At 46.6% G+C, this 144,179-nt stretch overlaps 4 protein-coding genes and 1 long non-coding RNA gene across 12 annotated transcripts; 3 read left to right on the top strand and 2 right to left on the bottom strand.

The window, feature by feature from the left end:
• Positions 1-6,691: 6,691 nt before the first annotated feature.
• TCHP (trichoplein keratin filament binding) lies at positions 6,692-22,591 on the bottom strand. 7 transcript variants are annotated; one of them, XM_075568752.1, is made up of 13 exons: positions 22,484-22,591; positions 20,432-20,622; positions 19,529-19,739; positions 19,366-19,422; positions 17,899-17,967; positions 16,793-16,966; positions 16,293-16,405; positions 15,625-15,691; positions 14,983-15,155; positions 12,783-12,864; positions 11,576-11,761; positions 9,901-10,122; positions 6,692-7,361 (listed from the first exon to the last, which is right to left on the bottom strand). In XM_075568752.1, exons 2-13 carry the CDS (start codon positions 20,620-20,622, stop codon positions 7,329-7,331), a joined length of 1,578 nt encoding a protein of 525 aa, XP_075424867.1. In that variant the 5' UTR covers positions 22,484-22,591; the 3' UTR covers positions 6,692-7,328. The 7 variants fall into 7 exon arrangements, with proteins under 7 accessions (XP_075424867.1, XP_075424869.1, XP_075424868.1 ...); XM_075568754.1 differs by having other exon boundaries at positions 22,490-22,571; XM_075568753.1 differs by having other exon boundaries at positions 22,440-22,547.
• Positions 22,592-22,635: 44 nt separating this feature from the next.
• Positions 22,636-33,583, top strand: LOC142464968 (uncharacterized). Of its 2 annotated transcripts, XR_012787762.1 has the most exons (3): positions 22,636-22,728; positions 25,387-25,444; positions 33,173-33,583. It is a non-coding gene; the product is annotated as an uncharacterized LOC142464968 (long non-coding RNA). The 2 variants fall into 2 exon arrangements; XR_012787761.1 differs by lacking the exon at positions 25,387-25,444.
• An 11,550-nt stretch (positions 33,584-45,133) lies between these two features.
• On the top strand, positions 45,134-64,425 carry GLTP (glycolipid transfer protein). The gene is made up of 5 exons (XM_075568760.1): positions 45,134-45,329; positions 59,527-59,585; positions 60,686-60,819; positions 61,552-61,702; positions 62,222-64,425. The coding sequence occupies exons 1-5, from the start codon at positions 45,227-45,229 to the stop codon at positions 62,402-62,404; spliced, it is 630 nt and encodes a 209-aa protein (XP_075424875.1). The 5' UTR covers positions 45,134-45,226; the 3' UTR covers positions 62,405-64,425.
• A 2,519-nt stretch (positions 64,426-66,944) lies between these two features.
• Positions 66,945-70,129, bottom strand: LOC142464970 (lysosomal-associated transmembrane protein 5-like). Its single transcript, XM_075568759.1, has one exon. The coding sequence runs from the start codon at positions 70,070-70,072 to the stop codon at positions 69,374-69,376; it is 699 nt and encodes a 232-aa protein (XP_075424874.1). The 5' UTR covers positions 70,073-70,129; the 3' UTR covers positions 66,945-69,373.
• Positions 70,130-81,152: 11,023 nt separating this feature from the next.
• On the top strand, positions 81,153-136,109 carry TRPV4 (transient receptor potential cation channel subfamily V member 4). Its single transcript, XM_075568758.1, is given in 17 exon segments — positions 81,153-81,674; positions 102,237-102,638; positions 109,175-109,347; positions 110,258-110,410; positions 110,631-110,771; positions 119,211-119,509; positions 121,141-121,320; positions 121,724-121,882; positions 123,772-123,864; positions 125,051-125,124; positions 125,836-126,001; positions 127,703-127,769; positions 128,594-128,910; positions 131,674-131,801; positions 133,547-133,668; positions 135,828-135,916; positions 135,918-136,109. Coding segments are annotated over 16 exon segments (2,613 nt in total). The 5' UTR covers positions 81,153-81,674; positions 102,237-102,255; the 3' UTR covers positions 135,987-136,109.
• Positions 136,110-144,179: the final 8,070 nt, after the last annotated feature.

Consider the following 144,179-nt stretch of genomic DNA (forward strand, 5'->3'; position numbering starts at 1 on the left):
CCTGCTTTTCACCATTATATCTTGGCATATAATACTGTTCTTTCACTACAACCAGGGACTATGGGAAATGACATGCAAATGAGCACCCAGTGTCACCTTTTGCTTCATATCCATTTAACATGGGACCCCTAGAAGCGTATTCCTGCCGCATTGCACAGCTTTTCAGCACAGCCTGAGAAGTGCATAACCGGTAAGCCTCCTCTCAGGACTTTTTGGGCCTCGGTGTCAGATTGGTTCTACTGGCTTTGCAATATGAAGCTGGTATAGGTTTCAACCACACGTTATATAAAATATGGTGGGTAAAAGTGACGAACCCTCCACCATATAGTAAATAAAAATATAACTTGTGAGCACATTCACATGTCTCAGACAGGTCTGCAACAGTGTATTTTCCCCATTACCTGTTAGCATAGAGTGCTTCCACTGCAGCCAGGGATTCTGGGAAATGGAATGCAAATGAGCGCACAATGTCACCTTTTGTTTCATGTCCATTTTAACATGTAACAATAAAGATGTTTTCATTTAGAAGAGTACGAGCACCGTTGGCTACAATTTTGTAAACAGTTTTGCTTTGATGTTGCGACTGACGGCGGCAGCAACAGTTGCTGTTGATCTGTGCACCTCTTCATTTAAAAAGTAAATATATTACCAAGATTTCAGTGCGTAGCCAATATCGATAAACATAATTTATTAAACCTTCAATGTTTTTGGTACTTTACCTACAGTATGACCTTTTGTCTTCATCTAGGGACCAAAACATACATGGTTAAAAAAAAGTAATCTACTGTATACACTGCTGGAGTGCTTGTTAGCTCCACTGAGTTACTGTAATTACTCCCTGGGGATAAAAGGACAAGTTTCTCTCATTACTGACACTTTCCTTTCTTGAACACTTGGTAAGACACCGAAAGGAAAATCCTAGGGTACAGTATGTTCTGATGGTAACACATCTTCTTTAGTGTACAAAGCTGGAACTGCAAACAGTCTGTTGAATTGACAGTTCCAGTGCCATATTTAAATCTGAAGTATCACCTGATTTGTATTGTTTTGATCGTGGATGTGCTGGTTATCAGAAAAGCTGTGTGGAAAATGTGTTGAGCAGTTAAAATGCCTACACATTCCTGTTCTAATTTAGGTTTGCATTAGAGCCTGGACAAATGGGGTAATATTTAGGTAATGCTGCTTTATTGTGGCAATCCTAAGTGCCTGGTCGTTTCACAATTCTGTGCCCAATCATCATGGGCAAAAGGGACACTGCAGAAACAGCATGCCATTAGTAATGCAAGGGTTAATATACACCTGGATGTGGGTACATTTACATGTGGTTGACTGACTGAAGTGTGTGTGTATATCTTTGAGCAATGTACTGCCATTACTTTTAGCTATTGTAATACCGCCAGTTTTCATAGTAATTGTGCCCCATAAGACATTGCCTGGTTCAACTGCTCGTTTCAATACGTTTTCCGTGTGTAAATGTTAAGCGATGACTAATAGGTAGGTTATATAGATAGAATGTTTCGCTCAGTTTAAAAAAAAAATATATATATATATATATATATCTCTGAAATGGCTAACTCATCAGTACCTCAGGAAATAAGCTTGATATGAAAATTGGGGAAGATCTCCCTGGATTAAGTATTACATACGGTATCTATATCTATATTTTTTAAACCATTGTATGTCCGTGTCTAGGGGGAATCTGATTGGTCCGTTGGCCACCGCCCTCATTGGCTCACCCCCCCTGTGTCCCACCCCCCCACGGCTCTCATTGGCCGGTGTACCTCGCCCCCTCCCCCTGTGTCCCGCCCTCCACGCCTACACCGCGTGCTCCTCTGAGCGCAGTGCAGCCGCAGATTCTCCTCACCGAGCGCCCCAGCAACCCCCCCAGCCGCACCTCACACCCGGCCCGCCATGAAACCTACCGGCCACACCTGGGCCGCAACCTCCATCCACACCCCCGCCGGATCAGTCCCTCACACCCGCATTTCCACCCCCCCCTCAAAGCGCACCATCAGCCCCTCTCGCCGTCGCCTCTCTCCCTGCAGCTCACCTCTCACGGCCGCACGCCGCATACTCCAGGCCGTCACCTCTCTCCCGCACGCCGCACACTTCCGGCCCTCGCCTCTCTCCCGCACACTTCCGGCCCTCGCCTCTCTCCCTGACGCTCACCTCATACTCCGCACAGGCCTGCACAACACGCGGCCCCACTGTGCGGACCGCGGCTGCTTTCCTCCTCCCGAGCCCGCTCTCCCTCCCCCTGCGAGCCGAGCCCGCTCTCCCCTTCCTCCCCGGGGGAGCCGAGCCCGCTCTCCCCTTCCTCCCAAGTGCAGAGCGAGCGAGCGAGCGCAGTCCTGCCGTGATCGGAGGTGATGTGAGGTGCAGGGGGATATGTGCAAGGGGAGGGGAGGGGGATATGTGCGAGGGGAGGGGGATATGTGCAAGGGGAGGGGAGGGGGATATGTGCAAGGGGAGGGGGGGGGGATAATGATGTGCAAGGGGAGGGGGGGGGGATGATGATGTGCAAGGGGAGGGGGGGGGATGATGATGTGCAAGGGGAGGGGGGGATGATGTGCAAGGGGAGGGGGGGATGATGTGCAAGGGGAGGGGGGGAATGATGATGTGCAAGGGGAGGGGGGATGATGATGTGCAAGGGGAGGGGGGGTGAAGATGATGTGCAAGGGGAGGGGGGGTGAAGATGATGTGCAAGGGGAGGGGGGGGTGACGATGATGTGCAAGGGGAGGGGGGGGTGACGATGATGTGCAAGGGGAGGGGGGGTGACGATGATGTGCAAGGGGGGGTGACGATGATGTGCAAGGGGGGGACGATGATGTGCAAGGGGGGGACGATGATGTGCAAGGGGGGGACGATGATGTGCAAGGGGGGGACGATGATGTGCAAGGGGGGGACGATGATGTGCAAGGGGGGACGATGATGTGCAGGGGGGGGACGATGATGTGCAAGGGGGGGTGATGATGTGAAAGGGGGGTGATGTGCAAGGGGAGGTGGGGATGATGTGGAAGGGGAGGGGGGGTGATGATGTGCAAGGGGAGGGGGGGGGTGATGATGTGCAAGGGGAGGGGGGGGGTGATGATGTGCAAGGGGAGGGGGGGGTGATGATGTGCAAGGGGAGGGGGGGGTGATGATGTGCAATGGGAGGGGGGGAATGATGTGCAAGGGGAGGGGGGTGATGTGCAAGGGGAGAGGGGGGTGGTGATGTGCAAGGGGAGGGGGGTGATGATGTGCAAGGGGAGGGGGGGTGATGATGTGCAAGGGGAGGGGGGGGGTGATGATGTGCAAGGGGGGGGGAGGGTGATGTGCAAGGGGAGCTGCTCACCCGCGCACCCACCCACTCAGTCACCCACCCGCGCACCCAGTCACCCACCTGTGCGCCCGCTCAGTCACGCGCCCGCTCAGTCGCTCATCCGTGCGCCCGCTCACCCGTGCACCCACTCAGTCACCCACCCACGCACCCACTCACCCGCGCACCCACTCAGTCACCCACCCGCGCACCCACTCAGTCACACACCCGCGCACCCACTCAGTCACCCACCCGCGCACCCAGTCACGCACCCACCCACTCACCTGCGCGCCCACGCACCAACCCACGCACCTGTCTTTTGTGGAAAATATAAAAAGAAACAGGTTGCATTGTAATCTTTTTTTTTTCGGTGTGACAATAACAAAACAGTTACGTTCAAGCTGTGCGCTAAAAATTTTTTTCCCTGGTAGGTGCGCTATGGGTTGGGAGGGAGGTGAAGGGGGGTGCCCTGCTCCTTTCATTTGTCCTGGGCCCCATGCTTTCTGTTGACGACCCTGCTCCCGCCCGCCACCGCAGCGGACACCCCGCCCCATAGTAAGTCCGCTGCCGCCACCCCCCCTGTCACACCCCCTGAAGCGCTATGTACATTAATGGCGCTATATAAAGACATACAATACACACCGCACCCAAAGTCAGCCGCCGCAGAGATACACGCAGGGTGCCGCCGCACCCTGTCACTAACCCACCTGCAGTGAACCGCACAACCCTCCCGCCTGCGACTGGGGGGGGGGGGGGGAGAGAATCAACCCTGAAGGAAGGGGGGGGGGGGGGGGGAAATCACTAACCAGAGGTGAGCAACCGCCGCTAACCTCTGAAGGGGGGAGATTACAACCCGCCCACCCAGGGAGACGCCGCCTAGCTGTGAAGGGGGGGGGAATCCCAACCCTCCCGGCCACCCCCCCCCCAGTGACCCGCCGCCACAGAGCTATGAAGGCGGGGGGGAGGGGGAAGAATTGGGAGATGTGAAGGGGGAAATCGGAACTGTGAAGGGGGGGGGGATGGAGATGTGAAAGGTGGGGGGTGAGCGTAGAGCGAGGCGGAGCGGGAAAATGTTATCCCGGGCAACGCCGGGTATATAAGCTAGTTTAGAAATAAAGGTGCTGCTAAACAAATGAATCAGTATTTGAATGAAAATATATAAAGATTTCATGAATTTAGCAATCGTCTACATTTGGTGGTCTGTGTTGCTCATGTTCTATCACATTACATGGTGCTGGGAGCAAAATGCAAATCAACATCAAGAATAATCAGGTTTATGTTGTTCCAATAAAAGGATTAAAAAAAATATCTACCTTTTTCCAAGCCGGGAACTACCTAAATACCCCATCAAAAAAAGAAAATGTAGTCAGTCTGCTATACTTAACAGAACTTTATTCAAATGGAAGGTAAATATACTTTTTTTTTTTTAATATAGATATGGGGCGGCCAACTCCAGTCCTCAGGTTGTCAGGATATCCCTGCTTCAGCACAGGTGGCTCAGTCAGAAGACTGGAGTTGGTGACCCCTGTAATACACACATTATTACTAAGGCTGCGTTTATAGTGCGTGCGACGGTGTGAACAAAATACAGTAGCTCTATTGGGCCGGCCATAGTGCGTGCGAGGAAGAGCGACCAGGGCATCACGTGAGCGGTTTAGCCAATGAGGGCAAACCAGCCACGCCTCCCCATCAATGTTCATGAATCGCTCGGGCAACAGGCGTGTGCTACACCTTGCGCTCTGTCACACGACTGCACTAGAAACGTAGCCTATGGGATTAATTGTACCCATGATGGCCAATGCATGTACATGCAATTTGAGAAAGCAGTGGACGGTAGCTCGAAGTCCCAGTCATGATTTGCAGTAACTGTTCATTGAGGACATGGTACTGTATATCATTCACTTGGCTGCAAAACAGTGTTTAAAAACAAAAAGCGCCTGCTTTTTCAAATATGCCTTCGATGATTTCTACATCTGATGCCGTTTTTTTTTTATATTAATTTTGCTGACAAAATAATGCCCATTGTGGCAGAGATTACGCGGTCTCGCAAAATGATACGTTCCACTTACTACACTAGGAGTTATTCAGAACGTCACACCTTAATTGTGCTCGTTTGCATGTTCACACACACTATCGTATCCTGGTGTTTTAACTGACAGAATTAAACGCTAAATGGGTTTGGGTCCCTATACAGTACATGATTATTTTGGGAGTACTTTATGTTGAACCGTCTTCCAATTTAGATTCCGTCACAAATACTGTAATGTTCTCTTATATGGAGACTGGAGCTAAGGACACTGATCCAGAAGGGGTCATTTCTTGATAACAATAGAACTGTGAACAATGTGTAGTTTTGCATTTTGGGGAAATTACACACTATATATAACCCACCCTCCCCCCTCCCCCCCAAATGTCAGTATTGAAAGTGCTCCATTAGCAATACCATAACAAGCATCTGATGAGCAGTAATTGCATTTAGCTGTTTTCTAGTCTACCATTCAATTGTATTCTGCATTGCATCCGTGCATCTCTGTACTTTCAACGATATGCTGTTGGCTCTTTGAATTGCAAACAGGTTACAGTAAAACAATACATTTAAATATCCTGTCTGTATGAGAGCGCACAAGTGCACTGTTACATATCACCTCCAGTACCAAAGGATCTTAATTGTTCTACCTTTTTAAAATATAAAAAACATTTTGTTTTCCTATGGTCCTTCTGGTTCTTAATCAATGACCTGTTCAAAGTAAATGAACAGATTAGATTCAGTATACGTTAGACAATTCCTTTTTATGTTACAGCAGCGCGAGTTCAGAAAATCACATTTTCATTGCAGCAAACAATGCTCTTCAACTTGATTTAAAAAAAAAAAAAAAAAACATTATGTGTACACATCTTGCATAGGAAAATGAAAAGTATTGCAAAATCTGTATTTGTTCTTATATACCATACTTTATGGGATATTGTAAAAATGTTTCTTTACTGTAAAGTTATATACCTTTTATGTGAAATGTTTTTTTTTTTTTTTTTTATTGCCTGCTAGTTGTGCAATAAACTGGCTTTCAAATTTACAAGTGACTCAAAATATTTGTTCTCCTTTTTAGTAGTGGTGTATTCAGAGCAGTGAACTATTATGTTTTTATTTCGTGCTGTTAAACTGGATCTATAGCACTATGCAATTATATAATAGGAGTACATATAGTGTACATGAATTGTTTGCTTTAATTCATTCTGACCTTGTGGACGCCATTTTAATCCCAGGCCCCTGTAGTTCGGCTGACATCCTTGTTCCACTTTCAAATCATGTAACAGATTTCTGTTTCAGAGACATGTTGACGGTAAAATATTGGGCCTTGTAGTTTGCGCAAGGAAGTTAAATTCAAACTCGGAAGTATAGTTGAACGTTTATTAGTCTGCATACGAACCGGAATGTTAAAAAAAAAAAAGTTTATTTTACATACTATACAAAAGGTTTCACACGTATTTTGGACACACACAATGGGGGGGAAAACATGTAATTAACTTCATTAGAATGATTCACTCACCCCTGAAGTAAAGGTTTCACATGAAAATGAATATTTTTACCAACTCAGTTTTAATTTCTTGTACTTTTTGATTCTTCAATTACTTACATTTGACCCATTAGACATACCACTGCTGTTTAGGTTCATTTTGAAAAGAGGGGAGTTTCTCTTTCATAGGAAATTGGCTCTAGACAAGGTAATGAACATTTGTTATCGATAATACTTGGGAAAGTGAAATTGTTAGAGGATTCCATTTTTAGGACAAAGAGATTAAGCTACTGAAATGTTTTTTTTTTTTTTTTTGCATCAATTCTGACTTCAGTGACAATCTTTGCGATCCTCATTATACTGGCACCAACATCACACAAACCCATCCACATTCTAAACTCACGCTGATTCTTATTTTAAAAACGTATGCACAAGCTTTTCCCTTATCCCGAGTTTCCCAGGGTAGGATGAGGCTTCTGTTCGGAATGACTGCTGCTTCCATCTTAACCTGTCCATGTCAGGACCATGCAGTTCTGGGACGACTGTAAAGCTGCAACACAATTGTGACACATGATTGGTATAAGCCTTTTTGAAAATAATAAATTCTGTATAATAAAATGTAAAAGTGCATACTCATTCAAAGGTGCAAAATCTTGGCTGTTTGATTTAATTCTTTCTGTAAAACCTAATGATTGACACCACTCGTTCAAAGTATTACAATAGTACCAGTTTGCATATTTTAGAATGGTGGTAAGTGTGCAGCCCACTAGTTGCACTGTAGTGTCCAACGGTATATGGTGCTCAAGATTAGTATGTGGGTGTGGGAAAATCACTCGTAATAAATATGGAAAGGTTAAAGTAAAATCCGGAACTCCCTTACATAAAAGGTTGCAATAAGCTGATCTGGTTTTTTGGGGAGGGGGGAGAATAACCCCTCATGAAAACCAATGGGATAACCAAAACAGGAAGGGCGCAATAAACATCTTCCACATGCTTATAAAAACAAGAAAACAGTCCAGATGGAATATATCCGCACATAGGTGACTTATAAGCTCCTGTTGTCTGTCTTTGACATGATCTTTGGAGCTCCCAGCTGTGCTGCATTCGCCAATGGATAGAACAAGAGAAAGAGGTGTGGAGCACAACCAGCAGTCAAAAAAACAAAAGATCTAAGGGTGACTCCAATTAAAAAAAATATATAAAAAAAATTATTATTAGGTCCATGGGTAAGCAGGTTAAATCACAAGCGCAAAACGCATAGGTGGTTACCTGCTTATCCATGAACCTAATAAATTAGGAATAGGATATTCAGCGCTCGTGCTGCAGAAGTGATAGTTGGAATAATCCCTGTGCTGCACGTGCATGGAGCGTCTCCCCAGAGGCTCCCACTTCAGAGGTGATCCCCCCTCAAGAGGGGGGAGGACACCCTGAGAAACAAAGAAAGAAAATTGCACAGAAGCGCACAAGGGATGGAGTTAATAACAGTATTTTAATAAAACAAACACATGAATGGCTGAGAGGATCCAACCCCTTCTCAGCTCAAAAGGTAAAAGTAAATTGCCCAGAAATTAAAGCCATACATATGGTCTCTTAACATAAAATGTCTAGGAAAAATACATCACATACAACAAAAAACATTCAATGTAAAAGTAAACAGAGAAAGTACTAACAGCCCAAGGGGATTTGAATAAAAACCGCCATAGAGGACTAAATACCCGCTGACAGGGGGAGACGGACACTTACACTAGGGCAAAGGTGGGGGTCCACAGCTGACCGCACAGGATCCGGATCGCGGCACCTGGGAAGATTGAACAGCCACCACTAGAGCCTCAGGCAGGCTCCGTCTCAGCCTCTCAGCAAACACGCGCAGGATGACCTGTCGTGACCTCTACGCGTTTCGCACCACGTGCTTCGTCAGGTGTTCAATCTTCCCAGGTGCCGCGATCCGGATCCTGTGCGGTCAGCTGTGGACCCCCACCTTTGCCCTAGTGTAAGTGTCCGTCTCCCCCTGTCAGCGGGTATTTAGTCCTCTATGGCGGTTTTTATTCAAATCCCCTTGGGCTGTTAGTACTTTCTCTGTTTACTTTTACATTGAATGTTTTTTGTTGTATGTGATGTATTTTTCCTAGACATTTTATGTTAAGAGACCATATGTATGGCTTTAATTTCTGGGCAATTTACTTTTACCTTTTGAGCTGAGAAGGGGTTGGATCCTCTCAGCCATTCATGTGTTTGTTTTATTAAAATACTGTTATTAACTCCATCCCTTGTGCGCTTCTGTGCAATTTTCTAACCTAATAAATTAGCTTTTTTTTTTATTGGAGTCCCCTCTAGATCTTTTTTTTTTTTTTTTGGACTGGTTGTGCCCCGCCCATCTCGATTCTTCTTGTTCTACCGATTGCAGTGGAATTAATATACATTTTAACAAATCTACGTAAGTACCAGCACTCACTGTAGCAAAATGATGAAAACAGTTGTAATGCAGAATAAACATTTAATAATAAAACAAAACCAGAAATAAATCAAATGTGTTTGCAGAAACCAGTATCACAAATGGGCATGTCACAAAGTGAGGGGGGGGGAAAGGAAAAGGGGAAAAAACATGGAACACAAGGAATATACACAAAAAACGGAGAACGGAAAGTATGCTAGGGGGGCGACGTTTCGAGGGACTACCTCTTCACCCGGCCCATTCCCCCTGGTCCAAAAGGTCCCAGAGGTACTTCCCTAAGCTCAGGGTGCTGTCTATCGTCCCCTTTTACCCTTAATATACATTTTAATTCTTGCTCTCCACAAGAAAAACATTGTTGAATTAAAGTTGATTTGTAATTAAAATTCACACACTATTGCTTTTGAGTGCAGTAAACAGTACCCCTTCTGTCTCTAATAACAATTTTCAATCCCTGTATGCACCTTTCCCCGATTCTGTAATTAGCAGAGCAAGAATTGTTTTCTACACCACAAGTATCAGTGTTTGTTTTCTTTTTTTAAACTTAAGATATTCCCTACAGGGTGTAAAAGGTAAAATGCATAGGCAGATGTATTCCTTGCCACTATATGAGGGACAGTTTACAAGTTCGTTACTTTACCTCTTCACTGCGAGAGGGGCATACCGGACGTTGCAAGCCCTGCTGAAAGGGGTTGAAGAGAAAAGTCAGACCCCCTACCTTCTTCTGATACCCTCTATGGGTCATGATCTCTGCCTCCTGTTGCAGCAAGTCATTCTGCTGTTCCTCTGCCAGTCTCTCCTCTCTGTCTTCCACCTCCAGCCGTAACATGGCCTCTTTCTCCTGCAAGCGCCGTTCAGATATCTGCAGGAAGAGAAATAAGAATGCTTACCAGCTGGGGGAAGTGCAATGACGTTTCCAACATCTGCCTGGCTGCTAATTCTACAGCTGCACAACCTGCTCACTTCTGCAGTGTTGTTCAAGAAGAAGTAAAAGTAATATTCAATAGTAATGAACCTCCACGTACTTCCCAAACCAAAACGAGCCGCTTCTGACTCCTGTAAAGTGTGTGTTAATACATAGAACTCCTTAAACAGTGTGTGCTGAATCTGTATAAATAAGCATATATCCCAGATAAGTCATGGTCACCAGTGTTATGGTTCAGGCCAGTCCATCTTCAGATCGTACTGGTAATTATACCACTGAGCAACAAAAAACTGCATGCCCTAGACTTAGCGGGCAGGTATGAATTTGTGCCTGCATAAATATTTAATAAACATTGTCTCCTTCAGAAACCAAAGAATTTTAAACGTAAGAAATATCACACACTTTCCTTACAGCAGCAAATGTCCAATCTAAATCTAAATCTATTAATGTAATTATCACGTAACCCAGCTCCTGTTGGGGTCCCAACTATGGAAATAGTTCCACATCGCTATGTTTATTGAAGTTGTAAGAAAGGGAAGCCTCCAGCCTAGTGTTTTTCAACTTGGCTTCCCCAGGCATCCCTTAAAAAGTTCCTTGTCATTTTCAGGTTATTTTCATATTGTACCATATACAGAAGAATTAACAATGCATCTGATCTCAGACGCGCTATTAGAGAGGGTTGGGGTTCGTTACAATGCGTCTGATCTCAGACACGCTATTAAAGGGGGTTGGGATTCCTCAGAATTTCACATAGGGTTCCTTAACAAAAAAAAGGTTGAAAACCACAGCTCTAGCCAAGGGGTGCGCGGCAGTTACAGAGGTCCTGCACTCTTCCCCCAAAGCATTTAAATTAAATGTCGGGGAGTGCGCGAGTTCTCTAACTCACCTTCTCTCCGACGGCTTCGGGCGATGCATCGTCATAGCAACATGACGTCACATGACCCCACTACGTCATATGACGCTGGATACCAGATGGGGGGCGGCGCGAGCACTAGGGCTGGGCAGGCAGGGGGGCGCAGGGCCAAAGGTTTGCGCTCCCCTGCTCTAGCCCATGCTATGTTGTCTTTAACAGTTGTTTCATTGTTATAGTTTCCCGATTTAGACACTTCAGCCAACCAAGTAACCATGCAATCTCAAATGTAACTAGGCAAATTAGTGTCGCAGTGACGGTGCAGCACTAAGGTCGGGGTCATGAAGAACCACTGAGAAATGTACAGCTGCAGCCATATTTAAAAAGTCCTAATACAGGTTTATGTAAACACAGATACGGCGCAAGCACGACCGCAGTTTGGTGTGATTCCTAGCCCCTTAGCAGCCAGACGGGGGCTTTCAATTACCTCTGGCAGCAAAATGGTTAAGAGAAATGCAAGCCAGGCTGGGCATACTGTACCTGGGCCTCCAGCTCTACTCTGCGAGCGCTTTTCTGCCCCTCTTCGTCTCTCTTCTCTCGGGATGTCAGATGCTTGGCCTCTTCCAGCTCACGAATTAGCTGCTCACGGCCCAACAGCGAATCCTTCTGCGCTCGCTGGTTCTGTTCTATCCTATCCTGGATCTGCAGCTGCCTCCCTGTCAGCACCTGATTACAGGAATTGAGCAGGGTGTGTAAGCAACGGAGGGGGGGGGGGGGGAGATTGCCGCAGTCCATCCTCCCCTGTGCAGTATACTATAACAAACATGTTTAAATCCCAGACCAACGTGGCAACACATATTGGAGCTACAATAAAAGCGAAAGCTCTCAGCCGTGTAACACCTGGTCTACTAAAAAAAAGGAGGTGTACCTTTAAATGTAAGATATGTTTATTAGATTTGCAGGTGTAGGCTTAAAAAAGATACAGAAATATTAATTTAAGAATAAAATGTCACGCAAGTGGTACTGAAGCTTTAGGAGATACAGATTGTAAACCAGTGTCAAAGGTTGGAATCCGTAAAGGCCACATTAACTAAACATTGCTAAGTCATAAAGCACGATATGGCTCATTGTTAATACAATAGCACAACTTAAAAGCGGCAACTATGGCGGTGAATATTTTTTTTTGCGAATTAGATATATGTCTTATAGATATCTTATAGAATTATAGATATATATCTATGTATATGTAGATAGATATAATTTGAGCAAGGGGTTTCCGGAGCAGAGCCCCATTAAATTCAGCCCTGGTGACCCCTTGCTTCTGGGGATCCTTACCTCCGAAGTAGATGCCGGTAGCCGCTCCCCTCTGCTACCAGGGTTCACATTATGTCCGCTGTTCAAAGATTTCGTGCCCTGCGGACCAATAGGAAGCCGTGACATCATCAGTGCCGCTTCCTATTGGCCCATGTGATGCGGGAGCTTTAAACTTTAAAGCCCTGCTTGTTCAGCCAGGGCTGCTACCAGAACTTACTAAGGAGGTAAGTATCTCTGAAAGCAGGGGGTCCCCGGAGCTGAAATTGATGGGGTTCAGCTCCGGAGACCCCCTGCTTCAATTCTATATTAAAAAAAAAAAAATCAAAACCAACAAAAAACTCGCCTGCATGGATTGATCCTTTAAGACATTTTTCCTTTGTACAGTCAGTAAAAAGAAAAGCAGTAACAGCACAAATCGGGCCCACGCCATTACCTCCTTCATCAGCCGATCACGTGCGTTCCTTTCTCTCTCCCATTCTGCTTCCCTTTTTGCCCACACCTGCTTAGCTTCCTCCCTGAAAAGATATGGAACGCGTGACTTGCCGTGGACAGCACAGCTGGGACAGTTTACACGCAGGGGGCAGACAGCCTGCTGGGGTTTGGTCATCTATACAAAAAACGTCATGCGCATCACCACAGCCTATAATAAATACAATACATTATGCTTTGGTCTAAACCAGGGGAGGGCAACTCCAGTCCTCAAGAATTGAGGTTTTCAGCATATCCCTGCTTCAGCACAATCAGCCCCTAGAAACATAACATTTAAAGTCATGTCTTGCAAATTCACACAAGAATATGCTTTATTTCGGTTACCTGGATAAAATAAAATGGCAGCCACAGACAAAACCTTTTCGATTAACAAACAAATATTTACAACAGAAAACAAAGCTAAAGAACCCCTGCGGAAGGCATAGGGGGTGTGGTTAAATCAAAATGAGGGGAGATGACATTTTCTATATTTTCACTCACATCTTCCGGTGTCTTATTGAAATAACAGCTAGAGGTTAAAAGCCCTAACGAAAGTATTCCCATCTGTCACTTCTTCGTTATAATAAATGGAGGGGGTGGTGGGAAGAGAAAGGGAAAGGGGACAGCTCTTGCTACAGTCTGTGAAGTGGTGCCGGGGGTAGAGGGGTAATTGCGCAAACAAACACTTGCCTAGACAAGTGCAAAAAGACCCCTATATAATCAGCACTCACTCGAGTGCTGATTATATAGGGGTCTTTTTGCACTTGTCTAGGCAAGTGTTTGTTTGCGCAATTACTTCTTCGTTATGTATTAATAGCTTCCAGGCTGATTGGCAAAGGTCCCTTCTCTTTTGTATGAACACGTCACAGTGCTGTTTCTGTTAAATAAAGTCGGAATATAACCAGGAGTAACAACACGTCTCGTGCAGCTTCCCCGAGCCTGTATCAGTGTTTCCGTCACCATGCACAGTCCCCACAGCAGGATTGTCAAATGAGCACCCTATACCACGTAGCAGGGATTCCCCATGCTTGTTGCTTCTATCCCCACTGTTTATACTTTAATCACACCTCTAGTGTCATTTTGTAAAGTGCTGTGTACACTGTTGGGATATACAAACACACACACACACAATTATACCTACATACCATTTGTGTCCCCTTTAACTTCCTCCCTTTTCAGGAGCACCCCTATAGCTTCAGCCTACGCCATTAAAACTAGTGGCTGCCAGAAAGTCCAGCGACGCCACAGAATTGCAGCAAAGAAACCAATGCAGACTGGTGCACGGACGCACAAGAGCACCTTAATAAAAGGTTGCTTTGTGATGTTCTGCAGAGAGTTACTTTGAAAATATTACAGTATATTGAAAGTAATATGTGAAAAGTATAGGAGGAAATTAGTTTTTCTCTAATCATGTACACACTGGCTTTCCTAACCAGCGGTGAGTAAATAAAGCCAACATCAAGAATATATACAGACGCTGATCGCCACAAGTTCATGGATGGTGATGTTGCTATTTTAAACTGTAAGTACAATGTTGTAGGACAGCTCATAAGAGGATAAAGAGAGGATTATGAAAGGGAAATAATGATACAGGCCGAGTGCTGACTTTATGCTTTATGAGTAGTGTATTCCCTCCACCTGTGTCCTACCTGAATAAAGAGCACACTCCAGCTTTTAACACTAACACACACACACCACTAAGTGACTAACGCAGTGTTAGAAGGCCACCTTTAAATCATTTCTGAAATGCACCTTTTTGCTGGTAAATGTAGTCATCTTTGTGACTGTGTCATGAATATTACTTGTGAATGTAGATTGTAAGCTCTTCGGAGCAGGGACTCCTTTTCATAAATGTTACTTTTAAGTCTGAAGCACTTCTTTGCTTTGTGTTATTTATATGATTGTAACTATTACTGCTGTGAAGCGCTATGTACATTAATGACGCTATACAAAGAAAGACATACATACATACAATGTGTCACATTGTTTAATTCGTACATCTAAAGATCCCAAATAACAGCTGCCAACAGCATCTCACTTCTAGCTTCCCTGACGCATTCCATGACCAGTTGCCACGTCATTGGTGACCTAGGTTGTGGTTTTGCATTGAGAGATGGTTGGAGGTTGTGTGACGGATACATTAAGGGTGTTGTGGGTAAGGTCACCTGAAAAGCGTGTCCAGCTCAGCCTCCCGCTGCCTCTCCACATGAAGCTGCTCCTCGATGACGCGTTTCATCCAAGCAGCGTCAGCCGCGGCCTGCTCCCTTCTGGCCGAGCGCAGACGTTGGTCGTCCCCTTCCTTGCTTACGAGTTCCGTCAGGATCCTCATGTCCATCTCCTGCAAGGGGCGCAACGTGCATGGGTGCATCTTATCTAATAACCTATTGACCTTACAGCCCAAGATTCACTGCAGGATAATACATGCGGACTCTCAGCATGGTATTCCCTGAGGGCAACGCAACTCCTGCAGTGCCTACTTGGATTAAACAAAATATTAGCATCACTTTCCAAATTTGTCCAAGGAAGGAATTGAACCGTTAAGCTTTGGCATTCAAGACCACACTTTACCCCTATCCCAAGTCTCCGAGGAGGCGACAGACCTAGCATCCCTGCAGCTCTGCCTCCCATCATACATCATCTCTTTCCGGTTGTCTTTCGTTTTTATGGTTTCCGTGGATTTGCCCCATGCTTTTTATTTATAATTTGGTCACAAAAACTACCTTCTCTGAGTCTCTGTTCTATGCATCCACCTCCCTTTTAGCGATGGAGGACACCTTATTTCCATGAATACAGAATGTGTCGCTTACCAACTCTGCTTGGACCAGTTGGGCGCGCCTCTTCATCTGGGCGTTATATTGGCGGCTCAGGAAGTGACTGGGGAGAAGAGAGCAGGTGAATGTAAGTGAGCTGTTCTGCTGAAGACAACAAAATACAGCCGCAGGGCTAGCTCATTTGCTTGTTTAATAGAAGCCCCGGATAAAGGCTTTTGCACCAGATGGTCCTGCAAAGGGGTTAAAGGTCAACTCCGTGGGCAATTTACAGAAATTAACAACGCCTACCTTGTTTTATCACGTAGTGCAATGGTTGGCAACCCTATTTTATTCTGTGCCACCAGTACAAAAGGAACAGGCTCCTGTGCCACCAACTATTTACAAGTCAAAGTATCGGCTACCTTTAGTCTATTATAGCACGTTCAACTCTTAATTGGACAGTCCCTCTTAGGATCAAAGTAAACTAATGGCAGTGACGTGTAACGGTACATTTCTAAGATGTTCTGTATCAATGTTTGAGAACCAATAAATGTGTGTGTGTACACACACACACACACACTTTAAAAGTCCAGATGTCGATGTGTGTACACACACACACAAAGAAGGCCAGCATAGGGCAGTGCTCTCTCCTGCATGTGCCGTCAGCGGCCTTCTCTATAATGCTGCTCCGGCTGCGAGGGAAGAAAAGCTGTGTCCGCCCATACCCAAGCTCTGTTTTCTTCCTGCGATCCTCCATCTTCTTCCTCTCCTCCTCGAGCTCTTCCACCTCCCACTGCTGCCTCAGCAAATCCTCCTGCTCTTTCTTCAGCTTTTTCGCCTGGCGCAGAAAAGAAATAAAAAGAGAGGACTGAGGGGATCATTATGGCCTGTCAACCACTTCGGCCCATAGTCACTAAAGGGTGCTAAGCCTAACTACCATTAAAATGAATGGGAGTTAGGATGTGCTAATGTTTAGCACCAGTTAGTGAATGTGGGCAAGTAGTTAACATAAGTCTTACAGACTTGAAATAAGACCCACTTATTGGGAGATAGAGAGAGATGATAGAGATATAGAAATATAGATAGAGTTCTATATCACAAAGCAATAAGGCACTCAGGAGTTGTGTTACCATCAGGCCACAGGGGAATATTGCCGGCTGGTAACCCACTCATTCCTTTCATGGAGTCTTATTGGCCCCTTATTCAATATAGTGACCCTGCTCACCTCCAACTCCCCCAGTTTAAGTTCTTCCATCTGCTGCCGCAGAATCGCGACGCGTTCCTCCTCCGCCCACCTGCGCTTCTCCTCCTCTCTTTTCATCCGCTCCAGGGCTTCCCGCCTGGCGATCTCATATTCGTTTTCAAACCTTTTCTTCTCTTCGTGCTTCGCTGCTTTATCCTGGAAAAGGGATCAGGGGGGCTGTTTAAACATCATGATCGTGTGTGTTGAGTCACACAAGTATAAGTGTTTCACTGCTTCTTATTAAAATCTTTGACGCATTTTCACTGCTGACTCATGGTTCCAGGTTTTTTTGTTTTCTTTTTTGATTTAGTTATTACAGGCTTATTGTGAGTGCTTAATATAGGGATCTTATTAGTCTTTGTGTGTTTTCAAAGTATAAGTGTGTGTGTGTGTGTGTGTGTGTGTGTGTGTGTGTGTGTGTGTATATATATATATATATAATATATACACACACACTTGTAAATTATAGCATATAACCCATCTATACACATGCACAAAACGCCTGTGTGTTTATATCAAATGGAAATATTACTGTATGCTCATTTACATGTCTTAGACAGGTCTGTAACCCTGCCTTTCACCATTGTCACCCAGCACACAGTGCTTCCACTGCAGCAAAGGATTCTGGGAAATTACATGCAAATGAGCACACCTTTTGCTTCAAAGCCATATAACATGGTCCCCTTGCTGCATTACACAGCTTTTGAGCACAGCCTTGGTTAAGATGCATAGCCAGGAGATAGGAGATAGAGATATACACACACGTTTGTACATGTGTATAGATGGGTTAAATGCAATAATTTACCGTCTAACAGCAGCAGCTGTGACAATAATTTAAAAAAGTCAAGAATCTAAAATATACAAGCATTAACATATGAAGCAAAATGTCAAGATATTTATTTAATGAATGAAAGATGTCAAAATAATGCATGTATGAAGAAGACTAAAATCCAAAATGTTAATTTAAAAATAAATGAAAAATAATAACAAATACATAAAACGGTTGCATAATTGCTAATGAAGATATTCACTCATCAGGATCCAAACGGTTTAAGTAGGTTCTCTCAGGCAAAGGTTGAATACTTTACCTCATTTCTCTCTGTAACCTGCTCCCCCCAGGCATTAACCACGTGCTTTTTATGCAGGCTGGATTCAATCTACGAAGTAAAATGTAAATCTGTATATCCAGAGACTCATAGAAAGTAACTCACATCAGTGAGCAGCAGGATAAAGCACTTATCGCAGTCACTTCCAGTCATTTGAAACTATTGAACGACCTCCACATATCTGAACAAAGTGTGCCCTTAAAACTGGAGACGGGCAGGAAATCGGAGAATGTAATGCTTCAGTGAAAGGGTAGTGCATGCATGGAACAGCCTTTAGGCAGGGTACACTCCAAAATAATTCAAAACTGCTTGATACAAGGGAATCCTACATGTGCAAATGAGCGCCAAATCAAGCCCAACTCTAATAGTTCCAGGTTATGGCAGGGATAGGCAAAATATGCCCACCAAATGATTCTATCCAGCCCCCCACAGGTAGTAAGTACCTCTCTCTCCCCACACCCCTCCCTGGGCCCTATCTGTGGTGTGGGGCCTCCCTCTCCCCACACCCCTCCCTGAGCCCCCTCTCTCCACACCTCTACCTGGGCCCTCTCTCTCCACATCCCTCCCTGGGCCCCCTCTCTCCACACCCCTCCCTGGGCCTCCTCTCTCCACACCCATCCCTGGGCCCCTCTCTCCACACCCCTCCCTGGGCTTATCTGTGGTGCGGGGCCTCCCTCTCTTCACACCCCTCCCTGGGCCCTCTCTCTCTCCACACCCCTCCCTGGGCCCTCTCTCTCTCCACACCCCTCCCTGGGCCCTCTCTCTCTCCACACCCCTCCCTGGGCCCTCTCTCCACACCCCTCCCTGGGCCCTCTCTCCACACCCCTCCCTGGGCCCTCTCTGTCCACACCCCTCCCTGGGCCCTCTCTGTCCACACCCCTCCCTGGGCCCTCTCTGTCCACACCCCTCCCTGGGCCCTATCTGTGGTGTGGGCCCTCTCTCTCTCCACACCCCTCCCTGGACCCTCTCTCTCTCTCCACACCCATCCCTGGACCCTCTCTCTCTCCACACCCATCCCTGGGCCCTCTCTCTCTCCACACCCCTCCCTGGGCCCTATCTGTGGTGTGGGGCCTCCCTCTCCCCACACACCTCCCTGGGCCCTCTCTCTCCACACCCTTCCCTGGGCCCTACCTGTGGTGCGGGGCCTTACCCGGCTTCCCACACCCTCAATATGTAAACGTATATATTTAATGGCTGCTCAATTACATGTTTTCATTTAACCTCATTTCCTATTGATGTTAATCCTACCTTGTTCATTCCCTGCACGTACAAGTGCAAGATGTCATCTACTGTACATTAAGTGTGTGGCCCGCCAAGCTTACCAAAACTCGTGACGTGGCCTGACCACCAAAATAATTGCCCACCCCTGGATTATGAGCAAGTAGTAGCTCTGTGTTTATTTTCTAATGTCGGCAACGTGCCGATGTTTCTTCACGGAAGTCTCTTTACCTCCCGCAGCTTCACATTATTTTTCTTCCAGCGCTCGTACAGAAACTCCTCTGCGACCTTTTAATGGACGAGAGGAAATAAGTTTGTATGGATTCGCAGATGATTACCGAAGTGTTCATCGTAACCCCTACTGTACTGACTAACGGCCCTGCCGGCAAATAACCTGTTTCCTCCGCTCCTCTCGTGCGGACTTCAGACCCTCCGCCCTCTCCCTCATCTCGCTGATACCCGGCTCCTTGTTCTGACGGAGCTCTCTCAGCTCCGACTCCAGCAGGTCTCGCTCCTCTTGCAGCAGCGCGCGCAGCTTCTCCCTCCGCCGCTCCAGGGTCATCATCTTCTCCTCCTTCTGCCTCACTCGGTGGAACGCGTTCATGCTGGAAAAGGTGGCGGCAAAATGCCCAGTATTTAAATCTTCGAGGCCCGGTGGGCCTGCGATGCATGTTATATTTCTATCCCCCTCTAGAAATCCTAATGCAGCTATTCCCTAGATTCACCTCCAATAGAAGGGGTCCTACTGATTTCACCCCCAGGACCCGAGATACTTACCGGTGAAGTTACCGAGAAGGGATTAAATCTTGCAGGGGAAATAAAATGGCTGCCAAATCTCAGCCCATCATTGGTTGTAGCTTCCTAATGGACAGCACTCTTTATAAATACCCTTTAAAAACCAGGAAGTAACACTGGTAACTTCACCAGTATGTATTTCCGGTAATAGGGAGTTCCAAAGCTGAAAATAGTGTGGTTCTGCTCTGAAAGACCCCCGTGCCAACTGTAAAAAAACAAAACGGAAGCCAGTTAGGATGGATTGCTTCTTTAAAAGAGTATAGGCCCCTTACTCAACAGATTGAAAAGATGTTTTCCAAGTACCGAGGAAGAGATCAAGTTTATTCAAAAGAATGGGGCTAAAATCTTCTCCACCATAGGAAACACGGCTTCACAGCATATTAGATAGGGGCTAATGTATGTCCCCCCCCCTCTAAATCACATATAAGCCTGCAATTCCATTGACGGTTCCTGAATTAATTGGTTCCATCATTTGGCTACGCCTTAGAATAGAGTTTGTTACCTCTGCTGATAAGACTGCCGGGAGCTCCACTGCGCTTGTTTACTGCTGCACACCCCAGACTGTTTAAAATACTGGCTGGTCTGGTCCCATTGACGGCGGAAGCGAGCCTCCTGCTCTCTCTGACGCACTATCTGCTGCTCCAGCTCCCGGCTCCGGCCGTGCCAGGAAGGGGGGAGTGTGGGCAATGCCATCTGATCAGGAAATAGAACCGGGGGAACGAGAGCGGTGAAATCCTTAGGCCGAGATTTACTAAACGGCGCTAATTCTCAGTGTACCTTAACTCTTAGTTTGCTGCTAGACGGACCTGCAACGCGTCACTGAGCACTGGGGCAGCCGAAGGGTTAATATCCATTTCAAACAAAACGAGGCACTTGGGAGCTTCATCATTATTTGATCAGAGTCATATCCCTGGTAAGCCATACAAATATATCGCAAAAGAGGCACACAGGAATTCATTTTTGGTTGGAGGAGCACCAATAAAATAAACAAAGATTGTAGGCAACGGTATATTTTATATATATATATAAAATATGCTGAATTTTTCCATATTCGGACCTGCTTACTTCTTTCCGTAGCACCCAGGCCAGTACATTTTTTAGGCAAATTCAGCACTTACAGAACATAGAAAAAAAAATGAGCGCTTTTATTAACACATCAAAGTTTCGGCTCAAATAAGAACATCTCTCTTGTTTCAGCCAAAACGTTGGCGTCTTAATAAAATCCCCATTTATTTTTTCTAAGCCTAGGAGTGCCGTATCTTTCCATATCAATGATAAAACAAGGCCTGGGGATACTTCACCCAAGCCAGTGTCATTGTAACATTTCACACTTTAATTATGTACGTACACACACACACGTACACACGCACGTAATTATACCAAGTAATGAAAAAATAGGCCAACAGAAACCAGCTAAATCCTGACCGCCTTATTACATTTCACATTGTAATTATATTATATATAGAAATACTTCACCCGAGCCAGAGGCCGATGACACAAAACACAGCACTGCAAGATCAATGTTTAAAAAGTATAATGTCGCCCAATGCAAAAAAGGAAAACACTCTATGGGACCTTCATGCCACAGCACTGATGAGCACCACTGCTCTATGGGACCTTCGTGCCACAGCACTGATGAGCACCACTGCTCTATGTGACCTTCATGCCACAGCACTGATGAGCACCACTGCTCTATGGAACCTTCGTGCCACAGCACTGATGAGCACCACTGCTCTATGGAACCTTCGTGCCACAGCACTGATGAGCACCACTGCTCTATGGGACATTCATGCCACAGCACTGATGAAGGTCCCATAGAGCAGTGGTGCTCAACTCCAGTCCTGAAGACCCCCTTCGTCCCCCCCAACAGGTCAGGTTTTAAGGCTATCCCAGCTTCAGCACAGGTGGCTCACTCAGTGTCGCAGTCGAAGACTACCCCACCTGTGCTGAAACTGGGATAGCCTTAAAACCTGAATTGTTGGAGGGGGGGGGGGGGGGGTCACAAGGACTGGAGTTCAGCACCACTGCCATAGAGGGTCAAAACGTTGTTTTGTTTTTTGCATTGGGCGAGATTATACTTTTTAAACATTGATCTTGCAGTGCTGTGTTTTCTTTTATCGCCTCTGGCTCGGGTGAAGTATTTCTATATATAATATAATTACAATGTGAAATGTAATAAGGTGGTCAGGAATTAGCTGGTTTGGCCTAATTTTGAACTACTTTGTACAATTACATGTATATATACATATGATAGTGTTAAATGTTACAATGCCATATCCATGCATCACCCCATATAATTACAGTGAGAAATGCAATAAGGCACTCCCCAATTATGGTTTATATACATATAATACAAGCAATGAGGCACTCAGGAGATATATATATATATATATATATATATATATTACAATAAGGCATTCAATATATATATACAATGAGGCACTCAGGATTTGGGTTACCATAATGGGGATATAACCGGCTGGTAACCTAACTCTTGAGCGCACCCGCACCCTCAAAATGAAATGACATCTGCCCGGTCTCGTTTCCCTCTCACCAGTACCGCGCTCCGCCGGATCACTGACTCCCTGTAACTGTCACTACCACCGCTAACACTCAGCGCTCGCTTCCTCTTCCGGTGTCGCTCGGTAACCAGGGCGACGCGGCTACGGCGGCCGAGGCGGGACAGGAGGACAGTGACGGTTGGAAGCGAGTGGGTGGTGACGTCATTGCTATCGCCACCATTCTCACAAAGTTGAATGAATGAATATCACCCACCCCGGAGGTCAGGATCCCCCATAGGTGCGGAGGAGATGGGATCCCATATAGTAGATGAGAAGTCGGTTCCCCTATTAATTAGAAGTCTGGTTGCCCTATAGATGAGAAGTTGGTTCCCCTATAGATGAAGAGAAGTCGGTTCCCCTGTAGATGAGAAGTCGGGTTCCCCTATAGATGAGGAGAAGTCGGTTCCCCTGTAGATGAGAAGTTGGTCCCCTATAGATGATGAGAAGTCGGGTTCCCCTATAGATGTGGGAAGTTGGGTTCCCCTGTAGATGTGAGAAGTCGGGTTCCCCTATAGATTAGGAGAAGTCGGTTTCCCCTATAGATGTGGGAAGTTGGGTTCCCCTATAGATGATGAGAAGTCGGGTTCCCCTATAGATGTGGGAAGTTGGGTTCCCCTGTAGATGTGAGAAGTCGGGTTCCCCTATAGATTAGGAGAAGTCGGGATCCCCCATAGATGGGGAGAAGTCGGGATCCCCCATAGGTGGGGAGAAGTCGGGATCCCCTATAGACCGAAATGGGCTTACCCACATAAAACTGGAAGTCAAGACCTATGTTTATGAAGGGTTTGTTCAAAATCCCAACGTTGGGCATTTAACCCTTCGAGTGCTGGAGGGACCGTGGCCCCAGAGTGCCACAACCCCCTCCCCCCTTCTAACCTCTGGCAAACTACAGTCGTGGCGGGCCTTAAGTCAGAAACGTTAAAAAGTCCTCTTCGATAACCTTATAGTTCAGACCACGCCGGATGCAATCGTAGCTGAAATAAAAGCTTTCCTCGGGAATGGCGTACCCCCTGGAGTGCCAGACCCCCCACGACGACTACTTCTTGGGGCACCCAAAGGGTTAATGTTTGATTCGAACTTTTCGGATCTGTGCAAAATTCGAGCCATGATCTTAAGATCTACGGTTCAGCTTTTACCACAAAAAAAGAAAGTTTGACCAAATTTCGTTTTCTTCATCTTTTTTTTTTTTTAAACACATCCAAAACCAAAGCATGTGAAAGTCCGCATCCTAAATATATACAGATCAATTGCAATCGTAGCTCAGATCCATTCATTTAAAGGGTGTAAAGGCATGCTAAGGCTTAGCAAACTTTTGTCAATCTAATTCTAGACCAAAGACTTCGAAACGATGAACCCACAGCTGCAAGAAATCCTATACACCGATTAGTTATTACCACAGAGAACAGTAGGATATTTAAAATGCAGATTTAACACTATAGCCATAGCATATACAGGTACATATTTTACAGATTTGTACATTTCTACCAGCATACACTTTAAATATGGAATTCTGACTTTTCAGTAAATTATCTATTTATGTACAGATCCCATAGACTCCAATAGGCTGCCACTTGGAATCTTAACATGTACATTAAACAGATCAGTTACTCCCATAGAGAACAATGGGATTGCCCCTTCAAAATGCAGAACCAACCCTACATATAGATTATCATCCACCATAGACTTCAATAGGATCACCCCCATACACACATGTATCTACAAGAGACTCCAATGCAATCATTTATGGAAGCCAAAGAAAGTGTCCCAACGTTTCGGCTGTCACAGCAGCCTTTGTCAGGGAGTGGCCACTCGGCGATAAAGGCTGCGGTGACATCTGGGGTTGCCAGGTGTCCGGTATTGAACTGGACTGTCCTGTTTTTGGATACTCTGTCCAGTAAAAAATGAGAGGTACTGTAATACTGGACATGTATGTGTCCGGTATTTTCCTCCCTGGACATAGTGACCTGACTCACCTTGCACCATTGAATCCAGTATTTTTGGAGAAGCCACCCGGCAACCCTAGTGACAGCCGAAACGTTGGGATACATTCTTTGGCTTCCATAAATGATTACATTTATTAAAATCCGTGGGGCTTCCACTCTTCCGTTTTTGTTTATCATTGTGTAAAAGGGCACATTCTTATTACCACACCTCACTTTTTTTTACTTATGACATTATAACATCAGACAGGAATTAAACAAGTAATTCTGCTCTTTGACAATGTTGCTCTACAAGTACGTTACAGTGCAATGAAAGAAATGAATTTGAATATTTAATTCAAATTATCACTCACTTTATATTTCTAAACTTCCACTACTTTGTTTTTCAACGGTATTTTTTATTAAGGCATTTTGGGCTAAAGAAGGAAGGGATTAGAGGGACATTTGTATAATGCACAATGCCAAAAGCAATTGAAGAATACAAACATAGGCTTGAGATCGTAATTTTTGCCAACAGCTACATAGGACAGATACCTGGGAGAGAAGGAAAGGAGCATTTATTGGGACACAGATACAACAGCTTAAAGGAAAAGAAATAAAGAGACAAAACCAAATAAAATACTATTTTGAATGGGGAGGGTATATGGAAGGATAAAGTCTCGTTCCATGGCTCCACTTTCACAAAGCGCACATATGCGCGAAACGCGTCGGAGGTTCTCTCTGCCGGTTCTCCTTACCTGATTTTATTATGTTGCAAATAGCCCAATAAATACTTTTAATATATTTTTTTTCGAGCGATCCAGCCTCCATCATTGGAGTATAGCAGTGCACCGCTTTTTCTTCCCCCACGGGATTCCACTTATGGCTCCACTTTTGCATGATATCGAAAATCCGTCGCAAATGCTACCTTACTTTTAATCCAGTCGCTCTTAAACTATACCTTATTCTTACTATAGTGCTAAATCCGAGTCTGACCCCTGCACCACCCTCCCGTGTCAGCCAGGGCTCCCATACGTGAGTATATTGATATGATTTTTCTCGCAGGAATGCTGTGATCCGTTCCATTTTTAGGATATGCCAAATCCTGAGCTTAATAGACATTATTACCGGGCAGGTTTGTTTGTTCCAACAAGCAGCTATAGAGCATCTAGTGGCCAGTAGTATATGCAACGTTATTTATAGGAACTTTTGGGCAAATTAGAGGGAGGTCTACCCAGTAGGGCCAGCCAAGGGTCTGGGACCACGGCTATTCCTATTTATTGGGCCAAGTAACGACGTGACGCTTCGGCAGGCACAGCTGCCTTTCTCAAGTTTGGCTGGCACAACGTGAACAAGGCAGCTGTGCCTGCCGAAACGTCACGTCGTTACTTGGCCCTATAAATAGTTTTTTTTGCAGAAATCCGTTGTGCCCGGCTTTTTATCTGATTGCTGAAACTTGGAGTGCAGACAGGGATTCCCAGAACCAGGAGCACCGGTGAATACTGTATACGTGTATTTTTTCTTTATTGGTGTGTAGCAATAGTTCCTGTTTTATCACCACGGCTATTCCTCCCATGGAGTTAATGAGTTCGAAAACCTGTCGCCAGAGGGGGGCCACAATTGGACAGGACACCAAATATGAGAAAGAGACCCTCTCTGTCTGCAACCTCAAAACATAGTGGTGAAATACCTATTAATTGCATTGTGTTGCATGTCCTATTACTGATTACATGCAATCCTATTAATTGCATGTAATCGTACTGGAGTAATGTACCCACGAAACAGCAGCTTATATGTGTTTTCTTTTATGGCTGTGCATATTGAGCTGGATGCTGCTGCCTCGCATATACTGTATCAGACCAAACCTCTAGGGCCTCTCCCAGCTCTGCCTCACACTTCAGCATATACAGTGGTGAGAAACAATGTGTGAACCGCAGTGATAATGATGGAAATTACATCGTTTTTCCATGATAACCTTCTTGAATTTAAACCAGTCCTTTCTTAAATATCCATCAGGGTTTATATTAACGAATTCTATGTCTTTTGAAACCAAATGTTGTATGAATTAGACAAACGATGAGTAATTAAGAGTCAGGGTATGTGAAAAAGTAAGTGAAAGCCGGGTTTTATCAGCTAAATTAAGGGGATAATTAGAATCAGGTGTTTAAATAATTAGGTAGATCTTCAGGTGTGAGTTTGGGAGGCTCCACCCTATATAAACATCAGAAATGTTGTGCGTTTGGTCTTCACCATACAGGTGTGTGGAATCACGTCATGCCACGGTCAAAAGAAATCTATGAGGACCTCAGAAAAGCAGGTATTGATGCTCATCAGTTTAGAAAGGGTTACAAAACCATTTGTAAGGATTTGGGGCACCACCAATACGCTGTTAAGACAAATGGTGAAAGTTCAAGACCACAGTCACTGTACCCAGGAGCGGTCGTCCTACCAAAATCTCCAAGAACAAATTGGCAAATCATCCAGGAAGTCAAAAAGAACCCCGGAGAGGCCAGGTGCCCAGTGGCTGCTGTGGCGCATGCTACGGCGTGCGTGCCGCACACAAGGCACAGCCCTCTATGGGGCAGGCCGCAGTTGGCGTGTGTGTGCGCACAAGCCGCGATATGCGACCGCCTTGGCCAAAAGACAAGATTTTTGGCGTGGCGGCCGAACATTGGCCACGTCACAGCGGCAGTTCAGCCAATGAGGGCGAACCAGCCGCGTGACGTGGCCGTGCCTCCACCAGTCTAGCACCCGCCCCCCCCCCTCTCTCCGTTGTGATCTTGTCTTTCCCCCTGCAGCTCAAGCATATACCGCAGGTCGCGGCTTGCACCCAAGCATGCGCCGCCAGGCGCGCGTGCAGGAGCTGACACTGGGACATCCAAGAATCTGCAGGCCACTCTTGCTTTGGCTAATGTGAGTGTTCATGACTCAACTATCAGAAAACACTGGAGAAGAATCGTGTTCATGGAAGGATAGCCAGGAGGAAACATTGCTCCCGTCGAAAGTTTGCCAAAGAGCACATTGATGATCCACCAGACTTCTGGAACAATGTTCTCTGGACAGACGAGTCAAATGTAGAACTTTTTGGTCTTAATGAAAAACTTTATGTTTTGCGAAAACCAAACACTGCGTTTGAACAGAAGAACCTCATCCCAACCGTCAGCGCATCTGCAGCCAGCAGATTCAGATCTTAGGCGTATGGGATTTCACTCAAACACCAGACTTCTGCAGATATCATCCACTGATTATGGTACTTTGGTGGATATCACCGCTAGTGTATACAGACTTACTGTCTGCTACAGGTCTGCTACAACCTGCCCCCAGGTCTGCTACAGGTCTGCTACAACTTCATCTGCTACAGGTCTGCTACAACCTGCCCCCAGGTCTGCTACAGGTCTGCTACAACTTCATCTGCTACAGGTCTGCTACAACCTGCCCCCAGTTACCTACCGTGGTCCCAGCTGATGGGCGCACCACTTGTGTAGATCCAGAATCAGTAATATTGGGATTCCCCCACATTAATAGAGGGACATTTAACATCATATCTTCTGGATTAATACCCATGTATGCCACCGGAATAAACCCCTACATTTCCGTACCGCACTGAACCACACGTAACTGTTGCTTGAACACACGCAATTGCAGCATTTGTCCATTGACATTTAACTGATCCTCAGAGACTATTAGCAATTCAGGCTTTTTCTACAGGATATATATATACTATATATTTCTGAAAGCACTGTATGTCTGCGTCCCTAGCGGCAATCTCATTGGTCCCTTGGCCCGCCCGCCCCCGCACACCTCTCATTGGCCTCACACACTCACACTACCCCCTTGGCCCGCCCCCCACACCTCTCATTGGCCTGAGGCGGAGTGACGGGCCAAAGGTCCAAAAAAAAAAAAAACCACACACACACACACACACACCTCTCTCTGTCCTCTCCCCCCCACCATCACACTCACCTCCCTCCCGCTCCACTCACCTCCCTGGCGGGGGGACACGCGCCCACCTAAGACGCGCCCGGAAGCCGCTCCACTCCCGCAATCACCTCCCTCCCGCTCCACTCCTGCACTCACCTCCCGCTCCACTCCCGCACTCACCTCCCGCTCCACTCCCGCACTCACCTCCCTCCCGCTCCACTCCCGCACTCACCTCCCTCCCGCTCCGCTCACCTCCCTCCCGCTACACACCACTCCCTCCCGCTCCGCTCCATTCCCTCCCGCTCCATTCCCTCCCCGGCGGGGTAACAGGCAGGCTGCCAAGCGGCGTGTAAGATGGCGGACCCCCTTCCTCCCTCGCGGCGCCGAGTGAGAAGATGGCGGCGGCCGGAAGTACAGGTAGGTGTCGCGTGTGTCGCTCCCCCACCTCCCCCCCACCTGCGGCGCCGCACGGAACTGAGAAAGGGCGCATCACGGGACTGAGACGTGTGTGTGTGTGTGTGTGTGTGTGTGTGTGACACTGCCCCCCCCTCCTGTCCACAGCCCCCCCCTCCTGTCCACTGCCCCCCTCTCCTGTCCACTGCCCCCCCTCTCCTGTCCACTGCCCCCCCTCTCCTGTCCACTGCCCCCCCCTCCTGTCCACTGCCCCCCCTCCTGTCCACTGCCCCCCCTCCTGTCCACTGCCCCCCCTCCTGTCCACTGCCCCCCCTCCTGTCCACTGTCCCCCCTCCTGTCCACTGTCCCCATCTCCTGTCCACTGCCCCCCCCCCTCCTGTCCACTGCCCCCCCTCCTGTCCACTGCCCCCCCCTCCTGTCCACTGCCCCACCCCTCCTGTCCACTGCCCCCCCTCCTGTCCACTGCCTCCCCCTCCTGTCCACTCCCCCCCCTCCTGTCCACTGCCCCCCCTCCTGTCCACTGCCCCCCTCTCCTGTCCACTGCCCCCCCTCTCCTGTCCACTGCCCCCCCCTCCTGTCCACTGCCCCCCCCTCCTGTCCACTGCCCCCCCCTCCTGTCCACTGCCTCCCCCTCCTGTCCACTCCCCCCCCTCCTGTCCACTGCCCCCCCTCCTGTCCACTGCCCCCCCTCCTGTCCACTGCCCCCCCTCCTGTCCACTGCCCCCCCTCCTGTCCACTGCCCCCCTCCTGTCCACTGCCCCCCCTCCTGTCCACTGCCCCCCCTCCTGTTCACTGCCCCCCCTCCTGTCCACTGCCCCCCCTCCTGTCCACTGCCCCCCTCCTGTCCACTGCCCCCCCCTCCTGTCCACTGCCCCCCCTCCTGTCCACTGCCCCCCTCCTGTCCACTGCCCCCCCCTCCTGTCCACTGCCCCCCCTCCTGTCCACTGCCCCCCCTCCTGTCCACTGCCCCCCCCTCCTGTCCACTGCCCCCCCCTCCTGTCCACTGCCCCCCCCTCCTGTCCACTGCCCCCCCCTCCTGTCCACTGCCCCCCCCTCCTGTCCACTGTCCGTCCCCCCTCCTGTCCACTGTCCGTCCCCCCTCCTGTCCACTGTCCGTCCCCCCTCCTGTCTACTGTCCGCCCCCCCTCCTGTCTACTGTCCGTCCCCCCCTCCTGTCTACTGTCCGCCCCCCCTCCTGTCTACTGTCCGTCCCCCCCTCCTGTCTACTGTCCCCCCCCTGTCCACTGTTTGTCCCCCCCCCTCCTGTCCACTGTTCGTGTCCCCCCCCCTCCTGTCCACTGTTCGTCCCCCCCCTCCTGTCCACTGTTCGTCCCCCCCCTCCTGTCCACTGTTTGTCCCCCCCTCCTGTCCACTGTTTGTCCCCCCCTCCTGTCCACTGTTTGTCCCCCCCCTCCTGTCCACTGTTTGTCGTCCCCCTCCTGTCCACTGTTCGTCCCCCCCCCCTCCTGTCCACTGTTCGTCCCCCCCCTCCTGTCCACTGTTCGTCCCCCCCCTCCTGTCCACTGTTCGTCCCCCCCCCTCCTGTCCACTGTTCGTCCCTCCCCTCTGGGGAGAACGGAGAAAGAGGGAGAGAGAAGGGAGCGGGAAATGTAACTCACGGGCAACGCCGGGTCTCTCTCCAACTCACCTCTCCCCCTCGGCGCTCCAACTCACCTCTCTCCCTCCCCGCCGGCGCTCAAACTCACCTCCCTCCCCGGCGGGGGAACAGACAGGCTACCTCGCGGCGCCTAAGATGGCGGCGCCCGGAAGGAACCCCTTCCTCCCTCGCGGCGCCGATTGAGAAGATGGCGGCGCCCGGAAGTACAGGTAGGTGTCGCGTGTGTGTGGCTCCCCCATTTCCACCCCCCCCACTTCCCACCCCCCACTTTCCCCCCCACCTCCCAGAGCACGCTCTCTACGGCTCAACATCCCCAAGGAGCAGGAGGAGGGCGGCAGGGAGTTAATACCTCCTTTGTGCCACCGGGAGTCGGCAGAGGCCACGAGGGGGGAGAGAACCAGTGGCAGCCCAAGGAGCGCGGCATGCTGCCACGTGAGGAAATGCAGGGGGAGGAATCCATGCCTTTGACGCCCCCCCGCCTTTGACGCCCCCCCCCCTGCCTTTGACGCCCCCCCCCTGCCTTTGACGCCCCCCCCCTGCCTTTGACGCCCCCCCCTGCCTTTGACGCCCCTGCCTTTGACGCCCCCCCTGCCTTTGACGACCCTCCCCCTGCCTTTGACGGCTCCCCCCCTGCCTTTGACGCCCCCCCTGCCTTTGATGCCCCCCCCCCCTGCCTTTGACACCCCCCCCTGCCTTTGACGCCCCCCCCCTGCCTTTGACGCCCCCCTGCCTTTGACGCCCCCCCTGCCTCCGGCCAACGCCGGGTATACACACACCTCTCCTCCTCCCCATCACACTCCCCTCCCCGGCGCTCACTCCCCCTGCCTTTCACGCCCCGCCTCCGGCCAACGCCGAGTATACACACACACACACTGACTGACACACGTACTGACGCACGCACACAACCCCTGCCAGCCACATGCACACACACCCTGACGCACGCACACACACTGACTGACACACACACGCACACACACACACGCACACTAACTGACGCGCACACACACACACACACTGACTGACACACACACACTGACTGACGCGCACACACACACACACTGACTGACACTGACTGACACACACACTGACTGACACTGACTGACACACACACTGACTGACACACCCACTGACTGACACACACACACTGACTGACACACACACACACTGACTGACACACACACACACACACTGACTGACACACACACACACTGACTGACACACACACTGACTGACACACACACACACTGACTTACACACACACACACACACTGACTGACACACACACTGACTGACACACACACTGACTGACACACACACACACTGACTGACACACACACACACACACTGACTGACACACACACACTGACTGACACACACACACACACACACACACACACACACACACTGACTGACACACACACACACACACACACACACCGACTCACACACACACACTGACTCACACACACACTGACTCACACACACACACACACACTGACTGACACACACACACACACACTGACTGACACACACACTGACTGACACACACACTGACTGACTGACTGACACACACACTGACTGACTGACACACACACTGACTGACGCGCGCACACACTGACTGACACACACACTAACTGACTGACACACACACACTGACTGCGCACACACACCGACTGACGCGCGCGCACACAGCCTCACACACACTGACTGACGCACGCACACACACACTGACTGACGCACGCATACACACACTGACTGAGGCACACACACACGCACACACTGACTGTGTGTGCGTCAGTCACTCAGTCTGTGTGTGTTTGTGTTTCTGCGTCAGACTCACTGACGCGCGCGCACTGCATGAAGCTGTAAAGGAGGGAGGGGGAGACTGGATTGATGTGAATGGGGGACAAACAGAGAGAGGGGGGAAGAGAGAGAGAGGAGCGGGAACATTACATCCCGGGCAACGCCGGGTGTCTCAGCTAGTTATATATATATGTTGTGGTTATTTTGGGGGTTCAATAGGAGCTTGTTAGGTGTCCAGTATGTTTTGCAATTCTTGTCCAGCTAGTCTTAGCTGATTGGAGGGTGGCAACCTCCTACCTAATTGAAGCTTACCCCCTCCCACATTTAAATGGTTAAAAGCTCACTCCATAGCATCTTCCACTCAGGGGAACTTGCTTGCTTGCAGTATGGTTGTGACAAATCTAATACAGAGTGCTTTTCCTGGTAATGTACAGGTTAATAAAAGCTTCAATCAGACTTAGAACTTTGCAACTAATATTGACAGACTTATTATAAATCATTCTTCCTGGTACTGTACAGGTTATTAAGAATTTATATTAGTGTTAGGGACCCCTGAAGAATGTGGTCTGCCGTGCAGTGGCTCAGGGGCTTAAAACAATTTGGCCAAAATGTTAAACTAAAAGACCATTTTATTTAATAGATATTTATACATATATATTTAGGCACTGTACCGTGTATGAGTTTCACTGGACGTGCACTGAGCTCTGTCTGTGTTTTATGTTCTGTCTCTGGTTTTAATTAAAAGGTAAATAACCTTCATACTGTATAATGTCGTCGGTCTGAAGGACGGTATGTAACTTTATACATATGACTCAGGAACGTGTTCTTTGAAATGAATTGTGACGCATCCCTAAAGTTCAATACCTGATTGTTACAATGTTAATTAAAACTGAATGATGTGTATGTTTGAACTTCTATCTAGCATTAGTAACTATCAATTATCAGTGTAAGATTTTACCGTGTTTAATAGCCACACTGTGAACATAATACATTTTTAACCTATACAGGTAGTCCTCGCTATCCAACGTTTCACTTTACACCGAATGGCATATCCAACGCAACACTATGGGCCATTTTTCGACGCCGGAATGCGTGATCCGACGCCTGAATGCGTTATCCAGCGCTCACCGCCACTGATTAACATGGGACTCACTTTACAACGGTTTCCCTATCCAACGCTACTTCCAGAACCGATTCCGGTGGATAACCGAGGACTGGCTGTATTATGAAACATCCGTGTTGTGTCAAGTACATTATTGTTTGGATAATAACAGCATCATTCTGCGCTAACACTATTAACAGACTTTAGAGTTGAACTCGGCAGACGATTTTTTTAAAAATTACTTACCATTTACATCTGGACGCCAAGCGCAGTCCCCTTCTGTGCACCAAAGAAATAAAAAAAAATGACAGTACAATTTGCGCAATTAGTATTGAGTTTGACATGTGCCAGTTTTGCGCTGTACAGATCAGCTGTCGGAGCGGTGTACTGCAGCACATGGGCGCTTTGGGGGTATTCCTGTTTAAAAGGAGATTAGAAGCTATTGAGTGATACGCTCGCGGTGTTTATTTGTATATATGTACACGCAGAACCTGAAAAGCTGCAATGTTAGCAAGGTTTTGGAAGCAGGGTTGGACAACTGCTTAAAAACAAATCCAAAAGTGATACGGCAGGCATAAGCTTATAGGGATCCATGTTAAATTGGATAAGAAGCGCAAAGCAACCATTTGCATGCCATTACCCAGAATCCCTTGCTGCAGTGGAAGAGCTATATGCTAAGACAGTGGTTTTCAACCGGGGGTTCCGCCAGGGGGGGGGGGGGGAGAGCTGGGACAACTCTCCCAGGCACTGCAGCACCCCCACAAAGCATTGAGCCAGCATCAGCAACAACAGCAGCCACTCGGTCATGGCTATACTTCATCTCCCTGCCTGTTCCTGTCGGCGCCACTAACAAGAGGGAGAGAGAGGAATTTGAGCGGGCGCTCTCGCAGAGGGGGCGGGGGTGTGGTGGTGTATAAGTGGGAGAGTGTGAGTGAGAGTGTGTATAAGTGGTAGAGTGTGTGTGTGTATATAAGTGGGAGTGTGTGTAAGTGGGAGAGTGTGTGTGTGTAAGTGGGAGAGTGTTTGTGTGTGTAAGTGGGAGAGTGTGTGTGTGAGTGTGTATAAGTGGTAGAGTGTGTGTGTGTGTATAAGTGGGAGAGTGTGTGTGTAAGTGAGAGAGTGTGCGTGCACGCAAGGGGGAGCGGAAGGATGCGAGAGACAGGGGAGTGGGGGAGAGGAGAGAGACGGGCGAGGGGGGGGGGGAGGGCGAGGGTTGGGGTTCCCCAGAATTTCAAAATCGAATACTGGGGTTCCCTAACTAAAAAAAAGGTTGAACCCCACTGTGCTAAGAGATAACGGGGACAGTTTGCTGTACACTGAACGGGGGAGGGTTTTGTCTCTGTTTTACTCGCTGTAACTTAGTTTGTGCACTTTATCCCAGGTTGCTTATTGGACTCATAGCAACTTCCAGCCTAAGAAAATATATTGCGATGGAGGTATAAACGGTGATCGAAGTGCCGTAGGAAAAGCAGAGGTACTATGTTTGACATAAAAGCCCAAATCTCTATTTCTTAAAGCATTAGTCTGCGCTGATTGACATTTCCCAGCATTTTATATCTCCCTTACTTTCAGAAATCTCTGCTTGCCCTTTCCAAACCTGGTTTTTAGTTTTAAAAGCCAATGCTCCGTTCAGCGTTTGACATATTAAGGGTTCGGGAGGTTAAAATGAAGCTCCCCCCAGGGCCCAGTGCTGTTTAAAGGTTACAAGATATAGATGAAGAAAATTATGATTTTTAACACCGTTTTTTTTTCCCTTCCCCTTAAACAGCAGGATTTGCTCCGGGGGCGTGATACTTATTCAAAAAGTACTGGTACTCAGTAGTATAAATCAAAAGCAGTGGCACTCTGTGCACAGTAAAGTAGTATAATCTTAATATATAAAATCGAATGGTTGGTACTAGCTGCGGTGAATCTGATTGGTCCTCAGCCTCTGGCCAATCAGATTGGTGGGTCTGACGTCACCCAACTGCCACTCTCTTCCCCTCGGCCACACACACACACACACACACACACACACACACACACCTCTCGGCGCTCCACTCACCTCCCTCCACTCCCCGGCGCTCCACTCACCTCCCTCCACTCCCCGGCACTCTACTCACCTCCCTCCACTCCCCGGCGCTCAACTCACCTCCCTCCACTCACCTCCCTCCACTCCCCGGCACTCAAACTCACCTCCCTCCACTCACCTCCCTCCACTCCCCGGCGCTCCACTCACCTCCCTCCACTCCCCGGCACTCAAACTCACCTCCCTCCACTCACCTCCCTCCACTCACCAGCGCTCCACTCCCTGGTGCTCCACTCACCTCCCTCCACTCCCCGGCGCTTCACTCCCCGGCGCTCCACTCCCCGGCGCTCCACTCACCTCCCTCCACTCCCCGGCACTCCACTCCCCGGCGCTCAAACTCACCTCCCTCCACTCACCTCCCTCCACTCCCCGGCGCTCCACTCCCCGGCGCTCAAACTCACCTCCCTCCACTCACCTCCCTCCACTCCCCGGTGCTCCACTCACCTCCCTCCACTCCCTGGTGCTCCACTCACCTCCCTCCACTCCCCGGCGCTCCACTCACCTCCCTCCACTCCCCGGCGCTCCACTCACCTCCCTCCACTCCCCGGCGCTCAAACTTACCTCCCTCCACTCACCTCCCTCCACTCCCCGGCACTCCACTCACCTCCCTCCACTCCCCGGCGCTCCACTCCCCGGTGCTCAAACTCACCTCCCTCCACTCCCCGGCGCTCCACTCACCTCCCTCCACTCCCTGGCGCTCCACTCCCCGGCACTCAAACTCACATCCCTCCACTCCCCGGTGCTCAAACTCACCTCCCTCCACTCCCCGGCGCTCCACTCACCTCCCTCCACTCCCCGGCGCCCAAACTCACCTCCCTCCACTCACCTCCCTCCACTCCCCGGCGCTCCACTCCCCGGCGCTCCACCCACCTCCCTCCACTCCCCGGCGCTCCACTCCCCGGTGCTCAAACTCACCTCCCTCCACTCACCTCCCTCCACTCCCCGGCGCTCAAACTCACCTTCCTCCACTCACCTCCCTCCACTCCCTGGCGCTCCACTCCCCGGCGCTCAAACTCACCTCCCTCCACTCACCTCCCTCCACTCCCCGGCGTTCCACTCACCTCCCTCCACTCCCCGGCGCTCCACTCACCTCCCTCCACTCCCCGGCACTCCACTCACCTCCCTCCACTCCCCGGCACTCAAACTCACCTCCCTCCACTCACCTCCCTCCACTCCCCAGCGCTCCACTCACCTCCCTCCACTCCCCGGCGCTCAAACTCACCTCCCTCCACTCCCCGGCGCTCCACTCACCTCCCTCCACTCCCCGGCGCTCCACTCACCTCTCTCCACTCCCCGGCGCTCCACTCACCTCCCTCCCGGCGCTGCACTCACCTCCCTCCTGGCGCTGCACTCACCTCCCCGGCGGGGGGACAGGCAGGCTGCAGCTGCCACGTGGCGTCTAAGATGGCGGTGGCCGGAAGGACCCCCTTCCTCCCTCGCGGAGTAACTAAGATGGCGGCGGCCGGAAGGAGAGGTGATGTGTGTGTGTGTGTGTGTGTGACACTGTGTGTGTGACACTGTGTGTGTGACACTGTGTGTGTGTGTGTGTGAGACACTGTGTGTGTGTGTGTGTGTGTGTGTGTGTGTGTGTGTGTGTGTGTGTGTGTGTGTGTGTGTGTGTGTGTGTGTGTGTGTGTGTGTGTGTGTGTGTGTGTGACACTGTGTGTGTGTGTGTGTGTGTGTGTGTGTGTGTGTGTGTGTGTGTGTGGGGGGGGGGGGGGGGGGGGGCACTGTGTGTGTGTTTGTGTGTGTGACACTGTGTGTGTGTGTGTGTGTGTGTGTGTGTGTGTGTGTGTGTGTGTGTGTGTGTGTGTGTGTGTGTGTGTGTGTGTGTGTGTGACACTGTGTGTGTGTGTGTGTCAGACACTGTAGGGTGGGGACCGGAGCTACGCATGGGGGGGGCAGGAGTGGAGAGAAATTTTAAGCAACCCACCCCCCCTCCTGTCCACTGTCCCCCCCTGTCCACTGCCCCCCCTCCTGTCCACTGCCCCCCTGCTGCCCACTGTCCCCCCCTCCTGTCCACTGCCCCCCCTCCTGTCCACTGCCCCCCCTCCTGTCCACTGCCCCCCCTCCTGTCCACTGCCCCCCCCCCTCCTGTCCACTGTCCCCCCCCTCCTGTCCACTGTCACCCCCCTCCTGTCCACTGTCACCACCCCTCCTGTCCACTCTCCCCCCTCCTGTCCACTGTCCCCCCCTCCTGTCCACTGTCGCCCCCCTCCTGTCCACTGTCCCCCCCTCTGTCCACTGTCCCCCCCTCTGTCCACTGTCCCCCCCTCCTGTCCACTGTCCCCCCCCTCCTGTCCACGGTCCCCCCCTCCTGTCCACTGTCCCTCCCCTCCTGTCCACTGTCCCCCCTCCTGTCCATTGTCCCCCCTCCTGTCCACTGTCCCGTCCCCTCCTGTCCACTGTCCCGTCCCCTCCTGTCCACTGTCCCCCCTCCTGTCCACTGTCCCGTCCCCTCCTGTCCACTGTCCCGTCCCCTCCTGTCCACTGTCCCCCCCTCCTGTCCACTGTCCCCCCCTCCTGTCCACTGTCCCCTCCCCTCCTGTCCACTGTCCCCCCCCTCCTGTCCACTGTCCCCCCCCCCTCCTGTCCACTGTCCCCCCCCCCTCCCCTCCTCCTGTCCACTGCCCCCCCCCCTTTCCTCCCCACCCTTTCCCCCCTCCCCCTTTTCCTAGCGGGAAATTTAACTCACGGGCAACGCCGGGTCTCTCAGCTAGTATACTCTGAGTATAAACCCAAACAGGTCTGCATTGCCTTCGCTAATTTGGGTTCAAAATAAAAAGCTCATCGCCTATGCGATTCCCTATCCACACCATACTTGACACCTCTGCTGCAGAGAAAGGGTTAAATTCCTACGGTGATGGGACATAGGACGTTACCCCCCTCCCCGCCCCCCCAGTGATTCCGGCTTTTCAGGTTTAACACGGCGCTCATGCACATGACACAAGAAAGACAAAAGTAATGGGCGGACCCCCAGAGAGCCGCAGGCAATATCCCCGGTGTGTGTGTGTGTGTCACTGTGTGTGTGTGTGTGTGTTTGTCACTGTGTGTGTGTGTGTGTGTGTGTCACTGTGTGTGTGTGTGTCACTGTGTGTGTGTGTGTGTCACTGTGTGTGTGTGTGTGTGTGTGTGTGTGTGTGTGTGTGTGTGTGTGTGTGTGTGTGTGTGTGTGTGTGTCACACTGTGTGTGTGTGTGTGTGTGTGTGTGTGTGTCACACTGTGTGTGTGTGTGTGTGTGTGTGTGTGTGTGTGTGTGTGTGTGTGTGTCACACTGTGTGTGTGTGTGTGTGTGTGTGTGTGTGTGTGTGTGTGTGTGTGTGTGTGTGTGTGTGTCACACTGTGTGTGTGTGTGTGTGTGTGTGTGTGTGTGTGTGTGTGTGTGTGTGTGTGTGTGTGTGTGTGTGTGTGTGTGTGTGTGTGTGTGTGTGTGTGTGTGTGTGTGTCACTGTGTGTGTGTGTGTGTCACTGTGTGTGTGTGTGTGTCACTGTGTGTGTGTGTGTGTGTGTGTGTGTGTGTGTGTGTGTGTGTGTGTGTGTGTGTGTGTGTGTGTGTCACACTGTGTGTGTGTGTGTGTATGTGTGTGTTGCGAGACTCCACACCGTGTCATTGCTGTATAATTGGGGATGGCGGATTCCCCCGGGGTTTTCATTTATCTGCTACCTGTGGCTCAGTTAGAGGTGAAATTTAATTGGGAAGGAGGGGGGAAGCAGGGGGTCCCCAGAGCTGAAGCACGTTAGTGTCATACATACCTGTAAAAGTAGCGCTGGTACCGTCTCCCCCTTTGGGGAAACAAAATGGCCGCTTAAATCTCCCACAAGGGCTAATAGGAAGACTTGATGTCATTGACCCGAGTGTAAAGGGGATTTTTTTTTAAACAGAAGTACCGGTGCTACCTTCTGCTATGTTTCTCAGGAACCTGGGGTCTCTAGAGCTGAAATGAACGCAGGTCAGCTTTGGGGACCCTTTTGCTTCCCACAGGTAGAATAAAGAAAGAGGGGTGCAGGGGTTGGACTGTCCCTTGAAGAGTAAGTGTGGAAGATTACCTATAATGAATATGGCTGCTTTACGCTCCGCATTATCCTCTGCTCCATTAAAATACTAAAGTAACAACACTAAACTGCAATAGTGCCGATCGGGGCACTGATTCACAGAAACTCCCATCAAGTCAATAGGAATCTCTGTGCCATAGTGCCCCGATCGGCACTATCGCAGTTTACCGAATAACAACCTGAGTGTGTACCACGTACTTTTACGGGCGTCATCCAATGCAACCCCTTTGCTGCCAAAGCGGCGCAATTAGTGCGTCGTTTAGACTTCCGAAATGAGTTTTACAAGTTTTGAAAAAGAAATTGTGGCCCAAATGTAAAAAAAAAAAAAAAAAGACTTGTGTAATGTGTAATGTGTTTATTGGTACAGCCGGAAAGATCACAGCATGGGAACGAGTCAAATGTGGGTATTGCAGAGACCAAAGAAAATACAATTTTAATGAAACATTCTGACTATTGAAAGATAACCATGTAAGGCTCGTCTTCCCAGCAATGAGGCTTAAAGCTGCAGACACAGCAATATCCTACGTGTGAGGTTTTTTTTTTTTTTTTTTTTTTAAATAAATCAGCTCTGTGCTATGAGAAAATACTGTACTTATAGCATTTTTCTTTTAAACAACTCTGAATTACATTTTTAATGTATTATAATGTAACAGGCATTTTTTGTTTCTATAGCAACCATTTACAAAGTCACAGATGCTGAGTCAATTCTCCTCTGCAGCCATTTCGTGAACCCCCGAGCCGAATCTTCGCCGATCGATTACAGAAGAACGGATCGATCAGCAATTTAGTTAATTACTTATCATTGTGTGGATAGTATTGATGCACATATTAGGGGGGAAGGGGGGACGTCAGCTTGGACTGCTGCTTTAAAGGAACAATCCCTCCTAGGAGCAAAGAGAACTAATTCCAGTGACATTATCTGGGTGGTTGACACCTGTTTTACCCAAACCTGACACCTATGTGTATATTTAATGTGTGTTAGTGAGACCTGGGAGGGGGGGATTGCCTCTGGCTGCTCCCTTGTGTGAGATGTCCCTGTGTGATCAGCAAGAGCTTGTACAGCCAAAGTCCCCCCTCCCCTTATCTTTACTGGCTCTCTGATAAGGACAGGGATAGAAAACAGGCCTTGAAGAAATTAAACTGTCCGACTACATGGGTATAGGCCTTTAACAACTAACAAGGTAGGTCCCAGAAAGGACCAGAGAAGGTCTATATTATACACTCGCTGTGGAATTTAATAAGTGGACTAGTAGCCCATGAGAACTCAATGTCCCCACAAGGGGGTCAAATACCCAAGGCTGAGATTACTCTGACAGGGACCCACCTTGTTAATAGATACAATTTTTCCTATTTGTATGTATGTCTTTATTTATATAGCGCCATTAGTGTACATAGCGCATCACATTAGTAATACACGTGACAATCATATAAATAACAAATAATACAGATAACAGATCATGGGAATAAGCGCTTCAGACATAAAAGTAACATTTCGGAAGAGGAGTCCCTGCTCCGGGGAGCTTACAATCTAATTGGTGGGGAGAACGTACAGAGACAGTAGGAGGGCGTTCAGGTATTCAGGTATTTGCACCCTGTAGTATTCCTCACTAGATACTAGAGTATTAGGTTGAGCGGTTAGGTAACCACAACTGCTTTATAGGCCTTTAACAGCCTGACGTCCACACCCAAATTATTAACATATCGTTTTTTAACACTGTATGATTAAGTCTTTCACGTGCAACATACAATACATCCAAATGATTTCAGTCTCTATTGACTTTGTACTATAGAAGCCCTCGTTACCTCCCCAACCTTATTTCAGGCAAAGGGTGGCAGGTGACCTGAAAGCCAAAGGGACTATCATTTAATGCAGCGGTGCGCAAACTGGGGGGCGCGACCCCCATGGGGGGCGCGAGACTGCCTGCGGGGGGAGGAGGGTTACAGAGGCCCTGCGCGCTTCCCGAAGGCACTTAAATTAAGTGCCGGTGCCTGTGTAAACCTTTACTTACCTTGGCTCCACACACGTCGCCATGCTATGGCACTGTGACGTCATGGCGCTGGAGCTGACGGCGGAGCCGGGGTGAGAGTGGGCGCCGGGGTGAAGTGACCGCCGGCAGGGGTGAGCAGGGAAAAAAGTTTGCGCCCCCATGATTTAATGTATGTATCCCTTACATGCACCGCGGCACTGCAGAACAATATCTTATTCATTATAGGTAGAGACATGGATTACCTTTTTAACCCTTTCTGCCCTACGAGAACTTGAACTCCAGTCTTCAAGGGCCACCAACAGGTCAGGTTTTAAAGGAGCAGAGCAATCCAAGCTGTGTTTTTTAAATACAGGATTGAAGCAGGGTGTCTCCGGAGTTTCAGCTCCGAGGGACCCCCTGCTTCCAGAGATACTCACTTGCGAAGGGGGTGCCGGTATCTCCTGCAGGTTAATGCAGGTTAACTCTTCCGCGTCACATGGGCCAATAGGAAGCTGACCTGATGATGTCACGGCTTCCTATTGGCCCACGGGGGTCTGGGAGCTTTGGAAATCAGACATAATGTGAACCCTGGAGTAGCCAGCTGCACCCACTTCGGAGGTAAGTATCTCAGGAAGCAGGGGGTTCCCGGAGCTGAAATTAATGGGGTTCAGCTCTGGACACCCCCTGCTTCAATCCTGTATATAAAAAACACAGCTTGGATTGCTCCTTTAAAACCTGACCTGTTGGTGGCCCTTGAAGACTGGAGTTCAAGTTCTCGTAGGGCTGAAAGGGTTAAAAAGGTAATCAATGTCTCTACCTATAATGAATAAGATATTGTTATGCAGTGCCGCGGTGCATGTAAGGGATACATACATTAATACTGTCTTTGATTGCCTCTTTAAGGCTATCCCTGCTTCAGCACAGGTTCCTCAATCAGTTGTTGACCGAGACACTGATTGAGCCACAAAGCTCTGTTACAGTAAGTCACTTTACGCGGCGGTAACCTAACTTAATGTCACAGTGTGTGTCTTCAAAGGACAATTACATAGCGTTAAGCCATATTTTCTACCGTAAAGAGCAAAGCATTAATAATAACATACGTTGGAGATAATGAGATGATATGCAAACTAAGCGTGATCATAACGTCACCTACCCACTGAAGCCCGTTAAGGGCAATGCAGGGACGTAACATTACATCAGTTAGGTCAGACCTAAACGTGGTGTTACTCACATCCAGACACAGATTTAGGACTATTACAGGGTCTGGATGTGTGTGTGGACCCCCCCTAAAGGGTTACTAGCATGGTTAGCATGTACCAGGCCCCATCCTGTGTTGCCATGGGATCATGACATACCGGTGAGTACAAAAGGGGAGGAAAAAGTTAGAGAAGGTCAGTTCCAGGAGGACCAGAGGAGAGGAGCATCGGGGAGGAGAGATAGGGATGTTTATAATACATTAGTATAGACCAGGCCCCACTCTACTTTATTATGTTGTAGATAGTACCCCACTTAAGTTAGGATCCCAGAAGAAGATTGAAGGAGTCCAATATAAGCTTTGAAAGTATGAAAACGGCATGCCATAGAGGGCATCTATAATGAGGACTCCTGGGTGCGGGCGGATTGGCTCTAACAGTGGATCTGCATTAACAGTTCTCTTTGACTGCAGGGAAGTGGCAGTACCCGTAAGGTGTTGGGGTCACTTGTATAGGAAACACTAGGCTTCGCAATGGGCCTATAATACAGAGGGGTATCCCGAACGGGAAAGGTGGGGGCCCCCAGGTCTCAGAACAGTTAAGCAACTAAGATATATACCTCCCTCAGAGTCTTAAGAGTGGGCATTCATGGAAGGGCATAAAGCATCAATGACAATAAAGAAATAAAGAGATGTTACAATGTTTTATAAAGTGTGGTGAGCGGTCCCTGTGCCTGAGGACCTGAATAAAAGACAGTTGTATGACAAAAGTTCCAGGCGCCCATTATTCCACAACCTTGCTACCGCATCACCCAGCCGCTCAAATCCAGCCCCCTGGGTCACGCTAACGCATGCGGAGTAGCCCTATAATGCACACTGATGTAACCCTGCTAAGAAGCCGGTCAGGGAGGGTTACATGTGTAACACCACAGTTAGGTATAGTTTAACCAACATAACGTTATTTCCCGGTGTTATTTCCCTTTCCAATCTTTCTCAATTGAGTTTAACACGTATTTCAGAGTCTGGATATGAGTAACGCCAAGACATACTTGCTGTCACGTTATTGGAAGATAACACAAAGTTATGCTACAAACAATAACATGACAAAGCTTATTATATGCAAAAAACCACCTCATTAGCATAGGCTTAGAGGAAACGTGTTAACCCCAGGAAAAATAACATCTGGTTTAGGTAACGTGACTTTATGAGCCATGATTTAACAAAGCTTTACATATATACATATACATACTTACATACATACACACTCTCTTACATCACTCACATTCACGGACTATTTACACCTCAAGTCATAAATCAAACACTACACAGGGGGGAGGGATGGGCTCTAATCACATTCCAAGATGCACTGTTTTTGAGTAAACCCCTTGCCTGCTTTATTCAATGTAACATCGCCGGAAGAAGAGATCAGTGTATCTCGAAAGCTCGCACAAATAAAAGCATTTTGTTAGCCACAGAACTGTATCGTCTATTCATTTTTGATTATTAAGGCTCAGCTAACACGGTACAGATACATATATATATATATATATATATATATATATATATATATATAATCAAAGGCTCCTTACCAGGCAGACCAGAGAATCCAGGGAATCCAAAGCAGGCACAGCAAGGAAGAGACAGCACACTTGTTAGCAAAAAGAATTGTATTAGTGAAGCAGGCACAGTGCCTGCTTCACTAATACAATTCTTTTTGCTAACAAGTGTGCTGTCTCTTCCTTGCTGTGCCTGCTTTGGATTCCCTGGATTCTCTGGTCTGCCTGGTAAGGAGCCTTTGATTATATTCATTCATATGGGACTAAGCACCTGTCTTCATCTGTATTTGTGTGCCATCTGCTCTGTTACATATATATATATATATATATATATATATATATATATATATATATATATATATATATATATATATATATATATATATATATATATAGCCATGTAAGGTGGCAAAAGGTGGCACTGTGTGCTCATTTGCATATCATTTCCCAGAATCCCTTGTTGCAGTGGACGCACTATATACTAGGTGATAATGGTGAAAAGCAGGGTTGCAGACCTGTCTAAGACATGTGAATGTGCTCACAAGCAATATTTTTATTCTCTCTCTCCAAATTTATGACTAAGGTCAATGTTTCGGCTCTCCAATGAGCCTATTTCAATGCTTTTAATAAACTGTTTGTATTTTTGCACAAGTCCAGGTGTGCCTGCTATTACTTTCTATTGTACCTAATTACTATATATAATTAACCTGACCTCAGCATGGGCATTGAAATCCAAGATAACGTGCTGTGCTGCTTTATTCTTTCCCTAACACCTTGACCTGGTAATAGTCTGCATTTAGAAAGTTCCACTAAATGTTTCATTAGAATAAACCTCTCCCCTATCTCAGCATGTGTATTATTCATGAACAGGTGTGAGACACTGCACCCCCCCTTCTCTGCTGTGAGGGGAGCATCTGATTGGCTGAGGGTGATGTAACCATTGTGTGTTGGTTTGTAAGTTTGTTGCTGATTGGCTGCGGCGCGTTCCACTCGCTCCGCCCCTCGCAGTCAGCTGTAAGGTGCAGGGAGTGAGTAGTTCAGTTTAGTTCCGCGTCGGGCAGAGTGCGGCCAGCACCGGGGGACAGGCGGACTGTGTTCGTTATACCAGGGGGGGATACCCGCCATGGCGCTGCTCCTCCAGCACCAGTTCAAGCCGCTGCCTGCGGATAAGCAGATAGACACCTGCAGCTTCCTGGAGTCGGTGTCACATCTGCCCGCCTTCTTTGGTGAGGAGTGGGGCAGTTACACACGTGGGCGAGGGGCAACTAGATTAGAGGGGCTGTTACCCGGGGGAGAACAGGATGTTGGGGGTCAGTTACACGCTGGGGCGGGCAGCAGGAGGGTGGGGCAGTTGCTGGGGCGATGAGGGCAACGAGAGCAACGAGAGCGGGGCAGTTACTGGGGAGGTGAGGTCAACAGTCCAGGTAGTTACTTGGAGGGGGAGGGGATTGAGGGCGACAGGAGCGTGTGCAGTTATCCACTGAATAACATTAATTGACAGAATATCCTTGACTTTGATTACATTGCAAGCTATTTTGTTATCGGTGCTCTTCTTATATTCTGTATATAAAGATATAGCTAGCTCTATCCCATCAAAATGCTCAGTCTGCAGTCTGGACTAAAAGCAGTAGTGGAAGTTTGGTTGTGTTCAGTAGTGCTGAGCACTTCTGCTTTATTTTTTTATTCAAATACTTATTTTCTGTATACAAATAAATGACACTTTAAGCTGCCCATGTAACCAGAAAAAAAAACTATAGATGTTTCCCACCTCTCTGTTGTGAAATAGCAAGGGTAAATGTTTGCTAAACCTCAACTGTTAACGGCCAATGATCAGAAATGAGCCATTAGTGATTAATAGCCACCTCCATATAGCGAATGAAAACATTGGACAGCCAGTGACATGTTTCAGTGACACGCCACTGGCTGTGTTTATATCCTGAGTGGAACAAAGTGTCGCCAGTTTCTAGCTGAGCATGATCTTTCTGCATTGTGTGCAGATCTTTGTCTGTGTCGGATGTGTTGACCAGTTGCTTGATACCTGTGCTTTGCTCTTGTCTCTAATGGGGGCTGGTGTCCTTATACAAAACATCTATCTATTGTACAGCATCGTCTTAAATTATGAGTAAAACAACTGAAGATAACACTATTAAAGTTTATTTTCAGACCAACAGATATGAATCAGTGAAAGATATCTGATTAGGTGTATAATTCAGTGGACAGTGGTAGTTCTGGCCAAGTGTTCATTTTTTTCCCTTCCCAACACAGTTATCTATACCACTATCAATATCTCTTACAATAAGATCAATTTCAGCGAACCCTTAATTCGGTTTGATACGGCATTACGTTAGAATGGCAAACGGTTCTCTCTAAACATCATTTTAACTTTCCATTTATTGTGTGGAAGTTCGCCATAACTCCTTAGCTCTGCTTCTTTAAAGTAATAACTGTATAATATATTGATTGGGAAAAAAGATAATAATTATGCTTCTCTTCCAAACTGATACAGAAATGGTCCGGGGATGGACGTTTCTTTGCCTCTGTGCTATGTCTGCCTCGCTCCGCTAGCTGAGAACTCGCCTGGATGGGCGAGCTACTTGCATACAGCAACCTGTCCGAATTAGGTACTCGCAGACCTTGTCGAGTGAACATGTAATAGATTTAATCAATGATCAACGTTTCAGTTCCGTCTTAGAGGTTCATGTTTGGACTGTAATGTCGATCGTTGGATAAATCTATTTTTCACTTGCCACGATCTGCGAGTACCTAACTTGTCCAGATTGTTCTACAGAGAGAGATAAAATATACACACCCATGCATACTAATTCACCCATAACTTTTGAGTAATTTTAAGAATGGAGAGGTTACCCCAGGCATTGAGATGGGGTTAACCCCTTTGTGTCAGGGAGCCAGCAATACTTTGAGGGTTATATGCTTTTCAGGCGATAGAAACATATCCATTTTATACACTACAGTATGTAGTTTATTTCCTTTTGTCTATTTATTAGATGTGCTAAGGGATTGAGTTTTGATATATCCTGTGTCTTGGTGGGTATAACAATAGAAGGCTCCGGTGAATTAGCTGCGTTGTGAACTGAAGGTTCATTAATGTAACTCAATTCTCTGAAATGGAGTGACAGTCCCATTAGTGTGGGTTGACTGCACTGCTGTCACTTGTGGTGATCTGTAGTTTGTAGCGGTACACTGGCTAATTCATCAAGCAAAACCTTTTTTATTTTAATTGATCCATATAATCTATTTTTCAGGGCTCGTTATCTCAGGAATGTAATAAGATTCAAAATGTACTAAAAACAGCATTCAACAGCAAGGCTAGAAGTTAAAGGATGTCCTTATTTCTTCAGAATGCGCTCCATCTTCATTCTCCTATTGATTTTTTAATTTTAAATGTTCCCATCTATTGATACTTGCTGGCCAATGTAGACACAGTTTACGACTTCTAAATGGATTAGTACTTAATCTTTATACGTTTTTTCATAGAGGCCTACCTTCTTACGTCAAGTCTGACTTGTTGCTTGAGGTCTTCTGGGGTCATGGCAAAAATAACGATGTAGGTGACTCAAAGTATTCACCTTTTTAATTAATTTAAAAAAAAATATTTTTATTATTTCTTAAGTCCAATGTCTTGAACAATTCTTCAACTTGCTGTGGAGAGTTTTTGGTGACATGGTGCCCTGTCACACTCCCTTGCATGTGCCATCGTGATAGCTAATGGTTGGCATTCTTTTAAATGGTCCTTGTAATATCAATGACACTTCTGCAACACTTTCACATCCAAATGCATTTAATACGGCTCAGGTGTAGACAGAATCCAATGCTTTTTTGGAAACTCTCAATCCAAAGGTGAGTGGTAGATCGTAATTCATTACTTCGGGAAATCACTTCTTGTACAACTTGGATGTGGTCTGTTATTTGTATCCGGTTTGTTCTTTAGGTCGGTGCAAAGTCCAGGGTCTGTTGCCACCGATTAGCGAGTATCTTTGTAAAAAATCTTTTGCGATAGACTGGTCTGTAGTTCTAGAGGTGGTCTTTGTCTCCTTGTGGATGAGGATAAGGCTACGCTTATAGTGATGTCGACTCGACGGTCGCTGGAAAAATCAAATACAGATTACTTCCAGCGATCGCAACCAATCAGTCGCTCCATCGCAGCGCGCTTACTATAAGTGCACGCAACGGCGGCAATGCATCTGTTTTGCCACGCTGTCGCCGGCACTATTTAAGCGCAGCCTAACTATGGCATTACTCCATTGTTCTGAAATGTTCCTGTTCTTCAAGCAGTGTGTGAAGTTTTTTGCAAGGATTTTCTCCTGTTCCCCAGCTTCTTTCAAGATATCAGTTGTAATTCCGTCTTCCCGGGGCGCCTTCGTGGATCTGCCTCTGCTGCTACTTCTGGAAGGATGCATCATTGGTAGCTTATCACTCTTCGTCTGATTATCTCGTACAAGTTCTTGTAGAAGTTCTCAACGCTTCATGATCACGGTCCTCTATTGATCCATCGTCTTGTTTGGGTGCAATGATTTGCTGCTTCCCAATCATAAGTCCCTGCTTTTTGTTCTCTTCAATAGACTTCTTCACCATATCAGTTACACCTTTTTGATTATGTGCTTGCAGGTGCAAAAAAACAATATCTATATATTCTTTGAATTGCTTCATTTCTTGTCGTTTCCTCGGTAATTAATTTGTCCTGATGTTTTCTTAAACATTTATTTTTTTAAAGTCTGTGCTTTCAACGACAATCTCCATACATGTTTTCAGAATTGAGATGAGATGCATGACCAGGGGTTTTTCAGCTCTAGTTGAAATTCTGTCAATGTTTCTGATGGGGTTTTTTGTTGTTGTGGTTTTTCTTTCCATATTTGCATTAACATTGTCATTTTCAGCAAAACAATCTGTGATGTGTTTCTGGTGTCAAAATAGTTAACACACACACATTCCCAGCTAGCTCAAACTCCTACACCCACCACGAATATATATTTATGTCAAAAAGAGTGCTACTGAGCGTGGCAAATGTATACAACAAAAGACAGGGGTGCCCAATGCTACATCAAATTGACAAAACATATATGGTAATAAGTATAAAGTTTAAATACTTCAATAATTACTTGATTATTTAGTTGAACCCTTTGGCCAAAGCATCATAAGCCTGCATACCAAACGTCAAGGCATAACCAAATGAATGCAGGTCCTACACTACACTGTGAACCCTTCCTTTTACCTCTGTATGAGGGGAAAGAACCATAGTAGATCCTGTTCTTGCAGCAAAGTGAAAAGACCTCTCACGTTAAAAAGGTGAGGACAGTTGGCCTGTGCAGTCTTCTGCCATGTATTTTTCTTATTAACTAGCATAAAGTCCATTTCATTCTTGATTCCATTGGGTCCACGCCATGTTGGTTTTTCTACCTTGGATTTTTATTCAATGAATGATGTAGACTTTTTCACAATCTGAAACTTCTACCAATCTGTCTCCATTTTCATTCCTGTTGCTGTAACCATACTTGCCAACTGATGCTTCATCTTTCTGCTGGGCACCAATCTGGAATCCCTTAATCGCCCATAATGATATTGAGATGGCAATTTCCTTTTTGTAAGTTGGCTTATTTTCATGGTTGAATTCTTCCCCTTTTCATTGTATGTGTGACTTGACATTGGGGCATATACTTTGAAAACTTCATGCTCGTATCTTTGTCAACTGACCAGACTTGGTAGCAGAATCGTCCTCTGACACCTAAAAGCCTATCTCCAAGTCTAACTATTGATACCAAGCGCCCTGCTTCTTACCCTAAAAGTCTACGCAGTGATTGCATAAGGAAAATAACAAGAGTTCTTCAAAACTTAATAGTTTATACTGTAGGTTGGATGAAATCTTCATTACTCTAAGCAAGGAAGATGAGGACTAGATCTCAAACCGCTATGGATTTGGATAATGAAAGCCTCTTGGAACTGCAAAACCCGAGCAGGTTTTTCAGATATGGGTGAATGTTCTTCAGAGGAAGGAGAAATCCGGATCCTTCATGTTGGAATCTATTGATATGTTAATCAAGGATAGGAGAACAACCCTCAAATACAGACTAGGCCAAAGAGTAATTGGATATATTGGATCAGGCTTTCTTTGGACCAATATAGTCAGTCTCTCTCTTCAGTCCATCGCTCAATTTAAGAACCTCATCACATTGGTTGTCATCTCTGTATAGAAGAATCACCATGATGAAGAAACTCTTAATGTATCCTTTTTAATAAAGAGGATTGTAAGAATCGGAGCGCTCCACCGACAGTGGATGCAGCCATATCTATAATGGCAAGATACCACAATCTTGTTAGATGGTTCCTCATTTAAAGACCCTGTGCATAGGCATATAGAGGGTGTACTTCACAAACCGTATACTACATTGGGAGCAACCATATACAGAATTGGTTAGGATCTGGGTGGAAGAAAAAAAATCGAAACTGGTACCTCCCAAGGCAGAGGTGGCTTGGAGATGTTTCCAATTTTAAAGGAATATTTGGATTTCATGTGCGATTCATTCATGGATGTGATACGTTAAACAGCAAGATCAGCCCATTCTGTAGCAGCAAGAAGGACTTTGTGGTGATCTACACCTAAGAATAGGCTAATGCCATTAGGGTCATCTGTTTTGGGGGAAGTCCTAGATGACAGCCACAGAATATGTGGAGGCAAAAGTCAGTTTCTGCCACAGCAGATGTCATCCTCCTTTGTCAGACCTCTCCAAGGAGGGTGTTCCTGGAGGCCAGAACATGTAGACATTATTTCAAGGAGTCAACACTGCCATTGCATCCAGAAAAGGCAGTGACTGTGATAGACCGTGCAAGAGCTGCTGGCAAATGCTGCTTTCCATAAAGGAAAACCAGGGCAGCGAAAATACCTAGGAAAAAATATATAAAACTACCATAGTGCAGTTAACGTTAACAAAACAATAATGGCTGAACTCTCAAATTGGCAAATGAGACACGCTAGATAACATTAGTAAATGTCCATCAATAGATATCCAGATAGCGAAAAAATGAGGAGCATAAATAGGAGGTAGTGTAGAAGTCAGAAGAGAAACACAGAGCCCAGATAAAATACCAAAGCATTTATCCAACACTGGTAAAAATGAAGGCTTACAAGATTCCATATGGATTACAGCATGGGTATAGGGGTAAAGATGGTAACCGAGTCGCGTTCTCGGGATCCCGTCACACCGCCGCTGCGTCCACTGGTCTCCGTCCTGCACCTCTGCTCGGAGCCGATACGTCACTTCCGGTTCCTCCACCAGTTGAAGTAGACGTCACAGGAACTCCAGGCAGATTTTCTCCCTCCAGATGATACACTACGCGTTTCGCCGTTCTTAGTGACGGCTTCGTCAGGAGTAGCTTTAACCCATACAACGATACTATATATACCCTATAAACTACCATTGACCTTTCCTCCTATAGGTCAATGTGTGGTGACGTCTCTAAATTAAAGGGTAGATGGCTATGTAAACCCTCCCTAACATAGAATCATCATGATACAAATGTTATACAAAAAATAAAACTTTATACATTTTAATTAAAATACACACTTCGCACCTGATCCTCCTTTAAAACATAAGGAAAAGACCATTATTAAATAAAAAATATTAAAATTATAGATGTATTAAATAAATTAAATAATACAAATCTATATTGAACATAAACACATAAATCACCAAATATATCCCTTATCTCATAAATAAAATACAAGGAAGATGACGATTGATGAATCTCAAAAATAAGAGAAAATACAGAGTTAGTGAAAAATTGAATTACATTACAGCAACCATATACATAGACCATTAGGGAAATGTATCTTATCCGTATTTTTATTTAAACTCTTGCACTTCCCATTTCTACCTTATATACAATCCCCCATGCATCCCATCTAATGGAGGACTCTGTACAACCAGTTTGCAAAAGTTTAAAGAAAAGCACTTAATTCAAAGTCTACATTTAGACCCAAAGGTGTAAGGGATTTCAACGTGAAAATCCAAACTCTCTCTCTTTTTCAGGGCAATACTTCTGTCCCCACCTCTCCAGTGTGGTAACACCTGTTCTAGTACTGTAAACTTAAGGCCTGATGTATCTCCCTGATGTTTTTGAATAAAGTGGTTTGATAAAAAAATGTGTGGTAATACCTCTTCTCACATTCCCAATATGTTCGAGTATACGAGTTCTAATAGGCCTAGAGGTTTGGCCTACATATTGTAGCCCACACGGGCACTGGATGAGATATACGACATAGTCTGACTTACAAGTTAGGAGTTGTTTAATTTGAAATCTTTGTCCAGAGATGTTTGAGACAAACCCAAATTTGTCATCAGATCTATGTTTACACGCCGTGCAGGTGGTGCAACCAAAAAGGCCTTTAGTTTGGGATAACCATCTATTATGGTTGCTGTAATGTAATTCAATTTTTCACTAACTCTGATGAATCTCAAAAATAAGAGAAAATACAATCGTCATCTTCCTTGTATTTTATTTATGAGATAAGGGATATATTTGGTGATTTATGTGTTTATGTTCAATATAGATTTGTTTTATTTAATTTATTTAATACATCTATAATTTTAATATTTTTTATTTAATAATGGTCTTTTCCTTATGTTGTAAAGGAGGATCAGGTGCGAAGTGTGTATTTTAATTAAAATGTATAAAGTTTTATTTTTTGTATAACATTTGTATCATGATGATTCTATGTTAGGGAGGGTTTACATAGCCATCTACCCTTTAATTTAGACGTCACCACACATTGACCTAATAGGAGGAAAGGTCAATGGTAGTTTAGAGGGTATGTATGTATGTGTGTGTATATGTATCCTTGTATAGGTTAAAGCTACTCCTGACATAGCCGTCACTAAGAACGGCGAAACGCGTAGAGCGTAATCCTCAGTGTATCATTTGGAGGGAGAAAATCTGCCTGGAGTTCCTGTGACGTCTACTTCGACTGGTGGAGGAACCGGAAGTGACGTATCGGCTCCGAGCAGAGGTGCAGGACGGAGACCAGTGGACGCAGCGGCGGTGTGACGGGATCCCGAGAACGCGACTCGGTTACCATCTTTACCCCTATACCCATGCTGTAATCCATTTGGAATCTTGTAAGCCTTCATTTTTACCAGTGTTGGATAAATGCTTTGGTATTTTATCTGGGCTCTGTGTTTCTCGTCTGACTTCTACACTACCTCCTATTTATGCTCCTCATTTTTTCGCTATCTGGATATCTATTGATGGAGATTTACTAATGTTATCTAGCGTGTCTCATTTGCCAATTTGAGAGTTCAGCCATTATTGTGTTTTGTTAACGTTAACTGCACTATGGTAGTTTTATATATTTTTTTCCTATGTATTTTCGCTCCCCTGGTTTTCCTTTATGCTTCCATTTTGGACCTTGAAACAGTCCACCAAGGGGTTTGAGTGTTTTATTTATCGCCTTTTTCGCACGGCACATTATTTTGAATATTTGTCACTTTATATGTCCACAGTCACTGTTTAGATGGCGCTCTAACACTCTATCAACCTATAGTGTTATTTCTGTAAATGCTGCTTTCCAGCCAGCGCCTCCAGAGCAGGTAGGACTGCTTTTTACTCCATTTTATTCCGGGTCCGAAAAAAACAGGACGTTTCAGACCACTGTAAATACGTTTTCTAAAGTGTAGAGGGCACAGGGCCCTTAGCCCAGAGAGCAAGATCCTTCCTTCCTTCCTTCCTTCCTTCCTTCCTTCCTTCCTTCCTTCCTTCCTTCCCCCAAGCAGGCCTCATTTGCATGTTGGCAAGTATCTTTCCTACTTTAGCTGGGTATATTGTTCAATGTTTCATAGTATGGTCGAACCTACAAGTGCCACTATACGTCTTATACACCCGTTACCAGCTTCCCGCCACTTTAAAGCATATAACTAAATGTGTATCTTCTATATTAAAAAAAAGATCTGCAAGACAATACCGATACGTATTCATGCGTTTTGTGACTGCCTAATGTAGATTCTTTATGATCAACCAAATAAAATCTAACCTCCTACATAAGTGAGCAAAATAGGTTTGGAATTTCAGATGTGGTATTTCGTTGGAACCCATGAAAGGTTAACATTTGATTTTTTTTCTTCTTCTTCTTCTTCCCCCCGTGTATGTAAACTGGGGGGAGGCATGCAGCAGCCAGTTTGGCATTACAGTAAAACCATCATTGATACGAGAGTTGGGGAGATTGTACATGAGAGCACCAATATATCACTTCGCTTTCAATGAATTGTCGAGGAAGTTACCACTGCTGTGGGAGCGTTAGGAGCCGCTCAATCAGGCGCTCTACAAAAGGATGTTAGAACGGTTCTGGGGGACCCGCCAGATAGTCGGAGGTTCTCGTATATCCGCCAAGTGTGCCAGAGAAGGATGTACTTTGGTGGCTGAACTGTGTGGTCATACACACCATCTCAGTGTCTTTATTTAGCCTTTCTACAGCATGTCCTATAATCGGGTGTACGGTACAGAATGTAATTGGCTATTGGTATTAGTGGTTATTCATAGAGCTGAAGGGAGAGTCCTGTAACGCCCACGATGCGTAGTCCTTTAACGCACGCTGCACTGTTATTGCTCTTATACAATAATCAGGTGACCTCTTTCTGAATACAGTTGTGCAAAAAATCCAAAGGTAGAATGGAGAAATACTTGGACTTCTCTGTTGGCAAAAGAAGTTGGTTGGTCTGTCTGCCAACAACCTTTAGAATGGGAGGAATATTTGTCACTTCTGTTGTAATATTTTGCATTACTAATGTAATTTGGTTTCTCTAATTAGAGGCGGTAGCTGGTAGGATGCAAGTGAACTAAAGACAGTGGTACTGTACATTTTACTTGGTCGATAAAGCCTTGGGGGGAAAAAATGTAACTATACAAGTATTATTTTTTTTTCTTCTCTCCCCTTGTAATAATGCAGCCTTGAATAGTCAACCCAATAAACTTAAGTAACTGATGTGACTGAGTTCAGAGGACATGGAGAAACAAGTGTGGCAATTTGCCTCTGTGGGAGAAATACTGTCTCTTTTTCCTGTGAAGAGCACAATAATTCATCAAGACCCAGTACTCGAAACAAATACATTGTTTTCCGTAAAGTTGTATAAACATTCCACTTGGACCAAGATATAGAACCTCCCTTAATTTTTTTTTCCCCTCTCTCCTAACGACTTATTTGTATTCTATTTGCATGTGAGGGGTACAGAAAATAAGACTGGGGAGGGGATTATCCACTCTGAGGATTTAGCAATCTTCTAGCCTTTTATGCAATAGATAAACTACCAATCATTCTCCCACATTCACTGTTTCAGGGTTATTCCTTTTTGTTTTGTCTTCTTCATGCAGCCTCAGTATGCAGTGCCAAGTGGTACAGAGGCAATGGATCTTAATACAAAGTTGAACATCTCTCATTGGGTTTACCAATTGTTCATAACTAATCCCAGGGTTCCCATGTGTTATGAAACTTTCTTGCAACAAAGTACAGTAGTCCGTCTTTCCATCATCAGGATGTCCCCATGTTGTACTTTGAAACTGTTTTGAATGAAGGGGTGTCCTCCTTCAGTTTCCAGGCTTGTGCAATGACACATACTTGGTTGCCAACAGTGTGTGTGTTTTTTTCCGGAGCTGTCGCAATATAAAGAACAAAAGTTAAATCCCCAATTTAGTTTGAGCAATAAAAACCTGTATGAACAGGTGACAGCATTGCAGAGGATCAAAGGGATTTATGATTCCGGATGGGGAAAAATAGGGCTCCCAGCAACGAGTGACCTGATAAGCAGGTGGGTTAAAGAAAGCAGGGAGATTGTCAGAGCTCGTGCCACGAGCGTTGGTAACATCCTGGGCAGAAAAAGCTGGCGCTGCAGGAGAGGAACGGAATGTTTGGCGAGTTTTACCGTGTGCGTGTCCATGCTTCAGCAGAAGTGACATTTTGTCTGAAACTTTCCAGGCTGCAATGCCATAAATAGGTTGGGAAAAAGTGTAATTTTTTTTTTTTTTTTTTTACACACATACACTTAAAGTTAATATATATAATGGTGTTGACCCAATTTAATTTAATACTAGCCCTACCTTAAAACTCGCCTCTAAAATGAATCATCCTAAAAGCCTCCACTCATGGCTACTGTTCCACACCCACAGTCTCTCCTACCACCCACTGTGGCCAAGCACTGCCATCTACAGCACTTATTCCCTCACCTGCTGTCTCTAAATCTCCCAACATGCCACTTAGATTGTGAGCTCTCCGGGGCAGGGATTTCCTTTCCTATTGTCTGACATTGCTGTGCCTATTTTATATTATAGTTTCCTGTGCTGTATTATCTGTGCAAAGCGCAGAGTACACTGTCGATGCTATATAAATACAGAGACACTTCTCCCATCCCATGAGAATAAGGTAAATATCTGAAGGGGGGGACCTTTTTAGAAGTCCTGAAAGCTTGCACTCGTAACCACTAGTATACCATTATAGGTACCATTTTTGTCCTGACTACCCTATGTGGCTAACACAATACGTGTGTGTCACCTATTTGTTTGTCCACATTACCTATTTGTTTGTCCACATTACCTATTTGTTTGTCCACATTTGTATGCAACTATGTAATTATCAAATTTGTACCCCCCCCCCCCCTGTACTGCACTGTGGCTTATGTTGGTGCTTTACAAATAGACTATATTACAGCAGAGGTTTGTGTTGGTGTTTTAAGGCTTCCTGTGGCATTTTGCACTTCTGTGCTGTAATGTAAGGCTGTCCTTTACCCGGCATATGATTTAAGTGCACGGTTTGAGCTGCAATGTAACAAGTCTGTTTCATAAATACATAAAGACCATTCCCTTTAAGTGGTCCTTGTGAAAGCCCCTCTCCTTCCCTCCGTGTGAGAGCCTAACTCTCTCCCCTTCACAGCTGTCATGCCAAATGATAGAGTGCCGGGGATTGAAACCATGACATGGTGATGGAACGTTCCTTGGGGTTATGCTAACATCATCACTGTAATGTCACAATGTTGGCTATATTTAGGAATCCCAGAGTCAAACCTTCTAATCATTTCCCACAATGAAATCAGTGATTAAGGAAACAAAGGCAATTCATTAATAATCTTGTATACAGATGTTACATGATGTTGCTTAACTTTAATGCAGAATACCAGTTTCAATGGGAGTGATAACCTACAATATGACAATGTCTTACCAGAACACACCAGCGGGGCATAAACCCTGGCTACATCAGCATAATATCACTTCTTGTATAGTGCTGACAGTATAATCAGCTCTGTATAGATGTAATTTTGCAAGCAATATAAGGTTTGTGCACACTTTTTTTTTTTTTTATATATATATGGGCCTTTTATGTTTAATGTCATACTAATGACTGCTGGTATTTTTTCTAAGATAAATGGGCAGGTTTTTTGTTTCCTTTCATGGTTGTGGTCATCAATGGGGAATGTTTCTGGCTGGTTCTGTTTTGAGTCTGTACCAACACAGCTCTGTTGCCCTTCTCTGCCCTGGAAACCGTCAACATGCCTTTGATACAACCATCATTTAATTATTTACACCATCGCTACCAGTGGGGCCAGCAACACATTGTGAACCAATACGGGCATCATTTTTACATTTGTGGTACTGAGGCCTCTTAACGAATAGTGTGAAGCTGGGTAACATATGTTCCTTCCCGGTGGAAGTTGACACATTATTAACCGTTGCTGTACTTGTTGTTGGCAGTGGTCTGAACACACAAGATTTTCTGTATCCGTCTCCAGATGAGTTTGCTGATGCACCAGTGCAAAAGGTTAAGCGATTACATCCTCATCCTGTCTCCTATTAGGGCGCGGATTATTACAATCCGATGGTTACCTGATTCCCCGGGTCGCTTTCTCCAGCGGTGCCTGATCAAATGACTGCCCTTTGTTAGACGCCAGAGAAATAAATAAATGAACTTGATATGGATGGCAACTCCATTACGACCTGCTGCTGCACAAATTGGGATTTGGATTCATCATTTATTCACTGCGTGAATACCGACTGCTCTACTCCAGGGCTAGCTTGGTATTATTCCACTGTTGTGGGGTGTCAAGGCGTTGAGTCTCAAATATCACTGAGCAGAGACCAGGAGTGTGAAAGCCGCCAACTATTAGCCTATAATTTGATGGCAGATGATACCCAATTGGCCCATCCAGTCTGCCCATTTCCATCTGTTGTGAAATTTCTGACCTCCTAGTGTGAGGCTATTCCACAAATCCACCACCCTTTCCATTCATAAGGGGACTTCCTTGCATCTCCTCTGAGCTTCCCACCATCAAGTGTCCGAGCATGACCTCTTGCTCTAGCACGTCTTTCTATGAAATATGCTTTCCCCCTACCTTCATGTAGTATGTCTTGCGCCAGTATCGGTCTAATTTGTAGTCCTATTTACAGGCCAATAATGACAAGCCTCTGAAACCAACAAGTGCAAGTTGTGCTACCTTTTTGTAATGGGTCAACATGAGGCTCTTTGAACCTGAAACTATAGTGCACATCGCATTCCAAACCTCAGTTCTCCAAGTGTACTCTCTAATTAATTTATAGGATCGACAGCACTTTGAAGTCTCTGAAAATCAGGATGAGGCCTCAAAATACATTTGAATATGAAAGCGCATTTAGTAGGAAACTCTTGAGTATCGGGGCTGAAAGTAGTTTGATTCAAAGTTCATGACTTGACCACGGTCAGCTGCTTCTGACCTTGGGCAAGACTCTAGTCCATATTAACTACGCAATCTTTAACCAGAAGACTTCTTGCAGTGCTGAAAGACTCCTATTGATTTTGAAGGGGGTGGAACAATGCTGAAAGGGGTCTCATGGAGGACGGCTTGGTAAAAATAGCCTTCTTTCCCTGTGCTTTGGGCACCAAATGTAGATTGTAAGCTATTTGGCACACATACGCATTGTACCCTGGCAGTGCGGTAAGTAACTGCGCCTTTTATACACTGAACAGTTGTTGATCACTTGACATTTTTGTAATCTGTCCTTGCTCTTTATTGACTTGGTGGAGAAGACGGCTGGTATGGTGTTAAATTGACCTGTCCGCATTTTTATCTTGGTGTGTCATTCATTCAGTGTCATTTCATTGTAAAGAGTTTGTGGCACCAACCTCTTGTGTAAGGACTGTGTTGATATGAGACAGATTCGTCACATAAGAGGTGGTGTCACTAACTAACTTTATTTATTCTCTAAAGTAGAAATATCTTCATTAATATGGAATAAAGGATGATCTGTGTCAATTCGATTTTGTATGATTTTAAAAATGAGCACACAAATGTATTAATATATATTTACAACCCCATATACCTACTGCAACCTAAAATGTTAAAAGAAACATGTATACTGTAAAGTGGGTTTTTAATCCTCCTTTTTTTTAAATATTTATAGATCTCCTTGGACCTGCAATTTTTTCTCCGATCAAAGCAGATATATCTGGCAATATTACGGTAATTTGTCTTTTTTTTAAATTTTTTTTTATATATATATATAACAAGAAACAAAGGTCCAGAGCAACATCCAATGTGACAAAAATACACAGTGGAATACCTATATATCTCTTGAAAAAGGGTAATTTAGCTAACCCTTTGGCCAAAGCGTATAAGCTGGCGAGCCACTTTCAAGGCATGACCAGTTCGCAGGTCCTAACACTAACTGATTAAAATCCTTATTTACCTCTATTATTAGAGGCAGGATGGTCCTAGCATTGAACCTGTCACAACCAGCTGCATGAAAAGAAAACCTGCTTACTTGGAAAGTGGGGAGGGGCGAGCTTAAAACCCTGGGAGGGAGGAGCCACTAACATCAAACAGCTGAGACCAGCTGGACAAACTTAATAAACAGATACCCAGAAAGTTCTAAGAAACCCCCCAAATTTACCACAAAATTCCTTTTTTGTTCCCCCTCCTTTTTATAACTGCAATGTTTTTGTATTTGTTAGAATAACCATGTGTTAAGTCTTGCAATTATTCCATCTTCTTAGTACATGTTGAGCGAGAGAATATTTCAGATAGTTCTTGTAATGACCTGCTCTTTTATAAGAGCTGTTTGGGCTCAAAACAGATTTAGAAAATAGGACTAAGATACATTAATTTAATCACGACATGTCTAAAGACATATATGTCAATGCTCAAAATTAATATTCAGCTAAACAGTGGCTCATTAAAAGAACTAGACACCCTTTTAATGACTGCCGCTGCATCCAGAAAACTGTGGTTGCGGTCTCCTCTTCCAGAATACCCTGCTTTTCTCCTCCCAGGCTATTAGCTCTCCCTCCCAAATAAGGGCAGTGACAACAGCCTGGTATGAAAGCTTCATCTGCTTCTGTCCGCCATGTTCTATCCCGGGCAGCAAGGATCTTCAGAGGGACTGTATCCTACATGGAAAAGTTCAAAGAAGTTTTAGGATGGGTGGAGAGGAACTTTTTTAAAAAGGAAAAGGACAGAATTAGGCTTCACTATCTTCTACTTACTCTGACCCTCTCTGGTTTGAAACCTTGTACTTCTGTGTATGTGTAACTTCACTTTTGTTTTCTTCTTTCAAACGCTAGAAAATCCGGGCAGTTTACGAAACGAACCCCACAAAGTTCAGAACGTTGCAGATGCTTCTGGAAGGGGAGAAGGAAATGCATGGGCCACAGTGGCCGAAAGTGGGGGCAACACTGGCGCTGATGTGGTTAAAGAGGTGAGCTTCGACGCGACCATATATTGCTAAACTCGACGGCTACATATAAAGGGCCAGCGTCAGCCCGTGGTGAATACGTTCAATATAAATGAGAAAAGACACAATACCAACCCACCTGCAGGCAATTCCACAGCCGTACGTAGAGCATGTAGTATAGGAGCAGCTCCTCCTACGGCCATAATAACCTGGTAGTATGTGTATTAGGTTGTGTAGCTGATTTTTACTTTTTTGTAAGAACAATTCAAACTGATATCTTTTTTTGCTTTAGAAAGAGTTGAATTGCAAATCAATATAATTTTTTTTTATTAAGAAAAGGTATCTGACCTGTATTTAATCTATTAAAATTTCACTGCCACTATGGATGACCACCTCCTAGAATGTAAATCTGAGATCTTGCGTGTTCTGAACCAAATACTTGAATGAAACCACCCCCTCCCCCCAAAAAAAGCTAATTTTAAAACCATGAGATTCCATTAAAGTCTACGTTGATGCCTAGTGAGTGACTCCTGATCCGTGACCTGCCTGCCTTTCACTTTGGTCCTAGGAAGGACATGGCTCGCCCTTTATTGAAAGAACTTCCAATACATTTCTAAATTCTTCTTGAAGTAGAGGCAATAGACCACTAATGGAAGAGTGTGCAGGACCCGTGCAACTTCCACATGGAAAACTGCTACCTATCCTTTGCTTTTGGCTCACACTTGTACCGCTCCTTTTTTTTGTCCCATCCCGCAGGGGTCTGAAGTTTATCCAGGTTATGCTCCAGAGCATTGCGGACGGAGAAAAAGACGAACAGAACCCAAACCTCATCAAGGTCAACGTGACCAAGGCTTACGAGATTGCGCTCAGCAAGTACCACGGCTGGGTGGTGCAGAAGCTATTTAAGGTGTGTATCTCAACGGCTCGGCACCCAACCAAGAAGCTGATCTTGCAGCCTCTGTGACTCGCACAACCTTTTCTATACAGTTGAACAATGTAATCGGCTTCCCTTAAACACACGTTGAGATGCTGGCGGTACTAATGTCACTTGGTTTCTTTGACAATGGAGTTTGTTTCTCATGAGGGGACTTTTGAAAAGAACAATGTCTGTCAATCATTCCCCCCTCCACAGTCTTTCCAACAAACGACTAGAATTAAGCTTCAACTTATGTTACTAAAAAAATAAACAGAGGTATTGAAGGGCATGACTCATATTTATCCCCTCGAGCACTAAGAGCCAGCAATGCACTGAAGAGGTCCCCTTAATTGTCACTGCCATTGTTTTTGATGTGGGACCTTTCGTGGAAGGGAAATGGTGGCCCTTTCCTCTTCTTTTATTCATGACACATTGTGATTTTCCTCCTTCCTGTATTCACAATTCCTCCTGTAAATGGGAAGTGGTAACCTGTGCTTTCTCCCCGTCTAGGCCGCACTCATTGCTGCTCCCTACAAAGACGACTTCCTGAAGGCCCTCTCCAAAGGACAGACCGTGAAGGAAGAGTTGTGCTTAGAGAAGATCCGGCAGTTCCTGGTGAATTACACGCTCACGATTGAAGGAATCTACTTAATGTACAACAAGATGAACGCAGAGCTGGATTACAAAGCTTAGCGACCCAACCCAAGGATTCTTAACCACTCACTGCTTCTCTCTTCCTACAAACCAGAAGAACTTTTCCTGTGGAGGTTCATTAGATGCTTGAAACCTACTTGAAGGTACAGAACTAAAGTAAGCTAATGACAGCAAGATGTTCAATGGGTGATTGACGCCCGTTTCCAACCTCCAGGATGCCCTTTTGACGTACTTATGCGATGGAACACTGGTGACCTCCGTTGGACATTAGTCACTTTTGCACTACGTTCTTGGAGAGCTTGTCAGCTGCTCTGAGGTCCTGACCTCGGAGGGCAAGTTGTGACCATGTCATCTACTCAAGCCATCATGTGGCTGCAGTGCTGGGAGGTCCAAGGAATTCTTAAAAGAAAATTGTGTCAAAATCACCCTGACTGTAACTGTTGTGAGTATGTAGAGTCCACCCTACACTTCAGACTACACAATGTGTGTATGTGTATGTCTAATTGACGATATACAATCTTAGCGAGCTCCAACCCAGACTCACAATATTTTATATATTTGTGTCAATGGGATTGCTACTGGGAGTGACCTCCAAATATACAGCCTGTAAACACAACCCCATTGTGACATGAATCACAAAGATGTCATTTGTGTTAACCCTTTCAATGCTAAACAAGATCGCGTGATTTGGGTTCAGTCACATCAGGGTCGCCCAATCTACCCTAGAAAACGAGCACGAAGGTGGTGACCACCTCCTGGATGTCACAGGGCCCACCAACACAGATGTCCCTCAGAGTTGAACAACTCGCTGTCATTGGCTTACTTTGGTCCTGGAGCATTCGGCACCGAAGGCTTTTCTTGGTTTATCCAACCAGCTCCCCGCTCTCGCTCTCCAAAATCGGAGGGATGTAACCGTAACGAGGTGTGGTTTTTAGGTGAATGCAGCACAGCAGGGTGTGTCCGCATCTTTAAGCAACGCACTGGCTGTGCAGGGGTTAACCGCCTTTAGATCTCGCGCGTACAAACTATTTTCTAAAACCTAGAATGTAACTTTAATAGATGTGTAAATTTAAATTAGCAATGTACTGGTTTATAAAAAGAGCATACCCTTGTTAATAAGCCATATACATTTTTTCTTTCCGTTACAGAAATTGACATTTGCCTGTAATTTCAGAGTACGGGTCAACTGCAGCTTTTGGCTGACTGTTATAAAGCGTTCACTTCAGTGTAAAATCTAATAGAAAGAAACCATAAGGGCTTCTCTCCTCTCTCTCTCCCCCCCCCCCCCCTGCAGGTTTCAGTGTTAAACCCCATCACATAGGGCTGACACCGTTTTAGGGTTTCATCGCTACAAACTTCATACCTCTTTACTGCAGATGACCTCACATAATCCCACAATAGTCTCCTGCTAAGGATTGTGGGAACTGTAGACCCTGACGGTGCCTTAATTTTCGTAACCCATGACATCACCAGATGTGCCTTTATCGTCTCTCGCTACCAGGGGCATCAAATGGAATGGCTGCTGATATTGTATGGACACGCATAATAACTCTTAACTAAGATTATGCAAATAATATATCCACTGCTTTAACCCAATGATGTTCAAGGGTCCCCTCCCTGATCCACCTGTGCTGAAGCTGGAATATCCTGAAAACCTTATTTATTTGGGGGGGGGGGGGGTGCAAAAGAGATATTAAGGACTGGAGTTGAGCACCCCTGGCTTAACCCATTGCTGCCTGGGGAGCCTACAGTGCAATTTGGTACACACCCTTTCCTCCCCCATCCCATATTAGTGTTAACTAGCAAGACATTTTTTCAGCCCTTTCTGAGTGCAACAGGTTGTCTTTTAAATCTTAAGTATTAACCTAAAAGACCTTACTCTTTTTCTTTTTTTTTTAAGCTTCATTTTGGAATATCAATCCTGACCTCACTCGCATGTTGTAGCACTGACGGTGTTAACTGACCAATTTCCGTTTGCAAAGCAATAACTCAATAGGGTATTTTTAAAGAAACGTGTGTTTATTTAAGCAATGTATTAAAACACTATATTTTGACTCAAATTCTTTGCTTGTTGTCCATGAAATGAGAACTTCTGCTTTTTCTGTAAGCCTTTCCTGGCACTGACTGGGTGAAGTTGTTTGGGGGGAGGACGGGACGGGGGTGCGGGGGGGGTTGGTGGTTTCCCATTTTTTTGACATCCGTCCGGTAATTAACGTGTGCGCCTTTAGTTTCATAACCTTTTAAAAACAAGAACTAGCAGGGTGTTTAAGATGAACAGGTTATGTGGTGGTAAGAACTATCCTATGTTTATTAAATATATAAAATGGATGTGTCTTGACCTAGCTGCCTCTAACATATAATACTGTACATGTAAAGGAACAATGTTATCCCCCCAAATCCAGCAGCTGCCCCATTAAAAAAACCAAAAAAAAAACCAACATCTTCGGGTGTTTTGAAAACCCAACAAAAAGCAGTGTATTAGGGTAGCTTGGTGTGCAGTGTTCACCGTAAATAAAAATACCACTTGTGCGCACGTCTGACAGATCTGCTACCCTGCCTTTACCCATCACCTAGTATACAGAGCTTCAAGGCTTGATAAAGTGCTCTGTGTAGCACAAAACATGTTGGAAGGGTAATGCCTTGCCATTTTTCCCTCCATGATCATTAAATTTTTATGGATAACGCACTTTCCTTTTAAACTCTTTTTTGGATATTTCCGGTTGTGCTCTGCCATTTCGCTTTTCTGTTTGCATGCCACATTACACAGCCTGGCTTAGGCCGCGCCTATAGTGCCGTCGATGGCGACATGACAGGTGACGTCTCCCGTCACCACAGGCGAAAGTTATATTTCGCCGGGCGTCATGGGTTTCCTGAAATTTGATTGGTTCAAGGGCTGTCACGAGGCGGCAGCCCTTGAAAAATCTAATTTTGCTGCCTACCAGTTTTTGCGACGTTGCATTGTCGCCGTCGCGCTTACTGTAAGCGCACACGGCGGAAATGCATTTGTTTTCGGGCGACGTCTCATCGCCGGCACGAAGCGCGGCCTTAAAGACGTGCATAGCCAATAAACCTATTCAGACAGCTCTCTTGACCTTTTGGGTCTAAGTGTGAGGCTGGTTATACTGGCTTTGCCATTTGAAACGGGATAGGTTTCAACTGCACCTTTTTTAAAGAAATACCACATGGTGGTGGCACTGCACTTGCATAAATTCGACTTGTACAGAAGGCACTTCCTCGCTCCGCAGATCCTCAATAAAAAACAACGTATAGTTCAGTGTGTGAGTAGGGTGCAGCTGTGCAACACAGAGGGTAAAGAGATTGGAGGCAGAGGATGCAGGGACGGTCCGAGTACCTGGTGACATCACAAAAGAGGCAGATCCGCAAGTATCAGCGTGTACTTGGCCTACGCAGACGGCTGGAGACGTCCCGAGCATGAAGTATACCACAGCACCTCTGAAATACAGGAGACTGGGGAAGGTTTAACTCAAAGGTGTGCAAAAATATATAAAACAAACGTAGGAGCCAGTCTGATAAATGTGGCAGGTGGATGTCACGGCAACCTGCACTGTACAGCTGACACACGTACACTCTTCCCCTCCATCACCCCCCCCCCCACACACACAATATTTCCATCCCTGGTTTAACCCTTTGAGTGCCTGAGGTGCTGTGGCAAATCAGGTCCTCGTGTCCACCGCATCACCAATTATAGACAAAGGTTGGAGTCCACTGGAAAACTAGCTTTAAAAAAAACCTTGACTATAGCGACTGCATCATGTGGTGACTGTCCTGCAGAGTTAAAAAGCTCCCAGCCATCATTACGTGTCTTCCCATACAAGCCAAATTCTAAGTACAGTACCTCTCTCATTTGTGATTTCTGCAATATCCACCTTCCTGCCTATTACCAGCAACACATTTAGTAGTTAACACCTAGGTCAGGAGTGACCAACTTCTGTCCTCAAGGGCCACCAACAGGTCAGGTTTTCAGGATATCATTGCATCAGCACAGGTAGCTCAGCCTGAAGCATGGATAACCCCAAAACCAGGTGGCCCTTGAGGAGTGGAGTTGGCTACCCCTGACCTAGATAACTGCTGAAAACATGTTTTCAGGATCCTAACACAAGTTTGTCTCCTGGCTGTTAAAGCTGAATCATTTGATACATAAAAGGCAATGATATTTATCATGGAGGTGGAAAAAGTTCAACATGACCATTAAGTGATAACCTAACCTAACAAATTCCATGTGCATTAGGTCGCGCTTATAGTGCCGGCGACGTCGCCCGAAAACAAATGCATTGTCGCCGCCACATGCGCTTGTAGTAAGCGCGACAGCGAAACGCGATTTTTTTGAAGCCGGGAATATTTGATTTCAGGGTCTGTCGCCTTATGTGACAGCTCCTGAACCAATCAATGGCCTGGTCGCCCGCGCCGCAAAGCGAAATACAACTTTCGCTAGCGGCAACGTCACCGTACGCGCGGCCTAAATTTTTATTTTCTTCAAATGGAGGTGTGATTACATATCAAATTATTATGAAAGAAGTTGTGTAACGTTGAAATAAGTGTTCCGCTTTCTGCCAACAAGAAAATGATAAATGTAATTTTATTTTGCAAGGTTTACATGTTACTACCGTGAAGTTATAGGAAGAAAGTTCTTTGGTGTAAAGCACACAATAACGTACAAACATTGGGACAATTCGGGTTGTATGTCATGAACACTGCGATGATTTATTGGCAATCATTTTTGCTACAGAGCCGTTCAGCGTTGAATTATAAATCAATAAAACACCATTTACTGTAACCACGACAAAGCTAAAAATGCATCGAATTACACCAGAAAGTTCTGCAACAACATTACACAAAATAAAGCTATATGCTTAAAGTGGGCCTACATACAATAAGGCAAAAGCATTTTTTTTTAATTTTTACCTTTAATAAAATCAATTCACTAGTGTAGATTTTTTTTTTTTGTCCCTATTAGGTCTACAACCTTTGTGATAGGATGTTGAAGCAGGGACTGCCGCTCCGATTCTTATATGGGAAACGTTACATAAATAAGGCAAAGTATTTACTTTTGAGATTGGTAGGTAGCCTGAGATTAGGATTTGGGGTTGCCATCTCTGCACACGCATGTCTGAATCCTTGGGTTAGATTAGGGCAGGGCTGGCAAACTCCAATCCTCCAGAGCCACCAACAGGTCAGGTTATGTATATTCTTGCTTCAGCACAGGTGGCTCAATCACCGGGGCAGTGAAAGGTAAGGTAGCCTTGCCTCTTGATTATAAAAGAAGTGCTTGATTAGCGTGGTACATTACCACAGCCAACATACAATTCAGTCTGCATACAAGGAATATTGCTGTTAACAGGCCGTGTTTTACAAACGCGTCACTGTGGGGACTTTAAATGGCTGCTGCCATTCTTTTCCTAATCACGCTCTCTATGGTCACCCCAAATACCAGTGAAATTCAAAATGGCGAATCAATACATCCAGTACCAGATGATACTTAGGAGGGAGAAGTTGCACAATATGGTCTTTATTTTTCATCTAACGTATTTCCGGCCCATCTGGCAGCAGACAGGGTAAAAAACAACAGGGACACTAAAAACTGTGTTAACTCCTAAACGTATTTAACACTTGCAGGACATACCATAAGTTGACAAACGGATGTCTATACACACTCACTGGGGCAGTAATATACCTGGTTAAATGTTAAAGTAATAAAATGAGGGTATTTCTTTAGCCGGTTGAAATAAGTAAGAAAGTATGCATGTCATCTCTTTGTAACAGAGGCGATGTAAACTGAAGAGGTTGTTCCCCATTACCTGCTTTCTAACCACTAACTTCCTGTTCAACAGCTTTGCTAGCCAGATGTTCAAGTGTTACAGGAAAAGCCGTTGTACTGTGCTTTGTTACATTGACTGTCAAAAGGAGGATCTAAAAACGTACGCAACTCATAGTATTACTCCCGTGAAAAGTTATGTACCACTGCGCTTTAACCACTGAAGTGCCGGATTGAGGATGCCAAACAAAAAAAAATAATATACAAATATGGTCTGTTTATGTCGAAATACATCAAACCTCCCCTGACACTTCGGTGTATCGGAAATAGTACGAGGTGTAATTAGGAATAATCTAACTCCCAGGAAGTCTTGTATATAGTTAAATGCGCTCCAGCTATGACAATTACATGACTATTGTAGGTGCACGTTAAGGTTATATCTCAACCATAAAAAGGTGTGCCCACAATTACAAATATTTGTGCGTCACTCCACAGCACAGGTAGAATAACCAGATAGTAACCCCAGACCTTAAGTGCCTTTCAGTCACACAAACTCATGCCCATGTTGACTCATTTATAGTCACAGATGTGTCACTGCTGGTGATCCATCCCTTTGTCATGCATTGTCCATGGTTGACAGCTGATAACCGATCTCCAGGTGGCTGAAACCAGCTCGTTAGATGGTTATATTCAGAGACATGCACAGGTAATGGCGCTGTGTACATAGGGTCTGGATGATAATTCAACTTCTTGGTTGTAGAGGTACCAGTCTTTAGGCGTATTTTTTTTTTTGTCCCGGGAAGTGCAACTCCGGATGGTGTCCCAAATCCGAGACACCTTACCCATAGGAGATGTGAATCTGTGATGCCAAGCCAATTTGAGGTCCCTTATTTACAGTTGGGGGAGGGGGCACGCTCCTGCTGGTATATCCACCCTCCATTATGCCTTATTAATAGCCATAGCGGTCTGGCACCAGCATGCCTCATTGCCCCAGAGGTGTGACTAGTCCAACTCCAAGGTACACCCCCCAATCCCTAGAAGTATTCTTAGCCTGTGATAGTAACCCAATTAGGAGGTGCCTTCTTTATAGTCAGGGGTGCCTCATTAATAGCCGTAGAGGCCTCAGTCCTAGAGGTGTGACTCCAGATCCCATCTGCGGGCTGCTTTATTCGTGGTCCTACAGGTTTGGTATCCCATAATGAGAGGGGGATGGATGGAGGGGAGTGTTTTGGGTTTTATACCCCCTCTTTCTGCCCCTCTGGGATGGGTCCCTGGGTGTACGGTGGGGGTGGGCTGTCCTTGGCCGGCATGTTGATGGCCTCCTCGTAGGACGGCAGGTGCAGCGGGTTCTTCTCAGGCTCTGGCACCACGATCAAGGACAGGGCTTCGTCCCTTCCCGGTTGCGGCACCGCCCGGGCCACCAGGAAGCGGTAATAGGTCAACAAGCAGCGGATCAGGTAGATCTTGAGCAGGAGGAAGAGAAGGGAGAGGACGATGAACAGCACGGAGCCTCCGGGGATCCCCGGCCTCCCTTGATCCTCCAGGCCGGGGAGGTAAGGCCTAGTGCCGGACACGCTGAGGAAACGGAGTTCGGGGGGGAAGCGGACGAAGAGGCCGCAGAAGAGAAGCAAGGAGCTGAGGAAATCGATGATCTGGAAGGCCAGGAAGGGGAGGAGGAGACCGGGGCGCCTGCGCAGGACGCCGAACAGGAGGCCCAGGCTGAGGATCAACAACACGAAGCCCAGCGAGTACATGACAGCCACGGGTCCGGGGGAGCTCCAAGGCCCCGGGCATGCCCCGCCGCACTTTATCACCTCAACCGTCTGCCACACTAGCGACTGCAGGCTGACGAACACGTAGTACACGGCCACGCCGAGCACCACCGAGCGGACATTGAAGTAACCGCAGCAGCGGGGCGGCTCCAGCGTCACCATCTTCGTTCAAGCCTCTGTGTACCGCTTATTGTCCGAAGCGCAAATGCCTACTAACCGGAAGTGCGGCGGTTTATAAAGGACCTGCATTCTAGCCCCGCCCATTACAGGAAATATGTCACGGCAGGGCGGCCTTTTACTTGAGGGAATGCGGGGAGATGTCATGTGAAGCACTTGGCGGCCATCTTGGGTTCTGGAAGGGAAAAAAAAGTGATATGAGGGTCTGAATGCATGCGAAGACGAGTGTGAAGCACTCGGCGGCCATCTTGGTTTCTGGAATAATTGTAATGCATTTGAACAAAAACAACAATGGTGCAAGATGATACTGTGTCAGATCTTACTGAGTGTCACTTCAGTCACACTCACTTTTAGTATCCCTGGTCTAAACTAAAACTTCAGCAGAGTCTCATTCACTGAAGTGAACTATTTTACATTAAAATGTCTTTTTTTTTTTTTTAAGGTTCACAAGCACCAAACCTCAGTTATATTGTTGATTTGGTACAAGCCGATCATGGCTCACTCATCCAGTGCGTCTCTCTGAGCAGTAGTGAGAAACGGGCAATGTCACCAATGTTGACTTCGGTGAAGCCATTTTGTAACCCCAGTTTCAGCTTTGTAATCTTGGGACTAATCACTCGGTAGGGACTCAAGTAAGAATCCTGTGTACGGCGCTGCATACACTACCAGCACTGGGAAGCAGGGGAGGGAGGAGCCCGGGGGGATAAAACTTGCTATTTTGATGTCCTCGAACCCCTGGATCTCGAGATGCCATACATGTAAAAGTAACGCGTTGCAGTCCACTCTTGGGAAGCAAAATGGCAAATCTCCCGCACGGGCAGACCGATAGGAAGTTGCAACGCCATACACCATCCCAACTCTTGCCTTCTGCTCAAGGATGTCTTCCCTCTACCCCTTTTGTATCTAAAGCCCTCTCCCGCCTTAAACCTTTCTCACGGACTACCCCACACCTCTGGAATGCCCTTCCGCCCAATACTAGCACCCTCTCTATCCACCTTTAAGACCCACCTCAAAACACAACTGCTTAAGGAAGCATATGAGTAGCACAGCGGCTAATACTATACACCTGATACATAAAGTTTGGCCCCTTGCAGACGCAGTTACCAGAACACCCTCCTACTGTCTCTGTATGTTCTTCCTACCTACCAATTAGATTGTAAGCTCTTCGGAGCAGGGGCTCCTTTTCCTAACTGTTACTTTTATTTCTGAAGCACTTCTCCCCTTTATGTGTTATTTATATTATTTGTTAGTTACATGATTGTCAGGTATAATACTGCTGTGAAGCGCTATGTACATTAATGATGCTATATAAAGACATACATATATACACATTAAAAAAATGTTGTATTCTCACACATTAGGAAATTAGTAGGTTGAGTTAGAAAAAAAACAAAAATCATATTCAAAGCAGAAGAGATTGCAGTAATGGTGCTGGCATGCCACACGCACAAAGTGCCCAACTGTAATTGTAATAATAATAATAATAATAATAATAATATCAAGCAAACAATTGTATTTTTGTGTGTGAGGTAAAAGTGACTTTCCCAAGGTCACAAGGAGAATTGATACTAGGAGGCAGCGCTAACTTAACATGGCTAATGTTACTTAGCAATTAGATTATAAGCTCTTCGGGGCAGGGACTCCTATTCCTAATGTTACTTTTATGTTTGAAACGCTTATTCCCATTATGTGTTCTTTGTATTATGTCAAGTGAAGCGCTATGTACATTAATGGCGCTGTATACGTACAGGACGTACAGGACGTACAGGACGTACAGACTGAGATATACAACAGCAGTTGTTTTTGCATAGAATTTGCCGTCTGGATAGGCATTAACCTGAGGGAAAATATTGCTGTTAATGATATTCATAACGCCTCGTTATTAGCACAGAGTTAGCAGAGCTTCGGGGATCCAAAGATGGGTAATACTTTAAATTTGTTGCCACAAGTGAAAACAAACCCGGATTCTAACCTTCCAACCTCACACCCTATATCAGGGGAAGGCTCAACTCCAGATCTCAAGCTTCCCCAACAGGTCGGGTGTTCGGCATATCCCAGCTTCAGCACAGGTGGCTCAATCAGAGGCTCAGTCAACGACAGTCTCTGAGCGAGCCAGCTGTGCTGAAGCAGGGACTGATTGAGCCAGCTATGCTGAAGCAGGGATATCTTGAAAACCTGACCTGTTGGGGGGGCTTCAGGATTGAAGTCAAGCCCCCCTGTCCTTCATTATGAAGGATGTATTATAAATGGTAAACAAACTCCTGGGTTCCTTATTGCTTTACAAATCAGGGTTAGCAACGACGCCCCGGTTGGAAACCCATCGTCACGGAGAAATGTTGTTCCAGACGGCATAAAATACGGGAAAAAGGCAGAGGGAAAAAAAGTGTGATCATCGTGGTCTATTCAAACGGATTAAGCAACATCAGAAAATCCCGATTTCATCAGCATTCCTTGAACGCAGGGGAAACGCTGACACCATTAACCACTTAACTGCCGGAGCGACCCAAGAGCACATAATTGGAGGAAGTTCAGCAGATGGAAAAATTCTGAGAAACATGACGTTGTTGAGCGTGATATCCGCCTGTGAGCTGAATGATAATGATTATTACATGTTCAGCACACTGACAATAGCAATAACAATTCTCAAGGTTGTGCCCTCCCGCTGACAGAGGCTTCTGTAACACTTTCCCCCTGTGCACACATACGAACATACACACACAGACAATGATACACACATCTTAAACAAGGTGTTTTTTTAAATAATTATTATTTTTTTAACATAGGATTGAAGCAGGGGGTCTCCAGAGCGGAACACCATTCATTTAATCTCGGGAGACCCCCTGCTCCCCGAGATACTTACCTCAGTAAGGGGTGCCGGTATCTCAGTGCTGCTTAAAGCTCCCTGCGTCACGTCGGCCAATAGGAAGCCGCACCGGATGACGTCACGGCATCCTGTTGGCCCGCAGGGCGCAGGAGATTTGAAGCCGCCATTACGAGATCCCCGCAATGCCTAACCGGAGCTGCTACCAACACCCTCTATGGAGGTAGGTATCTCCGGAAGCAGGGGGTCCCCAAAGCTGAAATCGGCTCCTGTGGCCGCTGCAGGGCGACCGTTCGATCATCGCATGGAGAGACCAATTCATTTGTCTCTCCAGGATTCTGCCTTGCGGTCGCTTGCACTATTCGCCCCTTCATGGAATGCAGGTAATTGTTTTGGCTGCGCGCGCCTACTATATCCACGTCCTTAAGCTGCGATTATAGTGGCCACGGCATGGCGTGCGCCGCCAAAACAATTACCAGAGGCGATCCGTGGTCTTTGGAAGGGGGAAACGCGACGGGGAGGCGTGTGGGAGCCATGGCCATGATGTCACGTTAGCAGTTCGCCCTCATTGGCTGAACCGCTCATATGACCCGGCCGTCGCGTGACAAAATACAAAAAGGTCTTCTCCAAAATCCCATGGCGTGCGCTATGGCCTGCCTCAGAGGGAGTATGGATGTGGCGTGCGCTATGGCCTGCCTCAGAGGGAGTATGGATGTGGCGTGCGCTATGGCCTGCCTCAGAGGGAGTATGGATGTGGCGTACTCTCCCTACCCCACTACACATTCACACACCTACCCCCTTACCTTGGTTGCCACGTGGATCTCGCGGGCGGACGCGGCAGTTGAATCCGGCTTCCGGGCCGGCCCAACTTCTGGTGGAGGGGGGGGGGGGGGAGGCTTACACTCGAGGCCAGGGGAGAGACCCAGAGAGGCAGGCTGCAGCGAGGGAGAGCTGGGAACTGGCAGCGGATGTTGGGACCAACCTCTGGCCGGGCTCAACTGTCCCTGCAGCCACCGGGCCTGGGGCTGGTGTCTTAGTCCTCTCACCCTGTTGGCGGCCCTGGGTACAGGGGGTGAGAGGATCGGTGAGTGTGTAACATTGACAAACGGCGACACCCTTTGGCTCACGTGTTTGGGGCGACTCAGTTGTTATGTCCCAGAGATTCTCTGGTAGAAATAGGTGTAGACCCCCCCAGCAAAAATCCAGTGGGGGGGGGGGGGAAGGTGATGAATTTCAGGTTTTTCAAGCTATGTCCTTTCTTGATGAAATTAACTCTGTGCACACTGGGTTAGTGGACAGGAGCAATGAAGGGGGAGCATGCTGGGGTGTCCCTCTTTGGGGATAAGGGTGGCGGCAATGACCTTGGGATTTAACTTCATGGAGATCACCCTGCTACTTTTTTGTGGACCGTTTACGTTCGGTGGGCCATCTTAAAACCAGATTGCAGAGGGTCATGGGAACTGAGAAAGCCTTAACTCTTTCATGGACTTTATTACGTACCGTGTACCTTAAGATGGACGGCACGCCAGGGAACCATTTGACCGAAAGCGCTTACGTCATGACTTAGGGTCGCCAGGTGTCCAGTATTGAACTGGACTGTTCTGTATTTGGACACTGCGTCCAGTAAAGAATAAGAGGCAATACTGGACATGTATGTATATACCAGTATTACCTCTCTGGACATAGTGATCTGACTGGCTTGGGGGGCCACGCAGGATGTCCTCAAGCAGGGGTGTAACTAGGGGGTTGGTCAGCTTCCTGCATCCTAATTGGCTGGCTTTCACAGCAACAGGTGTCAGGAGCTTGGGGCTGGGGCCAAGGAGAGGAGGAAACAGCGTGGAGAGTATTTCTGGAGAAGCCACCTGGCAACCCTAGTCATGCTACTTTGCTCATCTTCTAGGGGGAAATTTCATTCATTCCAACATAGAAGAGTTGAACGCGAACAGAAGTGGGGCCCTGTCCACTCCAGGTCACGTCACTGCGAGCCTTGGTCCCAGAAGACCCCGGAACACCTCCGGTGTTAACCCTTAACAGCAGCAGTATTTACTTCATTGTATTTCTTACTCACGCTAAGTACTTTAAGCCTTACTGCAGGAAAGTATTACAAGACCATGATAAAATGATCGCTTGTTTGCACTATATTGAATTACCATGCTGCCCCTTTAGCAAGGACCTGCAATACCGTTACCGGACACTAGATGACAGCAGAGACCAGGTTGTTTTATTTTTAGCTGCCAAGCAATGCATGCCTGGCCGGAATCGGACATTTTTTGGTTGCCGTCTCGCCGCGACCAAATCTTCGCTGGCATTTGGCCACAGAGGGGCCCTCCATGCCCGCGACCAGATGTCCTAGACCGTGGCTGGCAGCCCAGGAGTTACATTTCCGTCCACATATTAGATGCAAAATCTATATAAATATATAGATATACACAGGGTGTCCATAAATTATTCACCCCATTATAATTTATTAAGGCTTATAATAGGGTGAATATTTTATGGAATATATATATATATATATATATATATATATATGTAACGGTGTTTCTGGCCCGGCCTGACCCACCCAATCTCACATTGGCCCCTGTGGTCTAACCAGCCCCTATTACAGTGTAGATATGCCTGATGGTGCACCTGTTGGCTACAGGACTCCTGAGTCTCCCGCATGATGGTGTGTGGGGAGAACCCGTCCAGACAGGCAGCTGAGGTAGTGTGCTGAGTCTCACCTAGTTCCAGTGCAGCGCCTCCACCTCATCAGGGTCCCTGCGTCCGCATGGGGATGATCCTGGTGAGGAACTCCTCGGTGGTGCAACCTCCTGTGTAATCATTGGACTCTCACACACAGGGGTTTCTCTGATCAGCTCCATCTTTATTGTCACGGTGGGCATAGCTGCCCTCCACAATGGGGTGTATTTAGCCGATCATCTCGCCCGTGCTCCCCTTTGATAGGTATGTCACCTAGATGAGGGATTCACTATTCCCACAGGAATCACTGCCCTGTGCCAGGTCCCTGGACACAGTCTCCCATGGAGTTACTAGAACATAACTAACACTCTGCAGAACTTGAACTCCTTTCTGAACCTTGCAAGAACTTTCCAGCAACTGTACTCGCCTTGAACGCTGACAGAACTAACTCTTTGACACAGTGCTGTGCCTTATGTAACTTCTGAGGCTGACACACCTCTGACATCACTAACCATGGAGTCAGAGCATGTGACCAGTCCCATCCATACACAGGGCACCCCACCAGGGTGTGAGGGAAAACCTCCATGATTACTGCTGGCATGCCCACACTTACCAGGCCTTGCTGCCAGCAGGAGAGATGACTGTAGGCATTTTACATGACCGCTACATTCTCCCCCTGGTGAATCCCATCGTCCTCGCTGGGACCTAAATTTGTATACCTCTTTCCAGGAAGCACTGTAACGAAAACATAATTAACATCACACAAATTTCCTCATAATGCAGTACACATGAATACAGTCATCCGCCAAGCCCGCCCCGACCAGCAGCCACAGACCCGCGTGATGCACAGTACCACCTAAAAATAGTGATAGGGGTCGTCCTTCCGGTCTGCCTTTTCAGCTCCGCTTTTACCACCGCCAGCTCACGGAGGTCCTCGTCTGAGTAATCCCCTTTTCCTGACTTAGGGGTCTCCGGACGGGGTGACAGTCTCTTTTCCCCGAACGCGGGGGTTGATTCAGCCGCCTCGATCGCCACTGACCCAGCCGACTTGACCGGCTCCAGTCCCTTGTCTCCGGGACTCGCGCGGTTGATCCATAGCGCGCCCGGGGACTCGGCGGAGCGCCTTGTCACGTCCACCGGGGGGTCAGCAGGCTGTATAGGAATAAATGTGGGCATAGGCCACAGGTATAAAGTCCCGCAATGAGGGCAACGTGCCGCCGTATTGACCGTTCCTCCGGGCAGCCCGCATTGTAGGCAGAGCCCGACCACCGTCTCGGTGTTGGCCACCCTCACTACTAGCACCCCGCCGGGCACTGAGTAGGGCTGTGTAGAGACCATCGTGCCCACAGTGGAGGAGCAGGCCATTCTTTGTACAGGAGCCACTTCCTGTACAGGTCTCTCCTTCTCAGTGGTTCCTCGCAACTGACTGATGGAAGTTGCTGGATCCGCCACTCCCTGCTTCGGCTCCTCCCTTCTCTGACAGAGCTGGAACCCGCCCCCAGGGGTTGCAATAATGGGCGGGTCCCACAGGGGAACATCATGCCCCTTAATTAAGGCCGCACCTCTCTCAGTCCTGGTGGGCGCGGTTAGCGTTTTCGCGCCAATTTCCCCACAAGGGTGGGGGTCTTTTCCCGCGGCTAGTTCCCGCCTTTTCCTGGCAGCCGCCCTCTGTGCAAGATAACCATCCTTTTTGCACGGCTCTTCCACGGCCGGAACTACTTTTTGTAGTGGCGCCGTCTGGATATCAGTCCCTGGGCCCAGTGGGTGCATTCCCACAGGCCATAGTTGAAAGTCACTCCCCCTGGTAGAAATCAGGGGAGGGTCCCATAGACTAAGCGGTTGACTCAGCACAGGGGCTGAGTTAGTCACTGTCCATCCCGGCACAGCCATAGCTTTCGCGCCATGCCCCCCATCAGGGCGGGGCTCTGCTGTTCGCGCCATTCCCGGCCAGCTCTTTGCAAGTCCTGCATCAGCCATTTTTTCTGCGACTGGCCCATGCGGTTTCCCTAGCAAGCGGGAACCGCCATTTTGATTGACTTTTACGCCCAAAAAGTCCATTTGTTTGCTCTCCTCACGGGGTTCTCCCCCAATTATTACAATTTCCTCACACTCTTCAAGGGTGGCCCCTCGCTGTCCCAGACAGGATAAAAACGGGGCAGCCACGGCCTTCGCTCCGCTCCAGAGCAGATTGGTCAATGATAACTCGGCGACAGTCTGCTCTTCAGTGGGTTGCACGCCACGGGTGCCCTCCCCATCAGCCTCTGTCCGCCATTTCATGTTCTCAGCCCCACGCGGATCCTCCACTCTCTCGTAACAGTTATCGTACATGGGGCTCCACTCTGCGGGGCAGCCACACCGGTACAATAAAGATTAGCTTCAGATGCACCACCACATGTGTACCTTATCTAGGTGTGACCCAGTGTTGCACTACCTCAGGCTAGGCTCACTCTCTCAGTGTCTGCTGTGACTCCTTCCTCCCAGTCTGTGCTTCCTACGGTGAGTGTCTGGAATGGGCTAGGTACTCTGGCTCTGCCATGCAGTACTTGGGGCGTCTACCTCTCTTGGTCAGCCTAGCGCAGACCCTCTCCAGGATTCCTGACCAAGTTAACAGGCTATCCCTTCTGGCATCCTACCAACTAGCACTGCCTCAAGGTGACTCGGTCAGCTATAGCCCCGCTCCAAACCCCTCACTCCTTTCAGGCCCCTAGGTTGTCCCTGCGAACTGACAATATCCCGTCAGCCCCCTGACCACCCCTAGGTCCGTCCCTACGCAGCACAGAGTGGCAGCAGACTCTCTCCCTGTTTCCCAGTGTGCCTAGCTAGAGCCTGTCCTGATGACAGATCTGATCTCAGCAGCTCGCCTCCAAATGTAACGGTGTTTCTGGCCCGGCCTGACCCACCCAATCTCACATTGGCCCCTGTGGTCTAACCGGCCCCCATTACAGTGTAGATATGCCTGATGGTGCACCTGTTGGCTACAGGACTCCTGAGTCTCCCGCATGATGGTGTGTGGGGAGAACCCGTCCAGACAGGCAGCTGAGGTAGTGTGCTGAGTCTCACCTAGTTCCAGTGCAGCACCTCCACCTCATCAGGGTCCCTGCGTCCGCATGGGGATGATCCTGGTGAGGAACTCCTCGGTGGTGCAACCTCCTGTGTAATCATTGGACTCTCACACACAGGGGTTTCTCTGATCAGCTCCATCTTTATTGTCACGGTGGGCATAGCTGCCCTCCACAATGGGGTGTATTCAGCCGATCATCTCGCCCGTGCTCCCCTTTGATAGGTATGTCACCTAGATGAGGGATTCACTATTCCCACAGGAATCACTGCCCTGTGCCAGGTCCCTGGACACAGTCTCCCATGGAGTTACTAGAACATAACTAACACTCTGCAGAACTTGAACTCCTTCCTGAACCTTGCAAGAACTTTCCAGCAACTGTACTCGCCTTGAACGCTGACAGAACTAACTCTTTGACACAGTGCTGTGCCTTATGTAACTTCTGAGGCTGACACACCTCTGACATCACTAACCATGGAGTCAGAGCATGTGACCAGTCCCATCCATACACAGGGCACCCCACCAGGGTGTGAGGGAAAACCTCCATGATTACTGCTGGCATGCCCACACTTACCAGGCCTTGCTGCCAGCAGGAGAGATGACTGTAGGCATTTTACATGACCGCTACACACATATATATATATATATATATATATATATATATATATATATATATATATATATATATATATATATATATATATATATATATATATATATATATATATATATATATGGCACTGTGTGCTCATTTGCATGTCATTTCCCAGAATCCCTTGCTGCAGTGGAAGTGCTGTGTGCTGGGTGATAATGGGGAAAGGCGGGGTTGCAGACCTGCCTAAGACATGCAGATGAGCATACAGTTGTATTTACATATATATATATAGTATTTATTCCATAAATTACTTTTACTTTCTCATCCCGCATTGCATTTCATTGTGGTGAAATTCTGGCGAAACGCTGCATCTTTGATAATATCCGCAGCATTTTCCGGAACCAGCCCCCAATGAAACAGTTTGTGATACGTTTATCCAAATGCGTTGTTGATCTGTTGCAAAGTAGATAAACGTAATAATAATTTAAAAAGTTTTTTTTAAAAAAAGGGTGTTACATGGCTGACTGCTTCATCTCATTATAATCCCAGTATATCATGTTAAAGGAAGCGAGAAATAATTGATCAATATAATCCTAAGAAATATTTAATTCTTCCTCAAAAATAATGGTAGCATTTGAAAAATGAGTATGTTTCTATTTTCCTCCAGGCTATGATGAGCATAAGGCTGCGCTTATAGTGCCAGCGACGTCGCGTCAAAACAAATGCATTGCCGCCGCCGTCGTGCGCGCTTATAGTAAGCGCGACGCGATGGAGCGACGGCTTGGTCACGATCGCTGGAAGTCATCTCAATTTGATATTTCCAGTGACCGCAGCCTGACGTCACCGGCGCGTCGCCAGCACTATAAGCGCAGCCTAAGACAACGGTTTTACAAACAGTCTTATCGCAAAAGAGATCATATAAAGATAAGGAGAGCAGCATTTTCATTACCACGGAGCCGTTACAAAATCTGCGTGTGTGGTCGTCTTCATTAACGAGATATTCAACGATCCTCAAAGTGACTGTTTTTCTTATTTGTGTCTGGTGAAACATAATTAGGTTTCGCTTTTCTCCTGGAACACTGCATATCAGCTACTGATGTTTACCTGGTCAATTAACGATGGCATCATAATCACTGTGTGTACCCTGCTGACCATGATCAATCAGTATCTGGCTGAATTTATGGCCAGCGGCTGTTACAAAACAAAGAAATGTAATACTATTATTTATTTATAGAGCTCCAACATACTCTGTGGCATGGTACAATAGGGGGGAACAGTAGTGACATAAACAGAATGGCATACAGTAAATTCTGAACACATGATACATAAAGCTTGGCCCCCTGCAGACACACTTACCAGAACTCCCTCCTACTGTCTCTGTACGTTCTTCCTACCTACCAATTAGACTGAAAGCTCCTCGGGGCAGGGACTCCTCTTCCTTAATGTTACTTTTATGTCTGAAGCACTTATTCCCATGACCTGTTATTTATATTATCTGGTAATTATTTGATTACCATGTGTATTACTGCTGTGAAGCACTATGTACATTAATGGCACTAGATAAATAAAGACATAATACAATACAAATAAGAACTACTGAAGGCAATGCAATGTACTGAGAGACCCCAATATTAATCAGGCCAAATGATGATTACAGGAGTGTCCCTAATATAGTAGTGGGTCAAAGCCAAACCCCATCCAAAATCAGGGAGGTAGGAAGGTGTGTTTGCTATTACTCGCATCCAATGCATGGAGCAGCGGAGTGACATGTTAGCAGAGCTGAGGCTGGGTTTTATCAGGGGGATGTGTGAGCAGATATATAGGAGTTATTTTAAGGTTTGGGGGAGGGATCTGGGAATGGTTTTGGGAGTGGGAGGTATGTGCGTGGAAGGGAAGGAGGCTGTGTGCGTGGATGTACACACCCAGGTACGTGGGAGTAGTCCTGATGTTTGGTGAGGGTAGACCTGGAGTTTGGTGGGTGTAGACCTAGAGTTTGGTGGGTGTAGACCTAGAGTTTGGTGGGTGTAGACCTGGAGTTTGGTGGGTGTAGACCTAGAGTTTGGTGGGTGTAGACCAGTTTTTGGTGGGTGTAGACAGAATACAGTACCTGGAGTTTGGTGGGTGTGGACCTAGTTTTTGGTGGGTGTGGACCTAGTTTTTGGTGGGTGTGGACAGAATACAGTACCTGGAGTTTGGTGGGGCGTGGGGGTAGATTTGATGTCTGATGGGGGTAGTCCATGTAAACACGTTGAGTGGAGGAAGACACAGGGGAATGTATTCCAGCGCTGTGCTTTTCCTGTAACTGCCTCTGTATCCAGTCCTTGGGTTAGTGCAGGCGGCAGAGTCTCATGGTGCACTGGGGGTTGCTGCCGTACACCTGCGGGAACTGCCTCCTGTCTCACATTACTGCACCATTGTGACCCAACTCAAGGTAGGTCCTCATTCCAGCCCTGTATATGGTCTTGCTGCTGCTCCCTACCAACACTCCGAGTCCTAAAAAGCCTTGGAAGAAATGATGGGAAGGGGGACTACATGTGGAGGCATTAATCCTTTAAGACCCTCTCTGCTGCTTGTGAAGGCAATGTAGGTGTTAACCCTTTAAGTCTCTCTGTGCTGCTTGTGAAGGCAATGTAGGTGTTAACCCTTTAAGTCTCTCTGTGCTGCTTGTGAAGGTAATGTAGGTGTTAACCCTTTAAGTTTCTCGTTGCTGCATGTTAAGGTAATTTTGCCATTAACCCCTTTTGATGTCAGCAGGAGCTGGCAACACCTTTTCATGCTGTGTAACTTGTTGTTGGCCTCTGGCATGGCAAAGGTTAACATGTGTGCTTCACACATTTGCCTTGTCGTTTGCAAACTGTTTGTGTGTGTGTGTGTTTGTGTCTCTGTCTCCCTGCATTGTATACAGTACCAATACCCTTTGTTTTGATCGATCTCTATGACCAGTCTGTAAAGTGCTGAGTGTGCGGATAAAGGCCATTATAACATTCCGAGATGAATATTCTCATTTATTTATGAAGCAGCAACATAGTCAGTGGCGCAGTAACTCCGCAAGCAGAATGGCGCAAACATGCGAACGAGTGGCCCAGGTGCTATTAGCATTGGCAAATGGTTACACGCGGTCGAATTGACGTGTGTATCTTGTGTGTTATGCGGGGGGGTTGGGGGGCTCAAGTCGCCCCCCCAACAGGTCAGGTTCTCAGGAAATCCCTGCTTCATAATGCTTCCCTAATTCAGCACAGGTGGCTCAATCTGTCCCTGCTTCAGCACAGGCGGTAGAATCAGAGGTGCAGTCTTCTGCGCTTCTGATTGAGCCACCTGTGCTGAAGCTGGGATATCCTGAAAACCTGACCTGTTGGGGAATCTTGAGGACTGGGGTTGAGCCCCCCCTTGCGTTCCACCATCAAATGTAAACATTCGTTAAAGGGGACGGGGAGAGCGCGGAACACATTTAACCCTTCCCTGGCCAGGCTAGCCAGCACGCCGGTCACGCAAAAGTCGTTAACGAGTAAGAAAGCAGGTTCCCACGATGTACAAAATGGAACTGAAAAATCAACACGTTGCTGGATTCAAGGACTTCACGTATTCATTTGGGGTGTCACTATTCCTGATGTAAAATCCTACTGACAGCGGAAAAGGACCACTTATCGGGTTTTCCTGCATGTTCTGGAACCTCCGGGCTCCATTTGCGTCTTTCCTTATATTCATGTTACCCAGAATCCCTTGCTGCAGTGGAAACGTTGTATGCAAAGAGATAATGGGGAAAGGCAGGGTTGCAGACATGTGAAGGTGTTCACACGTGGGTTTTTTTGATTTTCCATTAGAATTCCCTTGTCTCTACCCTTTAGCATTTATTACCTTCCTTTGCTGAGAACTACCACCCCCTCTGCTGGGAAGCTATGGATCCACTACTCCTTTAGGTGAAGTTGATATTGTTCGCAAGAATAGAATCGGCGTGAATCGGTTTGAAAAGCAGGTATAGGTGGGAACCCCTCTCTGATTACCTGCTCTGTTGGGTCCCTCACCAATGTGCTGTGAAACTCGAGCCCTCGCTAGAAAATATTTCGACCCTAATTGGGGGAAAAAAATAATGGCGCGAACACCTTCCATGATGGGGGTGGGGCGAAGAAGGCATGACAGCGTATTGAATAGGATTACTATAACCTGTGCTTACCCCGTGGTACGGAGATGTTGGTAATCAATACAACACACACGTGGGTAACGGCTGCCGCCATCTTTTAAAATCCCTTCTAGGGACAAAGTATATTAATGGCAATGACGTGTTATCGCGGCTACATTTAATTGATGCTTTTTGTTTAAACCCAAATCTGACACAAAAGTACTTTAAATAGGTTTACAAACCTGGTGAGCGGAGACTTGGGAGGGGTTAGGTTACCTCTGGCTGCTCCTTTTAGTCTGATGTTCCTGTGGGTTCAACAAGAGTTTGCACAGGCAAAGCCCCCCCCCCCCCCCGCTCTCCCCTTCCACTTATCTTTACCGGTTCTCTGATAATGATGTGGGGAGGGGGGACACAGGTAGAGAAAACATTTGGATTGACTAACACTTCCCCATTCAGAGGCCCCTAAGAAATGCAGTTTCTAACTTGTTTCCAAAGTAACAGAAGCTGCCAACTCTTTGCTTTTAAAACAGTTACATTTGTTTAAGACCATTGACTAAAAATTTCACTTGTGAGCACATTCACGTCTGACCGCTCTGTAACCCTGCATTTCCCATTGATCTCTTACCATACAATGCTTTCACAGCAGCAAGGGATTCTGGGTAATGACGTGCAAATAAGTACAGTGTCACCTTATGCATAAGAACATTGAATTGTTAAATTATTGATGAATAGTTGCCTTGATTTTGTGCGTGCTGCGTGGATCGTGCTTTTTATAGCAGCAAAACGTGAAATCACATGTTTTTTATTTTTTATTTTATATTTTTAAACATAAATCAGTTCTGTAGCCGTTTTTTAATTTTCAGTTTTTTATTCAACTCTTAATGCCATTTTAATTCGTTTTAAAGCATCCTGTGATTTCTATAGCAGACTTTAGTCCACCTCCCCAGCAGTACAATATATTTGCAACACTTTCCTGCTTGTGATAATTTGTTGCCAGTGTTCCCAGCAGTTTGAGCTGCAAATTGTAATAATAGATGTTGTTTGCCCTAATATCAGGATACATTGTAGCTGCTGAGTTACACTGACGCAAGGCTTCATAGAAACTGAAAGGTGGCCATTATGTTAGTCACACAATCAGGATTTTTACAGATTTAGAACAGGAGCACCAAACGATTGCCAGCTTAGGTAAGACTGTAGTTTTATACTTTGTCACATATACAAATAAGAAAAAAATAAATAAAAGGGGGAAAGTAGTATTGCAGCTTTAAATCTTCGTATTGATTTGAGATAGTCAACATCTATATGTACACTAGCATACTGTATGTCATCATTTTCGGAGACGCATTAATTAGCCCACTCCTGCTGTGTTCTGCAACAGGTCCCAACAGGTGCTGTCGAGAAACAGATATTAATCCATCGTTCATAAACTTATTATTATTATTATGCAGCAGGAATAGTATTTTTTAAGTGTTAAGAATCATGTTTTTTTTTTTTAATCTCTAGTGTCTGAGGTTAGACTGCACTGGGCTCTGGAGAGAGCTCCCTTTTAACCGCCCGGGTGCTTAATGTTTCAAACGTTTGTATCTTCTGAACGGAGCATCGGATTTTAAAAATAAGAACAGCGTTGGACAGGGCAAGAAGAGATCTATTAAATATTAAAGAAGCTTTTATGATTCATGTTGCGTTCTTTGTGAGTGTGTTTCTGCAGAGAATCACGTAATGGAAGGTTACTTTGCAGTCTTTTCCATCATTAATTATTAAGAGGCTGTTTTGCAACCTATTCGGCCGCAGTAACGCAGAGTTTGACCTCCGGACTCAGAATCCAAAGCATCGTAGGGTCTGTTAGGATTCTACGAGGGAACAAGGGATGCATGCAAGAGGGTGAGTTTGACTTTTAATAGGGTGATCCGCATACATTCTTTGGGAACCGCTGTCATGTGCAGGATGCAGATACAGCATTTAAAAGGATGACCCCACTTACGTCTATGGGGGCACCTGATTTATGTGTAGGGCGTTTCAGAACCCTTTTTACATCATTGCCATGTTGGTCCCTTCAACGGCGAGGGGGAGGCCCATTTGTGTCATTTATTGTTGGTAACAATATAAGAACGATCCTGACTTTTTAAGATGATAAGGTGGCGATTTCAAAGCTGTAGCGACCGGGAACAAGTTTTAAAGCCATTGTCCGTAAATGAAGAAAAAGAAGAAAAAAAAATCAGTGGTGGCCATTTAAAAAAATCCCAGCAGTAAGAAAATATATATGTTGTAATATATAAATCTTCTAGATAATGTGACATTGCTGTGTACGGTCAGGATATAAAATAGAGAAGATTGACAGGGCATTCCTGCAACTCCCTAGAACGGCTCCCTTTGTGTCGCTTAGTCTCGCTCCTCTGTAGAATTTGACACACGGTTGCCAACATTCCCCAAAAACGTTTCCAGGGACATCTGTCATGGGGTTAAGATTGCGGTGCACTGCTGTGAAGATTTAGGGCAGAATGAGGTGCTAGATTCAATTTTAAAATTGTAAGGGTAATGCTAACCAGACAAAATAAACTCAATTATTCCAAATTTCAATTATTAATGTCCCCCTGAATTATTCCCTATCAGCCTCTGCCCCCCACCATGTGTCACTCTCTGCCTTGCGTACACCACGCGCAATCCCTTGTGGTTACGCCTCCTCACCCCCATTGGATCTCCCTCCCCCAAACCCCCCCTGTACCTCCGCTCCTCACTCTTGATCTCCGCTCCCTCCCCATCCCCTCCTCCCGCACATCAATGGCCTTCACAAGAACGTAGACTTGTCTTGACGTGACCTCGGCCCAGGTAGATTCCTGTGACAGGATCACGTGACCCCCCGCTGACCGCGCACCGTTCAATGCATGGGCTCCCAGCCCTGTCTCCAGCTTCCACCGCTTGAGGTCCAACCTCCAGCTCACACCTCGTGGTCGCGGTCCACCTCCCGGGTCACACATTCCCCGGGGACATGTTGGCCATTTGTGGGACTGTCCCAGCAAATTTGGGATTGTCGACAACTATGTCTCTGTGACCTCACTGGGATATTTTCAAATGACCGTGGAGACATTTACCAAAATTTTAATTGAGGAAGAGTATAGGGTCGCCAGGTGTCCAGTATTGAACCGGACTGTCCTGTATTTGGACACACTGTCCAGTAGAAAATTAGAGGTAATACTGGACATTTATGTGTTTATACCGGTATTAACTCCCTGGACATGTATGTGTATACCGGTATTAACTCCCTGGACATGTATGTGTATACCATTATTAACTCCCTGGACATGTATGTGTATACCGGTATTACCTCTCTGGACATGTATGTGTATACCGGTATTACCTCTCTGGACATGTATGTATATACCGGTATTAACTCCCTGGACATGTATGTGTATACCGGTATTACCTCTCTGGACATGTATGTGTATACCGGTATTAACTCCCAGGACATGTATGTGTATACCGGTTTTACCTCTCTGGACATGTATGTGTATACCGGTATTAACTCCCTGGACATGTATGTGTATACCGGTATTAACTCCCTGGACATGTATGTGTATACCGGTATTACCTCTCTGGACATAGTGACCTGACCAGCTTGGGGGGCCGTGGGATTTCCCTGAGAGGGGAGAGAGTATGTCTGTTGCCAAATTATGCCTCCATCCTGATTTGCTGCATTACCCAACAGCCAATCAGCATGAGGTGTCAGGAGCCTGGGGGTGGGGCTAAAGAGAGGAGGAAACGGCATGGAATTGAAAGAGAGGTGTGTGTATGTGTGTGTGTGAGGAGCGCTTCGCACCTTTCACCATTGTGTCCAGTATTTTTGGAGAAGCCACCTGGCAACCCTAGGCGAATACCAATTTTAGTTTCATTTGTAATTGAAGGTAGCCCTGATTTCCGCAACTCCTGATGTCCCATTTTTAATGGGAAATTTTAGATTTTTCTAAACCTACAGTTCTACATCTTTTAAGGAATGACTAAGTTTCCTATAGAGAAGGGATAGGGAAGACCTCTGCTTCACATCCACGTCCGGCACGGAAGGGGTTAATCCCGACCTTCACTACCGTGGTGGAGAGAGACGCTTTTATGAGTGGGAAGCCTAGCAGGCCCGAGGCCCGGCTGTTTCCTGACAGGAAACGCCCGGTATGTTTTTCTAATGAAAGTTCCCCCTCCTCGACATGAATGCGTGGCTGAGGTTTAGGAAATAAAGGACAATGTCACTCTTGTGTTGTGTTTAAAGCGACAATCCCTCTCCTCTCCCTCGCCCCAAATTGATATATTCTTGTTTAACCTTTGCCTTGACTGGTGGGTTCCCCCAATTACCCAGATATTTGTCGTTTCTCTCTCTCTTTTTTTTTTTAACTTATTTATTTTGTGGCGTTTTTGACACCCATGCTACAAACATGGCCGCCTTGTCACCAGCTGTGAGACGTCATCTCCCGATTTGACGTCGGGGCTTTTTCATTGGTCCTGACCCCGCCGCCATATTGTGTCTGACGGGCTCATATTCTGCCGGAGGGCAGGAACCAAGGGGTCCCCATAGATATTGGGGGACCACGGAGCAGATCAAACAAAAAATATATAATATATAACTAGCTGCGCAAAATGCTGCTTTAAATCCACTGTACTGGTCTAAAACTGACACAGGCCTAAATGTACTAAACAGCGCTAATCCTATTTCCCAGAGGGTGTGCTGAGCCTTAACCACTAGACCTGTCAAAGCACTGATTTTCTCTGAGGCTTCCTTTTTAGAATAGACACCTCACGAGCTTTAATGGAGTCCCACTTAAAAGGCAGGCATGCCTAGGAGGAACGGGAACTGAGAACTGCGCCATGTTCTATAACTTAAATGTATCTGATCTACGCTTTTTAATTTTTTTTAGATTTTTGAGCACTTCCGTGTCGTTATCGCTCCCGGAGTGATCACACGACCGCGCCAGATGCTAGAATCGGAAGTGCGTTTGGATTGGGCGCGCCGCTCTAATGTAGCGGTCAGCTCGATCGCCCCGCTGTATCAAAAATAAATAACACAGATGTGTTAGACTCTGTCCGCGTCTTCGTATGCTGCCCTCCAAATATTAACCCTTGGGGTTAATATATTAACCCACCCTCTCCCACGCTTCCTCCTCCACCCCCTCTCCCACGCTTTCTCCCACGCTTTCCCCTACTTTCTCCCCCCCATCCCGCTCTTCTCCCCTCCCATCCCGCTCTTCTCCCCTCCCATCCCGCTCTTCTCCCCTCCCATCCCGCTCTTCTCCCCCCCCATCCCGCTCTTCTCCCCCCCCATCCCGCTCTTCTCCCCCCCATCCCGCTCTTCTCCCCACCCATCCCGCTCTTCTCCCCGCCCATCCCGCTCTTCTCCCCACCCATCCCGCTCTTCTCCCCACCCATCCCGCACTTCTCCCCACCCATCCCGCTCTTCTCCCCACCCATCCCGCTCTTCTCTTCCCCATCCTGCTCTTCTACCCATGTCCCACTCTTCTACCCATGTCCCACTCTTCTCCCCCCTATCCCGCTCTTCTCCCCCCCCCTATCCCGCTCTTCTCCCCCCCCCCTATCCCGCTCTTCTCCCCCCCCCCTATCCCGCTCTTCTCCCCCCCCATATCCCGCTCTTCTCCCCCCCCCTATCCCGCTCTTCTCCCCCCCCCTATCCCGCTCTTCTCCCCCCCCCTATCCCGCTCTTCTCCCCCCCTATCCCGCTCTTCTCTCCCCCACCTATCCCGCTCTTCTATCCCCCCCCCCCTATCCCGCTCTTCTCCCCCCCCTCTTCTCCCCTCTCTCCTTCCCCATCCGTCTCTCCCCTCTCCTGCTCATTTTCTCCCCCTCGCTTTCTCTCTCATGCTCTGTATTTCTCCCCCTCGCTCTCTCTTGCTTTCTCTACAATAAGTGTAGAGCCAGCTGCCCAAACAGCACGTACCCGATTACAAGCCAGCCTTCCGTATACACATTCTGTGACAGTGGCTGTAAATAAGTGTGGGGTTTCCAATGCCCGGGAGTTCGGGAAGTAATGAGGGAGTATTGAGGCTGTAAAATGACATTTCATTCCTACTAGTTTTACTAACCCTATAAATCTCCATATGTACAGGTGCAGCTATGCTCTGCGTTACATGCTGCGGAGGGAACAGTGGTGGGAAATAATTTAGAGTACAATCCTGCCTGGGATGAAATGGAACTGAGGACAGTGGCGTGCTTGTAGGTTAATCCAGGGGTGCTCAACTCCAGTCTACAAGCCCCCCCCCCCCCCATTCCCCCAAAAGGTCAGGTTTTAAGGATAGACAAAGATTGAGCCACCTGTGCTGAAGCAGGGACTGATTGAGCTACCTGTGCTGAAGCAGGGATATCCTGAAACCTTGACATGTTGTGTGGTGGGGGGGGGGGGGGGGGCAGGTCTTAAGGAAGGGAGTTCAGAACTCCTGGGTTAACCCTTGCAGTGCTGGAGGTTGTGCCACCTGCACTCCGCTATTTCCGCTCCTGGGATCTGCTTTATTAAGTTCGCAAAGACGTCTGCAAAATGTGCACGTTCAATATTAAATCTCAGTGGAAGTACTGAAATGAATCCTAACGTAGGCCGCGTTCCTGCTACCTGTTGGAAATACAGCTTTGGGTTAATGGGAACGTCTGTTTTTCCGACACACCCAATGTCCCAAGTATTCTGTTTTGTAATGTTATTCTGTGCGACCTCCCCCCTGGTGTCCAGAACAAAATCCTTGATGACTTCAAATAATGTGTGTATGTATGTACTGTACTGTGTGCGTATGTGAAGGCCGCTTGCTCTGTTTCTTCCTTTTTAATGTCCAGTTTGCTGTACACTTCAGCAGATGCCATGGAATCAGTGCGGGCAGAGTTATGTAGCTGGGACGTATAATGACACTGAAGATAGGAAAGCAAATTACAGGCGTACAGGTTCTGAGTGGGGAACTAATCAGCATGCTGGTATTTCCTAGCTCTGTCCTCTGTCTAAGCAAAACCTTTACACCCTCTTTCCCTATAACCAGCAGTAACAACAACACTTTGGCCAAAATGTTAAACTAAAAGACCATTTTATTTTATTTAATAGATATCTATACATATATATTTAGGCACTGTACTGTGTATAAGTTTCACTGGATGTGCACTGAGCTCTGTCTGTGTTTCATGTTCTGTCTCTGGTTTTAAATAATTACCAGGGAAGTTACAGGGGGAAACAAAATGGCTGCTAACTCTTGGGCCTTTAGGAAGGCGCAGCATCATTGGTTGCGGCTTCCTATTGTTCGGCCATTTAAATCCCTTTTAGAAACCAGGAAGTAATACTGGTAACTATCTCGGGGCCTTGGAGGGGTCTCTAGAGCTGAAAATAGTGCAGTTCAGCTCCGAAGGACCATCCTGAAAAAAGGGAGGGTAGGGGGGGGGGGGGTGGGGGGGAATGGTAGTTAGGTTGAACGGCTGATTTAATGCTTCTCCTTAGTTTATTATCTGCAAGAGAGAAGATACACCGTAGGTTCACAATGCGTAGGTTCACAATGCGTGGAAGCCATTATCAATCCCCATCTTTATAATCAATTGAAGACAGCCATTGTCTCATTTTTGCATATACTCCTAACAGGAATGGAGATAGATTGAGACAATGACAGAGGGTGAAGAATGAGAGGGACAGAGAGAGGGGAAGGTAGTGACAAAGACTTTAGGAAGAGATCCATTTAGACAGAGATAGGGTCACAGAAAGCGACAGAGAGGATTGAGTAAATGGAAAGCCCCAGATACAAAGACGGTGGCAGTAAAATACAGTGATATGTAGACACAAGAAGAAAACACTGACAGATTCTATGGCCTTTATTCACTAAATGTGCTGGTGCTAGGGATTAGTAAAGCTTCAACTGGTGTTCTGCTTCTCCTAATGTCTTTCTAGTTGCCACGGCGCATGGCGGCTAAGTGCGATTTTGTTAATACTAAAACTCGTAAGGTGTGTGTGTGTGTGTTACAAATGCTTATACTTTAACATTTTGCTAGTATTTGAAGTGTATCCCAAATTATATTGCAATACTCTTGTGGCTTTAAGGAGCCTCTTACTTACCTTTCTTGTGTAGCACCCCCTTTGGGGACTGCTAGTTAGCATAAGGGGTTAACAGCCTTTAATTGGTTAAGTGTGTGGGATCACTCAGGTTATTCCCTTCCTCATCATGTGATGCAGAAGGGATGCCACTCCTGTGTATGTCTTGTGACCAGTGATGTCACTATATAGGGAGATAGAAAGATGTATACATAACTCCACCCAATGTTCTAGAAGAGGGTTCCTCAGAGTTCAGAGTGAAGCCTCGCAGTGAGTCCTGTAAATAGGTCTGTGTGTATAGTTGTGTATTAAGGATGTCCCGTCACAGTTGTTTGTTTTCAGTTAAGGAACGTGCCCTATATAGTTAGAGGTATTTTACAGGGCCGGCCTTAGGGCAAGGTGGCCACCTTGAGCCCCACGCCTTTGGGGACCTCGCACTCCCTCCTCTCCCTTCTGTTGGGATCCAAATTTCACCTGACCGGAAGGGGGGAGCTGGAGGAGGGAGCGCGGAGCCCCTTGACTGGCAGCGAGGTGTGTGTGTTCTCTTACCTTCTCCGCAGCGGGCTGCCTCCTGCAGCGTCGCGTTGCTATGGCAACATGTGACACCACAAATGACGGGGTGCTGTGCATTGTCATGGCAACGCGACGTCACATGACGCTGTGACATCATGCGCCACGACGCTGCCGGAGGAGGGCTGCTCATCTAGGTAAGTCCTACCCCTCTTTCCCCCGCACCCCCCAGGAAAAAAGCCTAAAGCCCGCCCTGAATTTAAGTCCATGGTAATGGCCCCAGATTGTCCTTTGGCCAGAAGAGGAGTGAGCCTGTGCTCAGCAGGGAGTTCTCAGAGTAGAAGCTCCGTAGCATAATCGGATCGGCCCGACCGGAAGGTCCTAATTAAACTCCTGATCCGACAAGTGTAGACTAAGAATGCCGTGCGCCGAAACGGAATAGTGATCCCGCAGAACAGTGTGTGTCCCCAACAAGGGTCCACCTCAGAGAGGGCATTATTGAAGCTATGCAGGAGATTGCCAATCTAACCAGCACTAAGGGAAACCAGCATAGGTACCTCCCCAGCGTAGGAGTGAGACCTACCAGGGGAAGAAGCACCGAGTAACCATATTGTTTGACACCAGTAAATGCCTATGAGAAAGTATCGAGCATTATCAACGGCTGCGAATAACGCTCTTGTCTGTACTATAAAAGTTCCTGGTGCCCATCCTTATTCTATCTGCATATCCACGCCCAGCCTGCACCCACCCAGCACCCTGAGCAGGTATGAGAGACTGAGCACAGCCATGTATACAGCCCATCCAATGTAAACTTCTTTGGAGCCGGGCTATCAGGGTTACACTTCCAATTACCACGTATTAGTTGGCCACACTGGGGAGTTTTAAACCCTAAGAAAAATGGCTGTGATTGTAGATGTATCGTGTGACCCTCTTCCCACAGGTAATCCACTTATAACGCAGAATATCACTGAGCTTCACGAGGAGCAAAGTGCAGTTTTTCACACTGAAACTCACTTGTAAGTTAGGGCAGGGCTGTGCAAACTGAGGGGGGTGTAAAAAATTTTTTTGGGGGGGAGGTGGAGGGCAGAGAGAGGCGCCTCTGTAAGTCACTTATCTTGTCTCCGACGCCGTGGGGGTCACATGACGTCGTGTTGCCATGGCAATGCAACGTCACATGACCTTGTAATGTCAGAAAACGCCGGAGGTAAGGTGGAGGGGGGGTGGGGGGGGTGTTTAGGTAGGGTTTTGTAAATGTATGTGATATGGATGTTACATACCTGGATGGCGTTAAAATATAAATAAAGATAGACATTCATGCTTGCAAAATGTTGACACATTCTAATTTTCATGTCTTTAAATGTATCTTTAATGATATTATAATAAGCTTCTGACCCTTCTACTCCTAAATGTTTTCTGATCTGGTCCCCTTTGTAGAACTGGTTACAGACCCCCGCGATGACTTTTTAATGACCGCAAGGCAGTCATATAGCTCCATACCCAGTGACTTCCAGTTCTGTGCACGTATCCTATTCCCTGTGTCAACTTCCCTTTTACTTTTCACGTGTTACAGTTTCGATTTTGTGCCTCCTGCCTTTTCGTTTGGGGGACTGTGGTCACTCGTGTTGGATGTCACGCTGAGAATCTTTCAAAATCTGCTGCATGGGACTCACGCACAACAGACAAACTGTCCGACTTCCAACCTTGCACCAGGTTCCGTGCAGAGCCAGTGATCAGTCGGGGTGTTGTAGGTTCTTTACCAAAGAATGGGGGTCCCAGTAGCCGCTCCACTTGCAGGAATCACGTAATGGCGGAGTTTTGCAAAGCTCCCGCACCCTGCGGGCCAATAGGAAGCTGTGACATCATCCGGTGCAGCTTCTTATTGGCCCACGTGATGCGGCAACTTTTTTTGTTTCAATCTTTTTTATTGTTTTCACAACACAGTAACATCACTTTAGGCATTGATCTGCGCATCACCAGGTATATGTTCAGTGAACCATTTGTAGAATTTTTAACATAATAAAAATCATGATAGTTCTAATACAGAGCGTGAACAAATCCTGTGGGGCGTACTTATAGTACCTATAAAAAAGGTAGAGTTAAAGAAGAGGTAAAGATAGAAGGAAGAGGAGGACCTAAGGGGGGAGTGGAAGTGGAAGCAACCTAATTACCCGATACTTAAGGTTTTTAGAAGGGATTCTCTTGATATCGTTCCTTGGGTTGTCTAAACTTCGGTAAACTATGTGTTATCTTATTTCTTTCTCTGGGATAGGGTATTTTACTCTAGGGACCAGGGTTCCCATATCTTGTCGAACTTGTCAAGGGAATGGTTTAATTGGGCTGATAGCTTTTCCATTAGTTTAACGTTGTTAACTCTTATGATTACAGTACGTCTCGATGGGGGGTTTATATTTTTCCACGCGGCTGCTATAGAGCATCGAGCCGCTGTGAGGATAAATGATATAAGTTTGCTTATTGGAGTTTGTAATTCCTCTATTGGTTTTGCTAGTAGGAATGTCAGCGGGTCTATAGGTATCCTCAGATCTGTGCTTTCGAATATAAGATCTTGAATCATGGTCCAAAATTTCTGTATTCGTGGGCAGTCCCACCAGATGTGAACCATGTCCCCTCTCATACCACATCCTCTCCAGCAGAGATCTGGTGTTCCTGGGAAGATCTGGCTCAATCTTCTCGGGGTTAAGCACCATTGAAATAAAATGTTATATATATTTTCTTTCGTTACTGTACAAATTGATGTTTTAGATGCAGATTCCCAGATATCCCTCCACTTAGACTCCAATAGTCTTTATCTATTTCTATATTTAGGTCATCGGCCCATTTCCGCATGTAATTGTGGGGTTGGGACGTTGCGTGAGATGCTATCCCCATGTATATTTCCGAGATTAAACCACCTCTATAGAGACCCTCCATACATAGTTTTTCAAAGTTCGACAGGGTGTTAAATTTGCAATTCTGATAAAACTTTTGGAGAAAGTGTCGGATCTGTAAGTAGCTAAAGATTGGTAGGTTCTGTCTGTGGGGTTTTTGTTTTAACTCCTGGTATGAGAGAATCTCTCCTCCTTTGATAAGATCTTTTGCAGCTAGCATGTCCATACTCCTGAGTTGTTCCACATATTTAGGGGAACACCCCGGTGGGAAAAAGCAAAGGGACCCTGTAGACGGACGTTCACAGAGGTACACAATTGGAGGCTTTTATAAGGTGAAATTATAATAAGGCTTTATTGTGCCTTTTCCTTTTTATCAGGAAATCATCCAAACACAGGGGGAGGGAACAAAGCTTCTATTCACTTGGGAGTATTTCTAGTGAAATCCTATGCAATTAATTCCCATCTCCGTTAGTTAAGTATTTCTCCCAGCCCCAAACATATAGCATGAAATAAGCAGATATAAGCAGTCTCTTAATTATGAAAGTCTTATCTGTTTCTTGCTGTAGAGTAAGCTTCTCTGCTCTCCTGGAACCGCAGCCGTGCGTGCACAGAAAATATCAGCATCCAGGTTTAGAAGTCTTATTTGGTGTTTTGCAATCAGCTATGCTGGGCAGAGCTCAAGACCGGTCAGCTCCAGAGATGTGTGTTCTCTTGGTCAGTCTCTCCTGGGAGTCTCAAGAACACTCCTCTGTATCTCCAAAGGTCAGCTCTCATTCAGAGCTAAGGAGTCACTTCCTGTCTCAACAGACAGGCTTTTGTAAGCAATCAGGCAGGTGGTGTTTATTAATTGACTACCAGCAGTTAACCACCACACTGCCAGATTAAAGGCACATTGCTTGAACAGGGATTACTCCCCTGTTACATACCTCCCCTGTTTGTGGGAAGCTCGGGCTTGCCACGGCCAAAGCCCATCCTTCCACTCTCATTCTAGATATCTCAGTGACTTGAATGAGAGTGGATGGAGGAAGAGAACCCTCAGTCCTGTTGGGATTGGAGCCCTTTCTCCAGTTTATTCGTGTCTCCTCCTGAAGGTGTTTGAGATCAGCATCCCTCAGTCGCTCGAGGAGGACTTTCTCCAAGTATAGTCTTTTTTCTACGTGCGCGGTCATGAGATTTCCCTCGCGTCGGGTGCTCGTCTTATTGTAGGCATGCTGTATGGCAGCAGTTGCAGAGCGTTTAAAAACCGCCCTTTTCCCACTCAATGGGGTTACTAGTTCAGCCCCTTTTAGATTAAGTTGCAATTCCACACCCACTTCCAGAGAATGTCCCATCTTTTCAGCTTCATCAGCTAAGGATTCTTCTGGTTTTAATTCAGCACATGTACCTTCTTTTGTTGCCTGCTGGGTGGCTGAAGGTTTTGCTAGTGCTTGTTTAGGTGGTTCAAATTTTGCAACCTTGTCTTTCAGATGAGCGGTATTCCCAGCTCTCACTGTACCCTTGTCTTCATGGGTTTTTGAGGCTGTGGGATACTGACGCTTAGTCAGGGTCAATACTTGTCCTTGTAGGACTGTAATCTTATCCGCGAGAGATCCCTGTTTTTTGAGTGCGTTTTGCAAGTCTCTTCTCAGGGAGTTTATCTGCATGCTTTGCTTTCTCTGAGCCTGCCTCCACATTTTTATTGTATTGTGAAGCACTGTGAACTTCTTTGCTTGGGCCACAGTTACTTGTTTCAGTTTCTGGACCTTCTTGTGCTCCCTTTTGTGCCGCGTCACCTGGATTCTAAGCTTGGCTTTTAGCGTTGCTTTGGCGATGCTCAGGGTAGCCTTCAGTTTCTCATGCTGCTTTGCGGGGACATACTGGGTCATCAGACGTTCCCGCAGCACTTGAATTTCTTTAGCAGCCTGCAGATTGTCATCCTGCAGAGTTCGCTGCTTCTCCTCAGCATACTGGAGGTGTGTACGCAGACCTTGCAGTTGGTTCTGCAGTCGGTGCTCTGCTTCAAACTTTTCCTTGACTTCTTCTGGCAACTGAAAATTTTCTTCTTTCAGTTTTAAGTTTTCTCTTTTTAATCTTGAATTTTCTCTTTTTTCAGTCTCTGTATTTTTCAGGGCTTCTTTGCAGTCCTCCTTCCATTTACACACATCTGCTTTGAGAATGACACTCTCCTGGCGTGAGACTTCCTTCTCTAGGTTGAGGGTCTGAAGCTCCTTCTGAGAGACTTTGAGATCTGTATCAAGATTACCAATAGTTTCTTTAGCAATGTCCAGCTCCTCAGTGAGACTGTGTAGTTCCTTTCTGGAAACTTCCAGGTCTATGCGGCAGCTGTTGGTCTCATGATGTGAGGCATTCAGCTCTATGCGAAGAGTGTGAACCTCTTGCTGGAAGACTGTCAACTGCTTCAGTGCCTCCTCATACTTCCGCTTTAGCGTAGCCACCATTTTATCCAATTGGCTCTGCTTTTCATCCATGGTGGAAATAGTAGCCTTTGCAGTATCTAGCTCAGTCTTGAGATCCTCCAATTCGGTCTTGGCCGCAGAGTAAATTGCGAGCACAGTCTTCTGTAGCTCAGCATTATTTTTTCTCTCCCTTTCCAATTCTTCACAGAGCAGATCACAGTCATGCCTGGCAATTTTCAGGGCGTCTTCAGGGCTGGTCAAGGGATCGTCACTCACTGGTTCCGGCTCCGCTTCCCTGGGATGACTGGTTGAGGGTTCCTCACTGTTGGCACCGGACAGACACTTCTTTGGGGAACACGACTTCTGCCTTCGGCCCTCTGGATATTCGGTTAACCGCGTGACGAATTCTCCATTTTCTCTAGGCTGCAGGGCAACTCGGTCCCCCTTTTCCTCCACAGGATCTGCGGACGTGTCTGTTCCTTCCACGGTAAGTGAAGAACTGCTTTTCTTTTTCTTTTTCCGCCTTTTTGATTTGGATGACACCATCACTTCAGGGATATTGGGGTCTCCATCTTCATTTGAAATGTTAGCGGCTTCATTATATACGCCAGGCTTTTCTTGCAGTTGCTTTAGCTGACAGATATATTGGGTGATCTGCTGCTCCCGCTCTGTCTCCTGCTGATCATATTCGTCAAAGGGAGCGGTCTTTTCTGTTCGTGCCGAGTTCAGGCACCCCCACCATTCTTGGGGTGTTTTGTGGGTGTGACACGGTTCGGGTTTCCCGTCCCGTAAGAGATGTCTTACTCTTTATTGGACTGGAAGGGCCACTCTTCCGTGGGGTAGGGTTCATTACAGGAACGCTGCATCTTGTCCTCCATTTTTAGGCTATCAGGTGTAATTTTCTTCCTGACCTCAGGAGGCACTATTGCAGCTGTTGCCACTGTATTTGCTAGAACTCCCAATTGTGGTAGTCCTACAGATGGGCATATTTTGCTTGTAGAGGTCGTAGCTCTCACAGGCATCTCTGTAGACTTTTCTTTCTTGGGAATTTTTTTTTTTCAATATCAGCAGTACTGTTCATGCATTTTCTCTTATCAGGTATACAAGATGTGCAGTTGCTAGGTAAAAAAGTCTATTTTCTCTACACCATTTACTTGCTAGGTGCAATCTCTCCGCTTCAGCAACAGAATTTGGTTTTCTGCCTGAGTTCAGTAATTTTCAGTCTCATCTTTGGGTATTATGGCATTCACACTTCACACTTTGGGTGTCTGTTTTTGCTCCCAAGATATATATATATATAGGCAGAATTTTTTTACTTGCAGAAAAAAAAACATTCTTTCATTCCCGGCAGGGTGACTCAACACTCAGCATTTGTTTGCTAAAAATTCCCCTGCTTCAGCACAGTCTTGTATCAATTTTCACACTTTTCTGCATATACTCCCTTCACAGCTGGTAGCCCTATGCGGTGTGGCAACCTTTATTTGCAAAATCAGTACCACTCGTGGGTCACCATCTGTATTCACTGCTTAAGCGAAACTTTTGAAAACAACAAACACCAATCCCTTTTTAAGGGCTGACTCACTTCTTGAACCCTGACTATGTCTGGAAGGCAAAACCCTATTTCAATGACCATATTACACTTTGTGATAGGCAAAATAAGGTTTAGCTACTTCAGCAGTCTCTTCTGGATTTTTGTAAGTTTCAGTGCAGTGTGTATCCCTTTAACTCTGATCTCTGCTGCGTGAGGGTTTTTTTTTCTCAGACTGTTTGTAGGCAAAAAGCATAACAAAAAATGTCACATAAAAATCTCCGGTCCTTTTTAACTTCAAAGACACCTCTTGTCCCACCTCGGACACCATATGTAGACGGACGTTCACAGAGGTAAACAATTGGAGGCTTTTATAAGGTGAAATTATAATAAGACTTTATTGTGTCTTTTCCTTTTTATCAGGAAATCATCCAAACACAGGGGGGGGGGGGGGGGGACAAAGCTTCTATTCACTTGGGATTATTTCTAGTGAAATCCTATGCAATTAATTCACATCTCCGTTAGTTAACCATTTCTCCCAGCCCCAAACATATAGAATGAAATAAGCAGATATAAGCAGTCTCTTAATTATGAAAGTCTTATCTGTTTCTTGCTGTAGAGTAAGCTTCTCTGCTCTCCTGGAACCGCAGCCGTGCGTGCACAGAAAATATCAGCATCCAGGTTTAGAAGTCTTATTTTGTGTTTTGCAATCAGCTATGCTGGGCAGAGCTCAAGACCGGTCAGCTCCAGAGATGTGTGTTCTCTTGGTCAGTCTCTCCTGGGAGTCTCAAGAACACTCCTCTGTATCTCCAAAGGTCAGCTCTCATTCAGAGCTAAGGAGTCACTTCCTGTCTCAACAGACAGGCTTTTGTAAGCAATCAGGCAGGTGGTGTTTATTAATTGACTACCAGCAGTTAACCACCACACTGCCAGATTAAAGGCACATTACTTGAACAGGGATTACTCCCCTGTTACAGACCCACTTATCTCCTGGCACCCCCTACGGAGGTAAGTATCTCTGGAAGCAGGGGACCCCGGAGCTGGAATTAATGGGGTTCAGCTCCTTAGAAACCCCTGCTTCAAACCTATGTGAAAAAAAGTCACTGGCTTGGATTGCTCCTTTTTAAATACGATGTGCCATTCAGGTAGGGTGATCAGATTTTCAAAAGTAAAAACACATTAAAAAATGATTTATAAAACAAATTTACATCACTTAAAAATAAAATATTATAATGGTATTTGTCTATTGGCGTCCCCATTTATGCTGCATTATAAGACCCTGGTAATCCGTTCAATCCTCATTCAATCAGTAATGGGCCGGAATTTTGGGGCGCCTTTTTCATTTCCAACCAATCAGCTTTCACTTGTCATACAGTGTGTGAGAGCGACAGGTAAAGTGATTGGATTGGAGGCACCAGCCAGGCACTGTCTCCTCCCCGTCTCTGCACCAGTCAGGTCCTGATTAAATGCCTGATCATTGAATGGAGTACATCGTACGTAAAGGTCAGGGAAAGGGATAAGTGACACTATAGGACCCGCTGTGTGAGGGGACGCGATAATGGGATTCATTTGATAAATATCCAGTGATGGAGAATTTGGGGATTTTGAAGCAAACTGACATTTTGAAGCCTGAATACAATCTCTACAGGATCAGAAACCACAGCCGTGCCCAAACTGGGTCGGCACCAAACCAACCACATTAGCTAATCGGATCCCACTCACCCTGCAGGGACCCATCCAAACCCAATCCAGAACCAAGCCATGCCAGGTCACAACCGAACCCACCCACAATATAGAACCAAAACCACCCCAACTATAGAACCAACCTCACTTTGGGCTATCCCATGCTAACCCAACACATTACCTGATCAGAACTAGTCCATATCCCTCCACCAGAACCTTCCTGGTAAGAACCAAACCCACCCATATCAATCGTTGAAAAATCCTCATACAATGGATCAAAACCAAACCCTAACCATCATGGGCCAGAACCGGTCCATATACCCCTCTCCTGCCACTCCCAGATCAGGCCTCGGGATGTCTTTCCCTTGCTCCGGTTCAGGGCGGGTAGCGGCTCCTGACTTACAAATGTTTGAGCTGGGACGTGCATGCTCCCACCAAAACGGAATGTCCCTGAGGAGGCCACCGTACCCTGCTCTCCTCACCAGGCCACCCGTCACTTGCACATCAGCTTCAAAACCGCTTTGCTTACGTCACACACAGAGGTGGGCACAGATTGGCAGGCATTGCTGTCCTCTGTCGGCATCCTCTGCTCTCCTTCCCACCGACCAAAACCGGGACATTTTGAAGAATCCCAGGACAGATCCATTCAAAACCGGGACGCCTGGTCACCATACATTCAGAAGATAAGAGAGTCTGAAATATAAAGTGTCTGGGAGGTTAAAATGGAGCTCTCCCCAGTGCAGTCTAAAGGTTACCATGGTAACCTCAGACACTAGATATGAAAAAAATGATGTTCTTGGATATGAACATGATGGCTTCTGGGAAGGGGGCGGGATTGCTGCTTTAATGCCACATCGACTGAGCAAATACTGGCTATGCAAAACTGACCTCAAAATGTACTTAACAAACACCCTCCCTATGAGCTTTTAAATTGTATGTTAACAAATATAACTACATATTGTTTAACGACGCCTAGAATTCCTCGGTTTGCCTTGGAGAAGGGGCTGCATTAAATCTTGTTGCACATAGCTGCCAGCAAGTAGAAAATGACATGTTGTGTGAGTATTTATAGAGCGAGTGAAAGAGGGGTCTGTCCTGGAGCTGGTTTTAGGCGTGGGCTCTAAAACCACATCTGGGAATGGTACGGGCAGCGGCTTATACAAGAGTCTGTAATATACAGATCTTAAGCCACGTGAGATTAAAGCTGTATTTATACTTTTTAACTTTAGCTAAAGACGCCGCTTCGTAATGGCAGAAAAAAATATGTTTGCAAAACATCTGTATGCAGTAGTTCAGTGTGTGATGTAATGTGAGGGGCAGGCGGACCCTTTGTGTTTAGACTATAGACCAGACAAACTGATGTACAATAAATACAATGTTACACACAGATCGTCTCATACACACTCTCACGGATACACGCAGACCCGCACGTGTGTATAAACAGCTGACAGTGTAAGCCTGTCTTTTTTTTTTTTATGTATGCTACATTCTCAAATACAAATTCTGTTTTTTTTTGAGCTTAATACAACTCTTAATGCTAAAGGTAGGGAATGGGTGATGCTCTGTGCTTTCCCAGAATCCTCTAGTGCAGTCATTATGAACATTGGTCTATGTAGCTTTCCCATAATCCTCTAGTGCAGTCACTGTTCTAGAGAATGTTGATGGACACTGGTCAGTGTGCTTGGTTCCCTTCCCATGTTCTTCATTGATGAGATGTTCTTTAAGTTCAACCTGTCTGAGTTTTCTCTACGTTTTGAGGGATTTCATCTTCAATATCAAAATGCTGTGAGTTACTAGAGGTCTTTCTCATATAATCTCTCTCTCTCTCTTCAGAAAGTTCCAGGAATAGAAGATGGCGGATCCCTCACACCTCCCCAAACACAGCGTATCTCTGGACATCGATGACACCCAAGGTGATGATGGATCGACACATAATGATACGTTCCCACTCTCCTCCCTCGCCAACCTGTTTGAGAGCGAGGAAGGGACTGTTCCCTCTGAGGTGACCCGCTCACCGCAGGCCCATGGGGACAACAAACAAAATCTCCGGATGAAGTTCCAAGGGGCTTTCAAGAAGGGGATGCCCAACCCCATGGACATCTTGGAGTCCACCATTTATGAGTCAGCGGTTCCAGGACCAAAGAAAGCCCCCATGGACTCTTTGTTTGACTATGGGACCTATCACCAACACCCTACTGAGAACAGACGCAGGCGGAAGAAGATACTTCTTGCTGAGTAAGTGATGAGAAAAAAAGGGTTCATGGAAATTACCAGCAGATATTGTGTGTGTGTGTGTGTATCCTGGCAAATCAGTAGCAGTGTTTTAAAGTCTAATTTTAAGCTGTCAGCATGGTAACCGCTGACGCCTGCTTACAGAGACCCCTCTCTTGGCCTAGTACATCTGCGTCCTCTTATTGGCTAGATTCCAGTGACATCACGGTGCTGTTCACCACATCTCCTACCAACCCACCCCCTGCCTGGTTTAGATAACCGGGGAGCAGCTGTCCCATCCCCCCCTCCCCCTCTCATGCACTGGGACCGGGGGCAGGTTATGATGATACCGGGTAAGTGGCCCAGCAGATTTCCTGAGGGAAAGCCTTGGGAGGTGGGACAGGAGAGGGAGGGCAAGGCTGGAAGGTTGCACGTTTGCCATGGTGATGGATATGGTGGCATCAGGGAGACATTTTTATTCACAGGCAAAATAAATAATAAAATAAGTAACCAGTGGGAGAGAAGTGAGAGCAAAAGAACCCCCAGAGGGCAGAGGCACCCCGGGACACACATGGTGTGTGTGTGTGCGCGTATGTATATACATACATTGCGGTGATCTGTCAGCCGGTTGAGAAGAGCTGGCAGATGCATATAGCGCCTCTGCGATGGCTGACACGGACCCCATGTCCGTGGTGTCGGATCCCCAGCACGCTGCAAAGCTGTTCCTGGTAAGTCCTGCATGGAGGTGCCGCTGAGCCGCCAGGTCTGGGACAGCTGGGAGAGTTATCGCAGCTCACCCCCTCCGGTGGATGCGGAACCTCTGATCGCGGCTTTCTCCTCCCCCCCCCCCGTGTTCCGGTTATAACGCGATCGCATCGGGTGGACCCCGAGCACCGCGTTATAATGGGGTTCAGCTGTATGTATATGTATGTGTATATATGACTAATACACACAAAGCGGTGTCGCTCAACACTACAAAAAATAAACGATAGCAAAAATCAGGCTAAATTAATCCAAAATATATGACAAATAGTCTGGGATGACCGATGGTGCTGGGGAAAGATTAATACTGTATATAAACACACAAAAAACTGACAATCCCCATAAGCACTCTAAAATAATCGTAATCAAAAAAATAATAAAGCATGAAAAAATCTGGATCAAAAGACAAATGGATTTTAATAGTACACACAAATAAGTAACACTAACAATTTAAAAAACATAGAGAAAACGAACCGCTCTGTGAACCTCCAAAGGACACTAAATGTGCAAAAAAAGAGAATAATGCCTAAACCTATGTAGCTGCAGAAAAAATAAGAGCCACTAACGTGTAAACACAGGGAGAAGGAAAGGCCAAAACTACTCTCCCATCCCTCATCAAATTAACAGACTGAACTGAACAGAATGAACTAAACAACCCCCCTCCCCCCCCAAAACCCAAGGTTAATGCTATATACTGTAATACTACCCTATACTCTAATGGTCAAAAGATGACTGATCCGCAAAGACACAGCCTAATAAGCCTATAGGTATGCAGCAAAAATATATGCATAAATCAGGGGGTGAAATGGGTCAAAAAGGTACACAAAAATATGATGTCAATTGAGTACCCACTGCAGAAAATAAGGAAAAATAACCGGACTATATCAAAGAGATGTGCCTGTGTATAACACATACAGCCCTATTAAAGTCACCATATCTGACCAGGCAAATAGAAGTGTACACAGGCAAATCTACTTATAAAAAAAGTGGTATAATAACCACAAAGGAAACGGGTGATACTCAGCTGATGTAGATAACATAATCAGGAATCCATGATGGTATACGGTCCCTGCTGTATCATAAGATCCTCCGACGATCATATGGAGGAAATCAACCCGCTTCAGCTCAGTCCCAAAAGAAGTGTATCATGGCAAAAACATTCTCAATAGAATCATGGATTCCTGATTGTTATCTAGATCAGCTGAGTATCACCCGTTTGTGGTTATTCTACCACATTTTTATAAGTAGATTTGCCTGTGTACACTTTTATTTGACTTGTCATCTTTTGACCATTAGCGTATAGGGTAGTATTATAGTATATAGCAGTAGCATTGACCTTGGGTTTTGGGGGGGTGTTTTGTTTAGTTCATTCTGAGTCTGTTCATTTGGGGAGGGATGGGAGAGTAGTTTTGCTCTTTCCTTCTCTCCCTGTGTTTTCACGTTAGTGACTCTTATTTTTACTGCAACTACATAGGTTTAGGCATAATTCTCTTTATTTTTTTGTTGTTGCACATTTAGTGTCCTTTGGAGGTTCACAGAGCGGTTCGTTTTCTCTGGGTTTTTTTTAAAATTGTTAGTGTTACTTATTTGTGTGTACTATTAAAATCCATTTGTCTTTTGATGAAGATTTTTTCCTGCTTTATTATTTTGTTGATTACGGTTATTTTAGAGTGCTTATGGGGATTCTGTCTGTTTTTTGTGTGTTTATATATTAATCTTTCCCCAGCACCATCGGTCATCCCAGACTATTTGTCATATATTTTTGATTAATTTAGACTGATTTTTGATATCGTTTATTTTTTTTGTAGTGTTGAGCTACACCGTTTTGTGTTTGTTAGTCATATATACACATACATACAGCTGAACCCCGTTATAACACGGGGCTCGGGGTCCACCTGATGCGATCGCGTTATAACTGGATCACGGGGGGGAAAAAAAAAAAGACTGCGATCAGGGGTTCCGCATCCGCCGGAGGGGGAGAGCTGGGATAACTCTCCCAGCTGTTCCGACCCGGCGCACAGCGGCATCCCCACGCAGGACGTGTGTGTGTGTGTGTATATATATATGTGTGTGTGTATATTAGTGTTCTAGTTGTTGCCACGATAGCTCTATCTTCCAAAGACAATTCTGGCAGACATCTTTACCGCAGCCCACACGAGAACAGGAAGAACACATCACGTGTTGGTTAGAATAATGTCTCTGTTCCACAAATGACTAGGCTGCTTCATTTTTTAACTCCCTGGCTCCTAAGGGGTCAACACACTTTTAGCGGGAAGCTCTTTATAAAATCAAGGTATGAAAGACACATTTGAGGCATTCTTCCTGCCTGATGCCTACACATTCCTGCCAGATCCTCCCTCAGGAAAAACACGGGCTGATTTTTAACAGCGGGTTGTAAATAGAGCTTGCTAACTAACTGCCTGCGTATTTCAGGGACACTGCCTGGCCAGGTTCAATTTTTTTTTTATTAAGCAGACCCTACTTAAAGTGAGAGGTTTTAAAGTTTTTTTTTACCGTGGCCTGAAACAGTAACGGGGGGAAATACACCATATAAAATATCCTAATGCCTGTACAATAATATTACCTGCAGTCCCTTCCCGGAGGGTGGGGGGGGGGCAATACTCCGTATTTTTTTTTTTTTATTCGGTATGGTGGCAACATATGCTGCAGCGCAGTACAATGTAGGAGGGAGGACGATAACATTGTATACAAAAAGGGTACGTCTAGGTTGAGACAATCTGAAGGTCTCTGTTCCAATGAGCTTACAATCTAAAAATCAGTGTATGCTTTAAAAGCAGAAGTGGTGTGTGTGTGTGTGTGTGTGTGTGTGTGTGTGTGTGTGTGTGTGTGTGTGTGTGTGTGTATATTATTGTTTGGTCAAAACGCAGATGCAGTGAAAAGAGCCGGAAATAAGAAACATTTGCAGAGATTCACCAGCTCTGATAAAGGGGGGGAATCGTACCCCTAATTCCTCGTGAACTGACATTCAACTTCGTGCCGAATCGGGGTGCGAAACCCCACGTTGGAGCTTGATGAATCTGCCCCTGTTGACCTAGTAAATGGGCAGTCGCAACGGTGACAGCGAAACAGGCGTGTCACAGCGCGATGGAAAATTGGGGACGGTGACTTAGAAATGGACAGTCATACTCAAGGACAAATGTTGGGTTTTAGTGAACATAAGTACAATTTTGGACCACCGTGTCATTTTACCTACTCACCTGTAACTTCCGTTTTTTATCTGATGGATGCTTTTATTCTGTCCTTCCCAACCCACTGACGGTCCCTGATGTGTGTTACTGCGGGAAAGTTTGCTTTCGTCCAAAAGTTTGTTCATTTGCATGTCATTTCCCAGAATCCCTAGCTGCAGTGGAAGCACTGTTTGCTAAGGGATAATGGGGAAAGGCGGGGGGCTGCAGACCTGTCTGAGACCTGAAACCAGTCAGTAAGAGTTGCATGTTCCATTCATTTCGATTACTTACGCTTTCAAAATTCAATTGAACTTGTAAACGCCCTTTTTTTTCCAGGGGGGTGGGTGGGGACTGCTCTTTCCCCTCTTTTTAAAAAAGTGCCATAGCGAATTTTGAACAATTTAGGCTGTGTTGCTAAAACTTTTGACTCCAAATGTTCTAGCGAAATATTCACGAGCTCCGCAAACTTTCAGAAATTTCGCTCGACGCTGCAAAGGAGCGAATCTCGCCCGATTCCTACATCTCTACTAAAGTGATCAACACCCTTTTTGTTATGTTTACCAACGAGGCTTTTTTCTCTCTTGGTTCTGACATCTCATTTTATTGCGTTCTACAAATAAACACAGATTCTAGATAGGAAGTGACATTTAACGAAAGGGAGTATCGCAGATGGCGGTAAAACGTAACGCGGTGATAATCTGAGACTGGCACAAAGGTTGCCAGCTGTTTTGTTAATCGATAATACTGATATTAATATTTAGCATGGGGTTAATGTAGGATTAACCGCTTGCAGTGCTAGGTGGGGGGTCAGATGTAATGGATTAGGTTCAATCCTTATTAGTTTGGAATGAACATTCTGAACATTTAACGCCGCATTCTCCTCCAGAATCATATGAGTTTAACTCCTACAGGTATGTTAGGTGTGTAAAAAAACAAACAAAAACACAGGATGTTTTTCACCTCTAACGTCTGACGTTACCATAATAACCTTTAGACTGCTCTGGGGAAATCTACATTATAACCTCCCAGAGACTTAATATATCAACGACGTATACTCTATGCTCTCTTTTTTTTTTTTTTTTAAACATTTAATTAAAATTACAAACTGGAGCTATGCTGTGCTTTAAAAACCGGGTCACCTCCTGGTTAGTTATCAATTTAGTGTGAGGGAGTGGGGCTTCAACATGCCCTGACCAGAAGACCAATTGGGAAAAGGGTACAGGATAAGGCAGAGATACATTTTGGTTAAACACTTCAGTTTACAAACATCCCCAGGATAAACGTTCAAAAACAATCTGAAAGTACTGCCACATATCTTTTTAAAACATGAACTATTTTTAGCGTGATATTAAATCTATTGCACCACAATGAAATCATCCTTTAAATGTTTGTATATGACACAGGGCTGAGAGGAAGTTGTATGTTTCTACTATATACAGCATTGATTTGTAGCACAAAGATGCGCACACACGCACACACGCACACACACACACACACACACACATACACACACATACGCACACACACACATACGCACACACACACACACACACAAACACACACATACACACACATACACACACACATACGCACACACGGGTACATTTGCTGCATTCTCTCTCTTAGAATCCGTTCTGAGTTTCAGCTGCTCGAGGCAAACACATCATTATCTTTTGCAAACTCAGGGGCCTTTGCAAGGTCAAACGTGTTATGAGAAACTGGTTTGGTAACTTTTTTTTAATATGACCCAATATTAGGAATAAGTCTGTATGCTTTGCATATCAAATTGCGCTCCAGGAGGCCTCCATCCATGGAGAACTTTTATTTCTAGTCTGTAAGCACCCACCCACGTCACCAATGAATTAGTGGAGTCTGATTCCCTATAAGCTTTTGTTACTGAACAGACGTAGCATTGAGCAATGATGTTACTACCCCTTTGCTGCCAAAGGAGCCTGCAAGGCATTGACGTAAGTATTTGGCAAAGGTTGAACTCATAGGACAGGAGTGCCACATTGGTGCTGTAATCGGAGGAGGGGGAATCTGGGGGGGGGGGGGGGGGACCTGGCCGGCCGATACAAGAATTAGGTTGAGTACGATGTCTGTGATCATCAGGCTGGGCAATCCTCTGCCACCAGGCCGGGCCCTATGCTGCCACCTGGGGCCCACAGGTAATGAGGACCTACTTACCCCTTACCTCCCCCTGCTCAGCGAAGCAGGGGGTCCAGGTCAACAATCTGTCCTGCCACCACCCTCCCCCCCCGTCCCAACCACCCCGTGTAAATTGAGGGCGGCCTTGGTGCAGAGGAAGGTGAGCAAAAGACCCCAGTGTGATAATGGCCAGTTATATCTTGTCCTGGTCCTTGAACCTGATTTAAATCCCGGTGTCGGCTCCTTGTGACCTTGGGCAAGTCCGTTTATCTCCCAAAAACAGATTGTAAGCTCTACGGGGCAGGGCCTTGTGTCTGTAACATTCCTATGTGCTGCGCACTGTACTGTAATTGTGATGCGTTTTGAGTCCCATTGGGTGAAAAGTGCTATATGAAATAAATATTATTATTATTATTATATACAGTTACAGAGAGTACAAAGTAACACCTGCTTCATTTCCAGGAAGGAAAATCAAAACAGCCAAGCCTCCACTCCCGACCCTCCCAAGGTGATAAAGATGTTTAATAGACATATCCTCTTTGACATTGTGTCAAGAGGGTCAACGGCGGAGCTGGAAGGTTTCCTGCCTTTCTTGTTGGCTCGGAAGAAGCGGCTGACTGATGAGGAATTTCGAGGTGAGGTACAGGGACTTTAAAATCTGACGTCTCGCCCCCTGCTTCAGCCTCTCGCACATCGTGCACAGACTTAATCTGCAGGAATTGGAATGGGCTAAAGTCGCACGTTCCAGGAAAGGCTACCAAGGCAAACGTAATCCCGTCGCTGCTGGGCCAAAGAACACTGGGGTTAAAGGTGTCCTCTGCCCTTTGTAGCTGCCGACCACCCCACCCCGCCCCCCATGTCAGCGCCTACTTTGTGGCCCAGTGAGTAAAGACACTGACTGGCATTGAGAGTTTGAAGTAGCGGAGCCTGGTTCAATTCCCAGTGTTGGCTCCTTGTGACCTTGGGCAAGTCACTTTATCTCCCTGTGCCCCAGGCACCAAAATCATAGATTGTAAGCTCCACGGGGCAGGGACCTGTGCCTGCAAAATGTCTCTGTAAAGCGCTACATAAAACTAGCAGCGCTGTACAAGAACATGCTATTATTATTATTATTATTATTATTAAATACCACTGCACCAACACGCACTGGTACCAAGTCGAAACACAGGCACAACTGATCTATACAATTATATATATATAGACACACTTGCATGTACATACACACGCTCATCTTCATATAGTGCCAGGGGATAAAGCAGTGACATTACATCTCAGCTACTCGTCCAAGGAGATAGCGTAAGGGAAACTATATGGCAGAATATAACCGTGTGTGTCATACACTGTTATATTCTGCCATATAGTTCCCCCTACTCCCTCTCCTTGAATGAGTAGCTGAGTGATAATGTCACTTCCTTTGCCCCCCCCCCGATTCAAATCCGTGTCCATCAGGAACAAGCTTGGTGGGGCAGGCGCCTGCAAAATCCTATGTACGGTGCTAAGTACACCGTCAGCGCTATATAAGAAAAGTATTATTGTATTTTTTAGAGCCCTCGACAGGGAAGACTTGTTTGCCCAAAGCTCTGCTGAACCTGAGCGCCGGGAAAAACGACACCATCCCCATGTTAATGGACATCGCTGAGAAGACGGGCAACCTCCGGGAGTTCATCAACTCGCCTTTCCGGGATGTTTACTACAGAGGTGGGTACCGGGCACAACGGAGGCTGGCGCTCTTGTCATGCGCGACGGAACATGGATCAACCATCATGGATTCTGAGTAAACATCTTCAGTATCCGACAGACAATTGCTCCATTAAATATTGGATTGGATAATGGGGCACGTTCACTTAGTGGTGCGGAGTTCTTCGCTGTCTTGGCTTGGCACTGTTTAGTAATTTGGGCCCAATGTGTGTTGTTACAGGCCAGACTGCCCTTCACATAGCCATCGAGAGACGCTGCAAGCATTACGTGGAGCTGCTGGTGGAAAAGGGGGCTGACGTTCACGCCCAGGCCAGGGGACGCTTTTTCCAACCCAAGGATGAGGGCGGCTACTTCTACTTCGGTAAGTCCTGTCCTGCATTAGATCTTCAGCTGAAACACGTCTCGCTCATTCCCAGCCTCCTGGGAGGTTCTCAACTCAACTGACTCCAATACAGAACTGTTCCACTAACATGGAAAGTCAACCACACGCGTTCCAGTCTCTGAAACCTCTCATGTGGGATATTCAGATTCTGGGCGTGGACAAGGCAAATAAACGGTACGAGTGTCCCTTCCAAAATGCCTTATTTTTTTTTAAAGGGGTGTTTCCATAAAACTCTAGCCTTGTCCAATAAAGCCAAGCCTGGGTTAAAGCAGCAGGCCGAGCTGATCGCCACTTTTCTTGCATTTTATTTACTTTAAGAGACCTCTTCTTGCACTTATCAACACTGTTTTTATCTTTTTAAATCTGATGGTCCTTTCAGGAGACGTAAGTATTTGCAAAATTTAGTGTATGGGAGGTCAAAATGGAGCACCCAGAGCCTTCTCAAGGTTACCATAGTTACCACAGATCCTCGAGATTAAGAAATTCATTATTTTTCATTGTACGTGTAAAAAAACTTTTTGGCAAACTTTGGGGGTAATATATTAACATTCTATGGGTTAAACTCCTATAGGCTGCTAGGGGGGGGGGGGGGGGCTTTGCTTCTTCAAGGAAGTACAGAGATGGCAAATCCACTCGAAGACAGCTATGTCTTTGTTTTGACTTGGTGCCTTGGAATTGGTTGCTGGCTCTGCATTGGGACGCTGGCAATAAGCTATGAACTAGACCCAGGGTGGGCAACCCTATCGCCATTCGCCACTTGTGACGAATTGGCAGGGAAAGTGTGGCGAACAGGGCTGCCTTGACTTTCTCTGCGGCCCGCGACGGCACCTCAACCCCCCCTCTCCCCTTCCTTGGTAGGGAAGGAGCGCGCTCCCGCTGTGTAACACGCTCTCCTTTCTCCCACACCCCCTGCCTGCTCCAACCTGTGCTCCCTCCCCTCTGAGCTCGCTCCAGCGTGACGCGCTGATGCGCACACACCCCCCCCCCCCCAGCTCGCTCCTGCGTGATGTGCTGCACGCCTGCCAGCCAGCCACCCGCCATCCAAAAATGCCAGCCCGCGACCACTGCTGCCGGCCGCCACCACTGCTGCCACCGCTTCTTCCATCGCCGGCGCGCCGCAATCTGGTAGGCATTGGGGGCGGGGGCGTGCGGGTGCTTGATGAGAGGGACTGCAGAAAGGGTGCTGGGAAGAGAATCAAGGGTCCTGGGGGGAGAATCAAGGGTGCCGGCTGGGGGGGGGAGAATCAAGGGTGCCGAGGGGGGGGGGGGAGAATCAAGGGTGCTGGGGGGGTGGGGAGAATCAAGGGTGCCGGGGGGAGGGGGAGAATCAAGGGTGCCGGGGGGAGGGGGAGAATCAAGGGTGCCGGGGGGGAGAATCAAGGGTGCCGGGGGGAGATGATGAGGGGGGTTAAATGAGATGGTGATGAGAGGGGGGGTTAAATGAGATGTGATGAGAGGGAGGGTTAAATGAGATGTGATGAGGGGGGGTGAGGAGATGATGATGTGGAGGGTAGTGGTGGTGGCATGAGAGGATGAGGGGGGGTTGCGGTCTGAGGGCCGTTCTATAGTGTGTGCGCTTGCTGCACCGTGTGCGCGTGTGGCAGTTATAGTTGGCCGAGGTTTGTCAGCCTTTCTATAATTGTGCCGCGTGGGACCGGCTGACAAGGGGGAGAATGAGGAAAAGAAAGATTTCACAACCGCCGCTGAAATGTGTGGGTATGTATAATGTTAATAAATAATTTATTAAAGTATTTCTTTATTTATTTCAAACGTATTTATAACACACAGTGCCTCACTTGCTCACAGCATACACAAAAAAAGCATGCATCACATGCACGCGCGTTTGCACAGGCTCCTGCGCACACACTATAGAACGGCCCTGAGAAACAGTGTGTGTTTAAAATTTTCGCATGCGCAACATAATACCTCAATTTTTATATGGTGTGGCTATTTTCACTTCTAATTCGCCACACCTGTGGCTATATTGAAAAATAGGTTGCCCACCCCTGAACTAGACACTCCATTTTGGTTAAGGATCCTAGCAAAGATGGAGTACCCACCTGTGTGACTTCTGGAGGTGTCCGAACCTGCTTCATTCATACCATTATCAGTGGTTCAGCTGAAGACGAGGATTCTGGGTAGTGAGGAGTAGCTTAAGGCTCCTGAAATCAAATATAAATTGGATCTTGCCAATTGCAGCAGTAAAATGAGCCACCAATGCCCATGTTACTTCCCATCTCAAAACATTATTTGCCCCAGGAATACTGGTCCTGGATTCATAATTAAACTTCATCAGTAGTCCCTATCGCCTCAGGACCGATTGGTCACTCTATTTGGGTTTTATTTTATTATTCTTGATGGCCGTTAGCAGCTTTTAATGGCTCTTCACCTAGATGATCACCAACGGCGATTGCCATACTGGTCATCTCTCCCTAATGCTGGGGGACGCTTCCCATAATTTGCGTGGAAAAGGTCATTTTCTCCCTGGAAAAAAAAAATTCCCAATGAACTCGGTGAAAGGTGAAGAGATTGCCTGCATTCTCCTGAAAAAAAAATGTTGATATGATGGCCAACATTTAGTGAATGACCCACTCAGTATACTGTAAACTTCATAAGCAAGAGTGCTGCCATTTTGTAGCTTTCTCAAGCATGCTCACTCCTTTCGCTGACTAATTTATTTACTCCCCAGAGAACGTTCAACCTCTTCCTGGAGTTGAGGTAGTGACAATTCCGGAGCTCTCAATTTTTCTAGGCTTCCTATGTACTGTATGTATATCGTCATTTATAAAGCACCCACGGTGTACTCTGCGCTTTACAAAGACAATGCAGTACAAGGAATCATAATCCAATAAGCGCAACAAAATCAGACAATAGGAAAGAAAAGACCTGCCCCAGAGAGCTTGCAATCTGAACTGATCTTGGTTTGTGGCCTGTAGATACACTTTGCGCCACTTCTTCTCAGAGGCCTCGGAATGGTCTGGCTTTTTTAATCAATGAGGCGATATGTATTCAGCCCTTTTCTCCAGTCAGGGAGTGCCCAGACACACTACTTTACTTGGCTCTGGCGCCATTTTTCTTTTACTCCAGTACTTGAGGCTGCTGCTTTTGTTTTTGTTTTGAAGTGGGGGAAAGTTTACGGATTTATGAAGGAAAATGTTCTTGACCGTCACTTCACCAGCCGGTAACCGCTACTACGTCAGTGAGGTTATCCGAATTTGTTTAATGGCAAGTTTGGGACCGATCCATGCCTTTAACAACTTAATTACTGGGATGGACCAAGTGGCAATAAAATGACAAGTACACGAGCGTTGTGCTGCTTGTTTAGTACTTCCCAAACTAAAGGCAAAATCCACGTTGGTTGGTAAAAAAAACCCTACATTTTGAAACCAACTTGTCTTTCATAAATGGAGTTTTACGTTTGTACCTAAAAAAAAAAAAAATAATATATTTTTTTTTTTTTTAAAACCCTGTGGTAATTTGGGGGTGAAAATAAAAAAGTAGTGATACTGATATGGATGCCCATTTCCAAAGGCCCAAATAAGCAGTCTGAGAAGGGTCACGCTAAAAAGAGGCTCACACCAAATGACTCTTATTAATAATATTAAGAATAATTTCTTTTTGTAGCGCTGCATTTTCCCTAAGAAGGGCGCCGGCGTGAGACTTATCAGGAAAGACTAAAGGACCTTAATATGTGCAATGTGGAGGAGAGAAGGGAGAGGGGGGGGGGGTATATGATTCAAACTTTCAGGTATATGAAGGGTTTATAACAAAGTGCAGGGGGGAAGCATATCTCAGAGAAAGAGAAGAGTTAGAACAAGAGGTCATACTCTGACGCTGCAGGGCGGGAGGCTCAGGGGAAGTGCGAGGAAGTACTTCTTCATGGGAAGGGGGGTGGTTTCATGGAATAACCTCCCAGCAGAGGTGGTAGGGACTAATACAGTAAAGGAAGTCACACATGCTTGGGTTAGATATAAGGCTAAATATGAAAGAAAGTTGAGGATCAAACGGGGTCTGAGGTTTTACAGCGGATAGGAAATGTGCAGAGTAAGGTGACCAAGCGGTGGTTTCCTGACATTAGATTGTGTGCGCCATAGAAACATGGAATCTAATGTTGATGCCCAAGACACAGGGACATAAACTGACTTGCCCAAGTTCACAAGAAGGCAACATTAGCTTCACCCACGTCATTTTTATCAATAAGGGAATGTTCCCCTGTCGGCTAGCACCTTATATATATTTTTTTTCCGGGAGATATTGTTTATTGGGTTGAATGTTTCCATTTAGTTCGTCCCATACACACAGTCCTGTTTTGTGGTGTCTCCTGCTCAGGAAATGAGGGCAGAGAAAGCAAATATCCAATGTGCCAAACTGTCCGGCAGAGAGGGCGTTCCCTACAGCAGAACAAATATTAAACATGGTCTCACCGGTGACGACCTCCAATGAAGACAGAGGGCCCTCTTATGAGAAACCCAAAGAGGCCTTTCATTCATTCATCGAAATCAGCCACATAAACCATTTAGTGGGTATAATTGGATCTCGGGCTGCGATGATCCTATTCCTTGTAATGCTGCACGGAGAGAGTGCAGGGTGTGGGTGTGAAAAAACCTAAAAGGATTCACGTGTACCCATTATATGATGTTTTTTAGGGACCCGTGAAAATCTCCATTTTTAGTAATTCTGAAATGATTAGGTCCGTGCCTGGAATACTAACTAGGGGTGGGATAAAGTGTTTTTTTTTTCTCTCCCCTTCTACCATATACAGGCATACCCCGCATTAACGTACGCAATGGGACTGGAGCATGTATGTAAAGCGAAAATGTACTTAAAGTGAAGCACTACCTTTTTCCCACTTATCTATGCATGTACTGTACTGCAATCGTCATATACGTGCATAACTGATGTAAATAACCCATTTGTAACAGGCTCTATAGTCTCCCAGCTTGCACACAGCTTCGGTATAGGTAGGGAGCCGGTATTGCTGTTCAGGACATGATGACAGGCGCATGCGCAAGCTGCCGTTTGTCTATTGGGCGATATGTACTTACTCGCGAGTGTACTTAAAGTGAGTGTACTTAAACCGGGGTATGCCTGTATGTACTTTTCAACTTGACTTTATTGAAAATAAGTCTCCTAATCGGACAAAACCGTTCATTTATATTGTGTGTGCGCGCGCGTGTAAATAGTGTTCTGGGTGTGGATTTTTAGCATAAAATTCAAAAGAAGCCCCCCCAAAAAATGCTGAAATCGTATAATTAATAATGTGTGGAAAATATGGGGTCCCCAGACCCATTAATTTCAGCTCTGGGATGAACACGGTTCCTGAGACACTTACTAAGGAAGGTGCCACTGAATCTTCTCCAACCCCCCCACCCCCAGGAGAAACAAAATGGCATTTAAGTTGCCCACCTATTGACGTCATCCTATTGGCCTGCGTGATGTGGGGAATTAGAAACCAGTAAATACCGGTGGCACCTTTCCCGGTATCTCAGCAACCGGAGGGTCCTGGAGATAAAATGACAGTAGCGCAGCACTAGGTACCCCCAGCTTCACAGCCATGTTAAAAAAAAGGGGAGGGCAAGGTGCATCGCTCCTTTTTATATTCTGTATAAAATCATAAAACCGACAGGAATTCAGCGTAAGGGAAATCCTCCTTTCTCCGTGTGGAAATATTATGCAAACAGCCCCGGTGCTAATGACTCAGAGCTGACACCGGGTTGTCACTGCAGAGGCCTACATGCCGTCTCTGGGGCAGGCGAGTCTGCCGGGAGGTCACCTGGTTACCAGGGCAACCGCACGGTAACAGCGGAACAGAAAGGCAGCATCATTACTGTGACATTTATTACTGTGATGGTGCATTCAGTTAATCAGTTTATTCTGTTGAAGAGTGAAAGGGAAAAGTTGAGATGTGGCGGAAAGGTGGCAACTGGTGTTCAGGAAGATCTATAGTGGCCAATAGGTGTAACCATAAAAGTTGGCAAAGTACTTTCCGAAATACAAATGTGTCCGGCATGGTGAGTATTTGGCATAATGTGGATCGGGTAGACAGATTGTTGAGACTGACCCGGGAATTGAACCAAGTTCAGCTGCTTCACACTCCGTGTCGTTTTTCTGAGTCCGTGTCTTTTAGTCACTGTGCGTTTAAATGCAGCACAAGCTAGAGTAATATTTGGAATCTCCTATTCCCTGAGGTGTCACAGGTGTGCGCTGCTCAAAAAAAACCCCCATCCTTTACTTCCCCTGCAGAAAGGAAACTGGGCTGACTAATGAGCCCGAACCCAGAGGGAATGAGCTGGCAACTAGTGACTGAAGTCCCAGGGAATAGATTCTGATGACATTAGGAGTGTAAGTGTCCGACTGAGCAGCATGGAGGAGGAGGAACGGGGGCCACATGTCTGTGCAAGTATACATACAGCCACATACTAACTCTGTTAGAGAGAGAAGTGGGAAACTCCATATAGTGATTGTAGAACTCTTGGGATTCAGCACTGCCGGGGGATAGATAAATGGTGATTTTCCCCATTTATATTTCTTGAAAACGACGACACTGATTTTGAAGCAGATGAGCCTGGTTCAAAATCCGGTGTCGGCTCCTTGTGACCTTTGGTGAGTCACTTTATCTCCCTGTGCCTCAGGCATCAAATATAGATTGGAAGCTCATCTGGGCAGGCTCATCGTGTCTGCAAAATTCTATGTACAATCTCTACCTATAGATATCTATATCTCTCATCATCATCTTCAGCACTTGTTGACCCGCTGCTGGATGAAGGCCTCCCCAATTATCTTCCAGGTACTGCGGTTGTAAACCGCCCTTCTCCACGTTGCTCAAAAAAAATAATAGTTCTCATGTCATCCTTATCCTGGGAGACCAGGACATTTAACACCGGGATCGCAGACACCAGACAGAGCAAGAGGTTCAATAAAACCAGTTTATTGCGACCAAAGTGACAGACACAATACTACACACCGTTCGGTACAAACTCGCCCAAAACAGGGAATACGTGGGGGAGGAGGGGGAATCCTAACTCAACTCGGTGCCAGACGCCACTTCCAAGGCTTATGTGTGTGTATTTTAATGTGTATGTATATAGCCCTCCTTCCAAGGCTTTCAGGCCTTTGCAGGGTGCTGGGTAGGTGCAGACTGTGCGTGAAAAAGCAGATAGGAAAGAGATGTGCGCCAGGAACTCCTAAAACCAAAAGCTGTTTTATTGGACAACCGTTGATAATGCTTAGCAGATACTGACATACAATGTACTTGCCAGAAAACTATTTATATCAATACTTTATCCATCAGTAGCCCTCACTCCTACACTGGGGAGGTACTTAACTTGTTAACCGCAGTAAAAGCCAGATTGGCATCTCTTGTATAGAGTTACTAACGTCCCACCACTTGTCGAATGGGCCTTGCAGGCATACACTTCTTGCTCCTGGATTACCAACCCGCTATTATGTACTGCATACTTCCTCCATAGTTATATGATCAGGATTGCGCAGGGAACCTTCCGGTTGGGCTGGTCCAAGCATATGATAAAGAAGTGATAGGGGCGCTAATGTATAGTGCCACTTACAGTGATTCCCGGTGGCATACACCTGAAACATTTAAGCAGTGGGGTATACAATCAAAGCCTTTCAGTTTTGCAGCCGGAGATAAGAGGAGGTCCCAATCCCCCTTGTGCAAATAATCTGGATTTACAATTCTAGGTCTGGAAGGTGTTTTGGCCAGTACTATATGGTCAAAAATTTGCACTACTGTTCAGGTGCCTTATACATGTATTTTATTAAGTTTATTTTAATAAATTGTTCTCCTTATTTTTATTTTTTTCAAATGTTCTGGTTTTGAAGATCTTGGTCTCGATATAATTTTATATACTGATCACAGACAGTTTATGCGCCAGAGATTTTTCTTTCTTTCGGTCCAAACATATGTCTACACACTACAAACTATATGTTTACATATATTTTATTGCTATAATAATATATATATATAACTATATGTTTAAATATTACAGTTACTATGCAGAGAACTACAGTATCGAGAGCATACTGCATCCTTATCAATTGTGCGAACAATCGTAATACCTTACTACAAGCAAACGGTGACAGGACACACATTAATACACTTGACTATACACACAAACGTATTTACAGGACTCTCAGTGAGGACCCCAGTCAAAACTCCAAAGAACCTACTTCTAGAATATAGGATGGAGCTATATATACCCTCTATGCTCCCTAGAGGGACATCACGGGTCACCAGACATACAGGGGAGGGGTGAAATATGAGTGAACCCACCCAGTTAACCCATTACAATAACTAGTAGTCCCCAAAGAGGGGGCTACATGTATATTTTTCTGTGTGTATTATCTATGTACGGGCCCTTCCATGGTAGCATACAATAATAAGCTCTCTTGCTGTTCTAGGTGAGCTTCCACTCTCTCTGGCCGCTTGCACCAACCAGCCTGACATTGTGCACTACCTGACTGAGAACGCTCACAAGAAGGTAGACCTGCGCCGCCAGGACTCACGGGGTAATAATGTCCTGCACGCCCTGGTGGCCATCGGCGACAACACGCGGGAGAACACAAAGTTCGTCACCAAGATGTACGACCAGCTGCTCATCAAGTGCGTCAAGCTGTACCCTGGATGCAGCCTCGATGCGATTCTCAACAACGACGGCATGTCGCCTCTCATGATGGCAGCCAAACTGGGCAAGATAGGGGTGAGGTTTTTTCAGCACCCATTCTAATCATCCAGCCCAGCCAGATCTCTTTCTTTTACCCAAGAGCTGCCAACAGACCAGCAGATGAGAACTGGAGCATGATCACGCTGCTCGTCTGGAGTTACAGATGTAGCCGCCGTTATCGCAACCAGTGGCGCGCTGCAGAGGGAAATACACTATGCGCCAGCGCGAGAGATGACCATTGACTTGTCAGCCGTGCGTGGATAGAGTGTGGGGCTATCGATTTTTATTTAGCGCCGGTGGGTGCAATTACGTCTGCTACATCTGTATTTGGCGCCGTTGTTTTTTTTTTTTTTTTTTTTACATTTTTTTTTATTGTTGCAAAAACTGCAAATTGGTGAATACACATTTTTCAACTAAATTCAGGCAGATTGTTTTTAAAAAAAAAAAAATTGTAAGCAGATTTTGAAAATAGAATTGCGCTTTTGGAAAATGGTAAAATCACCCGGTTTTGTATTATTCTTGTGGCCCGTCGCCCATCGCATATAGGGCATTGCCGCGTGCCGCCCACTTCAAATGAAAAAAATGCGTACAAATGATTGCCCATTCCCTTCCTTTCAAGAAAACCCGTTTATTCCGACTTTAAAATATGATATATATTTTTTTATTTTTCGTTTTTTTTAAAAAAATAATTGAAAACCCCTCCAGACCCCGCCGGGGAGATGTGACCAGGGCGACACTGTAATGGCATTCAGAAAACAATCGCCATGTTTCTCCTCCGTTAACCCTTTGGGTGCTGGAGGGGGTGCAACACCAGGGCGGCCCTAGCACACTGCGGTCATGTGACCGTGACATCGCTAATGGCGGGCAGATCGCGTGCAACGTTCCGCCAAGGCACAGAACGCGGTCTCCCTTATGACGTTGGCCACTATGTCACAGGGGGGAGTGCCAGACCTGGTGATGTGGTGGCTACGCCGCCAGGGTATCCAAAGGGTTAAAAAAAAAATGTAACCACAGTATTACAATGACAATCGAAAGTAGACACTTTGCAAAATACGTACATTGTCCCAGATGGTGGTTGCTGGCCCCTCTGGCAGGGAAGGGGTTAAATAAAGCACATGTTGTGTCTCCACTCCAAAAGGGACAGCGTAGCATCTATGTAGACGCAAGTGATGGATGAAAAATCCGTACTTCGAAAATAACTGGTGTGACGCTGCCACCTGGTGGACCTTTTTGATCCCGCCCTCCTGATTTGCTGAACTGAAAAGACGGACACTCTAGCCCAGTTCGTAAGGGCCCCCAACAGACAAGGTAGTGGGGATATCCCTGCTTCCGCATGCGTGGCTCAATCAGATGCTCAGACTAAGCCACTGATCCCTAATACCTGGCCTGTTGGTGGCCCTTACAAACTGGACTTGGCCACCCCTGCACTAGTGTAAAAGTAATTTATTTTTTAAGACATTTTGAGAACCTATATTTTAGGAATATATAATTTGACGGCAGAGAAGAACCACCCGGCCCACCTATTCTTATCTGCGGTAAACCCCCCCCCCCCCAACCCTCTTCTCGGGTACCATTACCGATCCTGTGGATTACTGAGGATCGCTCCGTTATGGTAGGACTCTAATTAAGGACAGATTTATAACTGCATTTTTTTGTGCCCCGCGTAGGTATTCCAGCACATCATCCGGCTGGAAATTAAGGACGAAGACGCCCGACACCTCTCTCGGAAGTTCAAGGACTGGGCGTACGGCCCCGTTTACTCCTCTCTGTACGACTTGTCTTCGCTGGACACGTGCGGGGAGGAAGTCTCCGTGCTGGAGATTCTGGTTTACAACAGTAAGGTCGAGGTGAGGGGCCACACCCTGGTCATTATTTGTTGCCCGGCTGGTAGGCGGAAGACCATGCATGGCGCGTTGGACCATCCCTTTATCATTCGAGGCACCTGACTTATGTAACCAAGCAACTTGGGGAACTCACTAGATATTGCGGCTGCCAAAAAGGAAGATTCAACCTGCATGGAGGGCAGGTTCATATTTGGTTAGAAAGACGACACTGGAAGTAGAGACGTATCTGGCTTTGTAGATGCCCTGTTCCCATAATCCTTTGGTGCCAGCTACTGTTGGAAGAAGGAGGCTGATGGACCATTTGGTCTGACCCATTATTGTCAGTTTGCTGATGATGTGGTCTATGTTTTCTATGTTTTAATACCGCGCCAGAAGTGTTCACGTTTTCTGGTTCCTTCCTTTGCAGAACCGCCACGAGATGTTGGCCGTGGAACCAATCAATGAACTCCTGAGAGACAAGTGGCGGAAGTTTGGTGCAGTCTCCTTCTACATCAGTGTTGTCTCCTATCTCGTCGCCATGATCATCTTTACTTTGATCGCGTACCACAGGCCCATGGAAGGCAAAGTGAGTGCGGTGCGAGGTTTGGAAAGCCAGGGATAGTAAAGATCGGGAGGACGTAGGGGGTCGGTCAACAAGAGGCGCTGCGCAACAGATGGGTGTTGCAAAAGACGTGTGGGAGATACTAAAAACGACGTAGGAGGTTAATGAGTTTAGGAGTGATTAGTGATACCTAGGACGTTAAACAATGGTGAGAACGTGTGGTTGGGGAATTATATAGGTAGCACTAAGGTCGCCACATTTTTTTTCCTAATACGGGATGCACCCCGCCACCCCCCCACCATACACAAACACTCCTCTCACCACCACTTCCAAAACACATACAACCCCCCCCCCCCCGTCCCCCGCCACCACACAAACTTTTACCTTGGGGGGGGAGGCCAGTCCCATGGGCGTACGTGGAAGTTGGGCTCCACTTCCGGTGCACAGGTTGTTGCTTGACGTGAAGCCGGGTCGCAGCTGGGACCCGGCAGCCAGACCCAAATTCCAGCGCCGGCCGGGCCCCCTGCAGCTGCCGGGAAGGTTATCCCCAACTTCCCCCTTAAAATTCAGGACAATTCTGCATCCCGACAGGGCATTCAGGGACAAGGGCACAGAGCAATGGGAAAAGGGACCATCCTTTACATACAGGACGTCTGGCAACCCTAGGTACCACAATCAAAACATTTCATTTCAACACTGCCTATCTTGATAAAAATTATTTGTAGACCAGCACTGCTTGACCTGAGTAGACCTATGCAAGCTTTTCACCCAAGTTTGCAAACCATGTGAATTATTTTCCTTTTTTTCACCAAAGAAAAATTCCGATTTTGAAATAATTTTGCCTAGTAAGAGAGACGCTCCCTTCCATAGCCCTTTTTTTTTTAATTTTTAGAAAGACCCTATTTTAGGATCTGGATATTTTTTTTTAATGTAGATTTGCTGGTGAAATTCACCAATTTCGCTATAACTTAGACAAATTCCAGCAACAAAAATGTTTATCATTTTTTTGGCCAAAACGTTGAGGGAACTTTCCCCGAATTTTGTAACTTTGACAAACTCGAGTGGCGAAGCAAATCTCACCAGGTTCGTGCACCGCTAGATTTGAGTAAGCGAGCGATGCTCTCAAAATCCAGTCTTTAAAATATGTTCTGTTAGTCCAAATAAGAATGGTATTGCAATCTATTGAAGTACTCATTAAGTTTTGGACTAACATGGCTACCTTTTAATCCAGTGGTTCCCAGTGGCTATCGGAATTCTTTCTAAATGACTATCGGACTTTGAAAAGCTGGCATCCCTGGATCAAGTTCATCAATTTTGTTGAATTTATTAAACTAAAAAGTTGGAATTGGATTTTGAATAAATGTGCAATGAATGGTCACTGTTTTGAATGTTATCGTCATTATCTTCCTCAGTGGATCGTGCAAACTGCTATTCTGAATAGTGCTTTTTATAGGGTAGGGGGCACTGAGGGTGAGTTTATGGAACCAAGAGGGCGGTGACCCGAGTTTGGGAACCACTGTTTTAATCCATTTCATGGACCGTCCGTTGTAAACTGACCTTAGTCATATTTCTTGTACTTAATTGATTTAAATGGGTATGGGTAGCTCCGTGGCTGATACTATACATCTCATATATGCACTGACGTTGGGCCCTTGCAGATGCACTTACAGAGACAGGCGGGTGTTCTGGTAAATTCACCCCACTTACCACTTAGATTGTAAGCTCTTTGGGGCAGGGATTCCTTTTCTTATTCTGTCTGAAGTTCTTATTCCCATTATGTTTTATAATATTATGCCACGTGTACAACTGCTGTAATGCGCTATGTACATGGGTGGCACTATATACTGTAGATAAAGATACATACGAATGAAGATGCCCCATGAAGGCTTAAACCATTGTCTCTTCTTTCCTAGCCCCCCTACCCTTATATAACAACCGTGGATTACCTGCGACTGGGCGGAGAGGTTATAACCCTACTGACCGGCATAGTGTTCTTCTTCACCAATGTAAGTTGCAGCGGTGTCATCTGAAATTCGACTCGTTCTTGAACTTTCCCAAGCAAGAAAAAAAACCCTGCTGCCCGGGATAGAAAAACATGGCCGATAGATTCAGGCAGAGCTTTATCTCATGTCTGCTGTCACTACCCTCACTTGGGAGGAAGAGCCAATAAACCACGAGGATAACACAAGCAAGGGATTCTGGGAGAGCAAATGGCAACCACAGTGTCTTTCAGATGCAGCCAAGCGAAAACGGTTTATACTTGTTAGAAATAGATGATAAAATATTACCCAATTTTTTTGGGGGGGGGGAGGAGGGGGCATGCTGGAGGGGCCTTGGCACGCTGGTACCTAGGGTTACCAGGTGTCCGGTATTGAACTGTACTGTCCTGTATTTGGATACTCTGTCCAGTAAAAAATGAGGTACTGTAATACTGGACATGTATGTGTCCGGTATTTTCCTCCCTGGACATAGTGACCTGACGCACCTTTCACCACTGAGTCCAGTATTTTTGGAGAATCCACCTGGCAACCCTACTGGTACCGCTGCTACTATGGCTATCGACGGCTCCCCCAATGAAGTAATTCCATAACCTGATAGTTCATGTTGTGCTAATCTGGGAATACCTTTTTTCTTTCTGTCCAAATCTTCATTTTTTCCCCCCTGAGTTTTTACCTGTTGAGGATTTTCCCTTGCCATCTGCCGTTACCACGGCAACCTCTTGGTCCAACGAGCAGCGTCCATTTTAATCTCCCAGGGAAGCAAATTTTCAGCCACCGGTATCCTCCTGAATTTCACTACAAAAGGTGGAACTGCTAAGGCCAGGAGCTAATTTTTTTTATTTTTTCTCCAATGGGTAAAAAAAGGCTTTTTTTCAAAGATGCTGGCACCAGATTTAAGTTTTAAAGCCGATTCTCTGGAAAGGGTTTGAAACAAATTAGAAGGATAATGCTGCACTCCCCAAAAGTAATAAAACAACTCAAATACCGGTGCTCCCGCCACTTGCTTTTGAGAAAGGCCCTTGGAGGCCGAAATGTCAACTTCTGGCTATCATGAAATCACTTTTCTAGCCAAAATCCGTAGTGCCTCGGTCTTGCCTGGAAATGGTTTGATCCATGCAGATATTGTGTTTGGGGTCTACGCCGTTTGAAAGGGTTAACATGATGGTGTTCCTCTTGTGTGTTTACTATGCAGATAAAAGACTTGTTTATGAAGAAGTGTCCTGGAGTCAACTCCCTGTTCATCGATGGTTCATTCCAACTGCTTTAGTAAGTTCCCCTTCCTCTGTTATCAGAGGAAGAAATGTGTGTGTACATTGTATGGTTTTGTATGTCTTTATTTATATAGCGCCAAAAGTGTACTCAGCGCTTCACAAAGAATACAGTACAGGGAATTATAATAATACAATAAGTGCCGCAAAATCAGACTATAGGAAAGGAAATCTCTGCCCCGAAGAGCTTACAATCAAAGAGGTATATTGGGAGACTTAGAGACAGTAGGTGAGGGAATAAGTGCTGTATATAATTTTCTTTACGGTGCCGGGCGTCTGTCGGGACAAAGAGTGTCACCGGACGTCCGGTTATGTCAGCCCTGGGAAACTATCACATGACCACATGCTGGAAACGGGAGTGGAGGGGGCTGCCCAATAGCCCCTTAGAAAATGAGAAAGTGTCTGACGCACCTGGTACATCATAAGGGCCTATGCCGTATAGGGAAGGTCATAAAGACACTGTAAAAGGTTAAGTCCCTGCTGCCCTCCCCTTATAAATTGAGAATTAATGGAACATTCTGATTGGAGAGGGCGGGTTTGCTGTATCCATGACAACAGCCTGAGCCAATTGCAGGGTCCTACTCTTGAAAGCTCCGTGAGTGAGGCATAGTATGGAGCCAGACAATAATGGTTAATCAACTTCGCGAAATGGAGCAGTCTGGTGGTTGTTTTTAATATCTCACAAGGTCTTTCGCTCTCTTCCCCCCAGCTTCATCTACTCTGTGCTGGTCATTATCACAGCTGCGCTGTACCTGGCCGGGATTGAAGATTACCTGGCTGTCATGGTGTTTGCCTTGGTCTTGGGGTGGATGAACGCTCTGTATTTCACCAGAGGCTTGAAACTCACCGGGACCTATAGCATTATGCTCCAGAAGGTCAGACACCTGGTCCTTTGGTATGAGAGGTGATGGTAACTCCTAGCTTACTTAGTATGCATTGGCAGAATGAGTTTAGAGGAACAGTGACTTGGTGCTAAGGAGACCAGCTTCTTTGTAGGGGACTCCCTGGTTTGATTCCCATCGTGGCCAACTTTACTAACTTTCCTATCCCATATTTACTAAGCAGTGTTAAGCTATAAGGGCCATACTGTAGGGTGCCTTAAGACAACACCGTTTAGTACATCTGGGCCTATTTCTATATCCTTAATTCATAGTAAACCATCATGAACTTTGCACAACTTTCTTTCACCTGGATTGAAGTTGATACCTTGTTAATTGCATTTTACTATTTTGAATAGGGCCGATGTTTCTTGATCAGTGTTTTTCAACAGGGGTTCTTGGAATCCCTTGTGTACCCCGGGCATCCCTAAAGGGTCCCCTGCAATTTTCAGGTCATTTGGAAATGTTTCCAAACACAATGCATCAGATCTCAGACTAACTATTAAAAAGGGTTGGGGTTCCTTACACTGCATCAGATCTCAGACACGCTATTAGAGAGGGTTGGGGATCCTTACCATGCACCTGATCTCAGATGCGCTATTAGAGAGGGTTGGGGTTCCTTACAATACATCTGATCTCAGAGGTGCTATTAGAGAGGGTTGGGGTTCCTTACAATACATCTGATCTCAGAGGTGCTATTAGAGAGGGTTGGGGTTCCTTACAATGCATCTGATCTCAGAGGCGCTATTAGAGAGGGTTGGGGTTCCTTACAATGCATCTGATCTCAGAGGCGCTATTAGAGAGGGTTGGGGTTCCTTACAATGCATCTGATCTCAGAGGCGCTATTAGAGAGGGTTGGGGTTCCTTACAATGCACCTGATCTCGGATGCACTGTTAGAGAGGCTTCGGTTTTCACAATATAGTTATAGAGTTCCCTAACTAAAAAAAGGTTGAACACCACTGTTCTAGATGGTAAAATAAAGCGTGTAGCTGTTGGTCTCACATGTTACCAGAGGGTGGCAGCAACGTACCAAGTTTTATATCATGGTCATTTACTACATACAGTAATTAAGGGTAAGTCCTACTTAAAGTGATCTGATGACTTTGACCTGCTTATTAGTTGATGGGTCAGTCCCACGAAGCACCAATGTGTCAATGACAGCGACAGACGTGTTTAATAGTTAGTCAGTCCCAAGCAAAGTCAACATCAGAGGGTATAGTCCCGAGCCCGGCGGTTGAGGGGAGCCCACCCTGCTGAGGCCCCATACAAGCTGGTGACTGGCCTGGTCCCGCATAGGAGCAGATGCTTTATTTAAGAGTGTTCCTACTTGGAACCAAAATGACCTGTTAGGGTTACAACCAAAGTGATCTAATTAAAGTGCTACATGTTTGTGAATCACTCCTAGTAGTCCCACTGATGTTAATAGGGCTTCCTCTACTGTCGGGCCTGGAAACAGGGGAAACTCCGGGGGGGGGGGGGGGGGCAGCTTTACCTGGGATAGACACATTTCAGGAATGGGGTGGGTGGACCGTGTCCGATTTGTGAAATCTCCCTGAGCATAAGGCCTCCTCCCCTCCTCACTTCCATCACTCTAGTTCTAAGAATCCCCAAATATATAAAATAAATCAGTTTTCCGTTGAGTAGAGCAGATAGAAGAATGGAATACCCAGCGTTGATGCGTCTTTTCTACCTTCCAGATCCTGTTTAAAGATCTGTTTCGCTTCCTGCTGGTGTACCTCCTGTTTATGATCGGATACGCATCAGGTATGAGGGGGACATGGCTACGGGGTGAAGGACGCCCAACTCTATAAACCAGTGAAGCCTACATTCGAGGGATCGTACTGGGTCACAGGGTTGTAACTGTGCGCCAAAGTATACGAACACATAACAGTCTGTCATCATCGCAGAGAACTAACGCGCTTCGGCAGATGTCTACTAAGCAGTGTTCTGCCGTAAGTCACCTTCCAGCGCAGGAAGACGCCTTAATCTCCATTCACGTCAATTGGGCTGTACCGTGTCTTACGGCAGAAGACGGCCAAGTAGACCTAGGGCCTTCAAACCCTTTATTCCCGGAGCAGCCAGCAACGCATGCAACAGTCATTCGTTTGACATTATAACATCGGGTGAGAATAGCTTTTTCGGAAAGAGGTGTACGCTGTTCATATTCGGAAGGCAGAACGAGAGACGTCCTAGAAGCTAAAACCAATTTGTCTAGAAATGAAAAGTCGAAGCGTAACAGTGTCAAGACATTAAGTAGTCCTACCCTAGGGTTGTGCAGCTAAAAACAAAGTAGTCTTACTCTGGGGATATACAACTTAAAAAGTAGTGTTACTCTGGGGATATACAACTTAAAAAGTAGTGTTACTCTGGGGATATACAACTTAAAAAGTAGTGTTACTCTGGGGATGTACAACTTACAATAGCGGTACTCAGCGCTCCCCAGTACCATGACACTAAGCCACTACTTGGTCAACTTAATTTGTGTATGTTCATACCTAGATAATATTTTTAAAATGATGAGATGCCACCGCTCTGCCCTGTGCTATAGGAGTCCATGTACCTAATAAATACACTGGGGTCTTCTCCAGCTCTGGTTTCCCTGCTCAATCCCTGCTCCACCAAGGAAATCTGCAATGATCACGGCACCAACTGCACGGTCCCCGAGTACCCATCATGCCGGGACAGCAGCACATTCAGCAAGTTCCTGCTGGACCTCTTCAAGTTGACCATCGGGATGGGAGACCTGGAGATGATCAACAGCGCCAAGTACCCGGCCGTCTTCATCATCCTGCTGGTGACCTACATCATCCTGACCTTCGTCCTCCTCCTTAACATGTTGATCGCGTTGATGGGGGAGACAGTCGGGCAGGTGTCCAAGGAGAGCAAGCAGATCTGGAAGCTCCAAGTAAGCCGGACCCCAGAGAGAGTGTGGGGGGGGGGGGGAGAGAAAGTGAGGTAAGCTAAATGGGGAGATAAAAATAAATAGGGAGAGAGAGAGATGTCCATGCAATGAATCTGGAGCATCCAACAGTAAGCCCCAATAGGACTTTAATATGACCTCATAGGCTGAAGATTACTATCGCATGAGGGATCTAATTTTAGAAAATTAGATTGCAAGCTTTGCAGACCAAGACACAGATAATTCCCTGCAGCGGGATCACATTATTGTAGGTCGGCTGTACGTCCGGCGATGGCCGAGCTGGCTTAGGATCATGGCTTCATCATTTATAACTGCACGCAGAATGATTATTCCGGGCAGCAGCTTCCCCAACCTTGCCACTTCCCCCCAAACCTTGCCACTTACCCCCAAACCTTGCCACTTCCCCCCAAACCTTGCCACTTTCCCCCACCAACCTTGCTACTTTCCCCCCCCAACCTTGCCACTTTCCCCCCACCCCAACCTTGCCTCTTCTTCCCCCCGCCCCCACACCTTGCCTCTTCTTCCCCCCCACACCTTGCCACTTCTTCCCCCCCCACACCTTGCCACTTCTCCCCCCCCCTACCTTGCCACTTCTTCTCCCCCCCCCTACCTTGCCACTTCTTCCCCCCCCTACCTTGCCACTTCTTCTCCCCCCCACACCTTGCCACTTCTTCCCCCCCCACACCTTGCCACTTCTCCCCCCCCCTACCTTGCCACTTCTTCTCCCCCCCCCTACTTTGCCACTTCTTCCCCCCCCCTACCTTGCCACTTCTTCCCCCCCTACCTTGCCACTTCCCCCCCCCTACCTTGCCACTTCTTTCCCCCCTACCTTGCCACTTCCCCCCCTACCTTGCCACTTCTTCCCCCCCTACCTTGCCACTTCTTTCCCCCCTACCTTGCCACTTCTTTCCCCCCTACCTTGCCACTTCTTTCCCCCCTACCTTGCCACTTCCCCCCCCACCTTGCCACTTCTTCCCCCCCCCACCTTGCCACTTCTTCCCCCCCTACCTTGCCACTTCTCCCCCCCTACCTTGCCACTTCTTCTCCCCCCCCCCCACCTTGCCACTTCTTCCCCCCCTACCTTGCCACTTCTCCCCCCTACCTTGCCACTTCCCCCCACAGCTTGCCACTTCCCCCCCAGCTTGCCACTTCCCCCCCACCTTGCCACTTCCCCCCCCCCACCTTGCCACTTCCCCCCCACCTTGCCACTTCCCCCCCCCACCTTGCCACTTCCCCCCCCCACCTTGCCACTTCCCCCCCCCACCTTGCCACTTCCCCCCCCCCACCTTGCCACTTCCCCCCCCCCCACCTTGCCACTTCCCCCCCCCCCACCTTGCCACTTCCCCCCCCACCTTGCCACTCCCCCCCACCTTGCCACTTCCCCCCCCACCTTGCCACTTCCCCCCCCACCTTGCCACTTCCCCCCCCCACCTTGCCACTTCCCCCCCACCTTGCCACTTCCCCCCCACCTTGCCACTTCCCCCCCCACCTTGCCACCTCCCCCCCCACCTTGCCACTTCCCCCCCCCCAACCTTGCCACTTCCCCCCCCAACCTTGCCACTTCCCCCCCCAACCTTGCCACTTCCCCCCCAACCTTGCCACTTCCCCCCCCACCTTGCCACTTCCCCCCCCCACCTTGCCACTTCCCCCCCTACCTTGCCACTTCCCCCCTACCTTGCCACTTCCCCCCTACCTTGCCACTTCCCCCCCCCATCTTGCCACTTCCCCCCCACCTTGCCACTTCCCCCCTACCTTGCCACTCCCCCCCCTCCAACCTTGCCACTTCCCCCCCCTACCTTGCCACTTCCCCCCTACCTTGCCACTTCCCCCCTACCTTGCCACTTCCCCCCCCATCTTGCCACTTCCCCCCCACCTTGCCACTTCCCCCCTACCTTGCCACTTCCCCCCCCCACCTTGCCACTTCCCCCCCACCTTGCCACTTCCCCCCTACCTTGCCTCTCCCCCCCCCCTCCAACCTTTCCACTTCATCCCCACCTTGCCACTTCCCCCCCCCTCCAACCTTGCACTTGCCCCCCTTTCAACTTGCCACTTGCCCCCCTTTCAACTTGCCACTTGCCCCCCAACCTTGCCACTTCCCCACGTCTGGGTGCCCCAGTGTTCTAGGCTATTGGCAACCGCCTTAAGCCGGACACTTTTTGCACATTCTGCACTCTGACCTCTGCTGACCTTGGGCCTATGTAGCTGATTTTAGGCTGAGATGATATAGGGCATGCTTTCGCTCGCGACTGCGTGACGCGCACGAGAAACACGCACTGCATGCGGGAGGCGAGGTGTGGCCGTGACGTCACACGAGCGGTTCGCCCTCATTGGCTGAACCACTTCACGGGTCGCTGATGTCATGCGGCTCACTCTTGGAAAGACAGAATATATTTGTCTTCCCAAAACGCGGTCGCACCCCCACGTGGTCACAATCACACGCACTATGTGCGCTTCCATTGTTTTTCTGTTTTTGTTCCGTCAGCCTTGATCTTCGCCTTGGGCATCACACTTGAAGAGGTCTCTTCCTGCCCTTCCAAGGCGGTTTCCATTTTTGTTAATCTGATACTCCATTCAGGAGATTTTCCTTTGAAATATTAAGTGTCTGGGAGGTTAAAATGGAGCTCTCCCCAGAGCCCAGTGCTGCTCTATTGGTTAACATGGTAACTTCCACAGCTAGACAGCACAGCCATGTGTTCCCACACTAAAAGAGCAGGGCTCGGGCATCCTAACTCTTCCTTCCCCTGTCAGTGGGCGACTACAATCCTGGACATCGAGAGGTCATTCCCAGTGTGCATGAGGAAAGCTTTCCGCTCCGGAGAGATGGTGACGGTTGGGAAGAACTCCGACGGGACCCCCGACCGTCGTTGGTGCTTTAGGTATTGCGGATGAACAAATCGCCTAGTTTTGACCTATTAACCCTGGGGTGGTCAACTCAAAGTCCTCAAAGCCCACCAACCGGACAGTTTTTCTGGATCTCCCTGCTTCAGCACAGGTGACTCGGTCGAAGACTGAGCCACCTGTGCTGAAGCAGGGAGATCCAGAAAAACTGACCGGTTGGTGACCCTTGAGGACTTTGAGTTGACCCCCTTCACTGCCCGACGCATTTCGCGGCAAACAAAGCACAATACACTTTTTTTTTCTTTTTTACTTTGATAAGATGTAGATTGTATAAAAGTCATTTACCAAAGAGGCTTAAATGGGCGATTTCCCCACAAAAGTGAATGCGGGATAGTAGCGAGTTTTAATGGGTTCAATTGAGTTGATTGACAGCTGGTGTTTTTTTAAAGTACAAGCGTTTTACAGTCTAGCAGCGAAGACTGTTTGTCCGTCCCTTTAACAGGTGACAAATAAATAAAAACCGTTACTTTGACGGTAATTAAACTAGGAAGGTGATCATTTTGATTGCCTCTATTTTTATTGACCTATCACGGATTGCTTCTTCTGCTTTGCATCGGGTTGCAGGCTCCGTGGCGCGGAAGGGGTTAACCCTGATGGGTTCCCAAAGGCAGCTCTGACGAGCGTTCGGGGTGTAGGTCCTGCACACACAAACTGCATCCTAATTTGCATATTAATGAAGTCCCAGGCAATACACAAGGCACAGCATGAAATAACAGATGGTATTTAAACCTCCCCCGTAAATATGAAAGACGGGCAGTGACTAGCAATTATGACAGCGTTAATGGAATATGTGTTATTGATTCATAATTAGACCTCATTAGACCCGCATCTATTGTGTGCTAACGCCGAGCCCGGGCTGAGGGGTTTGCTCGACTTCATACAACGCAGTTAAATGCCTCGCCTGTTCTAAACCGGAGAAGTATCAGCAGTAACTCTCTGTCCTGTGTGTGCTGTGACATTGTATTATATGCTGCGGGGCAGAAACAGGAGACACCAAACGCTGAATGGTGTGTTTGCGGTGTGAGTGAAAATATGGAGAGAGATCAGGGGAGAAAAGAATTAGGAGGGAGCAAGACAGAGACTGACACCTAGAGACACACACACACACACAAACACACAAATAGAGAGAGAGAGACACACACACATCTAGAGAGACACACACCTAGAGACACACGAGCGCGCACATCTAGAGAGTAACACAACCGCACACACCTAGAGCGTGACACGAGGGCACACACCTAGAGCGTGACACGAGAACACACGCCTAGAGAGGTAGCGACACGAACGCATACACACCTAGAGAAGGAGCCGGAGAGACTCCTTGAGAGGGAGACACACACACACACCTTGAGAGGGAGTGGCACGTGCACACACACGCTCACACCTAGAGAGGGAGCGGCACGCGCGCACCCCTAGAGAGAAACGCATGCGCCCGCGCGCGCACACAAAAGTTAAAATAAGAAAGACAAGGCGAGGATAAACGGACCCGAAATGTGTGTGGTCTTAAATGTCACCTCTATATTTTGGGTTCTATGAAAAGTGATATATATGCAGAGCTTACAATCGGTTGGTACAGATGTATACGTGGGGTGTGTGTGTGTGTGTATGTGTGTGTATGTATATATATTAGAGAGATTATATATAAAAAATGTTCATGGTCCTGCCCTCGCTAGGAATAAACAAGCACTGGACTCCCATGACAGTACGGTCTTCCTTCCCTTAGGGTCGACGAGGTGAACTGGTCCCATTGGAACCAGAATCTTGGCATCATTAACGAGGATCCCGGGAAGAACGAGGCCTATCCGTATTATGGGTTCTCCCAAACCGTGGGACGTTTGAGGAGAGGTAAGTCCGGCCTCCTTCAATGGACTCCTATTTGTTCTAGTCGAGTCGGTACATGTCCGGCCTCCTTCAATGTACTCCTATTGGTTCTAGTCGAGTCGGTATAAGTCCGGCCTCCTTCAATGGACTCCTATTGGTTCTATTCGAGTCGGTATAAGTCCGGCCTCCTTCAATGTACTCGCATTAGTTATGGTCGATTTCGGGAAGTCTAAGGAGGTCATTTGCAAGGTCAACAGCAAAGGTGTTGACCTCTTTCTCTTGTCTTCTCAAACTTGCCGTGCCAGCAGTGTGCAGTGCTGGCTTTATACTCCCATTTTCTGGTCTGATAGCAACTTTGAAACACAGAATTTGGCAGCAGATAAGAACCACCCGCCCATCTTCTGTGTCTGCTGTGAAACCTCAGACCCCATTTGATCCTTGGCTTTCTTTCATATTTATTATTCCCTTACTGTATTAGCCCCTACCACCTATGCCGGGAGGCTGCTCCACGAATACACCCCCCTTCCCACGAAGAAATACTCCCTCACACTTCCCCTGAGCCTCCCACCCTCCAGCGTCACAGAATAACCTCTTCCTCTAGTTCTTCTCTTTCTCTGAAATATGCTTCCTCCTACACTTTGTTGGGACCCTGGATGTATGTCTATATTATATTATATTGAGGCCCTACAGTATTCTCCGATATGTTTTGGTGCACCAGCTTAGTAACCTTTCTTTGGTATATTACGGTTAGATCTGAAGACAGCCCTGGTCTGGATTTAGTTGGTCTTCTGTAAAGACCACATGTTGGAATGAAGGGATTTTATTGGCTGCGCCCATTAAAAAGCAGTTGTACTATACCACATTTGAAAAGCCTAAACCCTCAAACAAAGAGTGAAGCTATTTTGATATACATTGATCTCATTGATATACATTGAAATATACTGTACATTGATCTCCGGTAGAGATGTATCCAAGATAATATGGACATTGGTTCTAAAGGGTTATTGCCCTAGTAATGGTGAAGAAGAAAACCCGTTTAAAATATACGTCCGCACCTATAAAAAAAAACAAAGTGAATCAGTTGGCCTGCCCATTGGGAATATGACTGCAATGTATCATTTCATCCAAGGTGAATACTAAGAGCTTCCAAGGGCTGTTCAATTAATACAAGAAGAAACCACTCTGATTAGAGGAATGGAGATTTAACGAGGTTTGTTTACAGCAGGAGATGTCAGGCAGATTTAACCAGTGATTGGAAATCTGAGGTAAGAGAGGCTGAACCGGTTAAAAATGTAGGTACTGTAGGTTCAGGGCGTGAGGAAGGAACATAATTGACAGATGTTACACTGGGGTTTTATGTTTGCCTTACAGATGAGTACATATCTTACTCAGTGTTGCTGGAAACAGAAGGTTAAAGGGTCAGTCCCTCCTAGGAGCAAAGTGTACTAATGGTAGGGACATGTTTTACGCAGAAAACAGGGATAAAAGGTCACCTTGTGCTATTATGCTACATCTGCTGCTACATTTTTTTATATTTTGTTACCTCATCCCTTAACCCAGGGATGCGCAATCTTTCCCTGCCCCCCGCCCCCTTTTCTACCTTGTCTCCGGCTCTCCAGCGTCAAATGACATCACGTTGCCATGGCGTCGCCGAAGACGAGGTAAGTGCAGTTGCAGAGGCCTCACGCGATCCCCTGGCATTAATTTAAATGCCTCGGGGGGAAGAGCGCGGGGGCTTCTGCAACCGCCGCGTACGCCCCCCCCAGTTTGCGCACTCCCCCCCCTTAGCCTCGTACCTTTTCCCATTTCTTTTTCTGTATCCCTCAAACTTTTTAATAATTCAATAGAATTAAACCATTAAAAAAGTAGACACATGATACACACGGTCTCATCCCATTGTGACGTGTACAAAATGTAACCCCTCCTTTTGACACTCGCAGATGGTACACGGATAAACACTGTAGTGATATATACTTTGATACATTACCACAACAAAAATGTCCCTTCTCCCAATTATGGTGCAGAATGTTATCCATATTTAGGCCCAGATCCACTGAAGGGTGCTAACCCTTTTCATACGAATGGCACCCAACGCTTAGCACCCTTTGGTGGATCTGGGCCTTAGACTCCCCCCCCCCCCCCAAAAGCCACTAACCTTTTCTCCTCTGCCTGGGATTTTGCAGATCGGTGGTCCGTTGTGGTCCCCCGCGCGGTGGAGATGAGTAAAACCTCCAACCCCAACGATGTTCTGGTACCCCTGGATCCTATTTCAGAAGCCCATTTCTCGTTATCCAGAACAAGGGTACCCTCAGAGCTGGAAGAAAGAAGAGTCTCACATATAGTGGGTCTTGCCTTGAACCCGCTCTGGCTGCAAAGGGACTGTCGCAACGCAGCCTGCGCTGCTAACCAAACGCTGGTGCGACATTTGTTGCAGATTTGCACAACTGTTTTTTTTATATATATATATATATATATGGCTGGACCAAGTACCACGGTGGCTCGGAGATGCTAAACTAAGCATTCAATGGATTTTTTTTTTTTTTTGTATTATTTTTATTTAATTTTTACACAAGGACATTGTCTTCCAAGGATTTTAACTGTAAATGTGCTTTTATGTGTTAAAGCGATGTCTTTTTAAAGGATCAATCCAAGCCTGCTAATTTACATTTTTAATAGATTGACGCAGGGGGTCTCCGGGACTGAACCCCGTTAATTTCAGCTCTGGGGACCCCCTGCTCCCGGAGATACGTATCTCCAAAGTAGGTGCTGGTAGCAGCTGCTGAGCAAGCAGGGATTTAAAGTTTAAAGCTCCCGCGTCACATGGGCCAATTGGAAGCCGCGCCGATGATGTCACAGCTTCCTATTGGCCCGCAGGACGTAACGTCTTTGAACTGCGGATATATTATGATCCCTGGCAGCCGAGCAGAGCGGCTACTGGCATCTAATTCAGAGGTAAGTATCTCCGGAAGCAGGGGGTCCCCAGAGCTGAAATTAATGGGGTTCTGCTCCGGAGACCCCCTGCCTCAATCCTATGTATACAAAAATAAAATAAAACCTTTGCAAACAAATTCGCAGGCTTGGGTTGTCTCTTTAAGGAAGCCCGTTTGGAATGAGCAACAATCAGGAGGAACTACAGGACGGCTTTGTTAAAGTGCAGCTTCTGCGCTGGGAATCTCTGATCTATTGGGATTAGTTTTTAGTTCGTTAATTGCTATTAAAAAAAAAAAAGTGTTTTACTTGTGCAAAGTTGGGTGCCCGGCTACTTCTGTGCGAGGTCACCGCGTATGCGAGGTCACGTTGATGAGTGGGAGCAAAATAAACCTAATCTGTCCTAATAAACGGTAATGCGATCACCCTAAAAAGTCAGGATCATAATCTTACTTGCATCCATTGCCCATATAGTTTAATGATATCACCTTTTTATAGGCATTTTTGGGCTACATAGAATTTACTGGCATTAGCTTTTATATATATATATATCCAGTGGTCGACAAATCACCAAAAAATCTACTCGCCGAACAAAAAAAATCTACTCGCCACCTAGTACCACACGTGTGCTGCTTGGGCCAATAGGAGCTCGCCACGATGTTAAATCCACTCGCCCGGGGCGTGCAAATGTCTAGGTTTGTCGAACACTGGATATATCCATCGAGTACATACATAGAATAAAAATGGGATCAATGCTTTATACACATCAGCTGACTTCACCGAATGTAATGAGAGAGCCCTGCTAAATAGTAAGGTCCCCATTGTGTACATCAGGTGTCAACAGACCCAGAATCCTTTGCATGTGCATGGTCTCACCCTCTCTTGACCACGAATCCGAAAACGTGCAGTAGGTAATTTAAAAAAAATAAATCCACTACAAGGACATTATTATTCCGCACTGCGATATCATAAAAGGAATAATAATTTAAATAGAAAACTAAACTAGATCCCACAGCACTAATATAAGAAGCTTTAGAAAAAAATTATTTTCTGGCTGCAGCTTTATGAATCTTGAGCATCTTTTAATTTATATATATATACCCTACCTGCCAGTTAAAAATTGCTGTAAAATGTTAATTTTCTTGGTGTTTGTCAGTGTTCTCATTTTTATATATTTTATTTTAAAAGAAGATACCTCAGATTCAACCCCCCCCTCTCCTCTCCCCTCCCAATCCCCACTTTCTGATGTCTCTTTTCTGTAAATCTCTGCTGGGGAAGAAAAAAAAACAATAAAAAATAAATAAAATGGGTTTAAATGTTAAAAACACGAACGAAACACGTGGGTGCAAGGTTCTATTGGTAAGCACCGTTTATTAAGTACGCCCCTATATTGAAGAGTCATTGGTGTATTCTAATGAAACCTGTTACCCAGTATCACTTGACTCTTTCTTGTTAATATTTAGGGGGTCCGTAAATATTATCTAATTTATCTTGGTGCAAAACGCTGCAGAAATAAAACACAAATGAAAGTAGTGAGACTGCTTTGTTGGTCACATATATGTAGATTTGTTATTTTTTTTTTTGCGTTAAGGAAACTCTAAAAAAAAAATGGCGTTTTGGTTGAATCATGTTGCTTTGCTAAAAGTCCTCCATTTTAGCTTGAAAATTGCATTCGTTTTCTACCATTAAATTTTTTATTATGTTATCTGATCTACTGTAGTTATTTTTCCGGATTGTAAATATATCTAGCATTCACATGAAATAGTCACTATATTAAAAACAAATAACGCGGCAGAAGGAAAAGCCGACTTATTCAATGAACGGAAACTTATGTCAGTGGCTTGTATTTTTTTTTTCATGTTTACATTTGGATATATAGTTATTTTTCTGTGTTCGACAATGCTGCCGAGCAGTGATTGCCCATAGGGGGTACTTGAGGTTTCCCCAAAGGGTTCACCCAAAAATATGTGATGGTTCCTGAGCCCATGAGGGGACTGCGCACTCTTGGTAAGGCGACAAACTGCACCTTAGGGTGGGGGGTACAGCTGTCACTTACAGCAGGAGCTTCTCCCTGCTTCTGGAGATACTCAATAAACACACAAAATTCCAGCAAGCTCAAGAAACCCCAAAAGTGCGTGTGTGTGTGTGTGTGTGTGTGTGTGTGTGTGTGTGTGTGTGTGTGTGTGTGTGTGTGGTCAAAAGGAGACAGAAAAGTCCAATGCTACATCCAATATGACAAAAATACACAGTGAAATACCTATATATTCTCTTGAAAAAGGGTCAGTTAGTTAAACCCTTTGGCCAAAGCGTTCTAAGCCTGCAAGCCACGTGACCAAATTTGCAGGTCCTAACACTACCTGATTAAAATTCTCATTTACCTATATTTGGAGGGAGAATGACTACATTGGATCTGTCCAAACCCAGTAAAATGAGAGTGGCCTGCTAACTTTGAAAGTGGGGAGGGGCGAGCTTAACCCCTGCGGGGGAGGGGCCACAAACCTCCAAACAGCCGAGACTAGCTGGAAACAAAAGTTAATAAATGTCATCGTTGCGGCTTCCTATTGGCCCATGTGACGCGGGAGCTTTAAACTTTAAAGCCCTGCTTACTCAGCCGGCGCAGCTACCGGCACCTACTTCGGAGGTAAATAACACCGGCAGACGCCGCAAGTCAGACGCCGGTCAACTTCCGGTGTTACAGCGCGTTCCTCCCCTGCCGTTCTCCTGTGCTGCTCTGCTCCTGCTACGATTACACGTCTTCTCCTGCCGCCGCCCGCCGTTTCAACTTCTTTCCCTCTGCTAACATGGTCCTCTTCTGCCGCCGCCGCTAGCTGTCTTCCTCCTGTTCCGCCCCCGAGGTCTCCAGGCCTCCTTCTCTGCCGTCACTCCTAAGTGAGACGGGGATGTCGGATAAAACGGACGGTCGGGTAATCAGGAATCAACTGTATATTACAAATTTCATTTAGAGCTGTTTAAAAAATAAAAAATGCTAAAAGTACTTTCTCAATAGTACAGAACTGATTTATTAAAAACTAGCTGAGAGCCCCGGCGTTGCCCGGGATGTTTGTGGTGTGGGTGTGGCATTTGGGTGGGGAGTGGTCCACGCGGCCCATGTGCGGTGGTAGTGCTGCTGTGGCTGTACTGATGGTGATTGTATTGGTGTGCTGATTTGGGAGGGTTTGGTTGCTGATGTGGGGGTGCGGATGTGGGTGTGCCGATGGGGGAGGTGCAAAGGTGGCGATGTGTGGGTGCTGATGGTGTTGATGGGGGCTGGGAATGGTGGGGAGCCGAGAATGCCAGTGTGCTGGGGGGCATGGGATACCGGTGTGCTGATGTGGTGGTGCTGGGGTGTGTGTGTATACATGTTTGTGTGTATACATTGTATGTGTGTGTGTGTATACATGTGTGTGTGTGTGTATGTGTATGTGTGTGTTGTATGTGTATACACGTGTGTGTGTATACACGTATGTGTGTGTATACACATGTGTGTATACACGTGTGTGTGTATACACGTGTGTGTGTATACACGTGTGTGTGTATACACGTGTGTGTGTGTGTGTGTATACACGTGTGTGTATACACATTTGTGTATACACGTGTATACATGTTTGTGTGTGTGTATACATGTTTGTGTGTATACATTGTATGTGTGTGTGTGTGTATAAGTGTGTGTGTGTGTGTGTGTGTGTGTACATTTGTGTGTGTGTACACAGTTTGTGTGTGTATACACATGTGTGTGTGTATACACATGTGTGTGTGTGTGTGTATACATGTGTATGTGTGTATACATGTGTGTGTATACATGTGTGTGTGTATACACGTGTGTGTGTGTATACACGTGTGTGTGTGTATACACGTGTGTGTGTGTATACACGTGTGTGTGTATACACGTGTGTGTGTACACATGTGTGTGTGTGTGTACACATGTGTGTGTGTACACATGTGTGTGTGTGTGTACACGTGTGTGTGTGTATACACATGTGTGTGTATACACATGTGTGTGTGTGTATACACATGTGTGTGTGTATACACGTGTGTGTGTGTGTATACACGTGTGTGTGTGTGTATACACGTGTGTGTGTGTATACACGTGTGTGTGTGTATACACGTGTGTGTGTGTGTGTATACATGTGTGTGTGTATACATGTGTGTGTATACATGTGTGTGTGTGTATACATTATGTGTATGTATACCTGTGTGTATACGTGTGTGAGTGTATACGTGTGTGTGTATGTGTACATGTGTGGTGTGTGTGTATGTCTCCATGTGTGTGTGTGTATGTCTCCATGTGTGTGTGGTACGTGTACATGTGTGTGAGTATATGTGTACATGTGTGTGTGTGTACGTGTCTACGTGTACATGTGTGTGTGTGTGTGTGTATGTGTACATGTGTGTGTGTGTGTGTGTACGTGTCTACGTGTACATGTGTGTGTGTGTCTACGTGTACGTGTGTGTGTGTCTACGTGTACGTGTGTGTGTGTCTACGTGCGTGTGTGTACGTGTGTACGTGTGTGTCTACGTGTGTGTCTACGTGTGTGTCTATGTGTGTGTGTGTCTACGTGTGTGTGTTTGTGTATACGTGTGTGTGTTTGTGTCTACGTGTGTTTGTGTATACGTGTGTGTGTGTATACGTGTGTGTGTGTCTACGTCTGTGTGTGTGTGTGTGTCTACGTGTGTGTGTGTGTGTGTCCCTGTGTGTGTTTGTGTCCCTGTGTGTCCTTTGGCCCGTGACTCCGCCTCAGGGAAGGGGGGGGGGTGGGGGGGAGGTGGTGGGAAGGAGGGGGGGGAAGGGGAGGTGGGGGGGAGGTGGTGGAAGGGGGGGTGGGGGGGAGGTGGTGGGAAGGGGGGGGGAGGTGGTGGGAAGGGGGGGGGTGGGGGGGAGGTGGTGGGAAGGGGGGGGAGGTGGGGGGGAGTGGTGGGAAGGGGGGGGAGGTGGGGGGGAGTTGGGAAGGGGGGGTGGGGTTGGCTTTGGGGGGTGGAGGGTGGTGAGGAGGTGGTGGGAGGTTGTAAGGGGGAGTGAAGGGAAGGTGAAGGGGGGTGAAGGTGGGGGTGGAGGGGAGGTGAAGGGGGGTGGAGGGGAGGTGAAGGGGGGGGGGGGTGGAGGGGAGGTGAAGGGGGGGTGGAGGGGAGGTGAAGGGGGGGTGGAGGGGAGGTGAAAGGGAAGGGAAGTGGAGTGAGGGGAGGGTGAGGGGTGGGTGAGGGGAGGGTGAGGTGAAGGGGGGTGAGGGGAGGTGAAGGGGGGTGAGGGGAGGTGAGGGGAGGTGAAGGGCGCTCCCTCACCCGTCCGGCAGCTCCCTCACCCGTCCGGCCGCTCCTCACCCGTCCGGGGCCGCTCCCACGTGGTCTGGAGGCGGGAGGCAGCTTGTTGTGGCCGCTCCCCGCTGGGTGTCCCGGGCGGCTCGCTCGCTCCGCTGACTGTAGCGGTGCCGGGGGGGGGGGGGGTGGTGGATGGGAGGTGATTTGAAGGGGGGTGAGGGTGGGTGAAAGCCGCTCACTCACCCGTCCGGCAGCTCCTTCACCCGTCCGGCCGCTCCCACGTGGAACTGAGGCGGGAGGCAGCTTGTTGTGGCCGCTCCCCCGCTGTGTCCCGGGCACTCGCTGCTCCGCTGACTGTAGCGGCGCCGGGGGGGGGGGGGGGGGTTGAAAGCGCGGGAGACACGGGGGAGAGGAGGAGGCTGATTTCAGGGGAGGAAGAGGCGGAGGCTCCGGCGGGTATGTGAGGCCCCCCCCCCCCCGGGTTATACATGCTGCTAATGTACACACACCCCCTACTGTGTGTGTGTGTCCCTGTGTGTGTGTGTGTGTGTGGTGTGTGTGTGTCCGTGTGTCCGTGTGTGTGTGTGTGTGTGTCCGTGTGTCCGTGTGTGTCCCTGTGTGTGTGTGTGTCCCTGTGTGTCCTTTGGGCCGTCACTCCGCCTCAGGCCAATGAGAGGTGTGCGGGGGCGGCCCAAGGGACCATGAGATTTCCCCTAGGGACACCGGACATCCAGCAGGCAGGCATGCATCGCAGGCAGGCAGGCAAAACATACAGTGCTTTCACTAATATAGTATAAGATACACACGTAGGATATTGCTGGGTCTGCAGAATGAATCCCGTTCCTTGCATCTTACTAGGTGATGTGTGTTGCATAGAACCACATAAGGTCTAGTAGAGGCTATTTTCCGTCTCGCGTGCATCGGGTTGCCAGAGGCGTCCATCACAATCCTCTTGCAAATTGTCGTTTACAAATGTTCAAAGTAAATGTCCTACTACATTAGCGGAGACTACATACAATGAAACCTAAAGTAACATGATTGAGATGCTGCGGTGCCGTTCCTGATACTGGAGGGCAGACATACATGAAGATTTATTACTGTTCCTCCTGGCTTCTGCTTTGTCTGGAACAGCACAAACCTGTCCTATTTCCTCAGCGACTGAGCCACTGATTAAGCCACCTGTGCTGAAGCAGGATGTTCTGAACACCTGTCCTGTTGGTGGCCCTTGATTGGAGTTGGCCATCCCAGTAACAGCTGGTACACAAAGAGATAATAGATATATATGCGATGTTGCTCCTTGGGACCCGAACCCTTCAGTCATATATACAGTTAGGTCCGGAAATAATTGGACACTGACACCATTTCATAATTTTGGCTCTGTACGCCACCACAATGGATTTGAAATGAAACAACCGAGATGCAATAGAAGTGCAGACTTTCAGCTTTAATTCAAGGGGTTGAACAAAAATATTGTATGAAACGTTTAGGAATTGCAACCATTTTCATACAATATTTCATAAGAGTCCCCTTATTTCAGGAGCTCAAATGTAATTGGACAAATTAACACAATCATAAATAAAATGTTCATTTTTAATACTTTGTCGAGAATCCTTTGCAGGCAATGACTGCTTGAAGTCTGGAACGCATGGACCATCACCAAACGCTGGGTTTCCTCCTTTGTGATGCTTTGCCAGGCCTTAACTGCAGCTGTCTTCAGTTGTTGTTTGTTCGTGGGTCTTTCTGCCTTAAGTTTTGTCTTCACCAAGTGAAATGCATGCTCAATCGGGTTGAGGCCAGGTGAATGACTCGGCCATTGCAGAATATTCCACTTCTTTGCCTTAAAAAAAACTCCTGGGTTGCTTTTGCAGTATGTTTTGGGTCATTGTCCATCTGTAAAGTGAAGTGCCGTCCAATCAACTTCGCTGAATTTTGTTGAATATGAGCAGACTATATATCCCTTTACACTTCAGAATTCATCTGGCTGCTTCTGTCTTCTGTCACATCATCAATAAACACTAGTGACCCAGTGCCATTGAAAGCCATGCATGCCCATGCAATCACACTGCCTCCACCGTGTTTTACAGATTATGTGGTATGCTTTGGATCATGAGCCGTTCCAAGCCTTCTCCATACTTTTTTCTTCCCATCATTCTGGTACAGGTTGATCTTGGTTTCATCTGTCCAAAGAATGCTGTTCCAGAACTGGGCTGGCATTTTTAGATATTGTTTGGCAAAGTCTAATCTGGCCTTTCTATTCTTGAGGCTTATGAATGGTTTGCACCTTGTGGTAAACCCTCTGTATTTGCTCTCGTGAAGCCTTCTCTTTATGGTTAGACTTGGATAATGATATGCCT

The sequence above is a fragment of the Ascaphus truei genome, chromosome 13 (assembly GCF_040206685.1).
Source record: "Ascaphus truei isolate aAscTru1 chromosome 13, aAscTru1.hap1, whole genome shotgun sequence".
Lineage (NCBI taxonomy): Eukaryota > Metazoa > Chordata > Amphibia > Anura > Ascaphidae > Ascaphus > Ascaphus truei.

Bases quoted from the DNA above. Each gene is read 5' to 3' on its own strand.
- GLTP (XM_075568760.1), top strand. From the start codon at position 45,227: ATGGCGCTGCTCCTCCAGCACCAGTTCAAGCCGCTGCCTGCGGATAAG. The intron at 45,330-59,526 runs GTGAGGAGTGGG...AAATATTTATAG, and splicing joins ACATCTGCCCGCCTTCTTTG to ATCTCCTTGGACCTGCAATT. The intron at 59,586-60,685 runs GTAATTTGTCTT...TTCAAACGCTAG, and splicing joins ATATATCTGGCAATATTACG to AAAATCCGGGCAGTTTACGA.
- TCHP (XM_075568750.1), bottom strand. From the start codon at position 20,783: ATGGATATTAACCCTTCGGCTGCCCCAGTGCTCAGTGACGCGTTGCAG. The intron at 17,968-19,365 runs GTAAAGAGACTT...TTTACTTCGTAG, and splicing joins ATAATGTGAAGCTGCGGGAG to ATTGAATCCAGCCTGCATAA. The intron at 15,692-16,292 runs GTATGGGCGGAC...TCTTCTCCCCAG, and splicing joins AGGAAGAAAACAGAGCTTGG to TCACTTCCTGAGCCGCCAAT.
- LOC142464970 (XM_075568759.1), bottom strand. From the start codon at position 70,072: ATGGTGACGCTGGAGCCGCCCCGCTGCTGCGGTTACTTCAATGTCCGC.